Source organism: Prunus dulcis, chromosome 1 (assembly GCF_902201215.1).
Source record: "Prunus dulcis chromosome 1, ALMONDv2, whole genome shotgun sequence".
In the NCBI taxonomy this organism is placed as follows: domain Eukaryota; kingdom Viridiplantae; phylum Streptophyta; class Magnoliopsida; order Rosales; family Rosaceae; genus Prunus; species Prunus dulcis.
In genome coordinates, this window is record NC_047650.1 from 12,706,894 (window position 1) to 12,828,070 (window position 121,177).

The 121,177-nt window shown below is 37.0% G+C and overlaps 9 protein-coding genes, 2 long non-coding RNA genes and 1 other non-coding gene across 29 annotated transcripts; 9 read left to right on the top strand and 3 right to left on the bottom strand.

Annotated features, from left to right (window-relative positions):
* The first annotated feature begins 1,193 nt into the window (after positions 1-1,193).
* LOC117614128 (F-box/LRR-repeat protein At3g48880-like) lies at positions 1,194-1,867 on the top strand. The gene is made up of 2 exons (XM_034342829.1): positions 1,194-1,504; positions 1,594-1,867. The coding sequence occupies exons 1-2, from the start codon at positions 1,194-1,196 to the stop codon at positions 1,865-1,867; spliced, it is 585 nt and encodes a 194-aa protein (XP_034198720.1).
* A 1,265-nt stretch (positions 1,868-3,132) lies between these two features.
* LOC117614138 (F-box/LRR-repeat protein At3g48880-like) lies at positions 3,133-4,492 on the top strand. The gene is made up of 3 exons (XM_034342841.1): positions 3,133-3,210; positions 3,325-3,710; positions 3,887-4,492. Exons 1-3 carry the CDS (start codon positions 3,133-3,135, stop codon positions 4,356-4,358), a joined length of 936 nt encoding a protein of 311 aa, XP_034198732.1. The 3' UTR covers positions 4,359-4,492.
* A 2,969-nt stretch (positions 4,493-7,461) lies between these two features.
* Positions 7,462-8,724, top strand: LOC117614147. The gene has a single exon (XM_034342853.1). The coding sequence runs from the start codon at positions 7,462-7,464 to the stop codon at positions 8,722-8,724; it is 1,263 nt and encodes a 420-aa protein (XP_034198744.1).
* Positions 8,725-9,925: 1,201 nt separating this feature from the next.
* On the top strand, positions 9,926-14,823 carry LOC117615400 (TBC1 domain family member 13). Its single transcript, XM_034344476.1, has 9 exons — positions 9,926-10,402; positions 10,497-10,589; positions 10,828-10,932; positions 11,537-11,689; positions 12,174-12,272; positions 12,373-12,501; positions 13,131-13,310; positions 13,976-14,092; positions 14,358-14,823. The coding sequence occupies exons 1-9, from the start codon at positions 10,061-10,063 to the stop codon at positions 14,520-14,522; spliced, it is 1,383 nt and encodes a 460-aa protein (XP_034200367.1). The 5' UTR covers positions 9,926-10,060; the 3' UTR covers positions 14,523-14,823.
* A 13,657-nt stretch (positions 14,824-28,480) lies between these two features.
* Positions 28,481-33,765, bottom strand: LOC117616740 (O-fucosyltransferase 1-like). Of its 2 annotated transcripts, none has more exons than XM_034346143.1 (10): positions 33,682-33,765; positions 33,433-33,589; positions 32,530-32,608; positions 32,370-32,440; positions 32,178-32,266; positions 31,220-31,343; positions 30,838-31,121; positions 30,024-30,153; positions 29,102-29,829; positions 28,481-28,908 (listed from the first exon to the last, which is right to left on the bottom strand). In XM_034346143.1, exons 1-9 carry the CDS (start codon positions 33,687-33,689, stop codon positions 29,218-29,220), a joined length of 1,554 nt encoding a protein of 517 aa, XP_034202034.1. In that variant the 5' UTR covers positions 33,690-33,765; the 3' UTR covers positions 28,481-28,908; positions 29,102-29,217. The 2 variants fall into 2 exon arrangements, with proteins under 2 accessions (XP_034202034.1, XP_034202033.1); XM_034346142.1 differs by having other exon boundaries at positions 28,481-28,938.
* A 4,745-nt stretch (positions 33,766-38,510) lies between these two features.
* On the top strand, positions 38,511-41,902 carry LOC117615728 (tubulin-folding cofactor B-like). 7 transcript variants are annotated; one of them, XM_034344866.1, is made up of 8 exons: positions 38,517-38,876; positions 38,993-39,111; positions 39,213-39,274; positions 39,457-39,498; positions 40,050-40,183; positions 40,516-40,585; positions 41,349-41,416; positions 41,661-41,902. In XM_034344866.1, the coding sequence occupies exons 1-7, from the start codon at positions 38,620-38,622 to the stop codon at positions 41,394-41,396; spliced, it is 732 nt and encodes a 243-aa protein (XP_034200757.1). In that variant the 5' UTR covers positions 38,517-38,619; the 3' UTR covers positions 41,397-41,416; positions 41,661-41,902. The 7 variants fall into 7 exon arrangements, 6 of the variants coding, with proteins under 6 accessions (XP_034200754.1, XP_034200759.1, XP_034200760.1 ...); XM_034344865.1 differs by having other exon boundaries at positions 41,349-41,412; XM_034344863.1 differs by lacking the exon at positions 40,516-40,585 and having other exon boundaries at positions 38,511-38,876.
* A 510-nt stretch (positions 41,903-42,412) lies between these two features.
* Positions 42,413-42,501, top strand: TRNAY-GUA. Its single transcript is given in 2 exon segments — positions 42,413-42,449; positions 42,466-42,501. It is a non-coding gene; the product is annotated as a tRNA-Tyr (tRNA).
* A 79-nt stretch (positions 42,502-42,580) lies between these two features.
* Positions 42,581-48,073, top strand: LOC117616347 (actin-related protein 2/3 complex subunit 4). Of its 4 annotated transcripts, none has more exons than XM_034345638.1 (9): positions 42,581-42,719; positions 43,056-43,121; positions 43,714-43,766; positions 43,986-44,013; positions 44,687-44,761; positions 45,071-45,175; positions 45,394-45,483; positions 46,550-46,635; positions 48,046-48,073. In XM_034345638.1, the coding sequence occupies exons 1-9, from the start codon at positions 42,717-42,719 to the stop codon at positions 48,056-48,058; spliced, it is 519 nt and encodes a 172-aa protein (XP_034201529.1). In that variant the 5' UTR covers positions 42,581-42,716; the 3' UTR covers positions 48,059-48,073. The 4 variants fall into 4 exon arrangements, with proteins under 4 accessions (XP_034201529.1, XP_034201528.1, XP_034201531.1 ...); XM_034345637.1 differs by lacking the exon at positions 48,046-48,073 and adding an exon at positions 46,732-46,920; XM_034345640.1 differs by lacking the exons at positions 44,687-44,761; positions 48,046-48,073 and adding an exon at positions 46,732-46,920.
* Positions 48,074-60,797: 12,724 nt separating this feature from the next.
* LOC117614045 (protein NO VEIN-like) lies at positions 60,798-89,322 on the bottom strand. 3 transcript variants are annotated; one of them, XM_034342718.1, is made up of 14 exons: positions 88,657-89,322; positions 87,694-88,034; positions 86,742-87,414; positions 79,113-79,217; positions 76,253-76,433; positions 74,755-75,168; positions 71,296-73,076; positions 69,030-69,242; positions 66,584-68,851; positions 65,788-65,897; positions 64,399-64,801; positions 64,007-64,321; positions 63,562-63,819; positions 60,798-62,389 (listed from the first exon to the last, which is right to left on the bottom strand). In XM_034342718.1, exons 1-14 carry the CDS (start codon positions 89,251-89,253, stop codon positions 61,337-61,339), a joined length of 8,712 nt encoding a protein of 2,903 aa, XP_034198609.1. In that variant the 5' UTR covers positions 89,254-89,322; the 3' UTR covers positions 60,798-61,336. The 3 variants fall into 3 exon arrangements, with proteins under 3 accessions (XP_034198609.1, XP_034198610.1, XP_034198611.1); XM_034342719.1 differs by lacking the exon at positions 79,113-79,217; XM_034342720.1 differs by lacking the exon at positions 87,694-88,034 and having other exon boundaries at positions 88,657-88,769.
* Positions 89,323-89,614: 292 nt separating this feature from the next.
* On the top strand, positions 89,615-91,950 carry LOC117615354. Its single transcript, XR_004584001.1, has 3 exons — positions 89,615-89,741; positions 89,859-89,963; positions 91,791-91,950. It is a non-coding gene; the product is annotated as an uncharacterized LOC117615354 (long non-coding RNA).
* Positions 91,951-92,386: 436 nt separating this feature from the next.
* Positions 92,387-95,741, top strand: LOC117615988. Of its 2 annotated transcripts, none has more exons than XR_004584089.1 (2): positions 92,387-92,749; positions 95,519-95,741. It is a non-coding gene; the product is annotated as an uncharacterized LOC117615988 (long non-coding RNA). The 2 variants fall into 2 exon arrangements; XR_004584088.1 differs by lacking the exon at positions 92,387-92,749 and adding an exon at positions 93,635-94,048.
* Positions 95,742-102,013: 6,272 nt separating this feature from the next.
* On the bottom strand, positions 102,014-118,270 carry LOC117629974 (protein NO VEIN-like). 5 transcript variants are annotated; one of them, XM_034362687.1, is made up of 13 exons: positions 117,624-118,270; positions 116,533-116,870; positions 115,438-115,783; positions 114,271-114,375; positions 113,275-113,470; positions 111,252-112,999; positions 110,511-110,723; positions 107,942-110,206; positions 106,631-106,743; positions 104,985-105,387; positions 104,590-104,904; positions 104,140-104,397; positions 102,014-103,766 (listed from the first exon to the last, which is right to left on the bottom strand). In XM_034362687.1, exons 1-13 carry the CDS (start codon positions 118,089-118,091, stop codon positions 102,642-102,644), a joined length of 7,893 nt encoding a protein of 2,630 aa, XP_034218578.1. In that variant the 5' UTR covers positions 118,092-118,270; the 3' UTR covers positions 102,014-102,641. The 5 variants fall into 5 exon arrangements, with proteins under 5 accessions (XP_034218578.1, XP_034218562.1, XP_034218556.1 ...); XM_034362671.1 differs by having other exon boundaries at positions 106,631-106,740; positions 115,108-115,783; XM_034362665.1 differs by having other exon boundaries at positions 115,108-115,783.
* Positions 118,271-121,177: the final 2,907 nt, after the last annotated feature.

Consider the following 121,177-nt stretch of genomic DNA (forward strand, 5'->3'; position numbering starts at 1 on the left):
TATATATACTTTATTTTGATATTCATTATACAAGGGAAATTGTTTTACTAGGTATACATTATTAGAGAAATAGGTACATTATTTAGAGAAAAAAATAAGGTTCATTTAAAAAAAAATTTGTTTTCATAAAACTAACAATAAAAAGATGATCAAATTATTTTTAATAAAACAAGTAATAGGTGCTTTATTTAGAGAAAAAAACAATGTACATTATTTAGAGAAAAAAATAGGTACATTATTTAGAGAAAAAAATAGGTTCATTTAAAAAAATTCTAAAAAAAATAATAAATAGATTATCATATTATTTTTCCACATAATTAGAATGTACATGATTATTTGTAAAAACTACAATAAAATAGATTACTAGTCGTATAATTCATAAAAAGATTACTAATACGTTAATGTTGGATTTAATATTTAATTTTAAATAAGTTTCTAAATTAATTCATATATCCATTTAAACTATTTCGAGATCTTTTCAAATTCAACGTCTGTCATTAGTTACACCCTCCCCTCTCCCCATAACACATTAACTTATAAATATGGGTAGTTTTGGAATTCAAAAAATACAATAAATCAGATGTTAAGTTATATTAGGTAACTTGCTTAATTGGATCCTAATAATCGGATATTATTTGAAAAAATTGAGTATTTTAAATAAAAAAATAAAGAAAAAGGTTGTAGGTAATTTAAAATGAATTTTATGGTCTAAGCTTAATTTATTATTTAGTTTAATGTTTCTATTCGACGGTTGACGTTCCAACCGAGTTCCAACAATGCACTTTCCAAACCGAGAAAGCTGAACGTTGCATATAAGTATCCTCTCTCTCGGGAAATGAGGGAAGCACGAAGGTTTTATTAGTCTTTCTCGTTATTAATTATCTGCGAATTCCATTTGTATTATACTCATGTTGCATTTCTCTCATCTCTTGGATATATTGCACGCATGCGTGGTTTGAGTCCTTGCATTTCCCCATATTGATTAACTTTTTATTAGTGCTTTTCCCCATATTGATTAACTTTTTAAATGCAATACTCACTCAATATAAAATTCAATCACAGCCATTGAAAGTGGCTCAATCTAATGGCTTAGAATGTGTCTTAAAATATGTGTCAAAAATTGTGTTATCCTGACCGTATAAATGTGGTATATGAAGTCAAACTATTTCTCTGCATTTCATTGCTTATTGTAAATGGAGAATCGTCTAGTAAGATGGGAGGAGTTAGGCATGGACTGTTTAGCAAGTGTTTTTGAAAAGGTTGGTATGGAGTCACTGCTCCTGAATATCCCTTTTGTGTGCAAGTCATGGTACAAAGCGAGTCTCAGTCCTTGCTGCTGGCTAAGTCTCGACTTCACGGAAATTTTAACCAAGTACTACTATACTTGGATTGAAAGCCATGATCGCTTTGTGAAAAGATTTGTAGATCGTAGCAAAGGGCATGCTACTTTTCTCAGGCTACCTGGATGCTGTACCCTCGAAGCATTCAAATATGTTGCAGATGTGTAAGCTTTCTCAAAAAGTTTTACAATGTGTTTCAATATTAGTGCATATTTTTGGTTCTGTGGTTTATATTTTTCAATATTGTTGGCAGGTGTCCTGGCCTCAAGGCTTCGTCTTTGCCTAGTGAACTAGTGTTTCTGCAACCTAGCATGATTATAGAACTGATTGAAAAGTGGGAAAATTTGGAGTCATTGTCATTGAAAAGTCGCATAAATATTGCTGAACTCCTTTCACCGATCAGCCTTCACTGCAAGAACTTTCGTCGTTTAGATATACATGGTGCTTCAGTACGTGAAGATGCGGCGTTGTCGATCGTCAAATTGGTGCCTAATATTGAGCACTTAAGCTTGAGAGGGGTATTATGATGGGTATTATCATTCTGATGGGTACTACTGTGGTGGAGGCAGTTCTGATTGATCATGGTGCAGAATTGTTCATTTAGAGGTTGTTTTGTTCCATTTGCTCTGAAAGTTGGTATTTGGGGCATTCGTTTCAACTTTTAATACAAAGAACACCGCTTGCTTCTGTATCAAACTTTTTTATACATATATTCGATGATTGTGCTGTATTTTGGGTTCCTATTGGGTATTTTCATTGTAAGAAAATTTGTGAGAAATATTATGCTATGGTAACTTCTTGTGGCATGCGCATAAATTTTCGAATAATAAGGTGAAGTTTACCATAATCTGTGAACTCAATAACACATTATAAAGCCAACAATATATAACAGTTATAGAAAACCGACATTTCTCCATAGAAGAAATGCAAACCCCTCTTGCAGGTGAGCCATACCCGCATGTTTGAAAATCTTGGGCTATAGCCGAGATTAGCCCATACCAATCAAATTTCAAATTGGGTTTTGGCCCATGAATCCTCTACCCTTAAGTACCGGCCCATTCTCTTCGTTCTTCTGCGGTCAACTTTTATTTCTTGTAAAATTAGTTTGGTTCAGCCACTCTCTCGGAGCAAGTAGGACCAAGTAAGTTTCATCTCTCGTTTCTTATTGCTGCTCCTTATCGTCGTTTAAATATGCTTTCTGTTTAGCAATCGTTCATGTTCTGTTTCATTGAACAGTTCTGAGTTTTTTGTACCTTATTTTTTTGTTTTTTTGTTTTTTTTGTTTTTAAGAAAAGATGTATGTAGTTGTTTGTTTTCAGATAAAATGTTTTTCCCAGATGAAATTCCTTTTTGATTGATGAATCAGGACTTTAGATGAAGAAATTAAATTTTAAAAAATGGGGTGAAATTTTGTTGAGGGTGGTTTGGAAGTTCAATCTGCCCCAATCTTCAGGAAAGAAAAGAAGAAAAAATTGTTTTTGAATTGGCACACTCAGTTAAGTCTGCTGCCGATCCCAAATATTATTGGACCAGTTATTTTGAATTGGGCATTGATAGTTTCCCTATTTGATAGTTTACTCACTTTGACCAATGAAATTTATAGATTATCACCAGAAACATTTGCTAGATCAATCTTCCTTTTGGGAGGCAAGGGTCAGAGTTACCTTTGGTCCTATATATGTTAACTACAAAATACAAGTTATTGTACACTAATTGCACTTTTTCATTTCTAACAAACCCAAGTTTTTGTTATCCTGCTTGTTTTTGCGTTTCTTTTAGTTTTTGGTAAAATATGGCTTGTCTTCCTGCTTCCATTTTTGTAGGAATTCCCGATCCTTTTGCTTTTCATTGCCTTTATCTTACATTTAAGGTGAGCTGATTCTCTTTCCATCTTCGGTTCATTAGTTTTCTTAATAATTTGGGTGTTTTTATTTCCCATTTGATTCTGCATGTTAATGATTTGATATCATGTCCTTTCTTGTAGATGGAGAATGAACGAAGATGGGAGGACTTAAATGTGGACTGTTTGGTGAATGTTTTTGGAAGAGTTGGGATGCAGTCACTACTCTTGGATGTTCCCTTTGTGTGCAAGTCATGGTACACAGCATCCCTGAGTCCTTCATGCTGGGAATGTCTCATTTTTCCTGGTGGTTTTGATGGCTTTGATCTTCCAACTCACGATCTTTGGAGTTCTGAGGGTGAACTTAGAAACTTTATGGATAGGTTTCGATGTATATATCGAATTGATGAGGATCATTTCTCTCTCACTGCATTTCTAAAGGTTGTTGTCAATCGTAGCAGAGGGCATGCTACTGTTGTCCGGCTACCTGGATTTTGTTCCTCGGAAGCAATGAAATATGTTGCAGATGTGTAAGCTTTCTCGAAAGTATTTGAATGTGTATCATTAGTGCCTTGTTTTTGGGTTTTAGCTTTATGTATTTTGACTTTTAAGAGTTTCTTCTGACGTAAGTATTTAATCATGTTCTTTATCTCTTTAATATTTTTTCAGTCACCCTAAAATGACAGGGTTAAACTATTGTTTGCAGGTGTCCCCGCCTGAAGGCTCTGTACGTTGACAAAATGATTCCTGAACTAATTGGAAAGTGGAAAGATTTGGAGGAGTTGTTCTTGGCGAGCAGCATTGGTATTGAGAAAACCCTGTCAGAGATCGGCATTCACTGCAAGAATTTTTGGCGTTTGCATGTGGGTAATGCCTATATATGTAATACTGAGACATTGGCAATCGTCAAGTTGGTGCCTAATATTAAGCACTTGAGCTTGAGGCAGGCAGACATTGAACGGGATAATCTTGTCACAATACTACAGGGCTGCAAGGAGCTTGTGGCTTTGGATGTCAGTGATTGTAGAGGTTTTGACGAGGGCGATGATGAAATATATAAGCTTGCTTCTCATATTACTAATTTCAGGTGTGAGGGTTCCTCTTCTAAATATTCTTCTGATTCCGATGATAACCTTGATCAAAATCCTGTCTATTTTTTTGGATATGAATCTGATTAAAACAGAGTAGTAGTATGCTCTCGCAGTGTTTCATTTTTTGCGTCCATTGAAACTGATCGTTGTAATTTTACTTTGAAATCTAAATTTTCGAATTTTGACTCTGATTAATAATAACCTCTACTTTAATTTCCCTCCATCCGTGTGTGAATTTGATCACATTGTAAAATTACTCCTAATTTGAAGTGTAGTTTAATTTCCCTCCATCCCTGTGGTTGCACTTTCTTTGTTAGGGTTTTAATCACAAATATTTCTTGAGGTTTGTCAAATTATCACCTTTAGTTATTGGTCTTTTATGTTATACCTCACACATCAAAATTGTCCTATGATCAGATTCAGTTAAAAAGTCTGCTAGTGCTAGATTGCTGATGTGGAATTTAAGTAGAACTCACATATCAAATGAAATAACGTAACATGAATTAACTAAATTATTATTATTTTAAATAGTTTAAAATTCATAGAAATTTAGAAATTTAGAAATGAAAAAGAAAAATAATTAAAAGACAATCAGCAACCGTCCGCCTCTCTCTCTCTCTCTCTCTCTCTCTCTCTCTCTCTCTCCCCGCCTTATGCCTGCGTACAGAGAACCCACCGCCATTGTTAGCATCCGATTGGGTCATAATGGCGGCTGATTATGTCTTTGGTACACAGAGATCCATCTGCACCAGAGTGCTCACCAGGCTTTGCCCAAAAGTGGCGTTGATGATTTCTTTGGTCCTTTCACCAAAACAAAGCAACCAAGAGCTCCAAATGATCCATACAACAAAGCAATGAAACTCACACGCAAGGCCATTGAAGAAAACAGCCACACCAAGACCATATAAGAAAACAAAGGAGTCTCCAAAAGCGCGTAGAAGCTAGCCTATTTTGCAGAAAAATTATTAGATCCTCCACCATCACCACCCCCGTAGCCCCAAGATCAACATCAGCGAAAATGCTTAAAGGGGCTAAATGGGTCAGCGTGGGAATTCCCAGTTGAAATTGAAAACAACCCCAAAGGTTCAAAGATTGGGATGAGAACTTGTGAGGTCTGGCTAGAAGTGGAGTGTCTTCTTTGTCAAACACCTCCTCGCCGCCATTATGACCCAATCGGATGCTAACAATGGCGGTTGGTTCTCTGTACCAAGCATAAGGCTGAGAGCAGAGAGAGAGAGAGAGAGAGAGAGAGAGAGAGCAAAAAGAGGGGGATGGAGAGAGAGAGAGTAGAGGCGGAGGGAGGTGGAGGCGGAAGGTTGCAGTCCTTTAATTTTTTTATTTTTCATTTCTAAATTTTCTATGAATTTTAAACTATTTAAAAATAATAATTATTTAGTTAATCCACGTGGCACAATTTCATTGGATATGTGGGCTCTACTAACAATATAGCAGAATTTTTAACTGAATCTGACAGGACAATTTTGATGTGTCATGTGTAACATAAAGGACTAAGTATGTAAAAAAAAGAAAAAACATAAAGGACTAAATGTGATAATTTGGTAAATCTCATGGACCATGATAAAACGCTTTTTTCAATTTAATTAAATACAAGTGATAGTCTAAACTACAAAGGGAGAGGGAGTTTCTCACACATTACCAAGATGCCATGAGAGTTCGAATATGAGACATTTGCAAGTTGAGGCCCTTTTTAACTGGCCTAGACCTTGTTCGCATGTACTTGCACATTTTAGTCATTGACAATTTTATACCGTATGAAAGAAACATTCAAGCTCGATACTTCATAAATAACAAATAAATGAAAAAGCCCTTGTAATAAAATGGGTGTGCATAGTTGCTGAATCATCTCCCTAGATTATACGAGGGCAAAGTGATCATGTACATATATTTCCCTTATAGCTTAGATGAATCATATTGCTTACACGGTATGTTTATGTGAGTTTGTTAAGAACTTAGAACACACAACAAACAATACTCACAAACATATATAGAAAATCACATAAAATAGAAAAAGTAATAAAATTTCCTTGTTCAAGTAGCTACAATTTGTAGAATAAGATTTGTGGAATGATAAGATGATACGTATAGTAGAATGGTAGTTGTGTATGTTATTATTCGGTTTAGTTTTTGTGGTTCAACGTTATTAATTTGTCTAGTAATTATTGATGTTATTTGCATAAATGGATATTGTTGGAATATTGGTATGCTACAATGGAAGTTTGGTTCACAAGGATAACATTCAGAGTTATGAATGTGAGGAGGCTAAGGGGTCGTTTGGCACGGCGGACTGTCATGTAATCATGCTTATGTTTGCTATTTCTTTTGCTTTTTTTTTTTTTTTTTTAAGTACAAGCGATTGCGGATGGGGTTTTACACACAAATATTAATTAGGTGTCTTGGATTTTTGAACATCTACTCACATGACATAGGTGGAGGTAGTGGAAGAGCTCAAGCAACTGAGCTATACCTGGCAATAGGTCAACAAATGTTAAATACATCATAAAGGGAAAATCATATTCCAATTATTGGGGCATTCATGGAATTGAGTGCACCCAAGGGGACCCTTGCCAACACTACAATGTGCACCCAAGGAAAATAACAATTATAGCAAAATTTTAAATATTTTTGGATTGAAAGAGGAATCAGAACAAAGCTTCCCATTAATACTTGGATTATTTTGTTTTGGTGTGATTAATATCAAATGTTTGTATTGCAATGGGAATGTTTTTTTTTTTTTTTTTTTTTTTTTTTTTTTTTTTACAAGTCAAAATATGGAGGGCAAACATATAGAATAAGAAAAATGTTTGAGGAAGATTTCAAAAACCTAAAAACAGAAACAGAGTCCATGAATCGAAGAAATCGAGTCGGTCTTTCTATGTTCTGATTTTTTTTCTTTTCTCTGACATGAGTTAACCACGTATGGGCCTGTTAAATCAAGGATCACATGCCAACAAATTAGGAAAGAAGACACGGGGACAATTTGGGTATTGACTTGGCAGCTTTCCTTGATCATATAGGAATCCTATTCCTTCTAGCCAAAGGTAAGGGCTTGTGCTGTATATAAAGGCGTGCGCCATTATCAAATTCTATACAATTACTACCTCACAATTACACACACTTGCAGAAACCCTCACTAGCGCTGAAGAAGTCCAGGTTTGATTGCTAGCCAGCCATGTCTTGGACAGGTTGGTATTGGGTTCAATATTTGTACGCTCTCATCACAAGACTAAGGAATAATAAGATTGACACTCGGGTGTCAGATCAATGGGCAAGTCTTCCCGTTCTTTTTTTAATTCTGGATAACTTGCGGGAACCCACTGACCATATTCGGGTTGCTGCCGTTTGCAAGCAATGGCGTGTTTCTGCAAAAGAATACAATCGCATATCGCAGCGTTGGCAGCGTGAGCTTCTTCCTATGCTCCTGGTTCCAACCGCAACAGGATCCAAAGGAAAGCCAGAACTGTACAACTTTCCTGGAGGAGAAACCTCCGACATGGAGTTATCAGTGCCCTGTAATATGATTAGTATGTGCCATGGCCATGGTTGGTTAGCCACAATGGATGTATTGGAAAAACAACTGACAGTCCGTAAATCGAAATTTTTTTGGAACCAACAACTAGAACAGCGCAAACAAGAACTATGGACTATAACTCTGGTGAACCCTTTCAGAAAAGCAGCGGAGCCCATTCGTCTCCCTCGCTTGGATTTCTGTTACGAAAACTCGTCTGTGATTCAAGATTTGGATTTGTTCAGAAAGTGCGGGCTTATACCGAAGCACATCCCGAAGGTTATCTTATCTGAGGATCCCACATTGAATCCAGACAGTTACATGGTTGTAGCAGTTTGCAGACGTTATTCTACGTTGGCTTTCACCAAAGGAGGAAGAAAATATTGGACTCAATTATTCACACCGCTGGGTTTTATGGATGCTATATTTCATAAAAGTCAAGTCCTTGCAGTTTTAGATTGCGGAATTATTCTTTCCGTTGATGATTTCAATAGGTGGTCAGTGAAAACAAAGTATTTTAACCAGGAAGAACGGTTCGAAAGTATTGCTGATGAAGCTTATCTCGTGGAATCAACCAAGGGAGACTTGTTGCACGTTCGAAGATTGCCGAAAGATGATCATGGTGGTAGTGAAAAGAGATTCATGGTTTACAAGTTGGTGTTCAATGAGAGGGGTGGATCCGTGCAGCATGTTGAAATGAAAAGTATCGGAGATGAGGTTATGTTCCTGAGTGAAAATTGCAGTATCTCGGTTTTGGCTTCAAACTTTCCTCAGTGCCAACCCAATTCCATATATTACATGGATTTTCGTTTGCGGACTGAAATAAGCAATTTCAATTTAGAGGATGAAACCATTACACGATATCCTTACTCTTCGGACGTCTCACAAGCGCTTTGGATTGTGGACATGTTTAATGGGCTCTGCTAGTAGCTTGTTCTAGCTAGTTCATCTAATTACATTTTGTTTCTACACTTCTAGAATTTTCTTTTTCACTCGCATTTTGATTGCCTCATTTGAAATATACGTACTGTGCCTATTTATATAGTGATTGCTCGATGTTTATCAATGGTCAAGTTAGAAGCTTTAGGTAAGTTCAGGAAAGAATCTGGGTCCCCTACTTATCATCGACTCTCCTTTCTATTTTGACATCTTTGGCCTCCGTCTTCTAGAGGCTTTGCTTTCTAATTTCTTTTCTCCGCATTAAAAAATTAAATAAAATATTTATTAAAAAATAAAAAATAAAAATTTCATTTTCTTTTTGTATTCTTAATTGAAATTTTAGAAAAAAGACAACAAAGTCTAGCCAAGAAAAAAAATCTTAGACTCGCAAATCATGTGGTCTCAGTGTGTAGAAAACCTCCCTCCCCCATCTGTTATTATAAATAAATAAAAAATTGACTAAAGAACAACCCACATTTAGACTTTTTATTTTATTTTTTAGTTTTTATTTTTTACAAACGATATTCTACTTTAATCTAATCTAAACTATATGGATGAGCGCAAAGGACCCACTAGTGTAGTGGTTTGGAGTATTTACTCCCTCAGGCAAGGTCCTGGGTTCGAGTCCTAGCATCCGTGTTGTGTGTGTGAGTTTAATATACTATTGCCCCTTTCAATAGGAAAGGACCTCAAAAAAAAAAAAAAAAAAAAAAAACTATATGGATGATATTCGAACTCAAGTAGAGAGTGAAGAGTGATGAGTGAGGAGCACAACTGCTCTAGCCAATTGGTTAAGCCAAACTAGATCTATAGGTTTTTTTTTTTTTTTTTTAAATGCAGGTTCAACAAACGGAGTGGAGATTAATGTCATTAAGCCAAATGGTGATCTATAATTAGAGTTTAATCATCGCATTAGAAACAAAATTCTTCAACAACAGTCTTAAGTGTGTTAATCACATCAAGTAGTTAACTTAGACACGTCACACATGTATTTAAGAAAGTTGCAATCATGCTCCTATAGTTTAATTAAGTTTATAATTAAGGAAAATAAATAAATAAAACACTCAACTCAACAAAACTGTATTTAACTCTTTTTAGTAACATGAAAACTAGCGGCAGCAACGCGGCATCTTACGATTGGTCCGTCAAGAAGTCAAAGCACACACCTCAGCTCAATCAACATCTCTCTCTCCGTCCCTGTCAAGCCTGTCTTCCTCGGAGACTCGTGGCGAGAAATTAAGAAAGAAGAAGAAGAAGAGGAAGAAACTGCGTCAGCTCAGAAACACACAGGAACCCTAGAAATTCAATCGATTTCTAGAATTTCATGTTTCACTCACCTCAAATGGTGAAGAAACGAGTCCCAGAATGGCTCAACAGCTCGCTCTGGTCTTCTACGCCTTCTCCTTCTCTCGACGACGATCGCGTTCAACCCTACACCTCCAAGCCCACCGCCACCACCACAATCACCAGTTCTTCTTCTACCTCTGACTACGAGCCACCGTCCATGGTTGACCCACCAATCCCTGTGCCCCCTCCCAAACCCACCAGGGAAGACAAGCCTCCTCCGCAGCCCCAATCCACAGATTCACTCCCTAATCACGAAGACAAGAACAACACCACTCCTTCCCCCGAAGACATCTCCAGGCAGGCTCAGCTCTTGGTCGAGGTTAGCTTTTCTTTCTCTCTCTCCCTCTCTCTCTGTGCATGTAGAGATGTTGAATGCTGGTTTTTTTTAAAATTTTTAAATTTTGTGTTTGTAGCTATCAAGAAAGACGATTAATTTGCGCGATTTGCGGAGAATTGCGTCGCAGGGCATACCAGATGGTGCCGGCATACGTTCTACTGTGTGGAAGGTGATTATGATTCGTTTTTGTATTTGATTTCATTTTGTGTTAACGTTGTGTTTGTTTCTAGAGAAAATGCGGTAATAGTTTTAGCTTATTATGGATAGAATGATAATTTGAGGGCCTCAAAAGTTACTAGACTAGCCAATAGAGCTTGACAGTTTGAATAAAGTGTGCAATTTTGAGTTTTCTTGTTGCATTTGAGGGACTTGGTTTAATTTTAAGCGTTGATAATTATTGCTTGCAGCTTTTACTTGGATATCTACCACCAGATCGGGGGCTTTGGTCATCTGAGTTAGCTAAAAAGAGGTCACAGTACAAGCATTTTAAAGATGAGCTTTTGATGAATCCTGTAAGTCATGTTTATTGTTTTCTCTTTCCATTTTTATGTTCATGTTTGGGATTTGAAGATGAAACTGAAAAACCTAGACTAATTATATAGGGTATAAGAACAGCACAGTTTGCTTTGATTTGAAGGACTTCTGCTAACTATTTTCTTTAATGGGCTAACGCTGTTCTCAAAATTTGCTACAAGTTTTAGTCACAATTGTTCAAATCTATGGAGATTTTGAAGAGCAAATAAATTGATGCCATTGAATGATCAGCTGGTAATGCTGACAGTGCAAAGAGTGTTAGCAGACATTTTCTATAGGAAAGAATAGCTCATTAATTTTTATTTCTGAAAATTGAGCAGGGGGTAACCCACAAAATTTTACTGTAGATGTTCCAGCCTTTTCATCCAGTATAGCGATGCAGTTATCTTCACTTCTCCTTGTAGTGTTTCATATTGCATGTTGGTCAACAGCTTTAGCCAGCTTTGTAGGGTTTTAATGAAAAGTTAAGATAAAATGAAAACAAAGGGTTGGCACAATATGCTTTTATGTGATTCGTGCATTTTTGCAATTCTTGACTTCTGTTAAAGTATGAGTTTCTGAATGTTTCCTTTGGCTAGTCAGTCAGAAATCACAAGGAAGATGGATAACTGTACAAATTGTGACACTGATGAATCAAAAGGTCAAAGCAAAGGGTTGCTATCAAGATCAGAAATAACTCATGGCGAACATCCATTGAGTCTTGGGCAGTCCAGCGTCTGGAATCAGTTCTTCCAGGTAATTACTGGGTGAAATTACTTGCTTAACTTATTTAAGGCCCATAGTTGATGCTTTGTTAAATTCTTCCTTAACTCAACTAAGATTTTTTTAAAGAGAAAAAATAATAATAATAAAAAGAGGACCCCCATAAACTAAATAAATCCTGTTTCAAACTACTTTTCTCTTCAACACTAACTCTTATTTTGCCACCGGAATTTATCAAAGATCATATTTCGCAATGCATCCTTAAAAGTCATGCCTCCTAGTTAGTTCCGATGTACCGTGATTTTTTATTTACTTTTTTGCTCTGGGACCCTCCTTCAGCCAGATAAACACAAGACACAGTTGTGATGCAATACAACATCTTCACTCTTAGAAAGAAGAATTCTCCCCTTTGAAAATATTAGTTCCTTGTCCTGTTGTACCATTATAGAATGATGGTAGCAGTTTCTGGCGCAAAACCTTCTTATGAAATATCTAACTCAAACTTTTGATCATGTAGGACACAGAGATCATAGAGCAGATTGACCGAGATGTAAAGCGTACTCATCCAGACTTGCACTTTTTCTCTGGGGACTCTTCAGATGCTAAATCTAATCAGGTTTGCGCTTGACCCTTGGTTCGAACTATGGTACAAGCCATCTGTAAGATTTGCCAAATACTAGAAATTTGGCTGACTTAAATGTATATCACAATTTCAGGATGCTTTGAAGAACATCCTGATTGTATTTGCCAAGCTAAATCCCGGTATAAGATATGTTCAAGGGATGAACGAAATTTTGGCACCACTGTTCTATGTATTCAAGACTGATCCAAATGAGGAAGATGCGGTAAGAATGCCATATATTTTTTGTATTCGATTTCAACTTTTCCTATAAAAATTTAATCTAGAAGCTGTCTTCAGATTTTGATGTTTGTCTTTGGACCATAAGATGTTCTTATATGTTGTTATCTGAATGTGAGGTTCAAAATTTAGGTACTCTGCCGTAGTAGGGAGCTGATGTTGACTTTCTGATTGTCCTTAACTTTATTTGAATTGCATGTTCTTCTGGTCAATATCACCATATGATCCTGCTTCTTAGGATGTGCAGGCTTAATTATGACCAATAGGGTTGTTAATCATAAAATGCAGAAAAAGAAGGGGCAAATGTTGATCACGACTCACAAGTGGTACAATTTAAGTCACGTGAAAAAAGAATTGAGAGCAATTTGTTACGAAAACTATTCAGCATTGCCTATGTTTTATCGATAACAAAATAAGATGTTTAGTGATTGATTTGGATGTTGGCTTTGAACAAGAAATTGTGTTAATTCATGAAAAGGGATAACAGTAATGGACACAGTGATATAAATCAGTTTATTGTCATTATGCTTTTTGTGCGTAACACTTCTTCACTGCCATTTTATTTATTGTTATTGGTTAATTTTGCTCATTGTTTCCTAATGTCAAGTTTTGTAGGCCTCTGCTGAAGCAGACACATTCTTTTGTTTTGTTGAATTATTGAGTGGCTTCCGGGATCATTTCTGTCAGCAACTTGATAATAGTGTTGTGGGAATTCGTTCCACTATAACAAAATTGTCACAGCTTTTGAAGGAACATGATGAAGAGCTGTGGCGTCATCTTGAGATCACAACCAAAGTAAGACATTTTTAACATATATCTTTTTTCATATTACATCCTGAGGGTTGAGTAAAATAACTGAAATAATATTGAACTGAGTTTTGATGATGGTGAGTAAAAAGAACCTGGTTAAACATATTCTGAAACAAATTTTGTCCGAATAATGATAACAATGTTAACTATAAATTCAGACAAAAGAAGTGTAGATCATAAATCAAATGAAGATAAAAGTCACATTATGACAAGAGAGATAGAGCATTATGTGAGTAGCACTGTAGCACACTCATTAGGTCTTTATAAATTCACACTAGACTAGACTTCAAGTGCACTGTAGCACACTCATTAGGTCTTTATAAATTCACACTAGACTAGACTTCAAGTTTGGCTTTTGCAAACTGTAATAACCAAATGTTCTGATGTGCCCCAATTTTAACTCAATCTGATCTTAAAAATAAATAAATAGAAAACTCAATGGACATGTGGCCTAGTACAACACAAGCCCAGTTGAGGCAGGCAGGGGCACAACAGGAACCTGCCTGTGCTAACCACTGTATATTTTACATCTCTACATGCAGTTCTCGTTAGCTTAGCATTCATGATTTGCCAATTCTTTTTAAAATACCATTTAGGTCACAAAAATACTTGGTATAAATGTCTGACTGGGTTCTACTTTAAAATGTCAGGTCAATCCCCAATTTTATGCATTTAGGTGGATCACCCTTCTCTTAACCCAGGAATTCAATTTCGCAGACAGCCTTCACATTTGGGATACACTTTTAAGTGACCCGGAAGGTCCTCAGGTAGTGTTATACTCTTTCTGACTTTACATTACTTTTGCTTTCAGGGTGTGTTACACCACCCTTTAGATTTTCGGTAATATGCAACTCAATTCAGATATTAAAACTAATCAGATATAATTTTTTGCCTATGGTTTGAGGTTCTGAGGACTAAGTAAGCCTTTGTTGTGTCCAGAAAAGTAGTGCTCTGCACTTTCGGGTTTGCTTTTGGCTTTGTCTTTTGTTTGTTTGTATTTAGGCTAACGATGTAGCTGACTAACAATTGTAGGAAACCCTTCTTCGAGTATGCTGTGCAATGTTGATTCTCATTCGGAGGCGCTTACTAGCAGGTGATTTTACCTCTAATCTCAAACTACTGCAGAACTATCCTCCAACAAACATCAGACATCTGCTGTATGTTGCCAACAAGTTGCGTGTACAATCCTCAGGCTAATTTACCTTACACTGTCATTCCTTTTTCTTTTTTATCCATTTTGTGATTCGAATGTCCATGTTTGTAAATGACTGGATGTATATGCTCTTAAGAGTAACAACTACTAATGCCTTGAATTGATTATCGTTGATAGAATAGACTTCATCTTCTATTTATTTCGCTTTCCCACCAATTCTGGAATGGTGAAATTGTTTACTGAGGGTTCTTGTTTCGGAACACTAGTCGTACATGTTGATTCGTTGGTTTGACAAACGGATTGCAGTTATTTAATTATTTTATATAATTCGTTTTAGTTTGGCCCTGTTTGTACTTTGCTCATTGTTTATTTGTTCTTATGGCTATAAATCCTTCAACCTATTGAATTGTTAGGCATGGACATGACTGGTAGCCAAGCTAGTAGGACTTTGATTCTGATGTGTCTATATCGATAATGTTAGAGTTTTAGGATCAGAGAATTAGATTTGGAGAGAAGAGAGAAGAGAATGTAAGAGAGGCTTCTGTAATCCAAGTCTGCTCTGCTATACGTGTAGCAAAGAGAACATTCTCATTAGCTCAGTGATTGGTACAATACCTCACACTCTTGGTGTGAGGAGAATATAACCGTTAGCACAGTACCAGCTGGATGCAGTTCATCAAAGCAATCTCAGCCATTCACAATCTAACCAATCTAGCTATGACACCTGGACTAAGTATAAAGAAATACAAATAAGAAAACAGAACTCTTAATTTGAGAAATCAATCAAGCACTTATAATTCAACACTCCCCTTTAAGTCTTGAGGTGATTTCACTCCAAGCATGCCTCTGAGATAATTGAATCTGTCTTTGGCCAGAGATTTGGTAAAAATGTCAGCCAATTGTTCATTCGTGGGACAATATTCCAGGTTGATTACTCCTTCTTGCAATGCATCCTTGATGAAGTGATACCTCCTGTCAATATGCTTTGTCTTCTGGTGGAAGACAGGGTTTTTAGTGATTGCAATTGCTGAGATATTATCACAATGCAATGGAGTAGCTTCAGTTTGAAGCTCTCCAAAATCCTCTAGCACAAATCGAAGCCAAATAGCTTGAGTAGTAGCTTCAACTGCACTGATGTACTCAGCTTCTGCAGTAGACAGTGCAACACAGTTCTGTTTCACTGAGGCCCAAGAAAATACCCCACTTCCAAAACTAAAAGCATACCCTGATGTGCTCTTGCAATCACCAAATGATCCTCCCCAATCACTGTCACAGTAGCCAATTAGAAATGAACTTTTGCCTTTCACATATTCAAGACCATAGTCCAGAGTTCCTTTGATGTATCTCAAAAATCTTTTTGCTGTTCCATAGTGTCTATTTGTAGGACAGTGCATGAATCTAGCTAGCAAACTTGAGGCATACATAATGTCTGGTCTTGTAGCAGTTAAGTACAGCAAGCTACCAACAATGCTTCTGTATTGTTCTTCATTTGCAGCTCCACTCCCATCATCCTTAGCTAGTTTCTCAGTGGCAACAAGAGGTGTTGTAAGAACCCAAAACAAAATATCTAAAAAGAAAGAAAATATCTAAAAAGTAAAGAAAATATCTTTTAGCGAAAAGACAATTTTGCCCTTGCATTATTTAATAGGGGAAAAGTTGACTTTTTGATCGGGAAAGAATTTGGTAATTTCGATTACACCGTTGCGTAGAGCACGGCGAAACGAGTCCGTAGACACGGAGTAGACCCGAATCGGAGTTGTAACGAAGGAGTTATGGTCAAAAGAGTCTCAGTGGCAGAACCGTAAATATTTCGAAGTTCAGTTTTTATAAACCCAGCTGCACTCTCTCGAACCATCTCGACCAGCCGACTTTAGAGAGCGATTTCTCCCAACTCAGACCACCGTTTCAGGCAATACCGGTCCCAAACGAACCACCTCACTTCCCTCTATCAGCCCTGCCCCTCCTCAGCCTCCATCCGCCACTGTAGTAGCCGGAAACTTCCACGAAACAGGCCGGGTCCGACAGTTTTTCCGAAAATTTGTGGGAGCTCGTTCTCCTTCGTTTCTCAACCAAATCGATCGAGTAAGGTATGGTTTCTCAGCTATTTTTCGTGTTCTAGATGATGGGTATATGAGCTTCGATCGATTTTAGCGTTAAGGGGTTAAATTTTCGACTTGAAGTTTGGCCGAAACTTCGGCCCTTCGAAACTACCATTTCCGGTCACTTTTTGGGGGGTAGTCCAAGAACAAAAGTGACTCCAAATGGGGTGTTTTACCTAGGGTAGGAGTTTGGAGTCTCGGTTCCACGATTTTTTCGGCACACCCGAATCGCTTTGGACACCCGATCTGCCCCGCGCGTGTGGCAGCGCGTGGGTCAGGGTGGTGGCATGGTTCTGGCCAGTTTTGAGGTCCTCGTGTCGTCACGAGTACGTGGGATTTCGCGGATCTCAATTCGGAGTCCGTTTGAGCCCCGAACGGATTTTCCATATCGCGCGATCCGTGGGTGCAGTGTCGTGTGATCGTTGGATTGCGCTGAATTTTGGATAGGTCGGTCTACGTGACTTCAGGATCGCGTAGGATTTGACGGATTGCGAATCGGAGTCCCGGATACTCCGGAATCGCGAACCCTGGGGCTAGGGTTAGGGTTTTAAGCGATAACGCGATTTTAGCCAATCCGACCGTCCGATTCGGACCAATTTCGCAGAACTTGGTTCCCGCCCTATGAGAAACTTTCCGGGAAGCTCAGCTTGGCCATCGGAGACCGTGGACCCACGGGGTCCCGGATCGGCCTATCGAGCAGCTCATGGCTTATCGAGGTTCTCTCTTGAGGCCGGCCTAACTGTTTAAAAAGCTTGAGGCGGGCATATGGAATAACTTGATTAAGTGTTTGTATTTCTAGGAGCCGGGGGCAGGGTGTTTAGTTAAATTTCGTTTTATTCAGCAGTTTATTAATTTAATCTTTCGGGGTAATCAGGCACCAGGAGCTCGGCATAAGTGTAAAGGAGACCTCTGAGGGATCGAAGTAGCTTGGACCATCTGTGAGTGGACCTTCTTTCATAAATCAGATTTCATGAATGAATTGATGTGCTTTTATATGAATTGATGTGCTTTTATATAAAATAGATTTTATAAATGATTTTATATAAATGAGTTTTATAAATGAGTTTATTTGAGTAAGTTTCTTCATTCAGTCTTTGAGTAAGTTTTAATACGATTTTGAATATGATCAGTACAGTAATAATTCTATAAGTCGGTGCTGCTTATTTACCAGTTACAGAAACAGAGTTTGAGTTTTGAATCAGTTAAGACCGCAGCACGACTTGAGTTTTACAGTTATTATTCAGATATTTCTTTTTAAAAGGACATTATTTTAAAACCACCTCGTACCCGTTTTTCTTTATGGTGATTACCCAGAGTCGGACCGATGTCTACGGACATCCAGTCTGATTATAGTTCAGTCAGTGCACTTGACTTGCCTCACGAGTTTCGGGGACGCTCGGACCGTGAGTGCCAGGATTTGCGGCTCGGCAGACTTGGTGTCCCGAGACCTGCCAGGATTGCGGCTCGGCTGACTTTATGTCCCCGAGACCTGCCAGGATTGCGGATCAGGCTGACTACGGTCCCCTGCATCCTGCCAGAGCGACTCGAGTTGACTTGGTGTCATCGAGGAATCTGCCGGCGGGACAGGCTGATCATAGTCCCCTGATTTCGCCAGTTTGCGGCTCGGGTAAGTCTGTGTGACGCCCGAGACCTGCCAGGGAATTGACGGAAATGACAGGGGTACATACTGGTGGTATTTTCAAAGGATTCTGAGTTTCTTTATTAAATGTTGATTTTCAGCTATAATAAATCAGTTTTTCTGATTTTTCGGACATAGATCCCTTTATATTTATTCAGTTATGAAAGGTCTGAGTACAGAGTTTTTATACGCATTTGATTTCAGTACTTTTATGAAAGCTTTGAATTCAGTGGTTTTTGTATGAAACTTTCGAGCTTGAATATGACTGATATAGAATGCCTTGAATTGACTATGCGTGATGTAGAAAGTAAGTATTCAGTTTTATTTACTTAAATTTCTTTTTTTACAATGGGGGATATTATGTTTATGAGAATTATTTTTGAAGAACATTATTTTTGGTCCACTCACATTTTCAACTTGTTTTTCGCCCCCAGGCCGTAGAAGTACGCGGGATCCACCACCGGGCCAATTATAGTTTCCGCGCCAAGGTAAAGTTTTGCAGAAAATCCTTGCAACCTTGAAAACCCTAGAAAATGCTCTGATATCATGTTGAACATAAGGAACTGAGGTTGGAATCTGTTTGTTGACTTAGTCTGGCTGTTGGTAGGGTTTTTGAGATTGTTCGACAGGTGAAAATTTTGGGATAAGTCAAAAATACAGGGGAGACTCTGCCGAATTTTCGGCAGAAGTCTAAGGCAATTTTAAAGAAGAATTGAAGTAAGAAGGGTAAAAAGGACAATTGTGCCCGACATTCGCCAGGTGTCGGACACGCACAGGACTTGGCTCGAATTTCAAAGTGGAAATTGGGTTGGGTCCTGTCAATTTGGTATCAGAGCATAGGTTTTACTTCCTGTAGACTTCGCACTCTGTGCATTTTCGTTCTCTTCTCAAGTTGGGCCCAAATGGTGGTGGTATCCGTAGGAAAATTAGATAGTTATCCCGATGTAAGGGGATGAAATTCCCAAGTCAGACAGGAGCTGCATCGGTATCTGAACCGGTATGGTAATATTTAGTAAGGGGTGTGTAAGGAGCCGTACCTACTATACCTAGTAGACAGGGAGATCCTAACACGCAGTAAACCCTGGAGATATTAGCCCAGGCTATAATCAGCCAGGGATCCATCCGCAGGATGGGTGGATCAAGTAAACAGGAGTAAGAACTATAAATTGAAATCATAATGGTATCTAGTAGTAAAAGAGGATTGAGTTGAAGGTATATAGTAGGTCATAGAGATCCTGGTTGTTACACAAGAGAATAAAGTTTTGGGCAGGAATCGGAGTAAGCAGTTTGGGAACAGAAGGTGATAGTCAATCTCATTCATGAAGGAGTGAATAAAGGAGTTTTTATAACAGCATAGAGGAAAATGGTTAAACTCGAATATGAGAAAAAGGTTTCATGTATAACAGAGATCGGAAAGTAAGAAGTAGTACTTAGTTGCGTTAAGGTTAAAAAGCCTCCATCCCAGGTATTGTGATTAGTTAGTGGTGATGTCTGTCCCAGCCAGATAAGGGGCAGACTATGGGGTGCACTCTGTACACAGTATTAGGAAGGAGATAATCTTACTCAGGAAGAGATCAAGAGAGATACTACAGTGGTGATTACAGTTTTCCATCATCGAACGGCCGCAGGCTTGGAGGCCATCGAATTGGAGCTAATGCCAGTAGAGAAACCAGTTAGAATGGTAATATTGCAAATTGTTTTAAGGCTAGTGTAGCCAAAAGTGTGGAGAGACAGGTGTTGATAAGCTCTAACAGGAGACGTTGCCCTAGTGTGCCAGAAGTGGTAGGTACCCTTCTGAACCCTGCTAGCGGGATGACAGTCTCTACAGTTTAGAATTAGAAATCCAAGTTAAGTTTCAGCTGGACTCAGGTAAAAGAAGTTTTGGGCCTTGATTTCAGCTTGATATCGTAATTCACTCTAGACAGATGACCAGCTGAAGAAAATGATTCAAATTGTGGAAAAGTTATTGGGACATAATGTACTACAGTTTCAAGAAGGATTTGAATAAAAAGATGCTGATTTGAGAGTATGCCATAAGTGACAGTTGTTGGGTTTCCTTGGACTAGATGTTTCTAATAGATGCCTTACTCGAGACATAGTACGGATCACCCAAGTATGAAGAAAGAATGTTAAGCAAGGTTCATCGGAATCTTGAAAAGATTGTGGGAAATAAAGAATCTGATTGAATTAAGCAGAAGAAAACTCAAAGTAATCCAGGTTTGGCAAGAAGTAATGCGGGTACTAGAAGAAGGATCTTCAGATAAGTATTCTTGATAGTTACCGTTTAAGGAAAGTATAATGAAACTTAAGGAAACAAGGGAGTTAATCCTAGTCGTATCAGACCCAAGGAAGTATTAGAACGTGTAGAAATCAAGCAGTTCAGATTTTGGCGAGGAAGGTAATTAGCCGTCAATGGTAATCTGCAGTGTAACAACCTGAGTTGCAGATGCAGGAGTAATCCTTCCCCGCTTGGAATCACGGAGCAGTAAATTTCGAGGACGAAATTTTTATAAGGGGGGTAGATTGTAAGAACCCAAAACAAAATATCTAAAAAGAAAGAAAATATCTAAAAAGTAAAGAAAATATCTTTTAGCGAAAAGACAATTTTGCCCTTGCATTATTTAATAGGGGAAAAGTTGACTTTTTGATCGGGAAAGAATTTGGTAATTTCGATTACACCGTTGCGTAGAGCACGGCGAAACGAGTCCGTAGACACGGAGTAGACCCGAATCGGAGTTGTAACGAAGGAGTTATGGTCAAAAGAGTCTCAGTGGCAGAACCGTAAATATTTCGAAGTTCAGTTTTTTATAAACCCAGCTGCACTCTCTCGAACCATCTCGACCAGCCGACTTTAGAGAGCGATTTCTCCCAACTCAGACCACCGTTTCAGGCAATACCGGTCCCAAACGAACCACCTCACTTCCCTCTATCAGCCCTGCCCCTCCTCAGCCTCCATCCGCCACTGTAGTAGCCGGAAACTTCCACGAAACAGGCCGGGTCCGACAGTTTTTCCGAAAATTTGTGGGAGCTCGTTCTCCTTCGTTTCTCAACCAAATCGATCGAGTAAGGTATGGTTTCTCAGCTATTTTTCGTGTTCTAGATGATGGGTATATGAGCTTCGATCGATTTTAGCGTTAAGGGGTTAAATTTTCGACTTGAAGTTTGGCCGAAACTTCGGCCCTTCGAAACTACCATTTCCGGTCACTTTTTGGGGGTAGTCCAAGAACAAAAGTGACTCCAAATGGGGTGTTTTACCTAGGGTAGGAGTTTGGAGTCTCGGTTCCACGATTTTTTTCGGCACACCCGAATCGCTTTGGACACCCGATCTGCCCCGCGCGTGTGGCAGCGCGTGGGTCAGGGTGGTGGCATGGTTCTGGCCAGTTTTGAGGTCCTCGTGTCGTCACGAGTACGTGGGATTTCGCGGATCTCAATTCGGAGTCCGTTTGAGCCCCGAACGGATTTTTCATATCGCGCGATCCGTGGGTGCAGTGTCGTGTGATCGTTGGATTGCGCTGAATTTTGGATAGGTCGGTCTACGTGACTTCAGGATCGCGTAGGATTTGACGGATTGAGAATCGGAGTCCCGGATACTCCGGAATCGCGAACCCTGGGGCTAGGGTTAGGGTTTTAAGCGATAACGCGATTTTAGCCAATCCGACCGTCCGATTCGGACCAATTTCGCAGAACTTGGTTCCCGCCCTATGAGAAACTTTTCGGGAAGCTCAGCTTGGCCATCGGAGACCGTGGACCCACGGGGTCCCGGATCGGCCTATCGAGCAACTCATGGCTTATCGAGGTTCTCTCTTGAGGCCGGCCTAACTGTTTAAAAAGCTGAGGCGGGCATAGGAATAACTTGATTAAGTGTTTGTATTTCTAGGAGCCGGGGGCAGGGTGTTTAGTTAAATTTCGTTTTATTCAGCAGTTTATTAATTTAATCTTTCGGGGTAATCAGGCACCAGGAGCTCGGCAGAAGTGTAAAGGAGACCTCTGAGGGATCGAAGTAGCTTGGACCATCTGTGAGTGGACCTTCTTTCATAAATCAGATTTCATGAATGACTTGATGTGCTTTTATATGAATTGATGTGCTTTTATATAAAATAGATTTTATAAATGATTTTATATAAATGAGTTTTATAAATGAGTTTATTTGAGTAAGTTTCTTCATTCAGTCTTTGAGTAAGTTTTAATACGAATTTGAATATGAGCAGTACAGTAATAATTCTATAAGTCGGTGCTGCTTATTTACCAGTTGCAGAAACAGAGTTTGAGTTTTGAATCAGTTAAGACCGCAGCACGACTTGAGTTTTACAGTTATTATTCAGATATTTCTTTTTTAAAAGGACATTATTTTAAAACCACCTCGTACCCGTTTTTCTTTATGGTGATTACCCAAAGTCGGACCGATGTCTACGGACATCCAGTCTGATTATAGTTCAGTCAGTGCACTTGACTTGCCTCACGAGTTGCGGGGACGCTCGGACCGTGAGTGCCAGGATTTGCGGCTCGGCAGACTTGGTGTCCCGAGACTTGCCAGGATTGCGGCTCGGCTGACTTTATGTCCCCGAGACCTGCCAGGATTGCGGATCAGGCTGACTACGGTCCCCCGCATCCTGCCAGAGCGACTCGAGTTGACTTGGTGTCATCGAGGAATCTGCCGGCGGGACAGGCTGATCATAGTCCCCTGATTTCGCCAGTTTGCGGCTCGGGTAAGTCTGCGTGACGCCCGAGACCTGCCAGGGAATTGACGGAAATGACAGGGGTACATACTGGTGGTATTTTCAAAGGATTCTGAGTTTCTTTATTAAATGTTGATTTTCAGCTATAATAAATCAGTTTTTTTTGATTTTTCGGACATAGATCCCTTTATATTTATTCAGTTATGAAAGGTCTGAGTACAGAGTTTTTATACGCATTTGATTTCAGTACTTTTATGAAAGCTTTGAATTCAGTGGTTTTTGTATGAAACTTTCGAGCTTGAATATGACTGATATAGAATGCCTTGAATTGACTATGCGTGATGTAGAAAGTAAGTATTCAGTTTTATTTACTTAAATTTCTTTTTTTACAATGGGGGATATTATGTTTATGAGAATTATTTTTGAAGAACATTATTTTTGGTCCACTCACATTTTCAACTTGTTTTTCGCACCCAGGCCGTAGAAGTACGCGGGATCCACCACCGGGCCAATTATAGTTTTCGCGCCAAGGTAAAGTTTTGCAGAAAATCCTTGCAACCTTGAAAACCCTAGAAAATGCTCTGATATCATGTTGAACATAAGGAACTGAGGTTGGAATCTGTTTGTTGACTTAGTCTGGCTGTTGGTAGGGGTTTTGAGATTGTTCGACAGGTGAAAATTTTGGGATAAGTCAAAAATACAGGGGAGACTCTGCCGAATTTTCGGCAGAAGTCTAAGGCAATTTTAAAGAAGAATTGAAGTAAGAAGGGTAAAAAGGACAATTGTGCCCGACATTCGCCAGGTGTCGGACACGCACAGGACTTGGCTCGAATTTCAAAGTGGAAATTGGGTTGGGTCCTGTCAGGTGTTGTCACAGATTTGCACTCAGTCAAACCAAACTTGCTCAACAAGGTGCTAGCATATTTCTTTTGATGTAGAAATATACTAGACTCAGTCTGAACAACTCCCATGCCAAGGAAGTGATGAAGTAAGCCCAAATCAATCATCTCATACTTAGCCATCATGTCTTCTTTGAATTCAGCCAACAATGCTTGACTGCTCCCTATGTACACAATGTCATCTACATAGATAGACACAATTAGAATCTCCTTATCTCCCCTCACTTTGGTATACAAGGTTGCTTCACTTAAGCTTTTCACAAAACCACATTGAGTGAAGTAGCTGTCTATCTCTCCATACCAAGCCCTTGGGGCTTGCTTCAGACCATAAAGAGCTTTATGCAGACGATAAACCTTGTCTTCTTTGCCTTTAATTACAAAACCTTCAGGCTGATTGACATAAACTTCCTCTTGCAGCACACCATTAAGGAAAGCAGATTTCACATCAAGCTGGAACAATTTCCAACCCTTTTTAGCTGCTAGAGCAATAAGTGTTCTAATGGTGTCCAATCTGGCTACAGGTGCATAAGTCTCATTATAATCCAGTCCAGGCTTCTGAGCATACCCCTTAGCCACTAATCTTGCTTTATTCTTTTGCACAAAGCCATCCAAATTCAGCTTTGTCTTGTACACCCACTTAACTCCAATCACTGGTTTTTCAGTTGGTCTATCTACCAATTCCCATGTTTCATTCTTTTCAATCATCTGCAGTTCATCTTCCATAGCCTTAAGCCAAGATTCATCCTGAGCAGCATCAGCATATTTTTCTGGTTCCATGATACACAAGTTACACTGAGCTAGAACATCATCTAGCCTTCTCCATTTTAGAGGGGTGTGATCATAAGCTTGAGTTCTCCTTTCTTCACTGCTTATATCACCTGGAGTTGATGAAGTGCTCTCTTGCATATCCAAAGTTTGAGGTGTACCAGTAGAGTTCTCATTAGAACTGTCAGATTTCAAATCCAAGTCTACTTGGTTTTCAATTGAGTATGTTGTCATAACTGAACCATTTTTGTCTGTCCAATGCCAAGCATTTTCTTCATCAAATGTCACATCCCTTGATAGTAAAAGCTTGTTAGAAACAGGATCAAAAACTCTATATCCTTTTTCACAAGTTGCATATCCCACAAACACTCCCTTTGTACTCTTAGGTTCCAGCTTGTGTCTCAATTCAGTTGGCACATGAACATAACACAGAGAACCAAACACTTTCAGTGTGCAATTCCAGGCTTCCTTCCACTATATGCTTCGAATGGAGTAATGTTGTTGAGAGCTTTGGTAGGACATCTGTTCAGCAAATAGACAGCTGTATGCCCAGCTTCTGTCCATAGGAAATAAGGCATTCCCTTCTCATGTAACATTGATTTTGCCATCTCAATGACAGTTCTATTCTTCCTCTCAACTACTCCATTCTGCTGAGGAGTATAGGCCATTGTAAGCTGCCTTTGAATGCCATTAGCTTCACAGAACTCCAAAAAATCAGTAGATAGAAACTCTCCACCCCTGTCACTTCTTATGCACTGCACCTTGTGTCCAGTTTGTAATTCAGTCATGGACTTGAACTTCTTGAAACAATAGAAGGCTTCTAACTTGTTTCTCAAGAAGTATACCCAAATCATTCTTGTGAAATCATCTATAATCAGCATGAAATATCTGTTCCTTGCAACAGACTCATTTCTCATGGGAGCACAGAGATCCACATGTACTAGCTCTAGTACTTTGCTTGCTCTTTGTGCTTGATCTTTTGGAAAAACATTTCTGTGCTGTTTTCCAAATTGGCACCCTTCACACACACCACTTTGTTCTTCCAATTGTGGTAAACCATGTACCATTTCTTTATCCCTTAGCTGCTTCAATCCTCCAAAATTCAGATGACCAAGTCTCTTGTGCCAAATCCATGGGGATTGAAGAAAACTAGTCTTCATTAGTAACTGTTTTTCAGCCATAAAAGAGACAGGATAGCATCTGTTACTCTTCATTTCCACCTTTGTGATGAGATAATCCATGGATGGGCTATCAAATACCCTGCACATTCCTTCTCCAAACACCAGACAGTACCCATGTTCATCCATCTGCCCAACACTTAGCAGATTTTCTTTCAATCCTGGCAGGTACATTACTTCTCTGATGTATTTCCTTCCCTTTGCTGTATCAATACTCAGTGAACCAATACCAGCTACACTCACTAGTGCACCAGTTGGCATTTGTACTCTCCCAGCTACATTAGTTCTCACATCAATCAGTAATTCTAAATTTCCTGTCATATGATTGCTGCAGCCACTATCAATATACCATTCATTGGTTTTGATCTCAGTGGTTGAGCAATTTGCATAAAACAGGTTTCCTGTAACCTCCATTTGATTTACACAATTAGCCTTCTGCACATTTTTGCTCACTGTACAGTCTCTAGCAAGATGTCCAAATCTGTCACAGTTATAGCATTTTGGTTTTCCCTTATACCTGCACTCACCAAAGTGATGCTTTGAACACACCTTGCATTGAGGCTTTGTGTTTTCCTGATTTGAGAACTGAGTTGAAGTGTGGTTCTGTGCAGAATAATTATTCTGCTGTGACTTGTCTTTTGCCTCCCATGACTTCCCTTTAGAATTCCAGCTTTTCTGTGACTTAGATGAACCAGATTGAGAAGTGTTTTTGTTCTGACCCTTTGCATTCACAGTGAATGAGGCAAATGCCTTCTCAGCTGTATCAACACTATGCATTTCAAGCCTTTGCTCCTGACTCTTCAAAATTGCAATTACTTCCTGCAAATCCACAGTTTCTAGTGTCTTTGTGTTTTCAATCACAATGCATATAGGGTCATACTTCTTACTTAGACTAATTAACACCTTCTGAACCTGCCTCTCGTTTGACAGAACTTCACCAAATGTTTTCATTTGGTTAATCAATTCAGTTAGTCTAGTAAGATACTCAGATAAGGTTTCACTATCACGCATCCTAGTGTATTCAAATTCACGTCTAAGATTTTGAAGTTTTACCGATCTAACATGCTCTCCACCATGATATTCTGAGTATAGCAGATTCCAAGCCATCTTTGCAGAGTCAGCATTTGCAATTTTGGGAAAAATCTGATCAGAAACAGCATTTTGAATGATACCTAAAGCCTTCGCATCCTTCATGAGAATAGCAGCTGTTTTCTCATCAATCTCTTCTTTTGAACCATCCTCAGATTCCTTCTTCGTTTGTGAATCTGGGATTAAAACACCTTTCTCTACTAAACCCCATAAACCATATGATCTGAATATGGTTACCATCTTAATCCTCCAAAATTCATAGTTCTCACCTGAGAACATGGGAATTCTAGCTTCTGAACTTCCAGAGCCAGCCATTACGTATTTCAAAATCACCTGAAACAAGATGTTTTCAGATTTGACCCTTGATCACACTCAGTCAGCTTCGTGAGCTTAGAATGAGCACACCTTGATCGATTTTCTTCACAGAACAACGCCCAGCTTTTGGATGATCCAACCTGGCTCTGAGGCCATGTTAGAGTTTTAGGATCAGAGAATTAGATTTGGAGAGAAGAGAGAAGAGAATGTAAGAGAGGCTTCTGTAATCCAAGTCTGCTCTGCTATACGTGTAGCAGAGAGAACATTCTCATTAGCTCAGTGATTGATACAATACCTCACACTCTTGGTGTGAGGAGAATATAACCGTTAGCACAGTACCAGCTGGATGCAGTTCATCAATGCAATCTCAGCCATTCACAATCTAACCAATCTAGCTATGACACCTGGACTAAGTATAAAGAAATACAAATAAGAAAACAGAACTCTTAATTTGAGAAATCAATCAAGCACTTATAATTCAACAGATAATGGGTAGAACAAAAGATTATTGGGGAGGACAAGGGAATAAGAATAACTAGTAGACGAATTTGATAAAAACATGAGATGCCTTGTCTGAATCTCATTAGAGAAAGAAAAATAGAAGAAAACAAAGACCATGGTAGTTCATTACTAATACTTTACGTTCTTACAGAAATAGACAGCTTTAACAGCTGGGCAATTTTCAAATGTAATGCAGACTATTTAAGTATTAATGTACCATCTTCCCTCCTGTTACGAGGGAATTGAATTTGAACCGGGGAAGGGTATTCTGGAGTAATTTTTTGGTGTTACTCCGATCATATGTGCATGATGTGAATTTCATCGTCCACTCATATTTTAATACGTGAATACCTGAAACACTCAAAAATTAAGTATTTAATTTCTGAAAGGTTTTACAAAGCTTATGTTTTGGATTATGTCAAAATATTGAGAAAAGGCAATAATAATACATCAACACCCAGGCCCTGACCAAAACAAAACAAAGAGAATAGGCTCGGGACAAGGAAGCTGAACGTTAAGAAGCGGAAATAAAATCCAAGAAGAAAAGCAACAAAACTACAACAGGCAGCATTAGAACCACTGACAAGACCAGCTGGCCTAAGCAACAACTACCCAAAAGAGAGGCCAGACAAGTAGCAATCACCGACAGCCACAGGCCGAGAGAGCTAACAAACCAAAAACCAGGTACGCCCAGAGGAACACAAACCACATCGATGCAAACGGGCAGCAACAATAGCAAATATATGTTTTCAATAACAAGACTGATTTTCTGGGGAAGAACAAAATGAAGTAAAATATATGTTGATATTGCAGAAGACAGAATAAACTCGAGGCTAGGGTCTGCTAATTTATTTTTATTTTTTCCCAATCCTTGATTCGAATTGCACATCAAATGTATGTATCGAAACTACAGTTCATTTACGAGCTCACTCAAAAGTCCAAGCTAGAGCTTTTCAAAATGGATCAAAACCAGAATGAGCTTACCAAGTAATTTAACACTTAATGTAGCATTTTTGTAAGGCAAGACTGAAAATCTTATATGATTAGTCACACATGTGACATGGCAGAAACATACAAGGGAGTCAATCAAATATAATACAATATCACTAATCAGAAGTAAATTTTTAGATCACAGCATAACAAATCTGCAACTATCAACATGGCTTGGCTCATGCGTCCTCCAGCAGTGTCAACTTCTTTTTCGATATACTGAATCACCATGGCGTGAACCCCAATATAACATGAACCTGCCTCCAACCAACATGGATCCTGTCTCAACTCACCACAAGACCAGAGTCACTGAAAAACCATCAACTTGTATGATCAAGAGGAACGCGAAATATCCATAAATATCCAAATGATGAATAAAACAATATGGGATTGTTTGTGAAAAAGGACAAGCAAGGAAATTTCTTTATTAAAAAAACAAATTAAACACAACAGAAGTACAGATAATGATTACCTGAAGGCAGAGTATTATTATGGAAAGCCATTCCTTGTCAATTACACGGACAGGGATTCATCAGTATTGGCATGGAACAATCACCCGCTATAAATCCTGAGACTACTTTCTCATCTTTATGCCACAGATATTATTGAATTTGATTCGGGCACGGATTCCAGGTCATCAGTTGCTTCACCCAACTGGCTGTTAAGAATTTCCAAAACATTATCTGGTGGACATTTATGTGCTGGATTCTTTGGAGATGTTTGGCAGAAACATTCGGGCCAAGAATTTGTATAGAAAGAATCAGGGGGAATCCGCTTGTGGGGCCCGCCAAGGTTAGTATTGAGCATGGCTTGCCTAACAACTTCTTCAAAACCAGTTGTCCGTCCCTTCTCTAGATCAACGAAGATTGGAGCAAGAGCTTTCCTATCGGGTCTAATTGTGGTCCGGAAGCCATAATATAGGCGGTGTCCAAGGAGATTGTTGGCAAAGTTGCTAGGGCCATCATATGTAGGCATAAAAATATCAGAGAGGAGGCAAACCATGTAGTCCACCGCAGACCCTAACAATCCCTGGGTATTTTCTGCTAGCTCGTCTACGGGATCTACAGAACTGTGGTTCTCAAGGTGAGGGAACAAAGTCCGGAACGGTTTCATGAATCTCTCTCCACCAAATAGTTCACCAGCAGCTAGGTATATCCTGGTAGAATTGTTAAACCCCATTGCACGTAAAATAAGACCAACCTGCATAGAAAGAGGGACATAACTTTGTTAGTGTTTTATATAGGAAATGAGTGTTATCACTTGGTAAGCAAAACATAACAAGATACTGATGCAAGGTAACAGCCATCCAGGGTAGTGTCACCATTCACCGGCAGTATAAATAACACTTCCCAACGACAAATAAAAAAAAACATTAACAAGACAGATAATGTTACCTCTTCTGGAGTTAATGGGCATTTTCCAATGGCTCTTCTTTCCTCATACACAAGCTTCTTTGGGGCAAAATTTTCTTTCCGATATTTCTTCAAAATCTCTTGCTCTTTGAGGTTGAAAATATCAAAACAGCTGCAGAATAATCATACCATATTTTAAGAAGTCCTCAGATAACATTTTTCAAAATCTTAATCATGAACTATTCCAGTCATGAAACAAACAGATTGTACCCCTTACATAGCTAGTGGCTATGAAATAGAAGAATTCTTGGCATGATATAAAGGAGAACAGTCCAGTCATTCCTCATTTTATATAAGGATTTCACCAAGAAATTAACTCATATTAGTGAGACTCTATAGACAGGCCACACTTGTGCTGGGAATCTTAGTTTTGACCAATTGATGCTAAAGTTAACAAATTAAGTTCAAGCTGTTGTGCTAAATTACTATCCGAGTTTATATTTTACCTTATTTCTCTCCTTGTTCTACATCAATTAGTGTCACACTGATCTACTTCCTACGACACTCACGGCGTTAGTTATGCTTGAAACTATGGCATTAGTTACCTTATTTCTCTCCTTGTTCCACATCAAATCTTTGATTTAATTTAACCCAACGTGCGCATTGTACACAAGTGTCTTTCTAGATGTGACCCTGTGTGAGGTTTGGTTGGATTTTTCACTCCTATCACATTCTTGCCTTTTAAGCAGATATTTCGCCATATGCAACGATGCCAACCATTTGTTCTACATCTGACCCACCACCACCATGCAGATGCAAACGTGAATTTAGAAAAGATAATCAGATAAGAACGTACCCAGCAAATGCCAGCATATCCATTTCAAAACGAAGATGTATGGACATGAAGTGACCTTGTGAGCGAAGCTTATCAACTATTGACTGACTTAGCTTCATTATATTTGTCTTAAATCTCAGAGCATGATAGTTCACTCTGCACCTCAAACGTTGATACTCAGGGTTGTCAATTTCTTCTGCCAAACGATGTGAAAAGGGAGTAAGATAAATAGCACCATGCTCCTTCATTTTCGCAAGAGCATCCGTAGTATACCAACTGATAGGAGCATCTCTAGGAGGACGAAGCTGAGACAAGGTTTAGAGGAAGGAGTAAACATTTCAAACCTATTGAACAACTCAAATTTTATTTCTGAATGTGATCAAAACAAATACGTATGCTTTACCTGTACAGCTTTTATCTTCTTTGTCTTCCCATTTTTGCGAATTTCTGGTATTTTTTCTACAATTTTTACATCATACCTCAATGACATGATAAAATGCTCAACATCATAGATACCATGGAAACCACTGCACATGTTAAAGATAACATGCTGCAGTTAAAAGCATTTAACATTTTATAGAGTTTACAGAAACAAGCATTCAACTAATCAATGAGAGCAGTGGACACATTACTCAAAGTTCCACAAAACAAATTCCTTTGTTTTCCGAAGCAAATATAAGATTAATTAAAATATGGAGGGAGATATTCCTATGAAAATATGCAAAAAGATCTACAGAAAAATGCATTCATGCAGTTATCTTAAAGCTGTAACTTTCCTCAGAGTTGTTTTTATTAACATATTACTTTCCTATCTATGAGAAAAAGATATCCAAAGCAACAAAGTTGACCTTCCTTAAACTTAATTATCCAAATTCTTAACTAAACCTGTAAGTATAAAAATTGCAGACTCAGAGAATCCTCAATCGGAGGATCCACATGTCAACAAAATCAGAAAATTGTTAAATGGAGAAACTCAAGATGTCTGTAACTATTGAAACCCTTAAGCAAGTCCCCAAGAGAAGAGTCGTCCTAGATCAGCTAATGAATAAACTTGAAAACTGAAGGCCTTTCCAATGAAATCTCTTATTATGTAGGTTTTAAGAACATGTGATGAAAGAAGAAGAGAAATAATGTCTTACAGCAACAAGTTCTATCTGAAAACATCTTCCAATTCCTCTGTGTGACACATCTATCATGTAGCTACATGTTTGTCACAATTCTATGTACCCTACCTCGTCTCTCTTGGTTTAATAGCCTCAATCAGAAAAAGTTAATAATTCTATATTAAAAGTGAAATTTGAATAGGTGAAAAAAATCTATATATGTGAAATAAGGGTCAGACAACCATTGAAAATAGATACCTGTCATCATGCCAAAAAGAGTTTGCATCCAATTCAGGCAGCACAAGTGTAGCATTCATGATTCTTGCTGCAAGAACAGCATTACATATCTAAAACATCCAAGACAGTAACAGAAGGTAAATATTTCCCTCATAAGAACATGGGTGAAAATATGCAATTACAGATCATACAGAAAAAGAGAAAGTTACGGACCGCTGTACGTTGTTGATTGAGACCACCATTACAGCGCACTCGTAGGTAGCCGTTAATCTCCCTAGGTGGAGCTGCCACAAAGTAGAAGCACCAGAACAACTTAAAAATGAATTTTACAAAAACCAAAGCACAATTCATTGAGAAAAAAGGATACACATACGAGGCCAATTAGATCGTGGAGCTGATGATGGTCTCCAACCACCAGAATCAGCACTTCTCCAAAGTTTATCCAAGTTCAACTGCATATACATGGTAAGAAAATTCAGAGTCAAAGTTTCAACAAATACATAACAAGCAGTTCCGCTGTTACATTTTTTTGAGCAAGAGACAATTTTATTGTACAAAAACATTAAACTCAACCTTAGCTTCCTTCTTACAACCTTTTTTTTTTACTGGGCCATTACAAAATACATCACAGGAAACTCCTAGTGACGTTGAAATGTTGATGTATTATCATCAAAAGCATCTCAGAAGGGTAATTTCGAATGTGTTTTTTTTTTCTTTCTAAAAAAAATGTAAAATTGGATATGGCATGAGTACTTTATGCTTGATTGCTTGATGTTTTACACCAATTTTTTTTCCCCCCAATAACCATGTCATCATATCTTCTTCACTGATCATAGACAAAATATCAATTTTCGGTTATTATCAATACCATTACCTTGGCATTACAAATTTTGAATTTTCAGCAATCTCATTCATATCAAAGATAATGTTCAGTCAATAGGTAGCAACAGAAAAGTAAAGGTATTTAATTTCCAGGGTCATTTGACTACATCCTACTAGCACTAAATCACTGCTTCAACCTGATATACATACCCAGTAATCTCTCCAAAAGATACTGATTTATTGAGATAAAATTCCTAATTCCAATGTATCCAAGAATCAGTAGCATTTACCTAGTAATTAGCATAGTTGAAGTAAATCATCGTTCAAGACAAAGCACCTTTTCATCGTTATCACTAATTCCGGCAAACAAATAGAAAGCGAACACTGAACTAATGTGCCAATCTATACTAACTAAAATTAAACAGGATGATTCTAAACCCAGCTTCAGACTAACCTCAGGGCGAAAGCCGGATGGACCACCGCCATTGCTCGTCCACAAAACCAGGAACGAAATGGTGCATATGACAACCAGAACAGCGATCAATAGCCTCCCAATCATGCCCTTCACCGCTCCTGCTTGCTTCGCATGCTGCCGATTATAAAGCCCCGGTCTGCATCAAATCAACCAAAGAAAATTATGACTACTTGTGTTTTGTTATCGGGAAAGTTCTGAATCGGAGCGAGAAAATGGTAGTTGATTTACCTTCGCATTGTTTGAGAAATTGAGCTTCTTTCTTGCACAGTCCACTTCAACCGCCACTCTCTTTCTTTAATTTCGGTGATTGAATCTCTCCCTATGTATAAAGGAAAAATACATTGGTGGCCTCTATTTATACCCAACTTTTTGATTAATTAACCCAGCTTAATATCTTCTATATATAAAAAGCAAAAGACAAAAAATGATGAAACATTCAAAATACCAGAAAATATTCTTAGTCAATTCAAATATTAAGAATTGAAATTATTAATTAAATAAAGATAATATAGTAATTTTACATTTTTATATTAAAAAATTAAAATTAAAAACAAAATATAAATAATAAAAAAGAAAATCAATTGGCACATGCTCACCTGGTTTAAGGGCTAGTGATTTAGAATAGCTCAACTGGTTTAGGGGTGTAAGTTGGATTGGAAATTCCAAATTTGATCCTATAATTTTCAATTTTGGCGAGTTCAAATCAATTTTAATATCCAAAAGTTCAAATTTATATCTCACAAAATTTCTATACAAATAAAAATAAAACAAAATACAAACTATGAAAGAAGCATTTTGAACATGCATATCAGCACAAAAATTATTATTAAGGGCTTTTTATCACAAAATGTTTTTGAAGTTAACCAAACTATCATGTTACATCTTATTTTTTTTTGTCATGATCTCAAGATTTGTGGTGCTCACAAATAATCCATGTCATGAGTGTGCGTTCAAAAATATGTTAGATTTTTGATGTGACATATTAAGTAGGACTCATATATCTAATGATATCATCGAGTGAATTAAATAAAAAATATTCTAAAAATATGATTTATAGTTTTGTCTTTTAGTCATGTTTTGATTTTATTGGATATGTGATTACCATCTGTGTGTCACGTCAACAATCTAACATATTTTTGGACGGAACCTTACGATATGGGCTATTTGTGAGTGCCCATATTAAACTTTGAAAACCAAAAAAAAATGCAATTTGACAGTTTCGTTAACCTTAGAGACGTTAAAAGGGCTATTATTAAACGTTTTTTTATCCGAGTGGAAAACGGTCTTGACTTGCAAACAAGAGGTCTGAAACCCCATGGCATATTAATTGTATGTGTGAGAAATTCATTTTCCTTTAGTTTAGACTATCGCTTGTATATAATCATTTGTATTACATCTTTTAAATTTATGAGGTATATTCAATTGAGATTTTGAAAAATTATTTTGGGATAAATAAGTCATGTGGTATTCAATTAAGACTTTTAAATGATCTAAACAAGTCTTGTAGTATTCCATTAAGACTATTAGAAATTCTAAAAAAGAGTGGCCAAATCTAGTGGTATTCAATCAAGACTTTAAACAAGTAACAAAAAGTTTCTCGTATTCAAAAACTTCAAAATTTTGAAAGATTCTTTTAAATGTGAGATTGTGTGAGTTTTTTTTAGTGGAAAATATAAATACCAAACTCCATCTCAAATCCCACCCTAATCCATCAGATTTTTCACATGGAATTTTTTCTATCTTTCTCTCTACTAGAGAAGATGAACATACTTGCTTTTGAGTTCAAAGGCCCTTTCATATTCACGATTTTTTTACATTGGATTTTTTCTCTCTTTCTCTCGTTAGAGAAGATGAACACCTTCTGATATTCACGTTTGAGTTCAAAGGCCCAACGAACATATAGCCAAAGATTTTTTGTGTTTGAATATATGGCCTGCGTGTCAGTATATATAACCAAAGATGAACATACATGATATATGACCTGCCTTTCAAGTTGGTCTACGTTTGAGTTGAAGTGTCATGATCTCTCATCTACTGATCAATTCAGTTCAAGCAAGGCATGTGTGTTTGAATTTGAACAAGACTATATAATATATATGTAAATAATTAATAGTCATTAGGACACCAAGTGAGGGCTATATCCTCAAATATAGCCCAAAATGCTCAAACTTCATCTCCAATAGGGCTATAAAAAGGGTCAATTCCTAAAATGGGGGTCACATGTGGCCCTTTGGCCAGCCGGGCTAAATAATTGAATGAGGCCCAGCTGAAGTCACCTAGTGTTTTTTATTTATTTTAATAATCTGAAGAAAAAAAAATAAATATAAAAATTCTAAAAAATTCCTAAGTTTTTTGTATAAATAATTATCTCATTCTTACATTATTTCTCACAACATCTTCATCATTTTACATATTATCTTTCCTCAATTTCATCCTTTTATATAATCTCTCACGATCTCTTAATTCTTTTACCAACTATCCTTCATCTTTTTTCATTTAAATTAATTTTTAACTTGTTTTTAGAACAAGAAAAAAAAATATAATCATAAATCTATAGGGCTAATAGTGTGCCGACACATGGATGTCAAAAATCCTTTTCCAAAATATTTTTCCCTTCTAAAATGTATTTTAAATAGGATATAAATAGTAGTTTAATTAAATTAACTAATAAATTTACATAATATACTAAAAACTATTAAAATATTTAATTTAAATTAACCACTATTTCTTATAAAAATCATGTTTTGAAAGGGTTAAATGTAGCCCTCCCCACCTGGGGATACCCTTAGAGCACTTCTAGCGGCAAGGAGAAGACTGCGCAGGAGAGGGCCTAGGCTTGCATGATGGCTCTAGCTAGCAAGAGCAAGCCTAGGCAAGGCGTGGGGTTACCAACCCGGCCAAGCCCGCAAGCAAATCCAGTATGTGCTACTGCTTGGGCAAGTGACGTAATGTTGACGTCATAAGCCAATTTAAATAACAAAAAAATTGAAAAAAAAAAGAGGAAAAAAAAACCCAAAAAATTCAGATTTTTTTAATATTAAATAAATACCTAACCATATTCTTTACTTCCCACACCAAAACTTTAAACCCTATCAAAATTAATTGTTTATGTATAAAATATAAAAAATAATTTAAAGTGAAAAGTAATTGCCCTTTACCATGACAATTAGGGATGGCAATGGGTCAAATCGGGGGTGGGTATGCCATTCCCATCCCCATCCCCGCCTTCATACCGGCAATATTTATATCAAGGATTCCCCATTCCCACCTTCGTTGGGGAATGGGTTCCCCAACCCGACCCATTATAGAAGAAAAAAAAATCAATATATAACTACTTTGTTGAAAAAAAGAAGAAGTATTAAGGCAAGATAATATATATATATATATATATATATATAAAGCCAAATGCAGAGAATTTTGAAACATTCAAAATATCAAAAAATGCCCTTAGTTAATTCAAACATTAAGAATTGAAATTATTAATTAAATGAGAATTTTATGATAAATTCACATTTTTTAATACTAAAAAATTAAAATTAAAAAAAAAATATATAATAGGTCATATTTTTATGAAACATAACTATCCATATTATCTTTTCTTAATTCTAAAAATAAAATAAAAAATAAAAAATATAACCAATTGTGAGCATGTGCCAAAGGGCTAGTGTGTATATATATATATATATATATATATTATATACTTATAAGACAATATAAGAATGTTTATATATGGACTGGAAGTTAACTAAATTAATAAGTGGTACAATCACTTTAATAGCTTATTTATATATATCTCATCAAAATTCATTATATATATAATGGGGCGGATCCATGACATCATATTTTTGACACAAGGTTTGACACAATTTTTGGGCCATTAAATTACTCCACTTTTAATGGTTGAGATTAAATCTGACATGAGAAATAATTTTAATGTTTTAAATTTATTTTCTCTCTCATAAAAATAAAATAAAATAATTTTCTCTATCCTCCCTTTTTTCTTGGAAACGTAATCTCTCTCTCTCTCTCTCTCTCTCTCTCTCCATATAGGTACAATTCATCTAGCATACTAGTTCCTAGAAAGTTTTGAGAACATGATAATTTAGCATCCACTCGCTTGATCAATCCTGGACAGTGGGAGGTTGTGCTTAAGAGATTTTGGTACAAGTATTTATGCATCGATTGTTGGAGGTTTTCAATTATATGTTGTAATTGTTTGAGGTTATTCTAGTGAATTACTATAGCTTATTGAAATTGTCTAATATGAGATTCTCTGCTTCAATTATTGTTTGGCTGGGAAAAACAGGTTCTTGAAAGATTTGGAAGAAGCTCCGAGAGTAGCTCGGACTAGCAATGCAGTTTGAATTTTGGGTTCTTGTATATCTTTCATTTCAAGAGCCCTCTTTCCTTGTCCAAAAGCGATGGCATTATCGGAGAGGAGAGAGAGAGAGAGAGAGAGAGAGAGAGAGTCCCTGTGATTTGTGGTTTAGGTAGGGTAGGGGTTGGAGTGGTGGTGGTGGTGAGGGTGGCTTTGGGGATGAGAATGGGACGAGAGAGAGAGAGAGAGAGAGAGAGAGAGAGAGAGAGAGAGAGAGAGAGAGAAGAAGAAGAAGAAGAAGAAGAAGAAGAAGAAGCAAGGACAGAGGAGGAGGTATCAATTCTTTTTAGAAGAGAGAGAATTAATTAATTAAAGATAATTAATAAAATGAGAGAGAATGAATTCTTAATTAATATGGCATCAGAATTTTAATCCCAATGTATAAATATTAATTAAAAAAAATATTGTAAATGGGAATGGTTTGGGTTAGGGACTAAAATATTATCCCCGCCCCTCTCTTCCCCGAACATGATACCTAAAATATTCCCCTTGTCCTTCATCCCTGACCCATTAGAGTCAAATCCCCACAAAGACCCTTCCTTACAAAGAAAATTGCCATCTTGACATTGGTAGAAGTACACCTGCAAGGGCTGACACTATTCACGTGACAGACGAGTGAAACTGCGGTTGCATTCTTTTTAAATCAAGTAGACTTTTTTTTATCCCTAAATAATATTTTAAAATCTCAATTGAACATTTCCGTCTAATTCTCCTATTAATCCAGTTTTACAGTGAACCTGGATTAGAGCAAAGTGCTAGAGCTGCTCACAGCTTTCGCACTCACGAAAATGGCGACTCGGTTACAGAAGATCGAGGGAGACGAGTCCGTACTGTTGCGCGTAACTCATTCGAACCTCAAGACCTTCTCCGCCGATATCCGCTTCTCCCTCCAGAGCTCTGTGGAGTCCGTCAAGGACAAGCTATGGCGTAAATGCGGCACTTCTGTAGATTCCATGTCTCTCCACCTCTACGACGAGGCCAACACCCAAGTCTCCATTTTGGACGACAACTCCAAGCCCCTAGGCTTCTATTCCCCTCACGACGGGTCAGTACACACAAACACAAACACACACACTCTCTCTCTCTCTCTCTTGTTATTTGTGAGTATTGATTTGGTTAAATTTGTGATTTTTGTTGATGATTTGTGTTTGAAATCGAAAGCTACCGGCTACATGTTATAGATCTGGACCCTTCATCAGTGACCTCTGGTGGGTGGCTTGAGGACACATCGTTGGTGGAGAAGTACACTATTTCTCAAGAAGCTTATGAGAAACGAGATGGTAAAAGTTACGCAATATATTGTTGTGTGTGTAGTTCTTGTAAAGTGTATTTAGATCAATATGTTTTGTCTTTGAAATCACATTTTTGTGGTTTGTTTCAGGGACTTATAGAAAATTTAAGGACAAATTAGCATCTCAGAACCCATCAACTTTTGAGAATAAAGTAAGCATCACCTATGTTATTTATTCCTTTAAGATGCATATTGACTGTCAAATCAAATGACACGGCCATTGCTTCTACCAGTCCATGCTAATCATGAATTAAATTGCGAAACTTTTGTTGTTTTTGCATGTGGAAGTGACTTGAGATGTTCATAAGTTTGTTGACTGAAATTTTGTTTGCAGATACCAGAGAACTATATGGAAGATCTCCGCGTGAATATCAAGGTGTGCTTCCTCTTTCCTTTTTCCTATCTTTTTTGTTTTAGTATTAGTAGTTCTTAGGTCACAAGCATAAACCACAAGGCTCAGTCTGTCATGTTAAACAGTTTTACAGTGGTTTATGTGCACTACTGACTTAGTTAGTGTTGTGGCACATACACAGACTACAAGAATGATATAATTATTTGTCTAATCTTTTTAAGATCTGAAGGTTTTAAAGTTTGTAGCATTTAAATTTCCACGAAATAACATAGGGTGTTGTGTCATTAAGTGGTGATTGTTCCTTACCTTGTTGGTTTCAAGCATTTAGTTGGATTAGTTTCCATTCCAGTTGCAGTGGGCATTTTCTTCAGCATTCTTGATGGCACTTGAACTGTAATTTTATATGAATATATGTTGATATCATGTTTCTTTAATTACATGTATTTTGTGTAGGAGTTGAGAGCATTCTTGGTTTTCCAAATCTTCCTCATATTTGTTAACTAGCATTTTTTTTTTCTTGTTTATTGTGAAACAATATTCATGATTGGCTCAGTTCTCCTACTTATATGCTGAAGGTAGGAGATAGATGTGAAGTTCAACCAGGGGATAAAAGAGGTGTTGTTAAATATGTTGGTCGGGCAGAATCTCTGGCTCCTGGTTTCTGGATTGGAGTTCAATATGATGAACCATTGGGAAAGCATGATGGCATGTAAGTGAGCTCCTGACTCAAACGATGTTTTCTTGGTATGTTGTGTGCCAATAATAAAAATTGTCTATTCTTGGTTTTTTTGTTCCTAAGATTGATGAATATTGAATATTCTTCCCCCTGAAATTCTGCATATACAACCTTATATTTCTTGAAATTGGTGTCCATTACAGTGTTGGTGATCTTTGGTATGTTACTAACTCCTATGGAACCAAAATTCTTTCATGTTGTGATTTTGCTATACCATGAGTAGAAATTTTGAATTGCCTATTTTAATTTTGCAGTCCTGTTTCCTGCATATTATTTGGTTGAGATTCCTCTTCTTCATATTATAGGGTGAAAGGAACACGATATTTCAATTGCCCCCCACTTCATGGTGGAATGGTTCGGCCAGACAAAGTAAAGGTTTGTATGCATTTGTATACTGGAAATACTTCAAAATGATTTTTTTTTCCTTCCTATAGGCTAGCCTGTTACTCCCTTTGATCCGTCATTTCGGGCAGGGGACACGGAGCCAGGGGCGAGTCACAAAATCCGATAGTGTTTGACAGGGAACATGAATGTGTTTTTTAAACTTTAATACCCATTTGTGGTATTTCAACCAACAAAACAATAGTTTGTGGCTCACCTTTGAGACCTGGATAGGCTGAACTGAAAGTTAACTTATATCCTTCTTGGTAGTTTTGTTTAGAGAGACTCGTAGTTTTCATAGCACAGGGACCTGTTGCAAAAGTATGATAAATGAAATCTGTCAATGATTTAAGGTAAAATTCGTTGTATGAACCTCTCTCATATTTGACAATTTAACCTAGGTGTGATTGTTTTTCAATAACATTTTTATGACTTATAAGTTATACCGTTATGCATAAGAAGAAGAACCCCAGGTTAAAGTGCAGAGAGTCAGCTTAGGAATTATTCCTCAATGATGACCTGGTAAATTGCAAATTGTGGAGTCAGCATTGGCTGTTAAATGCATTTGGATTCCCCTGTATCTTACAAATTGTTATGTACCATTCTGGTGCAAATTCAGTTTCCATCTGAAGCGTTTTATGTTAAATGAAATTGTTTGTGATGACCTAATTGAAAGCAATTATTTATAGAGTGGCCTTTGTGTATTTCCTGCATGAATTCTTCATGGAGTTGACTAATGTAACTAATGAAATTTCAGGTTGGTGACTACCCTGAACGAGATCCATTCGAGGAGGATGAAATTTAAGCAGGTCTTAGAGAGAGTACGTATGTACTTCATGATTCTACATAACCTTTTTGGGGAAATCACCCTGAAGTTTCCTTAATTAGTTCAGATTGTAATATTATTGGGAGGTAGTTAAAGAGGACCTGTGTTTGACTATGCTAGCCGTGGTAGTTTATATGCTTAGCAGCTAGTTGAGAGGAAACCATGGGAAAAAAGAGAGTGAAGAAACAATGATGTTGTTGAGATCCTTCTTATTGGGTTTTGTTCTTATTTTGTTTGTCTCAGTTCTTCCCTTCTACGAGAGAAAGAAGTTAAAGAATCAAGGTGTAGTAATTGAGGTCTTCCTGAAGAAGTGAAATTTGTAACCAAAAAAGTGGAGTAAATTGGACAAGACACCATTCTATAGGAAATCTATAAAGTGATGGGTAACAAAAAAACTGTACATTCTCGAGTTATATATTCGTGTTTGTTCAGTTTGTCACAAATATATAAATGGCTTGCAAGTTATATGACAACTGCTCAATCAATCTAATGTCAACATGTAGTTCTCTAGTTCAACGTATGTGAACGCGTTCGAAAATTCATGCACGCATGGAAGTGGATATTGTTAGAATTTGATATACATTATTGGCTCATTTCTTAACAATTTAACCCTTCCCACCGGTTATCTAACACAATAATGAATCACATGTAATCTAACTGTCTTGTCTTGTTTATGCATTTTGTGTTCCAGAACATGTATAAAATGTGCAACATGTCTTGAATGTTTGCGCATAATTACCGTAGCAAATATTTCTCCGTGGGTGTCTCTAAACACCAATACCACTTTGGTCTTCGCTGGCAGCAAACCGACACCAACTTAAAAAAGGAAAAACAAAAAAAAAAAAAAAAAACAAACCATGCAACTCTTTTTCCTAACTTCTTTCACCAGCTTGGCAATTAGTAGAAGCCATTACGTTTGAATGCGGCAAGGGTCTGGGATAATTACACCTTTGAATACCTTTAAAAAAAATTTGTTAGGCTCTAATGTCAACAATCCGACCTTAGCTCAGTTGGTAGAGCGGAGGACTGTAGTTGTTTGAAAGCAGACATCCTTAGGTCGCTGGTTCGAATCCGGCAGGTCGGATTTTTTCAATTCCGTTTCTTTTGTTTTATACTTTCCTTATGAAGCACGCGCATTTTAGTACTCATTTCCTCAAAATACACTCCACAAGCGCACAATAGCACAATAGCACCTACCCCAAACAAGGTGTTTGCTCTCTCTCTCTCTCTCTCTCTCTCGCGATCATTTCCAGCAAAATCTCTCCTTCCGGTTTCTGAACCAATTTGTCTGCTCCTAAAATGGTAAACCCATCGGATCTTTACTCTTTTATACTTTTTTAAATCCGCGTATGTGTAATGAGCAGCATCCTTTTTTTACTTTTTCTACTCTCTCTTTGGTTGCCGAGAAAGTCTACGAGTATCATTTCACATTCTGTTTCTCGGCGGCCAAACAGACCCTAAAGAAAATTTGAGATTGCTAAGCCAAATTTACGTATCTAGGGCATGGTTTGCTTGATTTCCATTACATGTGCACTACAATTATTATCGTATTCCATCGGACTTCTAAGCTTGAATTAAACTCAATTAAGCATATTTCAGTGATGGGTTGCATTTATTTTTTCCTTTTTGTTTTTTCAGTCGAATACTTTGCGATTGTACTTGACGTGTATAAGGAACACTCTCGATGCCGCAATGTGCCTTCAGGTATTATCAATTTTAGTAATTTTTGTTCTCTTTCTGCAATCTGTACAAGCGCTTTAAAAAATTGTTCATTTTCAATATAGCTTTGAATCTTAAGTATATTGACAACAAAAAAAGGGGTATGTTTTTTATGTTGAGCACATCATATATTTATGAATAGAAAAATTTGGATATATTACACTTGTATCAACTTTCGTATGGGACAGAGTGTACACAAACATATTAAGTGGGTAACTTCCTTGCTTCACAGTTTAGCCTTAGTTGAAGATTGTTATGATGTCTTGTTGCCCGTACAGACTCGGTTTAAACTATGTCTTGTGATTGTACCGAGAGAAAGAAAGAAAATGTATTGTGAGGCCTGACCAGTTATTTATTTTTCACTTTGGTTGGTGGGCACTGTCAATTCTAGAAAATTTTGTTTTCTGGTTCTTGAAGGCACGCACATGAAATCCTAATGCTTAGACCCCAGTACTAAATTTTCATTGTTTTCATGTAATTATATTTCAAATGCTTATTCTATCAAAGAAAAGAGAAAAAGTCCATTTGCTTATAATGCCTGATTGATTCTATGTCTTGCACCATATGCTGCTTGCAGAATTTTCCTTGTCAAGAAGTTGAAAGGCATAACAAGCCGGAAGTTGAGCTAAAGTATGTTTATGAGTTGCACTTTGATCTTAATATTACACTTGCTGCTGCCTTAAATGCTTATTTTAATGTTATATAAGCTGTACGGAGAAAACAAACAGGTCCTAGTAAGGTGGCCACAATAAAAATGCTTTTCTCAAAGTATATGCTATTAAACTAATTTAGAAATATTGATTGATGTGTTTTTCAATAAAGTTTTAATCTTCTCTTCATATTTTGCAGGACCAGCTCAGAACTTCTGCTAAATCCTGTGAGAACCATCTTGTTGATATAATAAAGAACAGTTGCCCCCCCCCTCCCTCTTTTTTTTCTTTTCTTCTTCCTAATCTAATGTTATGTTTAAAAAAGTTGGTCGCTTGCATATATGTATTTCCTAATGCCTTGCACTGTTGGAAGATTCACATTTTACTTTTCTACACCTAGTTTAAACATTCCAAAAGTTGTAAACTTTGTCATGAGTTAGAAATTTTGGAGACGATAGTTCCCTTTCATGCCTAAACATTTTCAGTAATATAATTACCATTTTCTAGACAAATTCTGGGTCAATAGTTTATTGGGTTTAAGCAAATTTAATATATAAAAAAACTGGAGGCTACAGCTAATAATGCGGACAGCATGCTGGACTCTTTGTTTTTCTACCCGCTCTCTTTTTTACTTTATTATCACTACACTTTTAAGTTTCCATGCCATATGCTAGGAAACAGCTCTTGTCTCTATATTATGTGGCTGTTAAAAGTGAAACTTCTAGACTTCATAGCTTATGGTTACAAGATGTTAAAGTTGTCATTGACCACATAGAACTCTGATGAGTCAGATACTCCTAAAAGAATGTGATGGAGATCTTAAGTTCACGTTACCGAGCTTTTTTTATTTTCTTTTCAGAAAAGAAATTTAACACTGATTATTTACTATTGCTACCACAGGTTTTGATATGTCGAAATGAGGCTGAAAAATGCTTAATTGAGACATCTATTAATTCCCTTCGCATAAGCCTCAAGGTATTCATATTTACTTGAATATATTTTAGCATATAGTTGGTCGTAACCCGCTTTCTGTTTTTCTATGCTCAATAGTAGCTGTTTTTTATGGTTTCTATATGGTTTTGTTGTATCTATTTTAGGATAGAGTTGGTTGCAGATTCTGTGTTTTCTTAGAAGTGGACTTGCTGTTCACCTTTCTTGTGCTTTTTTGTCCGGATAGCTTACAGTTCTCACCTGCAAGAGTTTTTGTTGTATATCATTTGGAAATCAGTATCCCATTTATTTTTTCCTTATATCCTTTTCTTTTGGGTGTTCTCTCTTGTATAGGTAAAGCAGGCAGATGAACTTGAAAATATACTAACTAAAAAATTTCTTAGATTTTTATCGATGAGGGCAGAAGCATTCCAGGTATTGAGGAGAAAGCCAGTGCAGGTACATAGATTTCTTGCATGGAGTTAAAATTAGACTTTGTGAATTTATACTGCTTGACAAACTAAGTGGGTGCCATGAACTTGACTTGAGGAATTGTTTTTCTGTAGGAAAATGTTAATTTTCATGTTGTTAAGTCACTATGAAAGCATATTTGAAGATGAACTCCCATAAATTAATCTGCCATATGTATTTACTTTGTGTAATGCTTTTCTGTGCAGGGTTATGATATTAGTTTTCTTATAACAAATTACCATTGCGAGGAGATGCAGAAGCACAAGCTCATTGATTTTATTGTACAGTTCATGGAGGCAAGCATTTTTCCAAACCTTATAGAATTGCATGTATTAATTGACTGCTGCTTGAAACGATTGCTCAAGTTATACCTTTTATTTTTGAATGGTAGTTGGTCAAGTAATATATTTGAGAATACCAATTGCCTCTGATGGGGTAGGGTGGGTTGTTTCTGGAACACACAAATTTAATGAGTGAAGTTTCGAACACCCAAGTTTCCTCTCCTTTTGCATGAATCGTAGCCATTTGACTATGTATAGCTTTGATGCAAACTCATATGGAATTCCTTTTGTACGAAGAGGCCTTGGAGCTGGTACTCTGAGGAAACAATTTTCTTTGTGTTTTCCCTTTTCTTTTCTTTTTTTTTTCCTTTTTTTTTTTTTTTTTTTTTTGTTTTGGGGTTCCATAAAGAAAATCAATCAATAGCTACATTCATTGAGGCTTTCACACTCCAATTATTCTTCTCATCTTTTGTGTCCTAAGTCAATGCAACTACAACAACCGTCTTATGCCACATGACAAAAGTTACACCTTACATTTTTTCGGTTCAGTGTTGTATGTGGTGGTACACTGCAGCATCATCTACATGCAGAGATAACAATTGAAACGGACTTTGGCCAGGCTCATTGCTAATTTCAGTTTGGTTTATCACAAATCACAAATTGTTAACTTCCCCACCTCCCCTGGTATTTGTTAGCAATCCAGCCAAAACATCGTTTTTTTGGTTTAATATTAGATTTGAAAATTTACTCACTGGCAGTAATCAGTGTCAAGAGAAGCATATCTGGCTTGCTTCTCTCTCTGTCTATTTGCTTATGTTGCTACTGGTGTTAATCTGTTAGAGGAATGTTTCCATTAAGTGGAAGTCATATAGATATTAGTCAGTAGGATGATTGCATTTTATATGGCCCAAAGCTTATATTGTTGGATATTTTTACGGCCTAGTTGGATCTTTATTGACTGATATGGAATTTCAAGCGCTTAATCTGAAGATGTGTGATGTCAATATGTTGGTTCTCTATATTTGCTCTGCTGTTATGTTTATGCTTTGAGATTCTTACTCCGTTGCTTCTTGGATTACAGGACATTGATAAAGAGATAAGTGAATTAAAGATGTCAGTGAACACACGGGGGAGGCTGGTGGCCACAGAGTTTTTGAAACAATTTATGTAATATTTCTGTTCGTTACCAAGTTGTATATGAATTTGCCTTTTACAGATTCTGTTCGACCATTTGCCATTTTTTATATATTTATTTTGTATCAGACGTCCCACCATGTTTAATGAACCACTAGTGTAATGGCTGAAAGATCAGCATTCTCCTCATGAAGCCTTTCTTCAAAGACTCGTCGTTTCTGAAATTCTTCATAACTCGGTAGGTAGCTTTGGTTTGCAGAAATGGAGGAAGTTTATAGATGAAAAGTCTAGTATATGCACAACTTTGGAAATGAGTTATTCTTCCACATCCCCTTAACTCAGGTAGCGTGAGACGGGTGTGGTGATGGTAGAGATCCTAGGTTTGAACTTTTGTAATTGACAAGTTGGCCAATCTCTTTTTTTTTTTTTTTTTACCTGAAGCATATGTTCAAAATTTAAAGGGAACCTTTTTTTTTTTTTTTTTTTCTTCTCCGTAGCACCATAATAAAATGTTTAGTAATTAGAAAGACAATAATTACATTTTCACTATTCAACATTATACCCTTTCTTTTTATGAAACTTTAAGTATTCCCTTTGTCTTTTGCTACGAAAAAGTATTCCCACAAATTTTAAAAGGGAAAAAACACCTTATGATATTCTTTTTGGCAAGTCACCGTCTTATGCACATTTACTATATTTGGTTGCCTTTGTTATGATTATAATCTTTTATTTCCCCTCTTTCCCTTAGGTTTTGTAATAAAAAATGACAAAGGGAAAGCTGCACTACCTTATGTTGGCCATTACATAAAGTCCACATGCTCCACCTACATTACCACTAATAGATGTTTGTGCTCTCTTAAGGTAGAGGAGCCAAACCACTCCTACAAATAGACGGAGTGCGTGTGTGTTAGTGAGCAGAAGTGTGAGTGCAAACTCAAAAAGTGTTGGTGAGTGTGTGTGCATATCAAGAGTGCATATTCTGAGCAATACACCCACAGAGAAAACCTCATATATCTCCCCAAACACTATTATGATTAAAATATTTTTCCTTAAATAAAATATCAATTTTACTGTTACACCGCTCAGACACAGCCATTACTGTTTCATTCTCTTAGTAGGTTTTTTTTATTGGCTTATTAAAAAAGACCACTATAAAGGTAGAAGAATACTTTGGTTATTAGTTGTTACTCAATTTACATGACTGCCACCGTTCAGTGTTGATCATTAACTAACATTTTGGCAAAATAATTTCGTAGGGAACACCCCCCCATCAGCATCATTTTTATTTATTCTTTCTGGGTGGTCTCTATATTAGCGTTACAAACTTTTCTTTAAGACAAAGGCCTACCAAGAATGTAATCTTTCTCCGATATATTTGAGCTAATTTAGTGACTGGTTGTGTTTGTTTTCCACTTCTGAGTGGTGTCTGTTGTTTTTGGGCAGGAATTTGACTTGACAAGTGAAAGGTTCCTTGTGCCGCCGGACATGATTTTCTGGTTTCAAAGTACACACTTTTGGGGTTTTAGTTTGATTCTTGAAACAAATACGATGTATGATTCTTTGTTGTTGAATGAAACATTACAGTATTCTTTTGTGGTTCATGTTCGCTAAGGGTAATTACTTCTCCAACTTGTTGCTTGATTCATGTAGATTAGCTGTTTCTGTAGAATATGGTACTGTGTGGCATAATAGGAGGTATTTAGAAATTCTATAACTTGTGTGAACACTGTATGTGATTTAGTAATGATTTTTGCTCATTCCTTTGGGAACTCTACGATTTCTTACAAGGCAAAAGCGCTAACTTGGACCTGTTTTGCAAGAATGAATCAGGCTGGGTTAGTGGAGTGCATAGTTCTAGCTGTCAGTTCCTGCCATCTTCATCTTCACCCTGTACTCCATGAAAGTGACCTTCCAAACTCTGCATTTTACTTGAAAGAAAAAAAATAAAAAATTATTGTCAGTACTTACCCTTGTGTCTGAATGTGTTGGCCAGCATTATTTTAACCGGGGGAAGCACACTATTTCCTCGACTTGCTGATAGACTGTATGTACTGATCTCTTTTCCGTTCAATTGTGCAATGCCAGACTTAATACTAAATCATCCTTAAGTTTGTATTGATATTTTTCAGAGAGAGGGAGCTGCGGCCTCTTGACATAACTCCTCAACAAGAGTAACTTTCCTCCTGATCTGTAATACTCTGTTTAAGCATACCTACTTCCAGTTTTATTAAAATTGTCCATGTTTTTCCAGCCCCATACTAGGTGTCTGGCGAGGAGGATCTCTGTTTAGGTATCTTTGGCCAGTGACCATATAGCATCAATCAACCGCATGATGTGGAGCCCGGATGGGACACTTTTAGGTAAACATAGGTGTCCTTGTTTGTTTAGTGTCTATTTAATTTTATTATCATATTGTGAAGTAGACTCCTGCTAGTTCATCACAAGAAAGTATTATCAAGAATAGGAAATGAATCTTAAGCTGGTTATGATCAATCAGGTTTCTACTGCAGGTGTAGCATACTCTAAGCACATCGTGCACATATACTCCTATCCCAACAAACAGCTGTTTGGTTGTCCTCTTGTTTTCAGATCGAGGCTCATGCTGGTAGTGTTAATTATCTGGCTTTCTTAAGTGATTGTGGGGAGGATAGGGTCATTAAGGTTTGATCTATGACTTAACTAATTCTAAAGTGATTGTGCAGGTTCAAGTTCAATATCAGTTATGATTTTTCAATGTTTTGCAGGTGTGGAATGCAGTCACTAGGACTACTAATTATAGTGATTAAAAAAGAGAAATTCAGAGTATTCAATACGTATAGCCCCACGGCTATTCTTTTGAGAAATTCGATTTATGGATTATCGCCGGGCGGCTGTACTTTTGAGAAATTCTATTTATAGGGTATAGCCGAGCGGCTATACTGTTTTCACAAAATAGGCCGGCCTTTTATTTTTATTTTTACAAATAGTATAGCCGCCCGGCCATACTCCGAATTATTATTATTTTATATAAAAAGAGTCTAGCCGGGCGGCTCCCCTGGGGTCTTTTTTAAATTCTGTTTTATAAACAGTATAGCCGCACGGCAATAAGCTTTACATAGAAACTGTTTTTTTTTTTTGGGGTTGTTTTTCCTTGATTTTTGTTTATCAATAAGAGTTTAGAGCATTATCCATTACTATTAGGCAATTAAATGTATTTCTATTGTCTCCTTTCGAATTTTTACTTTTCACAGTTATTACTGGTATAAAGAATTTAACATTTTCACATTTAATACTCATATTGTACACGTATGTACATATTTTTCATGTTTAATACACTTGTTTGTTACAAAATTTTCAATAATACACACAAAATGCTCACATATTATTGAATAAAAAAATAAAAAAAATATTAAAATACTAATTACTTACTAAGTAAATTATAATTAAAACATAACTACTAATTAAAGTAACTGAAAAAGAGAAATTCAAATTATGCTACTCAGTGGGTACTACCGCACGACTCTATTTTTAAAATTTTTATTTATTTATACCGTATAGCTACGCAGTTATATTATTGAAAAATTCTATTTATGAGGTAAAGCCGCGCGGCTATACAGTGGAAAAATGCAATTCAATTCATAGAGTATAGCCGGGCGGCTATACGCTTTTCACAAAACATCTTCTTTTTGAATATAAATTTTTTAATAATACACACAAAATTCAATTATTATTCGCAGAATAGTCACATATTATTGAATAAAAATAAAATATATTTAAATATTTAAATACAAATTATTCACTAAGTAAATAATAATTAAAATATAACTACCAATCAAAGTAATTAAAAAAGAGAAAATCAAATTATGCTATTGAATGGGTATAGCCGGGCGGCTATAGTGTTAAAAAATTCTATGTATAGCCGCGCGGCTTTATGCTTTTCACAAAACACACACTAAGTTGTTGTCTGCTCCAAATTCTTTTTTAATAAATAGTATAGCCACGCTCGGCTTTACTGTGGTTTTTTTTTTTAAAATGTTGTAAAGAAGAATGGTTGAAGCCCACATGCTCTAACATTCAAGTTCAACACAAAATCAAATCACACACCCACCAAGTCAAACCACACACCTACTAAACTAAATCACACACCCACCAAACCAAACCATTTGCTTTGCCTATAAATAGGCATTATATTTGCTTGTAATGTAGGATGAAATGAGAGAAGATGAAGGGAAGGAAGAAAGAGGGTGAGTGTGTGAAGAGAAAGAGAGCAAAGAGAAATTCTCCTAGAGAGAAAATTCAGTGAGCATACATATTGTAAATACTAAAGTTGTAGCCCTATTATGTTATGAATGAAAGGTTACTGCTGCTGCTCTCCGAGGACGTAGGCATAGCCGAACCTCGTTAAATGCTGTGTCTCATCTACTTTACGTGCAGCTCAATATTCGCACATATTCCAGTTCATTTTATAACACGTTATCAGCACGAGAAGCTCTCAGGTATAATTTTTGTGCTGCACTATTATCTATACTACTAACCATTATGTTGATGTAAGGAAGAAAAGTAGTGGAGGAGTTGTGGTATGCTAGAGAGATATACGAGCAAACCAACTGGAAGGATAAGCTCCCTGCCTCTTACTTTTTCTATTATTTTATTATTTCTCCACACAATTTAATATTCATACTAACATCCAAAGCTAGTGAAGTTTGCAGGTGAAAAGAAGAAAAGCCAACATGATTTGTCTAACTTCCAAACTAATGAATCATGGTGTTGATAAGATTCCACGAAGAAAAAAAAAAGGTTGGAAAAGCTTCCTGCAACTTTTAGAATTATTGCCTGAGGTCTTCTGACCATACTAATATTATATATATATATATATAGTAATTCCATTATTAGCTTTAACGGACGGTTTCACCTTCTATATTTTTAGTGGTGGTTTTTATCCCCACATTTATTTTATTTATTGTATGGTGTAGGTTTATTACCCATACAACAATATCTATTTAAAAGGGTGGTGCGGGTTTATCGTCCACGCCTTTACTTTTATTTAAATGTATGGAGCAGAATTAGAAAAGGGTGGTGCGGGTTTATCGTCCACGCCTTTACTTTTATTTAAGGTATGGTGCGGGATTAACGTCAATACAACAAGCAATTTAATTTATGAATTTACTTTACCGCACATTTAATTTTATTTAAGGTATGGTGCGGGATTAACATCCATACAACAAGCAATTTAATTTACGAATTTATTTTACCGCACATTTACATTTATTTAAAGTATGATGCGGGTTTATCGTCCATACCAGTAATTTATTTACCAGTAATTTATTTTATGGATTAATTGTGCTGTATGATGAGTTTTTGCAGTATGCAGATCAGGACCAGAAGTTCCTTGATCCTCATCATACAATTACATCAGGACTTGAAGATCCTTGATGATGATATTGATATGAGAACTGGCAGTCTCTCCGGTACTATACTTATAAACAAGAGATCGGACTTGAAGATTCTTGATCCTTGACATGTAAATAAGGACCTAGAGTTCCTTGATGATGTAACAGTACCGTATTGGTCAAAAGTGCCGTACACATGAATAATAACCGTACTGGCAAATGTACTGCACACATAAATAGATATGTATTCATGACTTGATGAATAGTACTATTCACATGAATAGTGACGTATGCATAAATATTAACCATTTTGGGTAAACCGTCACTATATACAAAAGGGAACCTGCAGTTCCTTAAACTCATGGATGAGCAATTAAATGAGATGCCAGAAGTTTCTCAAAATATGGACAATTATGTAAGGACTTGAAGTCCCGAAATATGTACAGAAAATTGTAAAAATATCCATACCATGAGAATATGTGATTTTGGCCTGAAGTTCAAAATCTAACAGTGTTGAGAACCTAAAGTTCCAACAGTTAAATGGACAACCCTTGAGGTATTATTGCAAATTGTGGTACACCACATATTTCTTTGGCATAAGAGAATGATGAATTTAATAAAGTTCGATTCTGTTATAATCACCTCAAGGAAGAAATATATTCTGTGAATTTCGGTTGTTAAAAAATACACCGTGAAATGGATAATATCAGTATAAACCTCAAATAATGAATTGAGGCTCCCCACATATTTTGTTATATCTGGGCCGGAAGCCCATGGATCCAAATATATGAGAGATCCTGAACTTGAAGTTGTGGGTATATAGTAGTTAATGTTCTTCACTACTATATTGTGATATTGGCGTGGCTTTTACTCAATCCATATTTCATGTCTATTTGAAAAGGGCGAATAAATTCTGAGTTTGTGTTTAGCCCATGCTAGAAGTTACGGGCTCACATGCATTGAAATATGAAATTTGGGAGAGTCGATGTGGTTATTTGAACCTATAAGGCACAAGGTTCCAAACCGTCATTTTGAAAAGACGTAAAAACCACAGATACAAGTTTAAGAATGTGCACAATTATTATAACACGAAAGGAACATATAACAGATAGATTTTTCCACCTGCAATGAAGGTGCAGGCCCTGTAAAATCTATAAAATTACATTATGTTCTGGAAGCCTCTGAAGGAAGAGGACGGCGCCTCTTAAGCTTAGCCATGAGTCTCTCGTGGTCTCCTAAAATTCTTTCATTTGAGACCTGCAGCATGTCTAGCCTTCTCAGTGTATCAACGGAGTACGAACTCACCAGTTTCAACAAGGCATTATTCTCTCCTTTAAGTTTCTCAAACTCCTGTTGAGACTCATGAAGCATTCTTTGAAGAGACGAATTTTCAGTTGTTAGCTTATGAACCTCGTTTGCTCTAGCACGCAAACGATCAGCCATGTTAGAAACAGAAGCAGCACTCTGAATACTAGAAGCCATTGAGTCATTAATAGCCTCTTCCTCAGACCTCCCTGTTAACAGCATTTCATCCACTGGAGTGATGAAATTCCTAGCTACTATGATAGCAGTAGCGTCATTCATCATCACAGAATCATTAACTGTGAGATGACGATTTTGGGATACAAAGGATAGACGCCAAACTTTGGCGTCACTAGTTGTTGTGGGAGCATCATTTAAATTGAAATAATTGGGGCAAGAAGAAGAGAAAGCCATTTTAAGAAGGTTTCGAAGAAAGTCTTACAAAAACTAAAGTTTCAAAAAATGAAGGAAGTTGAGTTGAAACGCAGTTGCTCCAATCAAGTTTTGCAAAGGCAATATCTATAGACGAAAATGTGGCAACATTTCCAGGATCCCAATATCTTCTCGAATCCCCATATTATCTTTTTCTTTCCCAGAGTCCAAAACTTCACGTGGCCTCTAATAATGCATGTCGGCACTTTCGGCATTTTCAAGTATTATTTTCGTCAAAGCCGATCTTGCTTTACGGATTTCACAGAGCTACTTTTTCAAAAGTATCCCGAGAATCTCGCAATTTTCCTATGGTTAATTTGAAATTCACCGGTTCTACCTATTCATTGTATTTGTGTATAAATGTGTTACTAACAAAATTTTCTTTGCAGAAGACATCCAGTTTACTCCATACCTAGTGATGCGATATCTACTTGTTTTTCTTATCAGTAAGCACTCAATATGCCCGAGAAGCAAGACTATCTCTGATCATCCATTCAGGAAGCAAGACTATCCCTGATCACGTTTCCGCTACATCAGGGAACTGTGAAGGCGACATTATGCTCTAATCTCCTGAGGTCCTTCTAGACTAGGAGAAATGAGAGCTTGTTGTTTGCTCCCACCAGCTTCCTTCCTTGATTGCTTACCTTACCTTGCAATCAATATCACAATTTTTGTATCTTTTTTTTCTTTTTATAACTCTCTGTTCATAAGGGATTTTATTTCTTTAGAATGAACATCCGAAGAAAGAATCCATGCAGTGATCCTAACTTTGAGGGTTATTTGTTTTTGACAGAGAGAAAAATTGTGACTTTTGCTCTTGCAGGATATAACTAGATCATCAAGCGCTACTTTATATTTACTGGGCCGATACAAGCTTGAATGATACTTGAGAAAAGTTTCTCCCACCTAAGGATGTAAGCAATACTTGTGTTATTTTATGCTTATATACTTATTTGATATTTTATCTTGAAAGGTAACCAAATGGGGAGATAAGTCCGTTCCAAAAGAATGGCTTGTATGTATCCATGAATTATTAACGCAAATTTTACAGATTGCAAGTTGGATACATTGATAATACACTGCACAGATTAAAGTCTCATAAGAACAAAATATGGGTATAGCAGTGATCAATATGATGCACGCCTCTTGCGTAGCAAATGATATGGATTGAAGTCCCGAAAGGACAATCCTTTGACATGTCAATATTGATATTGTGCACGCCTAATGCGTAGCAAATTGTATGGGTTAAAGTCCCAGAAATTAATTGACATGTATGTATTAATCTGTAGCATGCCTGCAGCATGACAGATATATGGGTTCTAAATGTTCCAACTCCCTAAATGGAGATTATCCACGCCCTACTATAAAATAACGCTCCGTTGGAGGTTATAATCCACATTCTCACATAATAAAAACCCCCTGCTGTGGCTTGGGTACCCAAAAGCAAAGAAATGCTTATAATTGATGTATGCGCATGCACATGAGAATGGTGGGATCATGAATTGATGAATGACAAATTTTGATTTTGGAGTAGCTACTCAAATCATCAATGGGCTGTGTTGATTGGAACCACGTTCAATTATTAAATGTCGACAATATCATTAGCCAAAATGGAATGAGGTAATTCCATTATAGATAAGAATGAACATGAAAGAACAAACCCACAATACGAACCCCAAAATTTGTTAATACTGAAAGTTATACTTGGGTGTTCGGAATAGAAGGGAATATAACTACTTTGTATGACACAATGTTTTTGGCATAAACAAGGAATGTTGGGTTTTCTCCATATTTACAAATTCAATTGTGCCCCTTATTGCACATTTACGGAGACCAACATGTTATCTTTAAAGGTTATTAAAGGCACGGAGCATATTGCCAGAAGCGATTTCCTAAAGATGTATAAATAGCTAGGTTAAAGCTATATAATGTGTCATAAAGTTTAATCCCTTTAAACAAAATCCTTGAAAGGATTGAAATTGCATGAAGCAAGTCCCTGAATGACATGTGCCTGAAGCACAAAATCTGTACTCAATGTTAATGTACATAAATTGCCTCAGTGAGTATATTGATTATAATGTGTTTGCAACACATTAAAGCTTCTCAAGAGTTCCAGAAATATTTGTCTCGACTTAAAGATCGAGCATTATGCCAACAAGATTCTTGCTTATACTAAGAAAGTATTGAAGCATTTTTATGAGGATTATCCGTTGGACACTTTAAGGATTTTCCGGAAGTATATTGGACCGGACATCATATTTTCCAGATAAGGCTCAACTCCATCACCATCATTTTGGGATGATGTGAGGTATATTTGATGCTATTTCCGCATAACACCATGTACGGGCATATTCTTTCAAGTGAACTTACAAATAGCCCAAGTTTTGTTGGAAACGCGGACTCTGAAAAAATTTTATGATTTACATAGAGATAGCTCACTGGAAATATATTTACTTACTCAACTACGAGAATTATTAATGGCTACATCCTCCACTCACTCCGAAAGATTCTCCCTCCAAAAGATAGTCATGAAGACATCAGGGGGAGATATTAATCAGGGGGAGCATCCAGAAGTATGCTATACAGATTGTTATACTCTTCTTTCTTCCTTCCATCAGTTTTCTACCTCACTAGGTTTTCTCCAAGCAAGGTTTTAATGAGACAACCAATCTAGGGACATGTGGTCTCCAAGGGGGAGTGTTGTAAAGAAGAATGGTTGAAGCCCACATGCTCTAACATTCAAGTTCAACACAAAATCAAACCACACACCCACCAAATCAAACCACACACCCATCAAACCAAACCACACACCTACCAAACCAAATCACACACCCACCAAACCAAGCCATTTGCTTTGCCTATAAATAGGCATTATATTTGCTTGTAATGTAAGATGAAATGAGAGAAGATGAAGGGAAGGAAGATGAGAGTGTAGAAAGAGAGATGTGTTGATAGATGAGCTTCTCATAAGTAAGATCCTCCAGCGCCGAAATGTCACAATACAATGCAAATATGAATTGGGATGTTTCCAAATACAACTTGTAATTCTCCACTTGTTTAGTATACTGTATATACACAAAGGACTTTCAACAAGCTCAGGTATTGGTGATATTACCTTCATTAGCTTGCATATCAAAAGTTCCATGATCCTGCGGGTTTCTTTATCTGCAATCTGGCCTTCGCGAAGAATATCAGAAGCCAAGGGAGTGCCACCATAGGGGCTCTATACCAGTGCTAAACCAGCAACTTTGTCTTTCAAATCACACCAGTAGATTGACAATGCAGAACGCCGCCCTCGCTGTGCCCCAGCAGCATCACATGCTTACCGGATCCCCAGTAAAGCTCCTCAATGTATTGCTTGAGTTCCCATCCATTGTGCTCAACAGATGCCTTCATCCAAGAAAACATGTGAAAAGGGAAGACAAATTTCTCAAAACTCGGTCAGCAATGATCACAGAGTAATGACTCGTTACCTCACTCTGAATTTTTGCAATGTGGCAAGCTAGACCCATCTTCGAAAAAAAATTTCTTCGTTCCAATAAAGTATAAGGGCCGTGATTGCTAAAGAGGCCTGGAAAATCAAAGTTCCCATAACTATAGGCACCACAACGCTAAATGTGGATTGAACAGGCGAGAAGAACAAAGTCCAAAGGGAAAAATAAATTTTCTTTACCCGAATTAAGCAGATTGACAAATGAACTAGGCAATATGTGCTTCCCATTCCTGAAGTATATAACATGATATACAAGCAATAGGAATATACAAGAATAGATTAAACAGATATGATAACAAAATTGAACACAGTTCCTTAACAGGTCCAACCATCTAGTTCAGTGGAGCTATTACATTAGCTCGGTACCTTATTCCTGCAAGCAATTCTATTTCTGGAGTATAGCCGTGCGGCTATAGGTTTGTAAAATTCTATTTATGAAGTATAGCCGTGCGGCTATACTCTTTTCGCAAAACACCCACTAAGCACTAGGCGGGTCCCTTTGAAAAAAAAAATTTATATATATAGCTTTTATTTTATATAAAAAGAGTATACGGCTACACGCAACCATCTCTCCAAGGCAACAATAATTGTTTCCGATTGGGGATTTTCTCCTTCATCTCCTTCATTTGTCTCCCTGCTTTTATTGTCACCAATCTCCTCGATCTACCTCATCATATTCTTTCTCCATGATAGACAGTGGGAGCAACTGGAACACCCACAGGTTCTTTCGAAAGGGATGTCCAACTAAATCTGAGCACTTGGCATGATGGGCAGCAAGGATATACAATATTTGATCTCTCTTGTAATCTTCATCACCACTGATTTTAGCATCTAGCCTCAACAACTCTTCCAGTGGTAGAGATGGAGCCATTAATTCGTCAACATCATCATCAAAGTCTCTAAATTGTATGCTTGCAACCCCCAACTCCCCCTGACCTGCAAATCTTTCAGAATTATTCTCTTAGCCCCAAAAATTCCAGCCCTAAGAGCATGTCCACCCCAAAAGGCTAAGGCAAGGGCAAGGCCAAGGTAAGGGCTGCTACTATTCATGTGAATAGTGACAGTCTTGCCTTTTTTGATCCCACCCCAAAAGGTTAGGTCAAGGACAAATACTATTCATTTTACTTTATTTTCTATTTTTTTATACTTAAACCATTAATTTTGATAAGCTTTTTAGATTATATTTTCGGTTGTCATGTATCACTATTTATTATAAAATTTTCACTTAAAATTTAAGATAACATTTTTCGGATTAAATTTTCAAATAAAATTTTCGGATTAAATTTTCGTTGCCACGTATCCATATTTATTATAAAATTCACATCTCACTCATCATACAATTGAAATACCTACTCACTCATCATACAATTGAAATATTCTTGGTCCTCATAGTCCAACACAATGGAATACAAGGACAACTCCATCAATGGCGGAGGCGGTTCCACCGGATCATGACGTGGGATTTTCCTTCGGAGGACGTAATAGTGCCATTATTTCTGACACGGAACGCACCACTAGAACTGACTGCGGCCATTGTTCACTTGAGGAGCCATTTGTAATGGTTTTCCTCTTTTTTGTTTTCCCCTGAATAATCTATTTAAAAAAAAGGAAACTGGAAATGCAAGAAATATATTTATATATATATAATTACATTAAATTGAATAAAACGGTAATTTTTTTTATTTACCTCGTCGCCAAGATTTTGACTTCTTCGAACGTTTGTCCATGACCGTCCAGCTTAATGAATAAGGGGTAAAATGGATAAAAATTCTTATCTTAATGAATCAGGTGAAGCGAAATGCAAAAAAAATGCACCACCCATTATTCGGATATCTCGACAGATTCTTGCCTAGTCCAAAGAGAGAAAATATCCAATTTCATCTCTATCAAATTTTAATTTTAGAATTTAGAAGGTGGATATAATTACGATACAATGGGTTATTGGAGGTCTTTTTTTGTGTGGTTGAAGTTCCAATTCATTGCAATTCCTCAAAAGGGCAGAGAACAATACAAATAAAGACGAGCAAAAACATCTGCCATAAAATCAATAGGAAACAAATAGAAACAAATCTAGCTAAAACTATTACAGTATAGCATGAAGATCATGTTATCGAGCAAAAAAAAACCTAAAATGGCAAAAGCCAACATAAAGGCATATAGCCCACAAAGAGGCATTATGGCCGCATTCGGCATAAAGCCCACATTCAGCTTAAAGCCCACATTAACCATAAAATACATAAAATCAAGCACATGAAAGTTAGCTGTCATTACCAAAGAGAAATTCCAATCCGCCACTAGCAAAGAGAAACTCCAAAATTGTAGATGGACAAACCACCAATCACCAACATGAAGAACCAAACACCCATAGGTCAGAAAACTAAGCCAAATATCCCTCAAAATATAGCCCACTCGAGATTCACCAAACATAAACCAAAATTAACCCAATCAATACATCCAAAAGACAACAGCTAGCAAAGAAAGAATGAGAAAACTCATTCCAGGAGAAAAAGAACCAAGAACCTGGAAGGAGGTGGTGCAAGCACCCGAGCTAGAGCTCTACACAACTTCCAATAAAAAGTTCCAAAACGCGTTTGAAATTTGCAGCTACAAACCAAGGATGAGGCCAGATCAAAGGAGAGGTGAATGAATCTGGATGAGCCATGGATTTTGAGTCGGTATGGAGCAAGACTCACAGGGTAAAGATGGTGGTGATGTGGGAAATCATGCCCATGGTCTTCATCCCACCAGATTGTAAAATAGGGGGAGAAGGAGAAAAGTGTGATTCAAGAGGAAGGAGGAATATGAGGGGAGGGGAGGAGGGGCAGATCACCTCCTTCCCCCCACCCACCTAAAGATATGGCACTGAAGGGGTGGGGAGTTTAATTTTTGGGAGATTCACTATTATACCCAATATAGGATCCCAAATTATAAACGAAACCCTATATGAAATGGACTTTAGAAACACACCCAAAACATATTTACAACATAACAAAAAGGCTTTTAACTTCTTTTAAATTACAAAACTACCATTAATTTCTTAAAACAAACCCAACCCCAAAACCTCATAAAAAAATTCCAAAACACTCAATAGGGCATCATAGTAATTTAAATTAAATTCAATAGGGCAAGCCATCATTTTTTGGGTTTGTTTATAGAAATTAAATGGTGTAAAGTTTATTAATATTATTAATGCTAAGAATGAGCATATGACTAAATATCTCTTTTTTTTGTTCTTGTTTTTTTTGGTTGTTGCTAGGGTTGCCTAAGACTTCCTCATTGGAGGGTCTCATTAGCGTCCTTTAGGAATTGTACCTACCCATTCGCCAATTATGAGTTGGACGCTTTAACCAGCCAGCCACAGATGCTTGAGTTAGTGGGGATCAAAGCCAGCCGCAGATGCTTGCGTCAGCGGGGATCCCTGTAGATCGTGAATAGCCAAATTCCAATTGAAATGAAATCTTTAGGATAAAGTATATTTTATATAGTATAAAAAATTTATGCAGACAAATGAATATAATCCACTCAACGTTGTACTAGCACTAGATGCCATTTTCATTCCCTTTTAATTTATTGTTTTCTATCTAATAGCCGAAAATAAATTATCTCAAAGCCGGAAGGATATATAAACATTATTGAGATTCTGAACTTTATTATACTTTATAATGGCAGGTTACATGTGCACTATCTTTGTCTGCAACGACTTGTCTTGTGCTACGGCTGACGCCTATGGAAAGAAACGGAGAGGTGGTTCTTTTTCAAACTACGTGTATACATATACCACTCATAATTTATCTATTATACATATATGGTGACTCGATTCTTCGACGAACCACAAAGAAACCTGCAGAGGGTCTGTACATTGAGGATCTCCTTATCATAGTTATGTTAAATTCCGGCAAATCAACCCGACTGGCCTATCGATAGGGTTAAAAGCAGCAACTCAACCTGCAGTCCCATCAAAGCATAGCTGCAATTTGGCAATAGTGTTTTTATTGGCTCAATTACACCAAAGCAGATATCACTATGTTCTTAAGTTCTTGTATCTTGGCATGCTAGTCAAACCTGGACCTGGTAAACTTTGGATGCAGATGAAAGCCAACTGAAGTCTCAGACCGATGACCACCCTATCAAGTACCTTTCAGGACAAAAGGAATAATTCGTTCTGTTGCTTAGGCATCATAAGGTGCAACTTCAGCTTCCCCAGCATGCACAATTGTACAGGATTCTTGTATACTGAGACCTTTGCAGCATTATTACCCAATAAAATGACATGCAAAATGCTGAAGGCTTCACCTTTATCTACTGCAAATTGCCACTCTCTCATTGATATGTGGAACCAGTCCTTTCTAGGAGACTGGGTTGCTTTAACTTCAATGAACTCTGTACTGTCTTCCTTCTCCCCTACAACTATGTCATAGGGAAGCCCAGTTTCATTGCATTCATTAACCCACTTCACAACTGACTTTCCAGCTTTTGAAATCAAGTATTTGAAAGCAACAAGCTCACCCAGTCTCCCGGTTAGCATTGCATCTCTTCCACTGGATGTACCATATCTAGGCTGGTCTCTCTTGCTAAAATTAGGAAATGAACCCAAATCGGGAGAGTCAGAAACAAAACCTACATTAATAGGATCAAATTCAGTATGCATTCCATTTCCAGTCTCATTGCAAGCATAACCAGAATGTTCTTGCAGATCATCGGAGCCTGGCAAAACTAAAGCTGCAGATGTCATTGCTGAATCATCTTCAATGGTCCAATTAATGTCAACTGAAACAGAATGTGCAACTGGTGCCTGTGTCTTGGAAAGATTTGCATCAGTACAACCAAAACCTGGTGCAGTTTTCCAATCAATAGGTGGCCAGTTAATTACTTTCCTTTTGGATTCCCAACTGTTTTTCTCATTTACTTCTGTAAAAGTAAAACTTTTTGGGAGTGACTTATAATTGTCTGTCAATGAAGTCACAGATGACAGGGACCAAACAGATTCTTCACCAGAAAGCTTCGGTACCTTTTGGCTGTTTAAGATAAAAAATTCTGTCTGCTCCTGAGTTGAACCTGATTCAGCCATTATTGTGATCATATGAAGGAAATTTGCCAAGTGTAATTCTGGATTTCCGTCAAAAAACAAACGAGAAAGCTCCACAAATAACGCGTGTGAATCCGGTTCTTGGGTTGTATACAAATTGCTACCCTGTATTAATAAGACGAAAATATATAAGGTTAGGAAAGAGAGAGGTTTCTATGTCCACATCATGCAAGTATCATAATGGCTTGGTGAAAAATCTTCCGATGTTCCAAAACAATATTAAACAACATTTTATTAGAAAGAGAATTTGATTAAAAAGGAGATTAGTCTGTATTCTTGGAAGACAGTTTTTATTTACTATTTGTTTTCTGGCCAGAGAAGTAAGACATGTTTGTAACCAAACATGATACGATTTCAAATGCTAATTTGTTAACATTGTAAATATCAGTGTTTTGAAAGGTGAGGCTTAGGCGTGCCTTGAGGAACGAGTTGAGGTTAGGTGGTCAAGAATCTCCTGACCCATGGCTCCGTTGAGCAGTTTCCCAGAAATGAGAACACTGCAGCTAAAGCTTGAGCCCTGATTGTGACCAAATTATTATTAGTACCTTAAGACAACTAGCGCCGTTTCAACTTTCACCCAACAGCCCAAATTGTTTGTCTTTCAAGAAAAACCATGTATACAACCACTTGGAAGGTTTTTATTTTTTATTTTTTATTATTTTTATTTTTTTTCAAAAATAAATAAATAAAAAAGAATCCATAACCGCTTCTGCTCTCCTCCACGAATAGAATCCAGAACAAAATTAACAAACACCAAAATGTCTCCTCTTTTTCTCTGTTCGTTACACCTCCCAATTCTCTCTTTGACACCACCTTCAACATCTCCTTCTCCAACTCAAGGTCATTTCTTCTTCTCTATTCTCCATGTCTCCTTGCCTCTGTTAAGTGTTCTTTGTTATAAGTTAGAGCTCCCAACCTCTGTTCTTGATACTTGATAGCAATAACTTGGAAATTTTATGTTGATGCTAAATGATTGTTAATGTTTCTTAAGCTCCCAGCCTTCATATTAAATGATTCATTCCAGTGGTTAGTTTTAACTATATAATTGTTAAATGTTTAAATTAGTAAAATTTCAATTTTAATTAGCTCAGGTCCAAAGGGCACACACCTGAACACTTACGCTTACGGCTCACCTTGTGAAACACAAGAGGCCTCGCCTTTGAAAACATTGGTAAATATAGTAATCCCAACCAACTTGTAAGTCAGTTTGCATTTTGGTATAAGCATATAAGCATTAGGAAATACACACACACTCAATGAAAGATAAAAGAGAATACCTGCAGAAGACAGCTACATCTTAGCCTCTTATTGGATTTCCTGCCGGAACTCTTTATAACATTCTGATAAAACAGCTTTTCAACAACAACTACTTGCAAACGATTTAAGATATCAAATCCAGACTGCTTGAGTTGTGCATATTTATCAGGGTGTACACTTTGTAAGTAGCGCTGTACATATGGAAGAGCCCAATCCATCAATGCAGCTTTTGTGCTACAATCTGCCAGACCATAAAATATTGCCTCACGAGTTACAGCCTGCATATAAATGCACAAAGTGGAAAGATGAGAATTACATTTCTTCTCAGTTGTACAGTTTTATAATTATTTATTTTCCACATTCATTTTATTGATTAACAATATATGGCATCCTAAATCTTGTAACACCCGATCTTTACAATGCAGAATCTCATAGTGACAATGCATGGGAAAATGTAAAGAATACCTCTGAAAGTGCAGGAATCCCTAAAGCTTTCAGGAGAATGGAAACTTTTTTAAATAGCATCTCTACATCAGCATTACTTAGTTCACCAAAGTATAGAAAATCAACGTCATCCAAATGCATAAACTGCTTTCTTAACTCAATATCATCACACCAGAACACATGACCAAAGGAAGGATGTAGAGAAACCCACTTATCTTGAACAGTAGGAAGCACCGTACATTCAATATTTGTAAGAGAATCTTTCAAGTAAACAATATCCTCAGCACTCAATCCTGACTTCAGTCCATCAGTCCATTTCAGGAATACTTGAAAAACCTGCGACAAGGAAGAAACAATTAGATCACTGTGCAGCTTGTGCTACTTATAATATATCTCTAAACTTAATTACTTACGGCATTAGCTGCTTGTGAAGGCAAAGCAATATTTGATAAATCTAGCAGAACCCGAAGGTAGCTACGGAGAGCTGGGATCTCATGTACTCCACACCCACCAACAAAGAAGTCGTGAAGGCCTGGGTAGAAATTACTCAGCATCTTATTTAAGGGAATATGATTAATACCTGTTGAGCTGTACTGAGGACGGATCCCCTTGATATGGTTAACGAAGGAAGTGGAATCATCCCAATATACTTCTTCAGGGGACAAAAATATACCAGACACCACATCCTCATGACTGAAGCTGGATTCATATGGAACAAATATGAAAGGTCCAGGATGGAACTCATCGGTAATTCTCTGATTCGAAGGAGCCATTTCATTCCAGATTAATGAGTAAATTTTGAACATTTGTGCTAGGCTGGGACGGAAGATAAGTGTGATTTAAAATATGCAGAACCATGCAAAATTAAACAAATAAATAGGAATGGATCCGCACAAACATGAGAATTTCATATGATCTGGAGCAGATATTGAAACAGTATCAAATAGCATAAAATTTCACAAGTCTACATTCAACATAGAGGTTCGCAAGACTACACTTGAAACAGAATGTGCACTAATTCTGATTTTATTTATTAAGCAAAAGACACCTTATCCCTTCTGACAAAGCTTTTAGAAACTAAATTGAGAGAATACGATGACTTGGTAGAGAAAAGCAGAAGGCAAGAAGATAGATAATACACCCCAACATGAACCCCAACAAAGTTTTCATCTATTATAAGGATAAATTGATCTACCATTCAACTTCACTCACTAAAACTGCTTTCTGTTTCGAAATGCTAAAGTTAAAGCAAAGTTGAGATAAGTTTCCCAAACGACCAAAGGCATGCTTAAGGACAGCCAGCTAGATGCTATTAAGTAAATATGCCAAAATAAAACATAACAAAGGGGATCTTAGACACTCATAAAACAAGTCTCTTTGAAATTGAATACATCCTTTGTCAAGATGGCAAAACTTCATCAAGAGACCACACACATCATCTGCTTTATTAGCCACCTGCATGGCGTCGAATTGCACTTTAACATTAACCCAGTGACATGTGGCTGACATCAGTAAACTCTGCTTAGTAAGTCTATGAAAACATAATGCATGTCTACGCAGAGCTGCAAAAACTTTAACTATTCTGTAATAAAATAAAATACATTGATATGAAAGAGAATTTCTGTCTATGAGCAACCAAATGATACTATAGAACAACTGCTTTTGGTTTAAACACTTCATATTTATTTTGATCCAGTTGTATTGATGATATTGGTGAATCCCATAAAGATAGAGACATCCAGTATAAAAAACCAATTGATCTCGCTTCCAGAAAAATGAGGAAGAAAAAAGAAAAGAAATACCTTGCTCTGAATGGGTTCTCCCATCTCCATAGTTTCAAAATCTCAAAAACATCACCAAGAGAAACTCTCGTCTTAAACCCAATATCACTTGCGAACTTTCCACTTCTCACCTGTTTCAAAAGGAAAAATGTAGATATGCCAAAAACAATATTTGAGATTTTCATATAGCTGAAACTATGATGCATAATGGTCAGATGAATAATGGAAAACTGAAACATAAATTATCATCACATCACACAGAATCAAACAGTAATATCTAGATCTGAGCATGGTTCAGGCCGGCTCGGTTTTGGGCCCAATGAACAGAGCCACGTGTAATATGACATGTAAAAAAAATTTAAGTGGCAGTCCAGTTCGATTTTCTGCCATTTCTGGAGTAATCAAATAGGCCTGAAACCGGTTCAGCCGGTTTTCTTGCCGATTTCCTTTATTTTTTAAGCTTAAAAACCAAACCAAACCGCCAGAACCAGTCCAGTTTGGTTGGTTTGATCGGTTTTTCTTTATATTTGTTCGGTCGGTTGTATTGCTGCAGCATGTTACCCTAAACCCTAAACCCTTGTCGAGGACAAGTACATGACCTAATGTTGAGGATATTAAGTCCTACATCAGGCATTCTAATTTCAAAGCATTGCATCACAGCATATAAAATCCCGGGTTCTCCACTCATTACCAATTAATTTCAGGTTGGGACTTAAATTCAGACATTTCCATATGCACTATATTAAATACCCTGTGTATAATATATTTTTTTTAATCATGAAAGAAGATAATTTTGAGCATTCCATCTCCAACTAACCTTTGGAACAGAAAATGGAGCAGATGTACCCAGAATCGAGCGCACTGGATCACAGTTGTGATATAAATCCTTGGGGTAGTGAAGTTCATCATCCATTGTTGATACCACCCATTGCGCATCACAGATGCAGCTTATAAATGAAGATCTGAAGGGCTGTCTATCTGCTACAGATTTAGAAGTGCAGTAACCGGTCGTTTTATCGCTATAGCAATCATCCCATAATGTATCAAGAACCTCTAGGAGATATTCACAACCTTTTTTGTTGTTCTCTCTGGACAATAGGGATAATAGTTGGACTAATTCAGGTGACTCCCAATCTGTGGCATTCAGTCCAAGGGAAATGCTGTCCTTGTCCCAAAACAACTTCTTCAAAAAAGAATCAGATAAACTATTAATTCCTTTCTCAACTTGAACTACTTTCACAAAATCCGTGATGCCAATTTTCTGGAAAAACTCCCTCCACTTCATCAGTCCATTTGGGAGTGATCTAGTGGTGGGATGCTTCAAATAGGAGATGTCAACCTCATGCCAAACCATATCCACCCCATTAATTAAATTATTTATGTCCACAGGATTTCCAAATGCTGCACTGAAATGAACTGATGCTTCAGCAGGTCGTTTAAAGCCATTATTTGTTAGTATATAAGCTTTATTTCGTAGTTCTGAGATTATGTATTCCTTTTCAACTCGACAATTATAGCAGCTCGACTGCAGGTGAACCATTACAAAGCAAATATAATCAGTCATCAAATTCTTATCCCTATCTGTAATCCTGCCATCAGATATTGCCGGCAAGATACGCACCTTGATAATTTCATGTGCGGACAACTGTTGGACACCAATTCTACGAAGCATACTTGTGACTTTTTCAACTGTCGTCACATTCATGTATGACACGTCAGCACATGATGCAAAAAGGAAGCTAGGACTTACAATCTGAAGGTTAGCATACAAATCTGGAAAAGACTCAAGTCCATGCTGACCCTCAAACCCAGTCTTTAAGGCATCAAAATGTAACCAAATTGGGCCTTTATCCACTGCAACATATGTACCGTCTGAAAGAGGAATAAATGGAATTTTTCGAAGGTTTTCTATGAATTCCATTTCTACTCCTGAGTCAAATGAAGCTTCCACAGAAGAATTGAATGACATTGCATAAAGTGAACTTAGCCAAGAGGCAAGCCAACTCTCTCCCATTGATTTGAGGCCATTTTGTGTATGACATAAAGAGTCCACAATTTGAAGCAAAACTTTGGGTCCATAGTCCACAATACCTAGAACCCTTGCAAGTGGATCCGGCACAACTATATTTTTATCTAAGAACCCAAGTCCAAGATGCTCTTGCAGTAAGTCATCAGGGAGAAGCAAACGAGCCTGTTTATTCCAACCTCTTAGGACCCTGCACGGAGGAACCCATTCATTATTTCCTCCTTCCAGGAGTAAGCAATTCGACACACGTAATTTTGAAATAATCAATCGCGGAAGAGAAGAAAAGAAACCATGCACATCCCCGACAAGCGGAACAAAGGACATATAAGCTGTCACAGCTCTCCCGGGATTCTCTTTAAAGCACGGAAGAGCACAAAAAGATCTCTCTGCGTTAACAAACAAACCAGGAAATTCGGACAATAGCCACTGGTTCCAGGGACTATCTCCATTGACTTCTTCTCTAGACAATGGAAGAACAAAATCACCCTGAAGAATAAACTTCAGCCCATATGTTCTAAGAGGAAGAAATGCAAAAACAGGCTGTGGGGCAATATCAGGACAATAATCGCCATTATCTGATTCCTTCAATGTAAATGCTATTGATATTTCTGTTGTTTGTACATCACCACGAATAAAATCTGCTTGCAATTTCTGAGATACTACAAACCATGTCATTTTCTCTTTCCCATGTGAAATCTTAACGATACCATCTCCCACAATATCCTTTCTCATGACCGTAAGTGTATCATCAAGCAAGTTTCTAAACTTAATACACTGGAGGCGGTGGAGAAAGAGTAGTAAAGAAGGATGAAGATCTGAAAACATATTAATTACACTTTTCATGACAGTTCTATCTGATAAAATAGATCTGAAAGGAAGAACAATGCAAGTGTTCCAGCAGTTCCAATCCGCTTTATCATTGTCACTCGATGCCAGGCTACTAAACAAGTGAATACTGCGAGGAGGTACAACTGTGGGCAGAATTAAACCAATCTGACCCTCACTTATATCAAACTTGATATGAAACCCATTGGAATGAATTTCTGGAGCATCTGTAACCTGCAGAAAGACAATCACATATTAGTGAAACCTTATTATCAATAAAACGTATGTTGAATGAAAATTTTCTGGGTAGGGATGGCGGAACGACATTGAGAGAGAGAGAGAGAGAGAGAGAGAGAGAGAGACAGACAGACGGACAGACAGAACGATAACTACAGTATTTTTCACAACCTACCCGAAATACTGATTTGAAACCAATGCCCTTCTGCCCTATATATCCAGCTTTAGATCCTTTCTTGGTTGAATTTCCAACATCACAGAGTGCCCTAATGTTCTGGGCAGAAAAGCCCCGTTCATTGTTTAAAACAACAATACCTGACTCTTGAAGAATGAATGTTAGAGTTGGTTCCACATTTGTTGGGTAAATATTATCATCAGCATTTTGCACCTGAAGCAATAAAGAAAAATTAGATGCATTTAAAACATGACAAACTTATAAGAGGATTATTTTCAACTCCAGACTATTATTATAGCATCATATCAAGATTTGAAGAAAATTAAAATGGTAGTTTATTGTATCAGCAATATATTGCTAATGAGAAAATGCTGCAGATAAAAAGATTCAAAAAGGATAAACAGATTTCAAACTCAAATAACAGTGGTCTTGCAGATATTGGTTTGTCAGTCCATTATATGTAACACCACATCAGTAATAAAGTAAAGATCGTATGTAAGGCATAAATAATATTCTACAGTAAAAACATCCAAATGTCAAAGTTCCAAGCATATGCGCCAGGTGCAAGGACAGACCATAGCCACGGCTCACCTGAGCTGCAGCCCACCCCAATCAAGAAACTGGAGATTATCTCATGGATGATCAAAATCAAAAGACTTCTGCTAGATTACTGTTTTTTTTTTAAAAAAAAAAATTTATAAAAGGAAACAGAATTTTATTGCAATTATGACAATAAAAAAACAGCACAAGGTGGTGAAAATGGCCACAATAGAAGTCTAAACAGCGAAATAGCAGTTAGACCAAGCAAAACAAAAAACTTCTAACAAAAGAACAAAACTTAAAACAAACTTTGACTGGAAAGCTAGCGGATGGCTGCATTCCAATCCAGCCAAATACTCCTAAAGGACATATCTATAAAGTCTGTAGAAGTCGAAGCCTATAGTGAGGAACATGATCTAACTTTCTCCCATAGCTTCTCCGTTTCGCGACAAGTACGGTCCTAAAAAATCAATCTATTTCGTTCCAACCAAACCATCCAGATGATTGCCAATACAATACAATCCCATAAAACCTTGGCTTTCTTCCCATTTCCTTGAAGATTATGCTTCTCAGACAAGGAGGAACAGTCCCTGTAAACAACCCAGCTAATTCCGAATTCCCTAAACAGACGCAGCCACAAATTCGAGTTCACCCAGCAATGCAAGAAGAGATGAACCACCAATTTTGAACATCCCTTGCAAAGAATGCACCAATGAGGGGAGAAGCAGGAATTGGGTCTTCTTCTTTGAATCATCACACGTATATAAGCCTTCCCATGGGCCACAATCCAAGAAAAACCCTTCTATTTGGGGAGGCTTTAAAAAATGTGTATGTGGTGTGGGGATTTGGTTATGCATGTGTATGTGTATGACTTTCTGGGTAAGAATTAAAATCTATGTTTTCAGATCGGCATGCGACAAATTACTCACCTGGAACATCGGTTGACAAGATAGTAAGACGTGATAACTGATCAGACAGAGGAGTCCACTTAATATTCAAAACAAAGTACAAAGTTCAAAGCTCAAACATTTTAGTAAGTACTCCAAGGAGTCATTAAAAATGTACCATGATATATCATAGACTACCCAGTTAAGAAGTTGTATCCATACATACTCAAGCAAATAGACACACAGACAGAAATATTTTTTTTAAGGGTTTCACAGGCAATCTATATCTATATCTATATATATATATATATATATATGTATACATGCAAGCATCTACAAATGTAGTCAATTGTTAAAAAACCAAAGAAAAAGTAAATAAAATTTCACCTGGGAATTTAGGATCAGCAACGATGAAAACTGGCAAATGCATAGGACAACAGCAAACACATAAAAGAAGAAAGACAGAGGGGACAACAACCACTGGCGGATCTAGTAAGGAGCCAGTGAAGGCACTAGGCCCCACTCAGTCTTGTTCTACACCCATGAAGGTGTCAAGTTTTCATGGTATTTTCTGTTGAATGGGGGCAAACTGTTTGATAAATTGCCTCAAAGAAGGCAAAGGCGGGGCAAAGGGGCAAAGAAATGGTTGAGACTTGAGCTGCATTAGGCCAAACTTTACAGGTTGTTTCTAGGCCAGAGTTTACAAGTTCTTGCCCCAAGGAAGGATAATTCCTAGATCCCCCAGTGACAACCACAGCATACTTTCCATACGGTTTATTTTATAGTGGAGTATATAATTACACTAAGCACAATGAAAGAAACAAAGAACGTAGCCTCACCAGCTCAAGAAGAAAATGAGAATCCTGAGAATACAATTCCTCTGAAAGGCAATGCAGAGCTCTCCCTAAGCGGGCATGCTGCTTCTTTAGGATGCTACTTCCAACATTTGATAGGCTTGAATCTAGACCAAATTCATCTCTCCTGATTGACTCAATTACGAGGACTGCATCTTCAAGTTCATTAAGTTCTGTAGAATGCTTTGAGCCACTGCTAATTCTAGCTTCAGAAGCTTCTGCACCACTAATCTTTATACAGGGTTCAGTACATTCACCTTTCTGCTCATCTACCCCAACAGATGCACCAATACTCCCTTCAGAAGCGGCAAGCGTATCAGACACATCCTGCATATACTTTGAGCCTGACCCGGTTTCATATCTAACAGCATTGAAGCATGTAGCCCCAGACATGAACAAATCAGTAGTGTCATAGGAACAAAATTCATTGTAATCATGAATCCACTCCACTATACCAAGAGATAAGCCAACTTCATGAATCATGAGACGCTGCTCTGTCTGGTTGCACTCACTCAAAATGGCTGAAGCAGCATGTTTGAAAATAGATCGCATCCCTGAAAGCAATACATCAGCAGCAAAACTACGAAATTCTGCAGGTAGATAGCCAAGACAATCAATGATAAATCTTGATAAAACAGGTTCACCAGTATTCATCTGGGTTACATCTCTGTGTAATTCATTACAAAATTTACTAGTAGAACCTTCACCAATCATTTGCTGTCCACACAATGCTTCTCCTTGACTTAGAAAATTCTTATTGCCATGTATTTCCATATTGTCTACATAATTCTTCAAAATGACTTCAAATGCATGCTGTACATGAAGTTTCAGAAGGGACACAGGCACATGCTTTTCTCCCCCAAATAGTGCAAACAGAGAGAGCATTTTCACTGCTGTTTGGAAAGAGGAGCCTTGAAGTACAGCTTCCAAGAATGCATCTACAGTAGATGAATGGTCTAACCGAATTACTTTCCCATCTTTGGTCACCAAACACAACAATTCATCCGTGTTGACTTCATTCAATAACCATGGTACAAGAGTACCAAGATAGGGAGCAAACAAGAGGTCCCAATGTGCCCATAAGTTTAAATCAGACATCATTGGTCCCCTGAGTAGGATTTTAATTGCATCTTTGGATGTAACAGATTCATGGGTCTCTGCTGTCTGGCCAATGTTAGCATTCACCAAAGTGCTCCTAAATGTGTCATTCTTACAGTGTTCTGGTGACTCCATGCCGTAACTAGTTCCACATAATGTCATTGAAAAAAGAACACGTTTGGAAATTGCAGTGTTTTTATGCTTCCCCACTAAACTTAGAAAATCTTCTACCGAACCATTTTCGATGGTTTGGAAACCAATCGATGGGAACTGCTTCCTAAGCAGTAAAGGAATATTCAGTTTGGTAATCTTTTCATCCTCCCATAAACTATTTAAAGCTTGAGATACTAAAACAACCAAATGATCCTGGGGCATGCAAACCTCCAAAGGGCACTTCCCATTTCCATCACCAGTCAAGAACTTGCACAGCTCATGTGGCAGTAGACAGGAATATTTTTCTAAGAAAATTAGAAATTCCCCAAAACCAAGGCATCTAAATTCCTTGACACAAAATTCTTCCACCAACCAAAGCTCACAATTGCAAAGCTTTCTGAAAAAGATAAACATCTTCTCCTGAATTGTTTTACCATTGATGGGCATTCCATGATCACTCTCAAAAAACGTCGCAACTTTCCTGATTATGTCTTCAACTGAAACACCTGTGAAGTCTAATCACAAAATACAATAAGCAACACCAGTTTCATGAGAGGATGAACATGTGAACGGCCGAAAGGGTGTCAAACTAATTGGATCATTTTACACAGCGAACTTGCTACTGACGGACTAGGATATGCAGTCATGGCAGTGAGGACTAGCTAGTCACACACAACAACCATCTTTCCTCAATAATGATTTTATTTATTTATATATGCTGGCTCATTATATACTTTAGTTGACTATTTGTATTGGAAATGGGAAAAACAAACCGATTCACTTAGAATTTCTCTGTTTTTCTCTTTTTTGATACCCAGAAATCCACCAATCGGCACACAGCTTAAAACTGGGACCCCCCCAGCCCCCTGGGCGGGGCTTTGGGAGGCAGGAAACACTAGCAAATATCTAGGTAGTACTTTTTGGGGTTTCAAACCTCAGACCACATGGGAGCAAACCGTGGGCCTGACAATTCCCACGTTGGTAGAATTTCTCTGTTATTGCATATAAACAGATCTATAATTATTTCACCTTGGTAATCAAATTCAAAGGTGAACATAGAATTGACACCACTCTTTTTCAAACCAAAGGCTAAGTAGGGCCCAACTTTGTAGTTAGATAACCAACCCATGGCCAATGAGATCAAAGAGTATCATTTCTAGAAAAATGAGATTGGCTGCTATTGTCCCTCAACAATGAGAAATTATAGAATAGTACTGTATCACCACGTCAGCTGGTGATACTCCCACGCAAAATACGCCATGTGTCAATCTTTTTTAAATAAATTTGATTTTTTACAAGCTGTATTTAAAAATTTACATATAGAATAAAATTTTAGAAAGACAAAACAAAAGACAGCATAACCACACCCAATTCCCCCACTCCCCCTGCTTGCTGTCCCCTCTCTCTATCTCTATAAAAATCTGCAAGATCTCTTAAACCATGGGAGCAGAAAACAAAACCAATATCATATATTCTAAGTATGTAAGGAGTATCCATCACTTAAACCCAGTTCGATAAAAATCTAAATCTTCAACTTGGGTTTTCATTTTCAAGCATAGCTCAAGAAAAAAAAGTACACTGTAAACTGGGTTGGTGTTTTTTGTCTTAATATGTATCAGGAAGTGAGTGATGGAGGAGGAGAAGGAGAATCTTAATCCCTTTGGTAATATTGTGGAGAAAAATCAGCCCAAAAAAAAGGCATTATGATTCTCTTTGCACGTCGATCCAATGAAATAGAGATATGGTTGTTGTTTATGGAATAGAGCGATGGACAGAGGAAGAAAATGACAGGGAGGGCGCATCAGTCAAGGGAGCCAGGGTTGGGGTGGGCGGTGGTTCTTCTGCCTTTTGGATATTCTTATTTTCTCAATTTTATTTTAAAGATAAAAACATATTTAAAGTCCAGCTGTAAAAAAAAAAATTTAATTATTTAAAAATAATAATAATACGTGGCATATTTTGAATGGAAGTATCACCAGCTGACGTGGTGATACGGTACCATTGTATAATTTCTCCTCAACAACTAGTTGACAGGACTGGTACACCAAAGACACTTGCAGATTATGCAATGGTGGCTCCAGAATCTCTGGTATTAATCACAATATTCTCGCAAAACAAGGCATAAATAAAACCATGTGGCACTTCAGTATTTATTGGAATCCTAATTTCTGGATTAAAATAAGAGAACCTTACCATTGATCACAGCATTGACTTTCTCTTCCATCGCTTCTCCTCCGGTGACTCTGAAGACTTGACCCCTACCGACAGGTCCACATCTACTTTTCTGGGGCATTGGTACTTTGTCCGTGCTCTGTTGTGGCTGGGCCTCAACTGGAAGTAGTTGAACAGATGTGTAGGACTGAGCAGGGTACCGAACCAATTTCTGGGGATTCTGTGGAGCCAAAGATGATACAGCCTGTTGGAGTTGAGAGCAGTCCTTACAGACGTGTCCGGCTTGACCACACAGAAAGCAGACTTTTGATTCAGAAGGAGATCCTCCGGATAACCCTTTGTGTATGTTGTTCTTCTGACTCGTTTGGAGGACCTTCCGCCTACTACGGACTCTCTCACGACGTGGATAATACTGTTGATCCTGCTCCATGCAGGCTGCCATAACATCGTCATTATCACTAGTGTATAAGTATTGTACAGATCTTTGTTATAAGTTTTTAACGTGTTTTCAAAGAAGATACAATCAGAATACAGAGTTGTCTTGGGTCACTTGGCCTAGAAATTAAATGATTTGTTCCATCTTTGATCTTACTGCTTCCTATCCCTTTTTGTGTTAACCTCCTATGGAAAATTTAGCAGAAAACTTTTTCTGCTGCACAGCATTTCTTTTGACTTGCTCATGCAGCCACGCTAGTTGTCCTAACATAAATGAAGATTGTAAAAATTTGAAAAAGAAAAAGATGCACTTAAGATTAGGCACTGCTATTGATTACAAACACTAAGTGGCTATAAATATTGATATCACGATGAACACATCATAAGCACAATATCAAATTGACCTTTCAAAACAGTCAATCCTTTTTGCACACTCAGCTACTCTCTTGTTCAATATTTCATTGTCTGCATGTTCTTCATCGGTAGGTTTTTTAGTTTTATTTTTAAGAGATATTTAGTGATATACCCATTTCTAGCACTACTATTATAAATAAACCCTACACAATTGAATTTCTATAAACAAACCCAAAAAAAACCCAAAAAATGACAGCTGGCCTTATTGAATTTAATATTAATTATTAAATTACTTTGATGCCCTATTAAGTGTTTTGGGTATTTTTATGAGATTTTGGGGTTGGGCTTGTTTTAAGAAATTAATGGCAGTTTTGTAATTTATAAGAAGTTAAAAGTTTTTTTGTTATGTTGTAAATGGGCTTTGGGTGTGTATCTAAAGTCCATTTCATATGGGGTATTTTTATAATTTGGGTCCCCATATTGGGTATAATAGTGGATCTCCCTATTTTTAATTCAGTTCTGATAAAAGAAAAAGAAAGAGAAATATGAACCAACAGTTCCAAAAATTACAAAACAATACAAAACGGGCAATACTGCACCACAGCCTAACCGCTAGTAATGAAAACATGACTTCAAAAAGTAACATTACTCTGTATTTTATTGTCTACTGCAATAAAATTTGTTTCCTTTTCAAACCAAAAAAAAAAAAAAAAGAAGCAACATTACTCACTCAGTGTATGCTCAGTATTGTGTTCTGTACTGACTCGTACTGCATCTTTAATACTTGGTTCTACATCTGTGCTCAAATACTCAGAACACTTATGAGTACAAGTGTTAGTTAACCAGTGTTGGCCAATGGATTGGAATGTATCGTACATGCTATCCCACATTCCAAATTTGATAGATGAGACCTGCAACAAATGTTACTTGTTAAACAATGCCAAAGAAATAACATACAAGAATAGAAATTGTGAAACCTGATAAACCGGAACCTATAATTGTCCTCTTGAAGCACAACATCGAATTTTAAAAGACCATTCTTCACTACATTCAGTTCTCTCTTGTACACTTTCCATGCTCAGGTCGAATTGTTTGTTACTTTTTATTAATTATTTATTACTAACAAAAAATCCAGTTCTTTACGGCAAACTAAGAGACTAAATAATATCCTGGTATCAAAATATTGCCTTCAACTGGATCCACAGGCCAACAAGAAGCATTGCTTGACAAGCTGAGTAAGAGAAAGTCAATAAGAGACAGCAAAGCAGCATTAATGTTTCTATGCAAGTTGATAAACAAGATTGTAAGGAGCACTCTACTTTTATGAGGCTATGCAACAAGAGTCACCACTTCCTGTTTTGATAAATTATAATTACAGACGGCGGCGAAAATGATCCAACAAATTTAAAAGTCGATCTAAAAAATTCTGGGCAAAACTCTTGGAAACTGTCTTACACAACGGCATCAGATTATAGTAACAATTTCAGTTCTAGGACAAATAACTGATAATTGCAAACATACATACATACATACAAATAACTGAAATACTACAAACAACAATGCATACGTTCATATATACATACATATATATTATTGGTCAAATTTTGAAAGGAATCGTAAAACTGTAGGAAAAATAAGAAATATTCAAAGTAAATGCATAACTTATAATTAACCAAAAGTAGCAGAGCTGATATATATATTTTTTTTTAATTTTTAAAGAGAAACTTTAGAGCACTTCCAGCTGAAGGCTGTGGCCCGGGCAGGAGGGGGCCCAAGCCCCAGGTAGAGGTTCCAGCGCACAAATGCAGCCCGGGCAGCTGGTTGGCTCCACAAGCCTGGGCAGGCCCGAAGACAAGAACAGCCTTGGCTGTTGCCTGGGTTTGCTGACGTCAGCGATGAAAAAAATTTAAAAAAACAATAAAAATTTCAGAATTTTTAAAAAATAAATACTTAGTCATATTCTTCACTTCCCACACCAAACTCTATACAAATTACTCTCCTCATATCTCATGTGAATAGTGGTTGCCCTTGGGTTGCCATGGCAATGGGTGGAAACACCACAAGCCTTTTGCAAGGGCTGCCACTATTCACGTGAATAGTAACAGCTCTTGCCTTGCCATTGCCCTTTGCCATGGCAAATGGGTGGGAGTGCTCTTATACATATTTTTTTTAAAAAGGGTACAAAACATGCCAGTGGATAAGAAATCCATGACAGAACAATCAGAAATCGAACTACAACATAATGATCAAACTCAATAGTCTAGACTCCATTGATCCTACAATAGGATCAAGATAGGAAAGTCATTTCACCGCAGCCATTAGATCTCTCATTATAGATGGATAAGCTACGTCCTTAAAGACTGGATTCACTGAAGCCCATAAGGATGCCCAAAACTCAATCATCATTCCACAGTTCCTCGATAGAATTGATAATTGCACAGGATTTCAATGAAGGACAAAAGAGAAACATTCCAACTAAATGCACGACTTATAATTAACCAAAAGTAAAAGAAATGATGATTGCTACAGATTTCAATGAAGGGGTCCACACATTAAAGGAATCCGGGTAAACTGCCGAAATGCCTCCTGAACTTGTACTAATTATCAATTTACCCCCTGGCCGTTTTTGTTAGAAAATTAAAGACTCGAACTAAATTTTATTCTCAATTCCACCCCCACCCCACCCCCTCCCCCCCCCCAAAAAAGCACCGTCTAAATCATTTAAAATGGTTAAGAAAATGGGTGGTTGCGGTGGTTATGGGTTCGGGGGTGTTGTTTGTCTGTGGATTCTGGGTTCGTTGAAGGGTGGGTCTGTGATTGGGGATGGGGAGCTCGAATGGGGGGGGGGCGTGGTGGTGTAGAGAGAGAGAGACACCACGCACAAGATTGTTGTGGTCAAATTTGGGGTTTTCAGAAACCAATTAGTTTTGTTTTTTTATTTGTAATAATTTGGAATAAATCGGTGGTTGTGAGTTTGGGGTAACGGGTGGTTGCGGGGGATATGGGTTCAATGGAGGTGGGTCTGTGGGTTCTGGGTTCATTGAGGGGTAGTAGTCATGGGGGAATCGGGTTAGGATGGGAAGGGGTGAATGGTCTGGGAGGTAAAAAAAAAAAAAACTTAAGCGAGGTGGGGGGATTGGTCTGGAGTGAAGGGTTGGTGGTCATGAGGGAAATGGGGTGGAGAAGAAGACCACGAGAAAGAGAGAATAAAATTTAGTTCGAGTCTTTAATTTTCTATAAATAAAAAAAAGGTCGGGGTAAATTGATAATTAGGTACAAGTTCAGGGGGCATTTTTGCAGTTTACCCAAGGAATCCAGACTGTTTGGAAAGCACACGATACACATCTTTCACATATTAGTTTATTTAAAAATCTCAGCCCTCCATAAAGACTTTCATGTATACAAAATCATCAATCCAAATTTTTTTTTATAACTTCACCTGTTTCGAATAATTCTACAAGACAGCAGTAATGATTATGTGACTTTTGGATAAGAAAAAGTTTATGAACTAGACTTTTAAGATTAACCATTAAATATTGCCAGTAATATCATAAAAAATAAATAACATTGCATCTACCGCAATAACTTACAGCAACATTCAGCAGTCCAATCAATGGGTATGAATAAAACATTGACATGATTGTTTTTGACTTCTTATAATGTGTATTATAAGACCGAAGCATGCTCCAAAGTACCTACAAGCAACAGAAGACATTTGCTGAGAACCTATATTTGTAGAAATTGAAACTGAAGCATTACTTCAAATGAACTAGAGAATCACTACAGTTAAGCAAATCCAAACCATAAGTGAACATCTTAGCACTAATGCTCCTAGGATAAAGGCTTCTTGTTTTTAAGGAAACGGGAATTACCACAGAGGAGAAAAAAATGAAAGATGGATAAGAAGTTCATGCAAAAGCTACTCCTGTATTTAAAGAAGATAAGGTTGCACGACTAAAAACTCACCCCAATTAAGACAAATACACCAAACAGAATATCCCTAAATTTCTTAGACAAAGATGGTCAAAGAGAGGTTAATCTAATATGCAATAATTGTCATCAAAGATTCTTCTCTCCACCCAAACAACCCAACTGCACAATGCCAAGTAGTAGTCTTCATATTCACACCAATACCCAGAAAATCTTCGACCAGCAGAGAATAACAGTTTCTTGGCCAAACACATTCTGAAACCTACTCCAAATTGGTGAAGGAAAGAGCAAAGCATGGAAATATAAATAGCAATCTCACAGGCTTCTTTGCACAAGACACACCAACTGGGAGATAAGTATATAGTTCTTTGTATTTTAGGGTAGATATCACAAGTATTTGATTTCCTTATGTGCAAAAATCTGGTACCAGAAAATGTTGACTAAGAAGGTATTGATAGCTTCCTATAAATAGGAGAAATGAGTGGCCTGAGAGAGAGAGAGAGAGAAAGTGGGAGGGGGTGCGGTGAGTGTTAAGACACTTGCCCAGGTTTTTTAATATTGAAGCAAAGGAATTCAGAATCAAGGTTGACGACCTCTCCTATGGAGGATCAATCTTGATTACAGAGAAGGTTAGAGCGCGTGTGTTCCATGTTTCTCTTGAGCTTAGATGTGTGAATTGGCTGGTCAGAGAGCTGCAGAACCTTTTGGAAAATAAAGAACAGAGATTTTTCCGACAGTATAAGGGAGATTCTTTTCAAGTGTGGATGGAAAAGCTTAATAATGGAAAGGGTCTTCATATGCGACTGTCGAAATGCGTACATGGAGTAGTTAGGTCTGTGGTTGTTCCTCAGGGTCGAAACAACTTCGGATGGGTTTTAATGAGAGAAAACTCAGAGACCATATTGACAGGGAGGATCAACTCGAACATGGTCAACCCAGCGGTCGAAGCTGATTGTTTCGCTTCGAGTGGCAAAGGTAGATCGGTGGGTAAAACTTACAAGGAGGCGGTAGAAAGTGAGAATGGGCATGAAAGGATGGCTACTGAGAACAACACTACGGTTGGAAACTCGAACTGGAGTTGGGTGGTGGCCTGTGAGAGGCAAGTTCTACATCAAACTTGGAGTGATATCAGGTTGGCCCTAACAAGCTGGTTAGATAAAGAGGTTGAACTATTTCCATACCAGATTAACAGGGCCTTCTTTGTTTGTGATAGTAAAGAGGAGGCTATTAGAGTTAATAACACTGGTAAGCTGGCGGTGGAGGGACAAACAGACGTACTTTTATATAGTTGGGAACGTGGTCTGGAAAATAATATACCTAAAATTGTTAGCTATGGAGGCTGGCTTGGGGTCTCTGGTCTTCCTATGCACTGGTGGAGAAAAGATTTCTTTGAACGTATTGGGAATGAATGTGGGGGGCTGATTGAATTGGACCAGAGAACGGAAGACTTCAAGTATCTGTTCGAAGCAAGAATCAAAACCAGGAAAAATCATGTCGGATTTCTTCCCGAGATTGTGATTCTCAATGAAGGATCTGAGTCCTATTTTGTGAAAATTAGACCTTTATCTCCTGCGATTAGGCCCACAAACTCCCGGTTCCCTCCGCCTAAAATGGCGGGTGGCCGGAAACCAGTGGAACCAAGCGACGGTGGCGGTCTTTTCAATCATGGGGACTTCTTTTCAACCCACGTGGAGGGGGAAAGGGGCAATCACATTGAGAAGCGGAACTTCGAAGGTACCGAGAAGGATTGCGATAGATTGGCGGCTAGAACATTGGAATGCGGAAGTGGGATCTGTGGGATCGGCAGATTACCTGGGTTGCTGGCCCCACAGCTGGAGCCAACTACGAAGTCTTGTCAACTGCCTGCAGATCTCGCCAGAAGGTCAACCAATTTGGGTGTTAAAAAATCCTGCGCATGGGCCTTTAATTCAGGTCCAAAATTTGGGCCTGTTTTGGAAGCCATCTCTGAGCCAAATCCTGCAATTAAAACTGTATCTAACTCTGGGCCTGGTGGTAATTGCGACCCAATACCAAACTTTCAGGGTAATGTGAGTTGGGCTGGGCCCGCTCAACAGGAAACCAGATTTAGATCCAAGTTCTGTAGGTTAAGTGGAAGAAGCATTAAATCTAATAGACGGGGCGCCTCCTCAACTCATGATGTGCGACCTGGACACGGAGGGGAGTTTGCAACTATATCTGAAGATAGACAGGGGGACGAATCGTGCGATTCTGTGGATGGCAGATCAATCGCTTCAGCTGGAACTGAGGAGGACGATCTCCCTTCTGAGGTGGAGGAGACAGTTGATGTAATTGAAAGTGACGACAGGTCTGTGGCTAGAATTATGAATGGGTTGACTAATGGGATGGTTTTAGAGGGCCACGGCGAGCTGGAGGATAAAAATTGTGAGGAAGACGATAAGGTGCCAGGTAAGGAAAGGGGCGGAGAGGTTGGGCATTCGAATTCAGATGACATTGAGGGGGGCAATGGTGATGGGGTGGTAGGGGAGAAGACTAAAGAAGTTGAATTTGTGAGTTACAGCAGAAGAAAGAGGCTTGGGGAGGAGAAACATTCCCGGATTATGGCCAAACTGAATCTCACGATGGTTCCCATTAGGAAGCAGTTATCACTTGGGTGCCTCTCGAAATCTAGCCGATCAAATGGTGAATCTGGCAGGAAAAGGAAAGGGTGCTCGACTAGGGTCGAACCGGAAGTGGATAGTGTGCAGTCTAAATTGCTTATGAGGGAGGTCAAGTTAAATAAATGAAGATCATATCTTGGAATGTGCGAGGTCTTGGGAGCAAAAGGAAAAGGGTGGTGGTGAAGGAGCAGTTGTTAAGAATAAATCCAGATATTGTTATTTTGCAGGAGACTAAGAAAGAAGTTTTTGATAGAAGACTTGCAGCTGGTATTTGGGGTTCTAGATTCAAAGAGTGGGTGTATGCCCCTTCAAGGGGTAGGTCTGGTGGGATTGCGGTGATGTGGAATTCTCAAACTACCTCCATTTCTGACTTTGAAATTGGGGAATTTTCTGTTTCTATAAGAATTTTGGACGCTTCTGGGGGGGATTGGTGGCTATCAGGTATTTATGGCCCTTGTCATCCTAGGGATAGAAGAAGATTTTGGGAGGAATTAGCGGGGTTGTTCGGTTTGTGTGGTAACAAGTGGTGTATTGGGGGGGATTTTAACGTGGTTAGGTTTGTATCTGAGAAATCTAACGGAGGTAGGATGACAAGTAGTATGAAGACTTTCAATGATTTTATCGATGACACTAACCTGCGAGACCCAAACCTATTGAATGCTTCCTTTACATGGTCTAATTTTAGGGAAAACGCAGTGTGCAGAAGACTGGACAGATTCCTCTTTTCTGAAGAATGGGAAGATTCCTTCCCCCATGTTAAACATACGGCGTTAGCAAGAGTTACCTCTGATCACTGTCCAATTATGTTGGACACCTCTATTTTGAAATGGGGTCCTGGCCCTTTTCGCTTTGAAAATATGTGGATAGAACACCCGGAGTTTAAGAAGAAATTCAAACAGTGGTGGGGGGAAGATCAGATTAACGGATGGGAGGGTTACAAGTTCTCTAGAAGGCTGAGGACTATAAAACAGAAAATAAAGGTCTGGAATAAGGAAGTATTTGGGGATTTGGTCTCTGCAAAGAAAGAGGCAGAGGCTAGAATTGCTGCTCTTGATTTGATGGAAGGGCAGGGAGGGTTAGATAACACTCTGAGAAAAGAAAGGGAAGATTTATACTTTATGGTGAGTGACTTAGTTCACAAAGAAGAGGTGAAGTGGAGACAAAGGGGGAAAATCCAGTGGGCAAGAGATGGGGACAGCAACACCAAGTTTTTTCATCGTATAGCAAGTGGCAGAAGGAAAAGAAATTTTATCCAGAAGCTGGAAGTAGCGGGCGGTGGTGTGGTTGTCAGTGAAGGGGAAATAGAACTGGAGATAATTAATTTCTTCAAAAATCTATATAGCAGCAATGTAGAGGCGGGGTGGTGCTTGGAAGGTCTGAATTGGAATGCAATTAGTGTTGAGGAGGCTGAATGGTTGGATCGACCCTTTGAAGAGGAGGAGGTTAAAAGGGCGGTTTTCGACTGTGGGATTGATAAATCGCCAGGTCCAGATGGATTTTCCATGCTTCTCTTTCAATCTTGCTGGGATATTGTGAAAGAGGATCTTATGAAAGTTATGGCGGACTTCTTCAACTGTGGTATAATCAATGCAATCACGAATGAGACGTTCATTTGCCTCATTCCCAAAAAGAAGGAATCCGTTAAAGTTAGTGATTTTAGGCCTATCAGCCTAGTGACAAGTTTGTACAAAATGGTGTCGAAAGTTTTGGCTTCTAGATTGCGGGAAGTGTTGGGCAGCACTATATCTAGTTATCAGAGTGCTTTTGTGCAGGGTAGGCAAATTTTGGATGCAGCTTTGATTGCCAATGAAGTGGTGGAGGAAAGTCGAAGGCTTAACAAATCTGGAATGGTGTTCAAAATTGACTTAGAGAAAGCCTACGATCACGTGGAATGGAGATTTGTTGATGAGGTTTTGATTAGAAAAGGATTTGGGGACAGGTGGAGAAGCTGGATTCGTGGCTGCCTTGAGACGGCTAACTTTTCTGTGATGATTAATGGAAGACCAAGGGGTAAATTTCGTGCCTCTAGGGGTCTGAGACAAGGAGACCCGCTCTCCCCTTTCCTATTCACTTTGGTGATGGATGTGTTAAGCAGAATTATGGAGAAAGCTCAAGATGCTGATGAGTTTCATGGACTTTCCCCTGGGAATGGGATGGTAGAGATATCCCACCTTCAGTTCGCTGATGATACCATTTTTTTCATAGAGGATAAAGAAGAGTACTGGAATAATCTCCTTCAAATTCTGGAACTGTTCTGTTTTGTGTCGGGTATGACAATCAACAAATCAAAATGTTCCCTAGTTGGAATTAATCTTGATGACGGGATGGTGAATGAGATGGCTGGGGCATGGGGATGCGATGTGGGGGTCTGGCCTATGTTGTATTTGGGTCTTCCCTTAGGTGGGAACCCCAGGGCGATCAAGTTTTGGGATCCCGTTGTGGAAAAAGTGGAGAATAGATTACAAAAATGGAAGCGTGCTTGCCTATCCAAAGGGGGAAGACTCACAATGATTCAGGCTGTGTTGTGTAGTATTCCTATCTACTACATGTCCCTTTTCAGGATTCCTATTGGAGTAGCCAATAGAATAGAGAAGCTTATGAGAGATTTCTTGTGGGAAGGCTTGGATGGGAAAAGTAACCACGCTGTGAGTTGGGAGGTGGTGGGCAAGGCAAAATTCTGTGGTGGGTTAGGGGTGGGTTCGTTGAGGGCTAGAAGTGTGGCTTTGCGGGCAAAATGGCTTTGGCGGTTTCCTAATGAACCTCATGCTCTTTGGCATAAAGTGATCAGAAGTATTTATGGAATGGATACAAATGGGTGGGATGCTAAACCTGCGACTCGGGGATCTTGCCGCTGCCCCTGGAGGGACATTTCTAGCGGCTATAATCTGTTTCTTCAAGGCTGTGTTTTTGTGGTAGGTTCTGGAGTTAGGGTCAGATTCTGGGAAGATGACTGGGGCAGGGGTGGTGTTTTGAAAGAGGTGTTCCCAAGACTCTTCAATCTGTCCAGGAAGCAAAACCACAATATTTCCTCTTTTGCGAGCTCGGATGGGCTCCTTCTCAGCTGGGATTTTGGGTTCAGAAGGAATCTCAATGAATTGGAGATAACAGAGGTGGCTAGATTGTTGGATCTATTGGAGGGTGTGAGGTTGTTCACCTCCAGATTGGATAAGAGAATATGGAAGTTTGACCCCTCTGGTCTATTCACCTGTCATTCTCTCTGTTCTCATATTCAGAATTGTGGTGAGGGGGAGACCTTCCCCCCGTACACTCAAATTTGGAAGGCCAAGACTCCTCTGAAAGTTAAGATCTTTGTGTGGCAAGCGGTGTTGGGAAAACTAAATACTGGGGATACTTTACAGAGACGTTGTCCCTATTTGTGCATGAGCCCTCACTGGTGTGCTCTATGTAATATGGCAGGGGACAGCGTGAACCATCTCCTTCTTCATTGCCCTTTCTCCCTAAAGTTGTGGGAAACATTATTGCAGGAAGTTAACACGGTGTGGGTAATACCAGAAGGCTGCTTTGAACTTTTTTCCATAAGAATTGATGCTTTGGGAAGGGGAAAGAAGGCAAAAATTCTCTGGGGTAGTCTGATGCAGGCAGTGGTTTGGAACCTATGGCTGGAACGTAACAGGAGAATTTTTGAGAATTATAAGGGAGTGGGAGTGGCAGAGTTATGGGATAGAGTGAAGTTTTGGGCTGCCCTTTGGGCATCAACTTCTCTTGCCTTTAAGGATGTACCCTATCCTTCAATTATGCGCAATTTGCTAGCCGTAGTATCTTAAGGGGCTGTTTTATGTTTGGTTGGCTAGTTAGGTGTTGAGTGGCCTTGTGTCTGTTTCTTCGGCTAGTGTTTTCTTTTATCTGCAGTCTAAATACCCAGCTCAACTGCCTTCCCAAAAACCCATAAAAAAAAAAAAAAAAAACTGGAAATACGAGTCACCCTACCAACTGCCTTCCCAAAAATGAATTTTTACCCAACCACCAGTTCAGACAAAAATAAGGAAAAAAGGATACCCCTTAAAAAGAACCCCTTCACAACCTGAGAATCCCACCCATTAGAATGTACTCCATACTCACACCCGATGATAGAACACAATAAGGAGAATGCTCTACGACTAAGTTAAGACCAGAAGAGATAATTGATAAGCCAACAAGCTCAACTTTCTTAGTATGAGACAATTTAACAAGCTAAGGATTAATAAAAGATTTATTTGAAATGTGTTTCTTATTTCTTTAAATGCACATACATAGGATATGAGAAAGAGCATCAAATACCAACAATTCTTCCACAGAAAGAATTCTTTCACACGGAAAAAAAAACTTAGATCAATTACATTTCACTATATATATACATATAATATATATATATATATATATCATTATATACATATATGTGAGAATTTCTGGCTACATTAATGAGGAAAACTCTCTAGAATGGCGTTCCTTCAATTATTTTGAACTCGGAAAAACTGGTAAATCTATATGAAGTTGGAAACTTCATTAAAACTTCTGAAAAGGAATGAAAATATGTAAACAACTCAAATTCATCAGACAAATAGACAGAAATCCATTGACGAGTGTTTGATCCAGGCAGTAAAATATATCTTGATAATCAATTATTCATATATCATAACAGCATGAACATACCTTAGCCACAGGCTGCTCCTGACATGCTTCCTTCCAAGTTGTAACGAACATCCTCAAAAGAGTATCGGTAATTGAAAGATCAATTATATGCACATCACTAAACTCCTCTGTTCCACAGCCATTCTTTGTAGGAAGAACATCTCGATCTACCTTGTCACTCTTACGCAATTTTATGGGCACAGAGATGGGGCTGCTTAGATTTCCGTATTTTCTTTTTTTTTTAACAGATCCATTACCCTCATTATGCTTTTGGCTTCCACTAACTGGAGAAATGTGGGTCGATTCGAGCCAACACCTCTCTTCTATTGCTGACAAGTTAATACAGCTACTCGCTCTTTCAGAGATTTTAGCAGATTGTGATGAAAAGTTAACCTGACTGCCTATAGCATCATCATTATTTTTGTCATCTTCTTCATGTGAATAATCCCTATTACCTCCATGCTTTGAGCTCGAAGGAACAAACCTATCTTGCTTAACACAAAAATCCTTGTGCACAACAGAAAACAATTCAGCTTGCTGAGAAATGGCACAAAAATGTTTATCTGGCCGCTTTTTCAATGTGGAGAAAATTGGTGGCTTCTTCCTAGAGCGCCACGCTCTTAATTCCTTTTTGGATTTCCTTAGAGCAGCACGTTCTAACTTCTTGGCTTCAAGGATGTAAGAAACATGCACCCTATGATCATAAAGTTTACTTCAATCAGGAGCATTATAAATTATAATTTCTAGTACTTTCAAAGGACTGAAAGCTTATGTTATCCAAAATGTGCATTAATTATTTAAAAAACAAATCAAAAGTCCATGCCAAATGTAATTTTAACCATTCAAAGCACCAACATTTTGACAATTTTTGTAGAAGGAAGGGGTTGTACATCTTTCACCATACAAAATCGTTAATATTATTAGACACAATGAATATTTATCACAAAGTAGAAGCTAAAAATGTGAGACATACCCCAAGCTACAAATTCGAATTCCGAGCTTTTCCTTGCTTGCAACTGATCGCCTCTTAACAATAAAATCCAAAAATTCTTCAACAGAATCGTCCGTAACTTCACGTTTATGTGTTTGAAATCCAATGAGTAAAAATACTATTTCCTCACTAGTTATCTTAAACACTTCAGTTGTATCAGAACTCACTTGGAAATAATGCAAAACAAGTGGGTGCAGCAACAAAGGGCCTAATCCCAGCTCTTCAAACTGCTGAATATTCTCATTCTTGCAGATTGCTAGTTCCAAATCATACAATGAAGTAATTTTTCGAACCCCAACAAAGCAATGGATATATGCATTTATCTGAATACCAATATAAAATGAGCAAAAATTGGTAGGATTTAATACATAAAGATGCACATTTTAAATACAAAATCTTACTCTTCATTCGGTTGCTGAGAAACCAACACAAAAGTAGTGCATGTTCCCAGTGTTTGCTTCTATTATTTTACAAATGAAATCTCAGACTCAGATGAGCTATGCAGGCTAATAAATAGAGTGGACCTAGACCACTAAGGATAGGTGAATACAGACAGCAAACTTCCTGGGTTTGAAGAGTCATAAGATATAAAGCCCCACAAGCCCAGAAAGCAAACAACTGTTCCAAAAGAGCCACTGATGCCCCTAGGTCAGTTGACATCTCCAATTATCATTACTATCCTTTTTTTCCCTCAAACTAAAGTTCTCACTCTGTCATTAATCAACAGGAAAGTATGCTTCCTTAACAGAATTCGTTTTCAATGTATTCCTCGCGCAGACCAAATCTTTTTCAATTGGAAATTAAAGGGCTTTTATCTTCTCTATCAATTACACTCTGTTCCCACAATTTCTCAGCAACCAAACAAAGTATTGACACAAATTAATTTGAAAAAATAAAAAAGAAACGGGGTAGATTATTGCTATCTCATTAGTCATTAGACATTACCCTGCCTTCAGTGAGCATTAGGCGGTGAAGAGACGGCACTTGGTACATTGGCAGCATCAGAGAGCTCCAAGCATCAACCTTGAGCATCAGAAGAGCAGACTCCAAGACCTTCCACGCAGAGACGCTCCTTCCAGCCGCGACGAGTTCAGCGCGAGCCTTTTCCGCGGCGCCGTCGATCCTCTCCAGCATCTCCTTTGGCCAAAACGCTGAATTCGAGGGGTGCTGGAGAGGACCGACATTCGGGTTATCAGACAAGCTCTGCGGCGAAAAAGCTGAATTCGAGAGCTGTTGGGGATCGACATTCGGTCTCGGGTTCTCAGGTAAGGTCTGAGGCCGAAACGAAGAGTTGGGGAGCTGTTGGGGAGTGAAATTAGGGTTTTGGGTTGGGAAAGCTGGGTAGGGGTTGAGGACAGGATGGGATGGAAAAGCAGGGTTTGGAGGCAAAATATATGATGAATTGGTCGAGTTTTGGTTTTGGTTTTGGTTTTGGAGGGAGAAATTGGGGTTTAGAGGCTGTGGGTATGGATGCTGAAGTGGAGGCGGTTGCTGCCGTGGCCCGCCAGATGGGGATCGGAAGTGATGAGGGTGCCCGAACATGGCGTTAAAGAGAGAGAGAGAGAGAGAATGTCAGTTACCTGCCATCCATGTGGTCACAGAGGTGTAAGAAAATAAAATTTTGATGAATGGGGACTGATTAAAAAAAGAAGACCTATGAATTCATACAGTGAACTTGTTACCAATTTATGTTAGAATTGAGATTTCCGTTCAAACTCCGTTAAAATGTCGGAAAATTCTACAGTGCGCCAGGCGCACTGATGCGCCATTTATTATAGACCATTGGATGAGTAGTTGGGGCATGTGGGGTAATCTAAAGCGTTGATTGTTGGTTACCGGTTAAATTGGTTGCTGTAGGTAAAACCAAATAAAAAATAAAAAAATACTTGCTCTCTCAGTCAGAGACATTTCAAGTTTAGGGTTGGGTTTCTCATTTCTTTCTCTTCGAGTTTGATTCCTTCTACAGCAGCTCCTCTCCTCCTTCTGTGACGACGAGACGATGCCGGCGACCACATCTCCTCTCCTCTCAAGTAGGTCATGCTCCTTCTTCTCCTTCTTCATTTCGTTCTCCTTTCGAGGGTTTTTGGTCTGGGTATCTTCCTTGTTGCTGCTGCTTCATCGCTGGTTTCTTTGTTTTGTTTTTTTAGGTTTTCATAGTTATGATTTCCCTTTCTCACTCTCATCTGGATCTCTATGGCTGGCTTTCTCTCAACCTCTCTGTGGCTGGCTTTCTCTCAACCTCTCTGTGGCAGGTAAGAACTCTAATTTTCTCCCTCTCTTTCTAACTGTGCGATTTAGATGATTCGCATCATAGCAGAAAGTATTTCAACTTTGAATTTTGGTCTAGACTTTCTAACAAAATGATTTATATGTCCTATTTTAATTTAGGGCTTAATGATTTGGGTATTGAATGGCAAGTCCTTATTTATTTTTTTTTGGTAATATTTTGGATTTATATAGGAATTTGGTAATTTTTTGAAATTATAATTATGTTTTTTTTTTCTTTCGAATTGTTCTCTCTCCCACCTCTCCCCTTTCTCCCTCTCAGATATATCGTTGCTAATTTCTTACTTTTTTTATTATTTGAATTTGAGGGTTGGAAGCTTGAGAGTTGTTCATTCTTGATAATGATATGGGACTTTAAATTGATGGCCTTGAGACTGCATATTGTTCAAACCAAAAGCACTGGGTTCTTGAAGGAAGATGCTAGAAGATGGAGATAGGATTGAGACATTTTATGTACTCTGTTTACTTGAGATCTCAATGTTAAAATAATGATCTAGAACTTGAGATAGGATTGAGACATTTATTGTCCTCCACGACAATAGAGCAAATTGGTGTCCGTTACAACCCATGAGATCCATGACTTCTTATAATGTATTATTTTTGTGCTTGAGATAATTTAGTCTGAATTGTAGAGTAATATCTTTAGTTTCTTATGCAGTTTTAGAGATGCTCAACAACAGAGCATAGAATGTATGTGCTGTAAGTTCTTCATCCAATCTTCATATTTGACATGAATTACGCTATAGAATTTCATTGATAAAGTGACTGAAACTGATTAGTGATCATTCATACATCATTTTCATGTTCATATTCAAAAGATAAACAATTGATCATTGTCTCTTAATGCGTCTAATTCTTCGACTTGTGAGCCGTCCACCATCACAAATGTGCTCCTCTGTTTCCCAACTTTTTCTCTGCATTCACAAAAACAAAAAACAAAAATGCTATCATTGATGTGAATTTATGAATTTGAATTTATCTTCTTTTATGTATGAATTTGAATGTGTGAGATGATTCTCATATTATATATATATATATATATATGGCAATGTGTGAAATCATTGAACTCTCTGGCCTTCTAGGGGTTGATTTTAGATTCTCATTAGTTCATATTTGTAATAGCCACTTATCATCCAAGACCATCTTACAGTATTTTGGAATTGGTTAGCTTAGTCTTCAACAAATCTCTTGGTATTGAAAATGTAATCTTCATTAGCATGAACTGAAAGTACTCGGTACTGGCTTTTACATTGGGGAGAATTCATAATATTTTATTCGATAAAAAAATACCTTGTGAAATACAATTGAAGCTAACGAAAAGCTAGATAAGTAGACTTAGATTTATAGTCTAAGTATTCTATTAAAAAGGAGATGTGCGCCTCTGTATTCAGTTCATCCAGCAATTCTGTTAGAAAAGGGATTTCTTGTAGCATCTCTTGTTTTAAGTCTTTCAAGTGCTGAGAAGAAAAGAGTCAGTGTAAACAAATGCCTATGCATCATAGGGTTAGTTATATATATATATATATATATATTAAAGAAGGAAATGAGAGCAATGGATATTCAGGTTACAATACAAAACTACATTTGCTAGCTGATATACTCTTACTTAAGTTATAAGGTGGTATTGCTTAAGTTATAAGGTTGTATTGCTCTCAAACCTGAAAATGTTGAGGCACTAACTTGTACACGAGACTGGATATTTATTTGTTTCTTTTTATCATCATCTAAAGTCTTATTTGGTCAGTTAGCTATAACTATTGTTTTATTTGGCTTGTATATTTTCATGTTTACAGGACTTCCCAACCCATTGAACATGAAACTTCACTGCAATCAATGGTACCATGCATATGAAGAGTCCTAATTTACACGACTTCTATATCTTCTACATGGGAAAGGGACTTACTCTTCTTCTTGTGCTTCTTAATTTCAAATTGGTTTTGATTATGTTTTTCAGTTAGGTATTGTTTTGATTTTGATTTTGGATTTGCAGGTATTTCAACTAGCGGCCCATCCACCCTTCCCAGCATCTGATAAGGGTAATTTTTTTTTTTCCTTCAAATTTATCTCTCTGTCTCTGTCTTTCATTTTGGTGAATGGTTGAGGATGTTATTTATTTATTTTAGTAATGCATGAGGAATATATATATATTATGAACTGCATATTAAAAACTATCATGCTACATTGGAAGTGGTATTATTTGCCTAATCTTGGCATAGTGCTAAGAATAGTTAAGTTTGGAATCACAAAATGAGGACGTAAAGACAAACACCAGGCCATTGTACATTGCATTGGAGATATGGTTGAAGCTGGTCCCACAATTTTATGTCTTTCTCTTCCATCAAGATTACTCTCTTTAATTTGCCCTTAATATGGATTATTATAATTGATTTTGTATTTAACAAGTTGGTGGGTGCTGGTGTTGCAGATCTTTGGGTGATGGAGAATCTGGGTCAAAGTTTTCGAGCCCGGTCACTGAATCTAATAGCCAGGATGCATCACTCATTGCTTTCAGTTCCTACCCTCAATGCTCCGTTGCTCATGCGACACTACTTCTCTGCCCCTAGTTTCCTTGTCTCTAACTTTCCCAGCAACCAGGAATTGGTGGAGCCGGTGACGCCAGACTATGATGAGGAGAGAGTCGAACAATGTTGACGGGTCATGGCGGTTGAACTTCGACGGTTTCCAGGTGTCCTCAGAGAGCACAAGGAGAAAAGACTTCCCCGTGGCCTCCATGACTGCCTGGGGGTTTTAGGTAATTTCGCATCTTCACCTTCATTGTTAAAGGAATGGTATATTTGTTGTGATGATATTTCTTTTTACTTTTTTATGGTCTCAACTCAAATGCCAATATTCTGTTGCGTGCTTTGGTATCCCAGAATTTTTCTTGTTTTGGTAGCTCACTTTTCTTTTTCTTTTTTTGTTAATGAATTAAACAAGTTGGACTCATTTTTGTGGTGAGATTTTAATTTTTCTTTTTCTTACATATGAATATAATTGCGATTCCAAAGGGTGTGGAGGATATAATTTGCCATATAAAAAAATGTAATCGGAAAGCTTAAAGTGGAGGTGAATTGGAAACATTTGTGGGAGAGTGCTGGAGATGAGCGGTTTATAGTTTATGGGTTTTTTTTAATGTGCTCTGTGTTATGCAAAGTGTCTTTAGGATTGTTGGGTTCCTTACTTGTGCTGCCCCTTGTATTGAATGATCTTCAGGTTGTGTGTGATGGAGATTGAAACTAATTTTTATTCAATGTTTTCCAGACCTGTAATGGCAAGGTCATGGTGCATGCTCTACTGTATCTCGTTCTTGGTGTATATTCTTCACATGGTTTTATTTGTTAAAAATTATAGTGTTGCTGAGTTCGTATATCTTGACAATTATTAGCTTGATGACTATCTTTATTTTTCTTTCAAAAGATTAATGTGAATTCTTTTCTTGTGTTAGCTTTCATTTCATATTTTAGAGTTTTTATCACTTTTCAATCTTTTGTTTTTGTAAGATTACATTTTCCCTTTGTATAAAGTAATTAGTGTTTTTAACACGTAAAAAATGTAGCCATGTTGTTTAGTGCAGGAGAAGCTGCGTAATAGTTGAAGCTGCCATTATGGTTTTTGCTGTAAAAATTTCAAGGTTAAGGCAATTCAATTTTAGTTCTGCGTTTATGACTTTTATTGTATATTAGTTTCATAGTTGGTCATTTCATATTAATATTCTTTCAATAGTTAATAGCCACATTTGTATGAAAACTTGATCATATTTGCACTGTAGTCTCTTAGGAAAATGGAAAGGGAAAAAAAAAAAAAAAAAAAAAGGTAAGTCTTAAAGGAGAAAAAATGATTAGAAAGAGATTCAAATTTTCTGTTGTAAGTCCAGTTTAATGGCCTTGTTGAAATTATATAAAGACAATATCTAGTTTGAGGTTTCTTGTTTGTGGATGTGGGTGTCCGAATCTAACAAAGTTGTAATTCCTTTCATTGCGAAATAAGGAAGTCAGTATGGGTTTTCCTCAAAATTTGGCCACTTGCCGATCGAATTGGACTTTGAGTCAAGGTATAAACTTGCTCCCCCTTGTTGTGCTTGTTGATACATATGGATTCTGTGATTAAGTTTTTTTTTACAGATGCTAATGCAATTACCAAAATCCTGTTTGGCAATTGTCTTTGATACAATTACATGTATTTTTTATTTTGTTCCACATGCAGTGCATTCCATTGATGCAATTAGATGTCACATATTCAATTACCTACTTCATGTCTACCAATTGGATATTTGTAAATCCAATTGTGTTCCAAGTTTGCATAATATGCATAATTTTGTTTTTATCTTCCATTAATCCAGCTCTGTGCTAAGTAAATCCTTTGCCTTTTGATCTTTGCCATTTGATTGATTGTTGAGAATATGTTTAGTTTTCTCTCTTTTTTTTTTCTTTTTTTTTTTTGTGAATTCCACTTATGCAATTGGATTTGACATGTTCATTTACCTGCTTCCTGTCTGTCAATTGGATTTTTGTGAACCCAATTGCACTTCAATTACCTTGTGTACAATGTTTGTTATTTACTTGTCATTAAGTTATTAACACTTGCAATGAAAGTAGAAGTTAATTGATATACTAAATTCTATTGTTTTTTTTTTACTTTTACGTACTTAATCATGGAAGAGAAGAACAATTAAATTAACAGTGATTGTTTGGCAATTACATATTCATTTTTTTAAAAAGAAAGAACAGAATGGCAATTACATAGTGCATGTTTGTCAATTGCCAACATGACATGGTTGTGTTGTAGCAAAATAAAGGAATTTTGTATGAGCTCGGTGACGTAAGACATGGGCTAAATTGAAGATGAGAGTGATGTGGGAAAGTTCCAGTCCTTTTTTTTTTTTTTTTTTTGGTAGTGGAATATGGTTCAGTTTTTATTTTTATTTTTATTGTTATTTAGGTTTCAGTCTTTATGTTATTGGCAGCTTTTTCAATTTTGAGAATGGAAATACATTATGTCATTTTGTCAATGCAATTGACAAACAGGTAGTGTCATTTGCATCCTAGTCTTCGTAATTGACAAACAAAGTAGTCCCATTTACATTCCAATCGCGTAATTACAAGCTATAATTGATTAACATAAATAAAGTTACAAAACATTATATTTCTCACATGTTAAGCTCTTTTTATACTTAAAAGTTTTTCTTTATGCTAAGTCATGTCTCACTTTTCAATAATGAAGGAATATGCACAAATGATTTTCAAATTTGAGAATGTCCATACAGTATGTAATTTGTAAATTCAATTGACAAACAGGCAGTGTCATTTGCAATCGTGTCTTGCAATTGACAAACGAAGGAGTCTCATTTACAGTCTACTTGCGCAATTACAAGCTATAATCGACAGACATAAATAAAGTTACAAAGTACTATAGTTATCACATGTTAAGCTTTTTTTCTTCTTAAAACTATTTTTTGTTAAAATTATTTGGATTTATATAAAGATACCCAAGTTTTATTGTTTTGAATATGGATATTTTGTAGCAAAATAAGGAAATTTATACAAGATTGCAAGTTGGCGTGATGGATGTTGAGACATTGGAGTGCAAGCTGGCGTGATGGCTTTTCCAAGTGGCTTTATGAGTTTATAAGGACTTATTGTCCAAGTCCAAATAGAAAATATTAGTTTAATCATTTACAAACTTTTATAACATTTGAATTGTACCATACATTTGGCCAAGTTATAATATTTCAATTTTACCGTACATGTGGACAAGTTTATTTTCCCTAAAAAATATTTGAATTAATTAAGGGTAAAACAAATACAAGTTATAATGGAGGATTTTTAAAAGTTATAACATTAAAACTACCAACCTCAATTGATTTTTAAGAACAAAGCATAAGATACGGAAGATTTGACCACAACTAGCCATCATAATTCATAAAATAAAACCAACAACTCATTATGAAATTGAGTTAGTATTATCAATATTTATGACGATTTGAGTAATTGACAAACATGGACTGTGTAAATGGCAGAGGTCGTTTGGCAATTGCCAAACAGGGAGTGCGTAATTGACAACCAAGGAGCATCCCATTGCATAGCAATATGCAATTTCATTTTTTACTAAAATAAGGACCCATTTTACATCCCAAAGGTCCACTATTACCAATTTCTTGTAATATGGATCCATATCCTTGTAAAAAGCTGATTTACAACATTATGGATTTGGTGAACCCTAACGTTATAATCCATGAGCAAAACCTTGTAAATTGTTACAAAAAACTTGTAAGTTACGAGTTTAGAATTAGCTTGAATTCTAAAATTTCGTACATGAGAAGCAAATGAGATGGTAACTCAATCACTTTCTTCCCCTTCATTACCTCATTTAGTATTTTGTTATGTTACATACTTATATAAAATTTCGAGTATGTTAGTTGAAATTTTATATATTATATGTAAATATCATATTTATACATTATATATTGATTATTAAATGCATATATATTATTTAATTATTATATTATTATATACCATTTTTTTTATTGATTGGAACATGAACCAATTATATTACGAAGATATGAACCAAAAAACAGAGAAAGATCATAAGGGAAATTTTTGTTGGATGGTGCTATGAGTCATCTTTTGTCATAAAGACATTTGTTTAAAGTTATTTTTAGAATAAGCACGAATACATATATATTTTTATATAATAATATGTCATCTTGAGAAGTAATTATAGTGTGGCCTCAGAGTATGTCATATAATATTTATTATAATATAAGTAGATATTTATTGATATTATGTCTTAAAAGTTGAATATCTTATCATTGATTGATATTAAACACGTAAATGAGTTATACTATGTAGTCATATTTTAGTTCCTTATAGTAATTTATTCACATTTAAGAAATAACAAAACAAAAAGAATAGTTATCATGCGTGCCTATTTTCTTCACTTTTGACTTCGTTTTCCACATGATTTCACTTCCCATTCCTAATGCTTTTGTAACCCGAAAGTGAATAAGTTTTTTTTGGTAAAAAATATGCCATTTTTGGCCTTTCTAAATATGTTGTAAACATGTATTTAAAATATATTAAAATTAAGAAAATAAATTTATAAAGGGAAGGTGGGATATTAGAGAAGTAAATTAAGTCCTTATCCTTGTAAACCAAAGGGTTTACAATAGTAAGGACTCATATGTAATTGACAAACAGTTAGTGGGAAATTGAAACTAAATAATGCAATTGACAAATAGTAAGTTCAAAATTGCAATTGACAAACAGTAAAGTGGAACATTCGAAAGGTAAATTGGGTCATTATACTTACAAACACAAACGTTTACAATATTAAGGTATATTATTACTCTATGTTAAACAGGTGTGTTCCATAAGAGTTTAAAACCCATCCTTAATATTGTAATATCGTAATTTACAAAGATGAAGACATCTAGTACAATATTAAGGTAACTTGGGACATTAGGAAAGTAAATTGGGTCATTATACTTGAATAGGGTAAGAGTGGACCTTGGTGGAATAAATTTGGTCCTTATTCTTGTAAACACAAGGGTTTACAGTATTAAGGACCTTTTTTACAATATTTTGGACCTCCATGTTCCATAAACTTGTAAAGTGTATCCATAAATTTGTAATATCATAAATTACAATAGAAAGAATCTCCATTACATGGTTAAGGTAATTGTGGACCTTGGAGATGTAAAATTGGTATTTATTCTTGTAAATGCAACGGTTTATAACGTTAAGGACTCGTATTACAGTACTTTGGACGTAATTCTTCCATAAACTTGTAACGCAGATCCTTAATCTCGTACATTACAAAATTTGGGTTCTCATTTATGATTTTTTGCACAATGATTACAAGTTTGAGGTTCTTCCTTATCCATAGCGTTGTAATATCCTGATTTACAATTGAAAGGATCCCTCTTACAATGATAAAGTAAAGGTAGACTTTGGAGAAGTAAAGGTAGTCCTTATTCTTGTAAACACAAGGGTTTACAATATTAAGGACCTCTTTTACAATATTGTGGAACATAACTATCCATAAAAGAGTAATACGAGACCTTAATATTGTAAACATCCGAGTTTACAAGTAGAAGGACCTAGTTTACCTTTCGAAGGTTCCCCTTTACCCTAAAATTGTACTACATGCCTTTATCTTTGTAAATTATGATATTACAAGAGTAAGGATAACTTTTACAATCTTGTGGAACATGACTGTCCTAAACAGAGTAATCTAAGACCTTAAAATTGTAAACATTTGTGTTTACACTTATAAGGACCCAATTTACTTTCCTAATGTCCCTAGTTACCTTAATATTGTACTAGAAGTCATTCTCTTTGTAAATGACAATATTACAACATTAAGGATGTGTTTTACAATGTTGTGGAACATAACTATCCATAAAAGAGTAATACGAGACCTTAATATTGTAAACATCCGAGTTTACAAGTAGAAGGACCTAGTTTACCTTTCGAAGGTTCCCCTTTACCCTAAAATTGTACTACATGCCTTTATCTTTGTAAATTATGATATTACAAGAGTAAGGATAACTTTTACAATCTTGTGGAACAGACTGTCCTAAACAGAGTAATCTAAGACCTTAAAATTGTAAACATTTGTGTTTACACTTATAAGGACCCAATTTACTTTCCTAATGTCCCTAGTTACCTTAATATTGTACTAGAAGTCATTCTCTTTGTAAATGACAATATTACAACATTAAGGATGTGTTTTACAATCTTGTGTAAATCACTGTCCAATTATATGCCAATTGCCAAACAGGAAGGGATAATTGTATGGCCCTTATGCAATTGCATTTTTAAAAAAATGAAAACTTGATAACCCTCATTTACAACATTATGGAACATAACTATCCATAAAAGAGTAATACGAGACCTTAATATTGTAAACATCCGAGTTTACAAGTAGAAGGACCTAGTTTACCTTTCGAAGGTTCTCCTTTACCCTAAAATTGTACTACATGCCTTTATCTTTGTAAATTATGATATTACAAGAGTAAGGATAACTTTTACAATCTTGTGGAACAGGACTGTCCTAAACAGAGTAATCTAAGACCTTAAAATTGTAAACAATTGTGTTTACACTTATAAGGACCCAATTTACTTTGCTAATGTCCCTAGTTACCTTAATATTGTACTAGAAGTCATTCTCTTTGTAAATGACAATATTACAACATTAAGGATGTGTTTTACAATCTTGTGGAACATAACTATCCATAAAAGAGTAATACGAGACCTTAAAATTGTAAACATCCGAGTTTACAAGTGTAAGGACCTAGTTTACGTTTCCAAGGTTCCCCCTTACCCTAAAATTGTACTACATGCCTTCATCTTTGTAAATTATGATATTACAAGAGTAAGGATAACTTTTACAATGTTGTGGAACATGACTGTCCTAAACAGAGTAATCTAAGACCTTAAAATTGTAAACATTTGTGTTTACACTTATAAGGACCCAATTTACTTTCCTAATGTCCCTAGTAACCTTAATATTGTACTAGAAGTCATTCTCTTTGTAAATGACAATATTACAACATTAAGGATGTGTTTTACAATCTTGTGGAACATAACTATCCATAAAAGAGTAATACGAGACCTTAATATTGTAAACATCCGAGTTTACAAGTGTAAGGACCTAGTTTACGTTTCCAAGGTTCCCCCTTACCCTAAAATTGTACTACATGCCTTCATCTTTGTAAATTATGATATTACAAGAGTAAGGATAACTTTTACAATGTTGTGGAACATGACTGTCCTAAACAGAGTAATCTAAGACCTTAAAATTGTAAACATTTGTGTTTACACTTATAAGGACCCAATTTACTTTCCTAATGTCCCTAGTTACCTTAATATTGTACTAGAAGTCATTCTCTTTGTAAATGACAATATTACAACATTAAGGATGTGTTTTACAATCTTGTGGAACATAACTATCCATAAAAGAGTAATACGAGACCTTAAAATTGTAAACATCCGAGTTTACAAGTGTAAGGACCTAGTTTACGTTTCCAAGGTTCCCCCTTACCCTAAAATTGTACTACATGCCTTCATCTTTGTAAATTATGATATTACAAGAGTAAGGATAACTTTTACAATGTTGTGGAACATGACTGTCCTAAACAGAGTAATCTAAGACCTTAAAATTGTAAACATTTGTGTTTACACTTATAAGGACCCAATTTACTTTCCTAATGTCCCTAGTTACCTTAATATTGTACTAGAAGTCATTCTCTTTGTAAATGACAATATTACAACATTAAGGATGTGTTTTACAATCTTGTGGAACATAACTATCCATAAAAGAGTAATACGAGACCTTAAAATTGTAAACATCCGAGTTTACAAGTGTAAGGACCTAGTTTACGTTTCCAAGGTTCCCCCTTACCCTAAAATTGTACTACATGCCTTCATCTTTGTAAATTATGATATTACAAGAGTAAGGATAACTTTTACAATGTTGTGGAACATGACTGTCCTAAACAGAGTAATCTAAGACCTTAAAATTGTAAACATTTGTGTTTACACTTATAAGGACCCAATTTACTTTCCTAATGTCCCTAGTAACCTTAATATTGTACTAGAAGTCATTCTCTTTGTAAATGACAATATTACAACATTAAGGATGTGTTTTACAATCTTGTGGAACATAACTATCCATAAAAGAGTAATACGAGACCTTAATATTGTAAACATCCGAGTTTACAAGTAAACCTATCCGAGTTTACAAGTGTGGACCTAGTTTACGTTTCCAAGGTTCCCCCTTACCCTAAAATTGTACTACATGCCTTCATCTTTGTAAATTATGATATTACAAGAGTAAGGATAACTTTTACAATGTTGTGGAACATGACTGTCCTAAACAGAGTAATCTAAGACCTTAAAATTGTAAACATTTGTGTTTACACTTATAAGGACCCAATTTACTTTCCTAATGTCCCTAGTTACCTTAATATTGTACTAGACGTCATTCTCTTTGTAAATGACAATATTACAACATTAAGGATGTGTTTTACAATCTTCTAGAGCATAACTATCCATAAAAGAGTAATACGAGACCTTAATATTGTAAACCCTCATTTTACTTGAATAAGGACCCAATTTACATCCTTATGATCCGGAGTTACCAATTCCTTATAATGTGGATCCATATCCTTATAAATGAGTATTTACAACATTATGGATTAGGTGAACCCTAATGTTGTAATCCTTGTTCAAAAACTTGTAAATCACTACTCAAATCTTGTAACTTATAAGTTTTATGATCCTTTTACAATGTTATGGTACTCTCATATCCAAACTACTGTAAATCACTATCCAATTATATGCCAATTGCCAAACAGGAAGGGCATAATTGCATGACCCTTATGCAATTGCATTGTTAAAAAAGTGAAAACTTGATAACTTCGTTTACAACATTATGGATTAGGTGAACCCTAATGTTGTAATCCTTGTTCAAAAACTTGTAAATCGCTACCTAAATCTTGTAACTTATAAGTTTTAGGATCCTTTTACAATGTTATGGTACTCTCATATCCAAACTACTGTAAATTACTATCTAATCATATGCCAATTGCCAAACAGAAAAGGAATAATTGCATGACCCTTATGCAATTGCATTTTCAAAAAGTGAAAACTTGATAACTTGTATAACCGGTAACCAATTTTTTAAAAATTTTGAAAATATCATAAAGGACAAATGGGCATGGGTGCACCTGATGCACTATAGAAGGTGCCTAAAATGTCACCCTCAGGTGAAGGGCTAAAAAAAACATCTTTTCACGTTTATTCTCGCAGTGAACCTACTTTAAGGTCCAATAAGAAATTGCCATGTGACATACCAAGCCTCGATGTCCTCTTCCTCTATTCTCCCTACAGCATCCCCTCATTCCCACCATAACCAACAATCATCGACACCCAACCTCCAACATCCTCCGGGCTCAGGCCAACTATGTACACTACTACGTTAGAATAACCATCAATATGTTGACAAATGTCAATAAAAATAATAAAAATATTCATTAAGAGATAGCCAGTTGAAGGAACCAGCGCCTGGCAGTCAAAATAACAACAGGGTGGTCAACCACCGAGGTCTAAACTTTCTTATATTATTATGGTAAATAAACTGTACATCTTTGACGGCACCTAATAAATAGCTGTTATCTATTCTCTCTCTTTTTTGCTCGAAGCTGTCATCTATTCGACACAAGAGAAAGATGGTAAGTTTTGTAAATATACAATTTCATTTGATTGAAAAGTTGACCCAGATCCCACATTGTTGCATGAGACATTTCTTTTCCATTGTACATACAACCACAGAGGCGACTCCCATTCTTCGATTAAATATGAAGAATCCTGGCTGACAGTCGCTACACCACATAGATATTAAAATTTAAACGAGGAGTTTCTTAGAATGCCGTTCTCAGCTCCATGGTGTCCAATTCCGGCACACTAAGTTTCATCCAGAAAAGCAGAACTCGTCTGCAAATTAACTGGACTGGCCTACCAGTTTGATGTGTAAAATCTGGTTGAGCATGCAATGTAGTCCCCAAAATGCATAGCTGCATTTAGCTATAATCTTTTGGCCAAGTCGATTTCAAACAGGTTTAGACCACCATGAAGTGCTTTTTACGATTGGGACACGATGGAAAATTCCCTCTGCTGCTCAGGCAACAAGACAGCCAACCGCAGTTCGTGAAGCTGGCACAATTTTGCCAGATTGTTGTATACTGAGACTCTTGCAACGTTATTACCCAATAGAATGACATGCGCAATGCTGAAAGCTTCAGCTTTCTCAACCGCAAATTGCAACTCTCTCATTGATATTTCGAACCAGTCTTTTCTTGCTGACTTGGTTGCTTTAACTTCAATGAACTCTTTATTGTTTTCCTTGTCCCCTATAACTATGTCATATGGTAGCCCAGTTTCGTGATGCTCATTGACCCACTTCACAACTGATTTGCCGGCTTTCTGAACAAAGTATTTAAAAGCAACAAGCTCACCTAGCCTCCCAGTTAAATTTGCTTGTGTTGAATTGGGTGTACCAAATCTAAGCTGATCTCTCTTGCTAAAATTAGATGAGCCAAAGTCAGATGGGTCAGACACAAGATCAAAACTAACTGGATTACACTCCATATGCATTGGAAAGTCAGCCTCATTGCCAGCCTCACCACAATGTTCTTGCAGATGATTGGAGTCTGGCAAAACAAAAGCCGCAGATGTTGTTGCCAAACAACCTTCAATGGTCCAATTAGTGTCAACTGAAATAGGTGTTAAATCATCTGTTTGCCTACTGATACCTTCAGAATCATCCCACACTTTATTTTGTAAGGCGGTGTTAGGCTGTGAAACTGCCTGTGTCTTAAAACCATTGGCACGCGCATACCCAAACCCTGGTGCAATTTTCCAATCAACAGGAGGCCAGTTCCGTGCTTTACTTTTGGATTTCCAATTGTTTTGCTCATCTACTTCTGGTGAATTGAAACTTGTTTCAAGTGATTTATCACTTTCTATCAATGAATGCACAGAAGAAAGGCACCAAACAGATTCTCCATCAGGAAGCTTTGGCACATTTTGGCTATTTAAGATGAAAAACTCTGTCTGCTCCTCAGTTGAACCTGACTCTGCCATGGTTGTGATCATATGAAGGAAATTTGCCAAGTGTAGTTCAGGATTTCCATTAAAAAACAAACGAGAAAGCTCCATAAATAATGCGTGAGAATCTGACTCTTGTGTTGTATACAAAATGCTACCCTGCATTTATAAGATAAAAGGAATAAGGGTATGAAAGAGAGATAAAATTTGCATGTCTTCATCACACCAAGTACTGTACATAATTGGGGAAAAATCTTCCAGAATCATGAAACTGTTAGAAATTTGATAACAGAATTTGAATAAAAGAGACTCTCCTGGAAAACATATTATTTGCTTTATTCTTTACCAGAGCAAAGTATGGCGATGCATACCACGTAACCAGCATGATATGCTTCAAATGCTAATTCTTAGTATTCTAGCAGAAAGCTAATATACTGTGGTTCCAGCGATCTTCGAAATCAGTTTGAAGTAAAACCATTTTAAAATACACATGATCAGGAATGCACATTCAATGAAGGATGAAGCAACATACCGTCAGAAGACAACTACATTTAACTCGCTTCTTGGATTCATTTCCAGTACTCTTTATAACATTCCGATAGAACAGCTTTTCAACAACTACTACTTGCAGGTGATTCAGGATATCAAATTCAGACTGCTTGAGTTGAGAATATTTATCTGGGTGTACACCATGTAAGTAGCGCTGTGCGTATGGAAGAGCCCAATCCAGCAATGCAGCTTTAAAGCTAGAGTCTTCCATACTGTAATATATTGCCTCACGAGTTACAACCTGCATATAAATGAGCAAGTAAGAGGAATCCAGATGTACAGATTGGTTCACCTTGATGGACAACATATGTATCCTGAATTTTGTAATATAATGCATTGCTCAATGTCATATCTCATAATAATGCATAGAAAATTTAAAGATTACTTGCATTACCCACATGTGTGTGCGTGCGCACATAGAGAGATATCTTACCTCTGAAAGAGCAGGAATCCCTAAAGTGTGCATGAGGATGGACACTTTTGTACATAGCATCTCTTCATCATCCTTGCTCAATTCACCGAAGTACAGAAAATCAATGCAGTCCAAGTGCTTAAACTGCTTGCTTAATTTCTTATTATCACACCAGCACACAAGACCAAAGGAAGGATGTACAGAAACCCACTTATCCTGTACAGTAGGAAGCACCGTACACTCAATCTTTGTAAGCGAATCTTTCAAGTAAACAACATCTTCAGCACTCAATCCTGATTTTAGTCCATCAGTCCACTTCAGGAAAACTTGAAAAACCTGAGACAAGGAACACCGAACAATTAGGTCAGCGAGCAGCTTGTACTAATTGTAATATTAATCTAAACTTGACTACTTACTGCATTAGCTGCTTGTGAAGGCAAAGCAACATTTGACAAATGCAGCAATATCTGAAGGTAGCTCCGGAGAGGAGGGGTCTCATGTACTCCACAGCCGTCAACAAAGAAGTCATGAAGGCCTGGGTAGAAATTGCAAAGCGTCTTATTCAAGGGGCCATGAGTAACACCTGCTGAGCTGCACTGACGATGAATCTCCCTGATTTGGTCTACAAAGGAAGTGGAGTCATGCCAATACACTTCTTCAGGGGACAACAATGTACCAGATACCACATCCTCATGCCTGAAGCTAGATGTGTGTGGAACAAAGATAGAAGGTCCTGAATGGAAAGCCTCTGCAATTTTCTCCTTTGAAGCAGCCATTTCATTCCAGATTAATGTGTAAAATTTGAACATTTGTGCTAGGCTGCAAGAAAAAAAAAAAAAAAGACTAGCATTTAAAATGTGTGGCATCATGCAAAATTAAACAAATAGAAGAATAAATGTGCATAAACATTTCATATGGTGTAACAGATAATGCAAACCCAAGGTATCAGAAGATATACTTCTAATAATAATAAAAATTCTGTGAACGATGGAAAATAATAATAGTTTTGGTTGCAGGTGACCTTTTTCAATCTCAAAAAGTTACAAGTGAATCTGGACAGAATGATTTGAAAGGAAGTAGGATAATTTTCAATCATTTAAGATTAAAATGTATAGGATAAAAGGCACTTTCGAGAGGAAACCTTATGAAAAGCATCTTAGTAAAGACATCATAAAACAAGTGGCAGTATTAATGCAACCTTGGTTAAGATAGAAAAAATTGACCAAGAGATCACGCAGAACATCTGAAATATTAGCCATCGACATTTCTTCATAAAGAATTTGATCTAACATTGACCAAGTAACCTTTGCTTATTTGAGTCTAAGAAAAGATAACAATGCACCTTGAGCACCAAATATGCAGATAGCACTTTTGGGAATTTTATGGGAAATAAATTTTATTTTTTTATTTTGGGTAAAAGAGAGAAGTATATGAAGATGCTTGGACAGTGACGACCATAAAGATGCTAAGACCCTAATTACTTCTCATAGATAATCACGTCCTCCACGTTATCATCAATGGTTCTGTTATTTCCTTCTATCCAAACAAACCCAAGTGAAACCCAGACTACATACAGATTGCAAAAGATCCTTGATAGTATCTGTAACACCCAAATAATCCTTAACCAGCAAAAGAAATGCATGGCCCGAACCTACACCACTTCAACCAAGTGAACAACCTGGCACAAATTTGTGGCATCAAAGAATAAGGAACAAAGGAATTTGATAAGCACTCTCGCCGTCACCATGACCAATAGTTCTTAGTAATCTTTGAAAGGGTACTTATTTTACATTAAGGCTTATATTTTTCCCCTGATGAGAACATTGCTTAAAAGTACCTTCCAATCACGTGGATCTAATGCCCGAAAAGGCAAACGGTATTATAGAACCACTGCTTTTGGTTCAACAACTTTATTTCTTGTCTATTAGTATTCATAATATTGGTGGACCACAATAATTAGCAAAAGATATCCAATGTACAAACAGAAACTAATGATATCACTCCCAAATAAATGAGGTCAAACATTATGAGGGAAAAATCATAATCATAATCATACACATACCTGGCACTGAATGGGTTCTCACGTCTCCATAGCTTCAAGACCTCCAGAACATCATCAAGGGAAACTGTTGTCTTAAACCCAATATCAAGTACAAACTTCTCACTTCTAACCTGCTTCAAAAAATAAAAATTTGTAGCACAACAGATTAAGCAGAAGCTTTAAAGAAGATTTAAGATTTTAAACAGCTGAAATTGTAATTACCATATCTAAAAGTATATTTGTCTCATATAACTTAGAAACAATCAAACAGTAGGCCTTTTAAAGGCAAGAGCTGCAAAATAATTTTGAGGTGCAGCACTCATTTCATGATGGAGAAATGATAGGGATTGCTACAAAGGAGCGGAATTTAGACCTGACATTTTTTTTTTTGGGTGACATTCTAGACCTGACTGACCTGACTTTAAAGTCAACAAAGTGCACGCAGAAAAGTTAAGAGAGAAAAAGAAAGATGCAAGAATAGGAAGAAGAAAGAGGAAGAACAGTCAGAAATCAAACTATCACACAATATCACAAAACTTCTACTAGTGAAAGACAGCCTTTTGCTAGTACAATCCAATATGAGCCATACTCTCAATATTAACCATAAGATGACAGACATTAGAACACACGAAGAACCAAATAACCACCATGGACTCCAAACCCTGGCCATAGCAACTGCTTCCCATGGATGGTGCCATAACCTAAAATTTGGAATAAATAAGCTATGGGTGCATATGCTTCTTGTGTTCTATGAGACTTGGAGTTTGTTCAACACATTAGCATCAAATATGCCATAATTGTTTGGTGGTAAAATACCAAACAATTGTGCTTCACTTGGCACTTGGCTTTGATGACGAAGATGGTGGTGTTGTGTTAGTCTGTTTTGAGGTTAAAGATCTTATATAAGCTCTGTGCAAAGGTGACGGTGAGTGTCCTTATCAAATTCCTTTTTTCCTTATTCTTTGATATTACAAATTTGCATCAGGTTGTTCACTTGGTCGGAGTGGCGTGGGTCGGGCAATGAATTTCTTTTGTTGGTTAAGGATTATCTAGGCGTTGTGGATACTATGAAGGATCTTTTGTGATCTCAAAAACGATGAATTTCTTTGCACATAACTTTTAGGGATGAATACAGAACCTTAGATCTATTATGAAAGGGAGGGGAAAAAACAAAATAGCCTTACTGACCGCATTTGGTTCAAATTCACATATGCATTCTATTAGAGAAAGTCTCAATCTGATAAATCTGTTGGGAAATATTGGCTAAATAATAAATTCAGTAATAAAAGAAAAAAGGGAAGCTAATCTTATATGTAGTAATATCAAACTAACCTTTGGGATAGCAAATGGAGCAGATGCCCCCAGAATCGAGCGCACTGCATCACAATCATGATATAAATCTTTAGGATAGTGCAGTACATCATCCATCGTTGATACCACCCATTCCACATCACAGATGCTACTTATAAATGAAGATTTGAAGGGCCTTCTGTCTGTTTCAGATTTAGAAGCACAATAACATGTAGTTTTTTCACCATAGCAATCATCCCATAAAGTATCAAGAATCTCTAAGAGATATTCACAACCTTTTTTGTTTCCATCTCTGGCCAATAGAGATAATAAGTTGACCAATTCAGGGGACTCCCAATCTGTGACATTTGATCGAAGGGAAATTAAGTCCTTATCCCAAATCACATTCTTAACTAGTACATCAGAAATATCAGCAATTGCCTTCTCAACTTGCACTACTTTGACAAAATCCATTATCCCAATTTGCTGGAAAAATTCCCTCCACTTCTTCAGTTCACATGGGAGTGGTTTTGTGACCGGATGTCCCAAATAGGAGATGTCAACCTCATGCCACTTTATATCCACCATATTAATCAACTTCTTTATGTCCACAGGATTTCCAAATTCTTTACTGAAATGAATTGATACCTCAGAAGGCCGCTTAAAGCCATAATTTGTTGATATGTAAGCTTTATCTCGTATTTCTGAGATTATGTATTCCCTTTCAACATTGCAATCAGAGCAGCTCGACTGTATATGGAACATTACAAAGCAGAGATATTCAATCACCAAATTCTTATCCCAATCTGTAATTCTGTCATCAGATATAGCTGGCAAGATGTGTACCTTGACAATTTCGTGTGCAGACAACCTCTGGACACCAATTCTACAGAGCATACATGTGAGTTTGTCAACTGTCACATCCATGGATGACATATCTGCAGACACTGTAGAAATGAGGGCAGGACTTACGATCCGAAGTTTCGCATATAAATTTGGGAAAGACTCAAGTCCATCCTGAGCCTCAAGGCCATTGCTTAAGGCATCAAAATGTAACCAAATTGGGCCTTCGTCTACTGCACCATATGTACCATCTGAAAGAGGAATGAAAGGAATTTTTCGAAGGTTTTCTATAAGCTCCATTTGTATTCTCGGATCAAAAGAAGCTTCCACAGAAGAATTGAATGACATGGCATAAAGTTCACTTAGCCAAGAGGCCAGCCAACCCAACCCCATTGATTTGAGACCATTTTGTGTATGACATAAAGATACCATAACTTGAAGCAGAACTTTGGGTCCATACTCCACAATACCAATTGCATTTGAAAGTGGATCTGGCAGAACTATATTTCTATCCAAGAATCCAAGGTCAAGATGCTCCCGTAGTAAACTGTCAGGAAGAAGCGAATGAGCATGTTCATTCCAACCTCTTAGGACCTTGCAAGGAGGAACCCATTCATTATTTCCTCCTTCCAGAAGTAAGCAATTTGTCATACGTAATCTAGAAACAATCAACCGTGGAAGAGAAGAAAAGAAACCATGCACTTCACCTACAAGGGGAACAAAGGACATATAAGCTGTCACAGCTCTCCCGGGATTCTCTTTAAAGCACGGAAGAGCACAAAAAGATCTCTCCGCATTGACAAATAAACCAGGAAATTCTGACAACAGCCACTGGTTCCAGGGACTATCTCCATCCACTTCCTCTCTAGATGAAGGAAGGACAAAATCACCCTGAAGAATAAATTTCAGTCCATATGTTCTAAGAGGAAGAAATGCAAAAACAGGCTGCTGGACAAGATCTGGATCATAATCACCGTTATCTGATTCCTTCAATGTAAATGCTATTGAAATTTCTGTTGTTTGTACATCACTACGAATAAAATCTGCTTGCAATTTCTGAGATACTACAAACCATGTCATTTTCTCTTTCCCATGTGAAACTTTAACAATACCATCTCCCAAAATTTCTTTTCTCATGACAGTAAGTGAATCATCAAGCAAGTTTCTAAACTTGATACACTGGAGGCGGTGCAGAAAGAGTAATAAAGATGGATGAAGATCTGAAAACATATTTATAATGCTTTTCATGACAGTTCCATCTGATATTTTTGATCTGAAAGGAAGAACAACGCAAGTGTTCCAGCAGTTATTATCTGATTGATCATGGTCACTAGAAGTAAGCCTACTAAACAAGTCCACATTGCAGGGAGGTACAACTGTTGGCAAAACAAAACCAATCTGACCCTCACTTATATCAAACTTGATGTGAAACCCATTAGAATGAATTTCTGGAGCATCTGTGACCTGCAGAACAATGTGCACATATTAATGAAAGCATGTTATCAATGCAGGGAATGAATCCTTGAACAGCAAAATAAAGATGAGAGGTTTCATTCCAAGCTACAACAAACAATTCATAGCAGCAAGGAAACCTTTAAACCAAAGACCCGTGTAACAAGACCTGATTTCGAATGATAGTATGACTGTACAAGGTAATTCACTTAATGCAGCAAACAATCAAGAAAGAATAAATACGGTTTGACATGATGGAGGGAGAAGAGGAGACAGAGAGAGTGAAAGTGATAACTGCAGTGTTTTCGCGACCTACCCGAAAAACTGATTTGAAACCAATGCCCTTCTGCCCTATATATCCAGCATTAGATCCTTTCTTGGTTGAACTTCCAACATCACAAAGTGCTCTAATGTTCCGGGAAGAGAAGCCTCGCTCATTATTTAAAACAATAATACCTGACTCTTGAAGAATGAATGTTAGAGTTGGTTCTACATTTGTTGGGTAGGTATTATCATCAGCATTTTGAACCTGGGGCAATAAAGAAGAATAAATATACACAAAGATTGGATGTATAAAATTGAAATAAAACATCACGTACTTATCAAAGGCTTGTTTTCAACTTCAAACTCAATTATAGTATCAAACATATAAAGATCATCCAAATTGAAATTATAATAATTGGCAATATATTGTTGGAAGGACAAATACAATAACTTTAGTGTACAGCTTCTCTTGTGAAATAAAATTTTCATCTTTTCGTTAAAATATATATATATATATATATATATGAGAGTATATCCCACATTGAGCTCTAAGCCTTGCATTTATTTGTAAGAGGTCCTAGGTTCAAAACATCCAATCCTCATTCCCCACTTATTTCTTAGTTTGTTGGGTGTAGTGTGGGGCTACACCTATATATGGTTCTCTCTCTATCAACATGCGAATTGGGGAATATTTCAGGGACTATTGGTACAATTTAGCAACAAGGAAAATAAAAGGCCTTGAGGAGATGACTGCACTAAGCACAATGAAAGACACAAAAGAGAGCACCCTTACCAGCTCAAGAAGAAAATGCGAATCCTGTGAATACAATTCCTGTGAAAGACAATGAAGAGCTCTCCCTAAGCGAGCATGCTGCTTCTTTAACATGATACTTTCAACACTTGATAGGCCTGAATCAAGACCAAATTCATCTCTCCTGATTGACTCAATTACCTGGGCTGCATCTTCATGTTCATTAAGCTCAGTAGGATGTTGCGTGTAACCACTGCCAATACTAGCATCAGAGGCTTCTGCCCCACCAACCTTCAAACAAATATCAGTACATCCGCCTTTCTGCTCATCAGCCCTAACGGAAAACTTATCTGACACATCTTGCATATTCTTTGAGCTTGACCCTGTTTCATACCTAATAGCATTGAAACATGAAGCCCCTGATATGAACAATCCAGTAGCATCACTGGAACAAAATGCATAGTAATCATTAATCCACTCCACTACACCAAGAGACAACCCAACTTCATGAAGCATGAGACGTTGCTCTGACTGGCTGCATTCATTCAGAACAGCTGAAGCAGCATGTTTAACAACAGACTGCATCCCAGAAAGCAATACATCAGCGGCAAAATAACGAAATTCTGCAGGTAGATACCCAAGACATTCAAGGAAAAATCTTGATATAACAGTTGTTGCAATATTCATCTTGCTCAAGTCCTTGTGTAATTTACTACAGAATTTACCAGTAGCAACTTCACCAACCATTTTTTGTCCAGATAGTGCTTTTCCATAATTAATGGAATTCTTATTGTCTTGTAGTTCTATATCGTCTAGATAATTCTTCTGAATTACTTCAAATGCATGTTTTATATGAATTTTCAAAAGCGACACAGGGACATGTTTTTCTCCCCCAACTAGTGAAAACAGAGATAACATTTTCACTGCTGTTTGAAAAGAGGATCCTTGAAGTGCAGATTCCAAGAATGAATCCACGGTAGCTGAATGATCTAACCGAATCACTTTTCCACCTTTTGTCACCAAACACAACAGTTCATCTGTGTTGACTTCATTCAATAGCCATGGTACAAGAGGGCCAAGAGAGGGAGCAAACAATAGGTCCCAATGCGACCATAAATTTAAATCTGACATCACTGGTGCTGTAAGTAAAACTTCAATTGCATCCTTGGATGTAACAGATTCATGGGACTTTGCTTTCTGGCCACTGTCAGTATTGACCGAAGTTCTTTTCCACAGGACATTCTCAATGTGTAATGATGACTCTATAGCATAACTAGTTCCACACAGTGCCATTGAAAATAGAACACATTTCGAACTCGCAGCATTTTTATGTTTTCCCACTATGCTTAAGAAATCTTCCACTGAACCATTTTCGATAGTTTTGAAACAAACCAAAGGGAACTGCTTCCTAAGCAGCAACAATATATTTTGTTTGGTAACTTTTTCATCCTCCCATAAGCTATTTAAAGCTTGAGATACTAAAACAACCAAATGGTGCTGGAGCATGCAAACCTCGAAAGGACACTTTCCACTCAAGTCACCAGTCAGGAACTTGCACAGCTCATGTGGCAGTAGACAAGCATATTTTTCTAAGAACATCAAAAACTCCCCATAACCAAGGGATTTAAATTCCTTTACACAAAATTCTTTCACCAACCAAACCTCGCAATTGCAAAGCTTCCTCAAGAAGATAAAAATCTTCTCCAGAAGTGATTGACCATTGTTATGTTTTCCTTGATCGCTCTCGAAATACATGGTAACTTTCCTGATTATGTCCTCAACAGAAACACCTGTGAAATTTAATTACAAAGCACCATAAGGCATATAAGTTTCATTAGAGCAAATAAAAAAAATAAAAAAAGAGGGACTGGAACCCACATGATTTTTTATTCTGTAGATATTGGTAAACGCATCAGAAGTCGGGCATTAAAATAATTCTAATAACCAAATGTTAGCAAATGCCGGGTATTTCAGGAATCAAAATTATTCCTATACTCGATCCAGGTAAGTAAACATGCCATAATTCTGTTTAAAGAAAAAAAAATACAAAAGCAACATTACTTACTCTGAATGTGCTCAACAATACGTTCATTGATGACTGGTGGATCCTTAATTCTTGGCTCATCTTTAGTACTTGGTTCAACATCTATGTTCACATATTCGGGACAGTTATCAGTAATACTGTCAGTTAATTCATATTGACCAATGGTTTGGAATGTGTCATACATGCTATCCCACATTCCACATTTGATAGATGAGACCTGCAACAATGGAAGTAACAACTTCAGTACAAGTGATCAGGTATTATTGCATCACATTAAAGGATTGCCCTGGTTCAATGAAATATTAAACTTAGCAATATTGTGGAGAATTCAAACAAACGGAAGACAAGTTGAGTACCTGGGTTAAGTAATTTTGTTGAAAATTGTCAAAGAGACATACGTTTACAGACAAGCAGTACATATTATATTGATAAAAACAACATAAAAATGATTTCAACACGATATACATGGGCTATAATATGACATCTATAAGCATAACATCATTTTTTTTTTTAAAACCATTATTAACTACATTATGTTCTTTTCTTGTATCCTTTCTATAGTCTCAGGTAGCACCTTTTCTTTTAAGTATAAAGGCTTAGCTGAAACTTACCTTAAAGGATTTAAGGTAATTAAATGTATTCAATCCATGATAGGAAAACCAAAACTGAAAGCATAAGCATATATTAAGATTGACTTTTGCTTTTTGTATGCATAAATACACACACACATTTATACTATAAGAAACACACTTTTTATCAAGAACAAACAAAAGGAACTACAACAAGCAAGGATGAGCAGTCCATTCGACAACAAAGACAATAGCCAAACAACATTACCCAGTCAGTGCATCTATAATGAGAGTTAAAACACCAAAACACACAAATATAACATAAACATATATGCATCTGCATACTTTAATTTCTTCAGGAATGGAATGATAAACAAATTCTGCACAAAAATAAAATACTACATGTAAAACAAAAAAAATGATAATTAAACAGACCACAATAACTTACAGCAACATTTAGTAATCCAATTAATGGATACAATGAAAACATTGACTTGATTTTCTTTCTCTTCTGAGCTTTAGTATTATTAAACTGCAGCATCCTATCAAGTACCTACAAGAATCAGAAGATATTTTCTGAAACCCGATACTTTTAGAATAAATAAAGAGAAAACAACATCAGCAAAATTGTTAAAACATTAATCAAATTGTTGAGAATATAAAATCCCAGATCGACTATTCTAAGCCTTGCATTTCAATATATAAAATTATGAACCTCTTCAGCCATTATCACCATAGTACCAGAACGACCTCATGTCAGTCCCATCTTGGCTACAACTTCATATCATACTGAATAATTTATAGCACTCATACTAAGGCTTAGTTAAAACCACAAAGGAAGAAATAATGAAGAAAATTTAGCAAGGTAACACATAATCTAAATGAAAGACTTATTCTATATGTATTTCTTAATCTTGTCAACACCCATTGGACATGAGAAACATCAGCAAGTACCTCCAATTCTTTCCCCAAAAAGGTTTCCATTATATCACTAACCTTCCCCATAATACAATTCGCTATAAATATCAATCATAAAAAATATCAGGACTTCAGGTCAGAAAATGAGGTGCATTCCAAATCACAATATTTCTTCAAATATTTGAAACTTAGAGAATTTGGTAAAATCATTATACATTAAAATCAATAGAAATTCATTAAATATTCTGAAGAACAATGCAAATATGTAGCAAACTAAAATTCATTACATAAATAGATACCAACTATTGACAGGTGTTTCATCCATATAATCAGTTGTTTACATAGCATAAGAAGAGCATGAACATACCTCATCCACAGTGTACTCCAGACATGCCTCCTTCCAGGTTGTAATGAACATCCTCAAATCATTATTGTCAATTGAAAGATCATTTTCAGGCAAATTGCTAACCTCATTGGTTTCCCTGCCATTTTCCATTGGAAGGGCATCTTGTACCTTATCTCTCTTACGCAGTTTGTGGGGCATGGAGATTGCACTGTTTATGTTTTCAGATTTTCTTTTCTTTTTAACTGACCCACTACTATCATTGTGCTTTTGGCTGCCACTAGCTGGAGAAAGCTGGCTCAACCCAAGCCTTCTCCTCTCTTCTATTACAGACGGGTAAGGACAACTACTCACTCGGTCAGAACTTTTAACAGACTGTGATGAGAAGTTAACCTGACTGCCTGTTACATGGTCATTATTTTCATCATTCTCTTCAGATAAATAATCATCCCTACCTTCATCCTCTGAGCTTGAAGGATCAAATCTAATGTGCTTGCCACAAAAATCCTTATGTATGGGGGAAAACGATTCAACGCGCTGAGAAATAGTGCTGAAACGTTTGTCTAACTCCTTTTTCTCTGCAGATAAAAGTGGAAACTTCCTATCCTTTTTATCTGAATTTGGCTGAAATGCCTTCTCCAATTTCTTTAGAGTGGAAATTTCTAGATTCCTGGCTTTCCGGATGGCAGAAATATGCATCCTGTTATCATAAAGTTTGCTCCAATCAATGTCATTAAAATTTACATTATATAACTGAAAAAGGACAAATGAGATGACTTGAACACATGATTTGACACTGGATTGACCCCTTAGAAAACTTAAGTCATGACTGAAAAATTTCCTTGGTGATAAATTAACATTGATACACCCACACACACAGAGGTGAAATCAAGCCACACCATACCACCTAGCTCATAAAGGTTCAGAATGAAGCAGAACACGATCAGTATATAATGTTTGAGATTGGGTTGTTTAAATGTATATCATGTTGGACTGAACTTAATTGAAAACTTAAGAGGAGGGGTGGACATTCATCAAGAACGATGTGAACAGGGAGCATTTAAAATTAGGACCGAGAAATAATCAACAAGACCCAAAACTGTGCACGTAATAGCTTCTGCATCATCAAATGTTTTTCAAAGAAGCAAGTACATCAGCAAAAGCATGCATTAAAGATCCCTGTAACTCAACATGAGCACAAGCATGATCCTTGTAACTCAACATCCATAATAGATGAAATTTTGACTTCCACATGCTCTTTATGGACATTAGAATGACTTTTACTGCATGAAAAACTTTATAAATAAGTAAATATGACATCAAATTTATGCACACCAAGTACTATAAAAAGAGGTCTCCTTTGCCAATATAGTTCTAAGTTCAGTATTGAGCTATCTACAAAATAGTTTTTTTTTTAAACCAAAAAGTAGAAGCAAAAATGTGACATACCACATGCTGTGAATTCGTATTCCAAGTGCCTCCTTGCTTGCAACTGATCGCTTCTTAACAATGAAATCTAAATATTCTTCAACCCTAATATCTTTATTTTCACAAGTATCCATGAACTCAGAAAGTAGAGATATCATCTCCCCACTAGTTATCTTAAATACTTCAGTTGTATCAGACTTCACTGAGAAATAATGCATAACAAGTGGATGCCGCAACAAAGGGCCCAATCCCAGCTCTTCAAACTGCTCAATTCCCTCATTCTTGCAGATTGCTACTTCCAAATCATACAATGAAGTAATTCTTCGAGCCCCAACAAAACAATGGATAAATGCATTTATCTAAATTCCAATAGAAAATAAGTAAATATAAATAAAGAAACACAAACCTCATAAGATAAAATACATAAAATTTCAACATTGTATCTCATGCTTCATTTGGTTGAAAAAAGAAGAGAAAATAAATAGTTGCATGTTCCTTGTGCTTGCTTCTGTTACTTTATAAAATGGAATCTTATACTGAAATGACTGAGACAACAGCTGATAAGTATAGTGACCCTAGAGCCTAGGCAACAAATGATAGGTGATACATAACCTCCTGGATTTGCACAATCATTACAAAAGGGTCAAGCCCTTAGTAGCTCTCGCCCAAATCAGAAATATAACTTCTTAAAACCCCCCACCCCAGCGGGGGCAGTTACTTCATGCCATGCTTGCGCTTGCTTATACATATCTATGCATGTAAGCATAGAGCTGAAGACGGGGACCATTTGTGTATAATATGCAGTGTTAATGATGCCATAAGATCAGCTCGCATCTCTTATAATCATCATCAATTCCATTTTCATATATATAAATAATAATAAAAACGTTCGTTAAACAATCAAGTACGTTTTTCCCAAAACGAAGTGTTTTCAATAAATTCCTAACAGGCAAACCAAGTGTATTTTATTATAAATGAAGGTTCTCTTCTTATATCAATTACAATTCTTTTCCCACATTTTCTTAGCAACCAAACAAAGCATTAACGAAACTTGATTTTTAAAAGCAAAAAGAAGAGAGTAAAAAAGGGCAGAGAGCATGAGGTGCCATTACCTTCCCTTCAGTGAGCATGAGGCGGTGCAAAGTCGGCACTTGCTGCATTTGAAACCCCAGAGAGCTCCAGCAATCAACCTTGAGCATCAGAAGCGCAGACTGCGAGACCTTCCACGCCGAGACGTTCTCTCCAGCAGCGGCATGTTCGTCGCGAGCCTTCCCCACGGCGCGGTCGATTCTCTCGAGCATATCTCTCGAGTTCGGAGGCCGAAACCCTGCCGGGTTTGAAAACTGCTGTGGAGGAGGATTAAATCCAGGGTTTTGGACAGGGAACTTAGGGCTTTGGATTGGGAAATTATTAGGAGGGAAGTTTTGGTAGGGGTTGTGGGCATTGTGGGGTATAAAGGGGGTGTTTGAAGGATAAATATACGACGAATTGATGGGGTTTTGGAGATAGAAATTAGTGCCTTGAGGTTGCGGCGGCTGACCCCATGCGCCGCCGGAGGAGCTAGAAGGGCGTCCGTACATGGTGAGGAAGAAACAGAGTGAGAGAAGGAAAAAGCCGGGTGTACTGAGTTTTGTCTATTGTTGGAGGGAGTTGCAGGGTTTGCACCCAGAAGCATCTACGTCCCCAGGAGCTTTGTTTCAATGGATGTTTTATGTTTTTTCTGTAATTAGGTTAAAGCTCTGTTCCTTCAGTGTATGCTTACTTGGCTTCCTCGGTTCTTTTTGAAAAAAAGGTCATTATATAACGCCAATGTATCTTAGGGCTACAACTCGTCGGTTAACGTATGCGGGCTCCCAAAAACAAAATAATTATCTTAAAAATTCATTATTTTTATTATAAGAATATAAAACATTAAACGTCACTTTTGATCCATGTAGTTTGACATTTCAACTACTTTAAATTCTATAGTTTTAATTTCATCAATTTTTAGTTTTTAGTTTTGTATTTGTAGCAATTCAAGGACAAGTTAGTATTTCCGTCAATTTCTTTAACATAGCAAAGGGTAATTTCATCAACCCAAAACCTTTAAGCATAAAAGCTATTCTAAAACTCTCATCATTTTATATTAGGACTTGAAATTGGCCATTTAGGTTTAGGATTTTTCAAAAATTGGGATTAGCGGTTGAATTTTGAGCCCTAATATAAAATGGAGAGAGTTTCAAATCAGCTTTTATGTTCAAGGGTTTTGATTTGACAAAATTTCTCATTGCACTGTTAAAGAAATTAACAAGAACACTAACTTGTTCTTGAATTGCTACAAATAGGAAACTAAAATGGCAAAATTGTGGAATTAGAGCTATAGGGTCAAAAGTGATTGAAGTGTCAAACTACAGGGACCAAAAGTGACTTTTGGCAAATATAAAAATTCATTATGTGGTACATGACAAAAAAGACCATAGATCATTTTATATACAAATAATCGCACACCTTATCTTCCCACCCACCATGTAAATTTGAAAAAATAAAATCCTATCTTTCCACCCATCATTATTCCTAAAATACCATTTAATTATTAATTCAAGAAAATTCTCTTTGCTAATCCATTAGGGATCCAGATCATTTGCTTTGGTTTTTCTCATAATTAAAACATACAAATATATTTTCCTTAAAACGTAAATTAATTCCCTCTCTCATTCATTATTTGGCGTCTCTTTGTTTAATTAATGAGTTTTTTTTCCTTTTTAATTTTTATGAAATTGAGTTTTTATTAGGGTTGAGGTTTTTTCCTTAAGTCCTTAAAAGTCATTTTGCAAAGGGGTAAATTTGTATATAAAATTTTGAAGATAAGGTAGATGGGAAAATAAGACAGGTGGGTGTAAATAACAGCACTCAAACCAAAATATAAATACAAATTAAAATTTAAAATTATGAAGTAAGTAAAAATAAATTTTTCTTTTTAAGTGTAGAGGGGGATTTGTAGCGAGATATGGTGGATTAGGGAAAACACATTCCTTCCATATTTGCCTCTTAGAGCATCTGCAATGGTTACACAACAATTCATTTTAGTTCAGTTTAATAATTCAATTTATTGAATTTTTTAGCAGCTATTGAACTAGACTATAGTTTCATTTGCAGTGATGTAGTTCAATAGCTTATAAATTAAAAATTATATTTTTCAAATGATTGAATAAAATAAAATGAATAAATTTAATTACAATAAGAATTATACAATTAAAATGGTTTCAAAGAGATCTTTAAAAACAGACCAATTTTGAATATATATAATTAATAACAAAGTTTTCTATTGAAATATAAAATTTCAACATAAACAATTTTTTTTTGTGGGTGTAGGAACTTTGTGGGAGAGTTGTTTTCTACATATGTATTTATAGGTAAATAACTAGCCGTTTGAAAAGGGAACTAGCCATTTGTGTTTTTGAAAAGTGAAATAAATAGCAATGGCTAGTACATATAATTCTGTCCTTTCTCAAAATGAAAAATTAGCTATCCTTTTTTTTTTAAGTGAAACAAATCAGTAATGGCTAGTATATATTATCTATATATATATTTTTTTTAATAGTGAAATAAATCAGAAATGGCTAGTTGCTTTGAAAAAAAAAAAAAAAAGTAACGTCTAGTTTACACTAATTAAATGTAATGGAAAATTTTAAAAGTAAACAGTAATGTTGTCCATGTGTCAATAAGAGAGAGATTGAATTACAAGGTGTGGTGCGGTTAGCAAACTGCCACCTTCAGCTAACGAGCTATTTAGTACCTCAATGGCAGGGTTCGAAACCTATTGGAAGCATTTTGTGGCCATGGGGTAAGCCGAACCCCGAGCGAGGATTAATCTCACCCTTCGAGTGTGGGAACAACTCGTGGTATTTACCCAAAAAAAATTAAGAGAGAGATTGTATAGTTATTATGATAGGCCAACTTATTGAAATGAATTTCATTTTAGAGTTCATTTTATTGACCTATGAAATGAACTATTGATCCTTGAAATGAAATATTGATATATGAAATGAACTGAACTACACCACTACAAGTCAAAAGTTCAATTTATTGAAATACAATTAAAATGACCCTCACCAATACAGATGCTCTTAAAACGGGGTTCTACACGAATTGGTAAAAAATTGTCGTCCTTCGGGGTTTTGCTTCCCTAGAAGGTTAAACAAAGCTTATTAACATGTCTTTACTATTCAAATTATGTCCAAGTCCAACTTGTGATCCTCGAACAAAAAGAGCTCGACTTATGAACATAATTATTAGGACAAACTACATAAAATCCCCCAACCTATAGGGTCATTTACGAGTTTATATTCAATTTTGAGGACATTTACCAGTACATACTCAACGTCAAAGAAATTCTACAATTTTCCCCCTCCGTTAGCCAAACTGTTAGGGAGTCTGTTAAATGCTGACATGTCAAAAGTGAAATCCCTTTTTTATGACGTGGACTTCCACGTGGACAAATAAATAATAATAAAAATTATCTACTTTTTTAAAATAACAAATTTGTTTTAAAAAAAATAAAAACCTAAACAACTCTCTCTCTCTCTCTCTCTCTCTCTCTCTCCTTCTCCCTCTCGACCCACCCCAACCCAGAACTCTCCTCTCCTCTCCAGCATATGCCCACCCCGCGGCCACCATCTTCTCCCAG

Coding starts and splice junctions, on each gene's coding strand:
- LOC117614128 (XM_034342829.1), top strand. CDS start 1,194: ATGGAGAATCGTCTAGTAAGATGGGAGGAGTTAGGCATGGACTGTTTA. Junction 1,505..1,593: donor TTCAAATATGTTGCAGATGT/GTAAGCTTTCTC, acceptor TATTGTTGGCAG/GTGTCCTGGCCTCAAGGCTT.
- LOC117614138 (XM_034342841.1), top strand. CDS start 3,133: ATGGCTTGTCTTCCTGCTTCCATTTTTGTAGGAATTCCCGATCCTTTT. Junction 3,211..3,324: donor GCCTTTATCTTACATTTAAG/GTGAGCTGATTC, acceptor CCTTTCTTGTAG/ATGGAGAATGAACGAAGATG. Junction 3,711..3,886: donor ATGAAATATGTTGCAGATGT/GTAAGCTTTCTC, acceptor TATTGTTTGCAG/GTGTCCCCGCCTGAAGGCTC.
- LOC117614147 (XM_034342853.1), top strand. CDS start 7,462: ATGTCTTGGACAGGTTGGTATTGGGTTCAATATTTGTACGCTCTCATC.
- LOC117615400 (XM_034344476.1), top strand. CDS start 10,061: ATGTTTCACTCACCTCAAATGGTGAAGAAACGAGTCCCAGAATGGCTC. Junction 10,590..10,827: donor TACGTTCTACTGTGTGGAAG/GTGATTATGATT, acceptor TATTGCTTGCAG/CTTTTACTTGGATATCTACC. Junction 14,093..14,357: donor GTGACCCGGAAGGTCCTCAG/GTAGTGTTATAC, acceptor TAACAATTGTAG/GAAACCCTTCTTCGAGTATG.
- LOC117616740 (XM_034346143.1), bottom strand. Junction 32,441..32,529: donor TCCACGATCTAATTGGCCTC/GTATGTGTATCC, acceptor ACTTTGTGGCAG/CTCCACCTAGGGAGATTAAC. Junction 31,122..31,219: donor AGAAGATAAAAGCTGTACAG/GTAAAGCATACG, acceptor ACCTTGTCTCAG/CTTCGTCCTCCTAGAGATGC.
- LOC117615728 (XM_034344863.1), top strand. CDS start 38,620: ATGGCGACTCGGTTACAGAAGATCGAGGGAGACGAGTCCGTACTGTTG. Junction 39,275..39,456: donor CATCAACTTTTGAGAATAAA/GTAAGCATCACC, acceptor TTTTGTTTGCAG/ATACCAGAGAACTATATGGA. Junction 40,184..41,348: donor TTGGGAAAGCATGATGGCAT/GTAAGTGAGCTC, acceptor ATGAAATTTCAG/GTTGGTGACTACCCTGAACG.
- LOC117616347 (XM_034345637.1), top strand. Junction 44,762..45,070: donor CCCTTCGCATAAGCCTCAAG/GTATTCATATTT, acceptor TCTCTTGTATAG/GTAAAGCAGGCAGATGAACT. Junction 45,176..45,393: donor TGAGGAGAAAGCCAGTGCAG/GTACATAGATTT, acceptor TTTTCTGTGCAG/GGTTATGATATTAGTTTTCT.
- LOC117614045 (XM_034342718.1), bottom strand. CDS start 89,253: ATGTTCGGGCACCCTCATCACTTCCGATCCCCATCTGGCGGGCCACGG. Junction 69,243..71,295: donor CTCATTTTCTTCTTGAGCTG/GTGAGGCTACGT, acceptor TTATTGCTTCAG/GTGCAAAATGCTGATGATAA. Junction 63,820..64,006: donor GGATTCCTGCACTTTCAGAG/GTATTCTTTACA, acceptor ATTTATATGCAG/GCTGTAACTCGTGAGGCAAT.
- LOC117629974 (XM_034362665.1), bottom strand. CDS start 118,091: ATGTACGGACGCCCTTCTAGCTCCTCCGGCGGCGCATGGGGTCAGCCG. Junction 114,376..115,107: donor TGGAGTACACTGTGGATGAG/GTATGTTCATGC, acceptor TGATTCTTGTAG/GTACTTGATAGGATGCTGCA. Junction 113,000..113,274: donor TATTGTTGAGCACATTCAGA/GTAAGTAATGTT, acceptor TAAATTTCACAG/GTGTTTCTGTTGAGGACATA.